Here is a 144,179-nt window from a genome sequence, read left to right on the forward strand (position 1 = left end):
GAGGTGTTATTTTCACTAAGTCTGAAATGGTGTGTGGGATGCCATTTTGTGACTTCTTTTCCTAGTGTTCCTTGCTGCTAAGCTAGTTGTTGTTAGTTGTTTGTAGTAGTGCTTCTTGCCCTCTTCCGTGCCATGCCTTGCTTGAGCATATCGGAATTGTGTAGCCGTAGTTGTGGGGTATAGAAAATGCTATGTGGCTGATTTTGGCAGATTATAGTCATTTCTTGTTTTGCTCGTAGCTTTTGAACCGTAGCTCTGAATTGATCGTGCCCTACATGAAACTTGCTTAGAATCTCGTGTAGTTTCATTTTCTCTTACTGTTTGTATGTTTTGCAGTGCTCGTAGCCATCGTTGCACATATATTGCATTCATGACATCATATCTTGCGATGCTTGTATCTTTTGAACCGTAGCTCCGTTGGAGATGTTCTTTATGTGTAGATTGCTTGTCTTGACACATAGAATCACGTGAACCTATATGTTTTGCTGTTTAACAACCAATTAAATGCATTAGTTCAGATCTGGACAGAATTGTAAATTAACATGTGAGGTCGACTCGGAGATGCTATATGTCATTTCCGACCTCATTTAAAATGCCTAGAGAGGTAGTTTAATCGGGATAGAACTAAATAATAAACGTGGAGTTTCGTCAATATGCAACTCGTTGCATATTGAACTTCACTTAATGTGTAGTGTTTGATTGTGTGAATTGTCATGTCGTGACTTGCATGTATTCAGCTATTCATGCATCATTTGTGTTGTGCATCGTGTGGTGAATTCCGTGTGTTGATTTGTGTTTCCGGTTTGCTTCGTCTCGATAGAGTTCCGCAAGCGTGTCGGATCTGAGGACCGTTCGACCACGTCGGTTCGTCTGCTTCACGGAGGCATTCTTCTTCCAAGCGGGATCTCAAGCCAGATGATCATTTCCCCAGATACCATTGCTATCATTGCCATGCTAGTTTTTATCGCTTCTATCGATTATGTCTCGTTGCCTACCACATATTAAATATCAGCCTCTCAACAATGCCATGAAATATTCAACCTGTTCAACCTAGCAAACCACTGATTGGCTATGTTTCTGCTTGCTTAACCCTGTTGATAGTGTTGCTAGTTGTAGGTGCAGATGCTTCCATGTGAAAGCATGGGTTCCTTGTTATATCACCATATTAATGCTATTTAATTTAATGCACCTATATACTTGGTAAAAGGTGGAAGACTCGGCCTTTTCTAGCCTGGTGTTTTGTTCCACCTTTGCCCCCTTAGTTTCCGGCTACCGGTGTTATGTTCCATAAATGAGCGCTCCTAACACGGTCGGGGTTGTTATGGGGACCCCCTTGATAATTCGTTTTAGATTAAAGTTGGTCTGGCAAGGCCCAACTTTGGTACTACATTTGCCTAATAACCTAATAATAATGCATAGGGACCCGCCGGCACCCGCGGACTATTTTAATCAACCCCCGGGCCAGTGCTCCACATGAGTGTTGGTCCAAAATAGAGCAGCTTATTAACGCTACCCGGGGCAACTCGACGTTTGGCGTGGTAACCATCGCTCGTCCGTCGTGTCCTGAGAACGAGGTACGCGACTCCTATCGGGATCGTCGACACGTCGGGCGGCCTTGCTGGATTAGTTTTACCTTTGACGAGATATCTTGTGCATCGGGATTCCGGTGATGCTTTGGGTAATCTCAGAGTTGAGGTTTTCCACTAGGGAATCCGACGAGATCGCGAGCTTCGTGATTGAGGATTTCTATGCGGCTTGTGGTAATTTGTGATGGACTAGTTGGAGCACCCCTGCAGGGTTAAATCTTTCGGAAAGCCGTGCCCGCGGTTATGTGGCAACGTGGAAACTTGAAATTAACTTACTTAAAACATGCCAACTGTGTGCGTAACCGTGACTGTCTCTTTCGTGAGTTCTTTCTCCGATCGAGGACACGGTGGGGTTATGCCTGACGTAGGTAGGTGTTCAGGATCATTCATTTGATCATCATTAACTCACGTCCGTTATGCGTAGATCTTCCCTCTCTTATTTTCTTGTACTGGTAAGTTAGCCACCAAATATATGCTTAGCCGTTGCTGCAACCTCACCACTGAACCATGCCTCACCCATTAAGCTTTGCTAGTCTTGATACCTTTGGAAATGAGATTGCTGAGTCCCCTGTGGCTCACATATTACTACAACACTAGTTGCAGGTACAGGTAAAGGTTACTTGACGCGAGCGCGTTGATTGTTCATTTGGAGTTGCTTCTTCCTCTTCTTCTTCATCGATCTAGGAAGGGTTCCAGGTCAGCAGCCTGGGATAGCAAGGATGGACGTCGTTCTTCTTTTGTCGTTTGTTTTCGTCCGTAGTCGGACCCTGCTTTTACTCTTGAGGTTTATGTAATGTACTGGTGTGACTCTGATGTAACTTGTGGCGAGTGTAAGCCAACTCTATATATATATCTCTTCTCTTCAGTACATGTACTTGTGACGATATCCATTCTTGCGACACGACGAGATGCGCTTCTATCCCTGACGAGGCCCTCGTGCCAAATTGAGGATAGGGTCGCCACTTGGGCGTGACAGTCAGTTAGTCCGAACGTTTGAGGCTCGTTTAGGGCGTCCACCTCGATCGATCTTTTCTTATCGGACGCTAACCGGACGGTGCTCCTATATTGTACTCCCTCCGTCCTAAAATAACTGTCTCAACTTTATACTAGAGCTAGTATAAAGTTGTATTAAGCTTAAAACACTTATTTTAAGACAGAAGAAGTATATAATGTCTTTTCAACTAGTCCAGCTTATGCATGAAATGATTCATGAGGGCCCCTCGTGGCTAGATAGAGAGGCCACCTTGCAGTTGGGGTTTATATATTTAACTAATCAGCAACTGTATGAGTTATGGGATCTCAATTATGACTTCCTCCTGTTTGTATTCTGCATGTGACAATGGCCCTGTTTGGATTCATAGGCTAGAGTTTGTTTGAGCTAGTTGGGGCTCGAATAGCACTAAAGTATCCAAACACGAGGGTTAGATTGGAGCTAGTTGCATCTAATCCACCCAAAAAAACTAGCCCACCCAAGAGGTGCTAATTGGAGCTAGTTTTTATGAGGCCCACTAAAAAGTCACTTTTCTCTCTCTATCCACCAGGTAATGACCCATTAAAAATCATTTTCCTCTCTCCATCAAGTACAACTATTGTCAATCTAACCCTATCATCCAAACACCTCTTTGGCTAAAGTTAGTTTAAGGTTAGTCATGAGCTAGAAACTAACTCTAACCTCTAGCTAAGTTAGAGTATCCAAACAGGGCCAATATATCACTGAATTGTTGCGTGGCCGTTTGTTCTTTAATTTTAGTTTGGCGCAACAAACTTTGACGCTTAGGGATGGATCTTCCGTGTCAGCCGGCTCGCGTCGAGCATATATATGTGCAGGTCCGCGGTTTGACGTGTGCGTGTGTGCGTGTCGTGGCAGATAGGTAAGCGAAAAGCCAGAAAGGCGACATGTTTCGGAAAGTCCTATTCCACTCCCGAGCTCAAATGCTTTCTCATGAATAGTAAACTTAAAAAGAAAAAATTGAAAATCAAAATTCAGCACGGAGTAACATTCGTGAGAGTCGAAACAAAATTAATTATCCAAAATGTATCCAAAACTACACTTTGTTTTTTCGCCATGACTTCTACAAATGTTATTTCGAACTGAAATTTTATAAGCATACAAAACATTTATTAAAATTTATCATAAAAAAAATCATTTTTAATGTTTTTACTATTTTTTTAATTTAACTGTTAATGAGGAAGCATATGAGTTTGGAGAAAAAACTCCATGTCCCTGTGTTCCGTAGTTTTTCATATCCACTAGTCCATTACTATTTGGAGCGCGGTCGCCACGAAGCAACCACGGACGCACCCCTCACGTGCTGGAGCTTTTATGGGGCTGCCCATTTTCAGGGTCCACCCTTATCAGTTTTGGGATTTTTTAGATCTACGTTAATATTCTTAAAATTGTGAATATTTAGTGGAAAATTCTTCACATCAGTTGGCGGATTTAATATGCTCGTCCGCCGCCTGGTCTGCTTGACAAGTGCCTTTTTGACTTACTTACCCGTTCGTTGTATTATCTATCTCTCTGTTCACGTTTTCTATAACATGATCTTTATTATAATTTTTTCTCTAACATAGTTTTAATTGCAGAAATACAAAAAGGACATCAAAAACTTGTTGTCTATTATGGGGCGGGTGGCCACGGAGCGACCACGGTGCACCCCTCACGTGCTGGAGCTTTTATGGGGCTACCTACTTTCGGGGTCCACCCTAAGCGTTTTTTTGATTTTTTTTTAATTTGCAAAAATAATAATTGAAAATCGTAAATGTTTTATGGAAAACTCTTCACATCAGCACGCGGATTTAACATGCGCGTTCACCATCTGGTTTGCTTGACAAGTGTCGTCTCGGACTCATTTACTTATTTGTGATCTTATCTATCTCTCTTCACATTTTTTGTAACATGATTTTTGTTACATATTTTTTCAATATAAGTCTTGTTGTAAAAATATAGAAAAGACGCCAAAAACATTGTCACAAACTTTGCAACAAGATTGGAGACGTCCTTATTGCAAAAAAAGAAAAAATCTCCAACACGAACCATATTTTCAACTTATTTTTATGCAACACGATCTATGGTGTATAAAAAATCATGCAACATAACATGTTTTGCAAATGTTTCCGCAACAAGATCTCTATTACAAAGCAGAGGAAAATGAATTGTGTCAGATCCGACGAGCCGTGAGGTGGTGGATCTTTTTAAAAGATCTGCCGGCCGAAGCAAAGCAGGCCCCTATATTTTATGTTCTTTTTTTTTGTTCTGAATTTGCAAATATATTCCAAAGTTGTGATCATTTTTTTCAAATCGTGAACAGCTTTTGTAAGCGTGTTTTTTTAAAATTCAAAAAATATTCCTCAATATAAAAATATATTCAAAAATTCAAAAAAGTTCATAGAATTCAAATTTGTTCATAGGATTTAAAAAATGTTCATCAAAATTCATAATTTGTTCATCAAACTAAAAATATATTCAGGAAATTATATATATTTTCATTTTTTCCAAAAATATTCATGAAATTAAAAATTTGTTCATTGTATTAAAAAATTGTTCATCATCTTCTCAAAAAAATGTTCTTCAATACAATTGTTTTTCATTGAATACAAAAAAATGTTCATTCTTTTCTAAATCACGGGCACTTGTTCATAAAAATTAAAAATTGTTCATGAATAAAAGTTAAAATGAGAAAATGCTCATAATATTTGTTCATAAAAATTAAAAATTGTTCATTATTTTCTAAATCACGGACATTTTTGAATTCAATAACTGTTTTATTAAAAAAATTTATTTTTCATAATTTTATAATTTGTTGTAATCCGAAATTATTTTAGCATAGAATGATACAAAACAGAAACAAAATAAAGTAAAGTGAAAAAAAAAACAGAGAGCGCCTCGTCCCGCGCATGGGCAGGCCCAACAGGGAACGCGGGGGCGCTGGAGGGTGCGTGCTGCCGCGACTGAGGGCGCCACGCGGGCCTAGTAGGGGCTCCTGTTTTCCAGTCCATCGGCACAAGCTTTGTGTAGCCAGCAAAAACATCGAATGGGCCCAAAATAGTTGAAGACTGGGAATGAATTCCATTCCGGAGCTTCCTTCAGATTCCCAACGGCGGCTCAGCTGTGTCGTAGACCCAACCTCAAATGGGAAAAAAAGCAGCATATTGGAAGAAGACGGCGACACTACAACAAAATTTATTTGGGCTTAAGCGAGTTTGCCTAGTGCACAAGTGAAATCCCACCTCGGCCCAAAAATAAGGCCGAGATGAAGCCCATGTATTTTTTATATTGGGTGCAGCATTGTGCCGTTATAGGTTTGTCAACAAAAAATGCTCAAAAATAATAATAAAAAATGTTGTCAAGAAAATTCTTCAAAAAAATTGTTTCCCCTAAAAAAAGTCCAATGATAAGCTCCAAAAACATAAAATAAAAATGGAGTTCATAGGTTCAACACCCACAAGCTCACCTTCTTGTTTCTCCCACGGTTGTGATAAGGTCACGGGCGGAAAGTGCATGATAAATTGTGAACAAGTGTGCAAGTCCAAGCTGCATGGAAGCCTTGGAATCCTAAATCTCGAGAAGTTTGCCATTGCCCTTTGCCTTAGGTGGTTGTGGGACGACTGGCTTCACCCGGACAAACCATGGGTTGGCTTGGGAACCCCTTTGGATAACAATGACCGAAATATCTTTGTTGTTGCTATCAAGGTTCAAGTGGGGGATGGCATGCATGCCAAGTTCTAGGAGTCTCCTAGGCTTGATGGGATTAGGCCCAAAGACTTGGCTCCTCAAGTATTTGGCTTGTCGAAGCAGAAGAATTGCTCGGTTCGTACGGTTCTGCAAGACAACTACTGGACTTCCCACGTCGACATTATTCAGGGCATCGACGTTGAACACCTCTCCGATTTTGTCATCCTTTGGGAGATGGTCTCCCATGTCCACCTCGACGTCCACACATGCGGCACCATAACATGGAAATTCACTTCTGACAGACTCTACTCAACCGCAACGGCCTACAAGGCACAATTGTTGGGCCATACTGACACGACCATGATCCTGACCGTTTGGAAGACTTGGTCGCCTCCTAAATGTAAGTTCTTCGCATGGCTGGGAATCAACAATAGGATATGGACGACAGACATGCTACAAATCGTGGCTAGCCAAACTGCAATCTTTGTCACCTATGCAAACAGGTCAAGGAGTCGATGACCCACCTTTTATTCTAGTGTCGATACACTATGAGGGTTTGGCACATGATCAAAGATTGGCTGGGTCTCCATGATGCACATCCTTCTGATTGGAGTAACACGACTTCCGTTAAAGAGTGGTGGAACCACAACACCAATAAGAAAACCCAATCACGAAAATCGCTTGCTTCCTTGATGTTGCTTATTTCTTGGGAGGTGTGGAAAGATATGAATGCAAGGATCTTTCATAATAACGTCGTCTGAGTGGGTGTCGTCGTCGCTAGGATAAAAGATGAGGCCTCACTTTGGAGCCTTGCGGGAGCGAAGTACTTGAGTAATGTAATGTCGTAAGAGTGATTGTTGCAATTCGACCGTGGGCCTTAAATCTCTAAAACTTCCCTCTTAATCAATGAAAATGGCAAATCTTTTGCCTCGTTTAAAAAAAGCTAGAGTTGGTCCTTGGAGGCCACATGATTACGGGATCACACGAAGCGTTCCCTCCCGCATGTGTGCCTGTTGGCCCGGTCCAGTTCAGTCAGTTAATTTGATTCTCTAATATGGATTTTTGATATATACAGTTGTGATGTTTTGGTAAATATATATGGTATTAATTTAGAATTCAGTTTGGTTTTCGCATGTATAAATTATTTTGGATGGTTTTCGCACATACCACAATAATCAAAGTTGATGCTAAAAATGAGGCAATGATTTTGATTTTATTTTTGCATATTCGATGACTAAATATGTTTGTACTGATCAGCAAACATCAGCAAAATCAAATTAAACTTATCGGGTCTAACGTAACCACTTTCCACTTTCTACCGATCCTTGTGTACATCATGCAAAGTACATTACACATGAAACACAAACTGCAGATAACATAAATATTTAATTGTGCAGGTGTACAACTTTGAGAAAAAACCATAGTCATGATTATTTTATTTGGTTAGATCACTTGTTTTTTTCCGGTATTTACCAAATAAACTTAAATAAAAATGCGTAGCATTTTATTTACTATTAATTGTTTACTGACTCCCGTACCATGTCGATAACGAGAAACCAAATTAATAGGTAACTTAGGTTTGGTATGGGTTTTTGTTTCATTTTTATATCCATAAGTGTTAGATCATATTTCTCCATATGTGTTTTTGGTAATTGATGACAATCCCTATGGACAAATCGTTGCCTTAAGTTATATTCGAAGGATTTGTCCATAGACACTTTTTGAAGTCAATATGTTGGTTTTAAGGAGTTTATATGATGACAAAGGTGGTATTCAAGGTATTATCCAAAGAATGGTCATAAAGACACAAGGTTGATCAAGACTAAGTCAAAGAGTAAATCAAGTTGATCAACACACAAAGCATACAAGATGTACCGAGAGGGATCAAGTGATCCCATGATATGGTAAGCATTGTCCATTACACTTTTGCGTACTAACTCATGGTCTTCATGGGAGTTCTATGTAGGGTTATGTGTGTTTCCATGGGCTTGAGTCAAGATGAAGATCTCATTCAACCCATGAAGGATGACATCATGTGGTGATCATCATCAAGTTTGCCGTGTGCAAGTTCAAGTGGAGCATCATGAAGATATCATGCTTGAAGCTTGTCGTCCATTTGGTGGCAATGGAGTTGTGAAGATGTGCTAAAGGGTGGCTCACCCACAATGAGTATGGGGGGCAATCAACTAGTCTTCATCGAGCCAGTGCAATCAAGAAAGGTGGTCCATCTTTAGGTAGTCAATTCGTCATCATCTCGCTTAAGTGGACTATGTGTCCTTGATAGTTTTTCTACTTGAGGATAGATTGCCATACTGTCAAGGGGGGCTCTCAAGTGAGTAGCTTGATCGTATCGTTCGTTGAGAGCTCAAACCATTTGCATCCTTGCATCAGATTTCTTGGTTCTCTTTTGGTGGTTCTCTTTGTGAGTGTTAGAGCTTATGGTCATCTTCATGACAAGCTCGAGTTCATCGAAAATGGAGTTCATGTGCATCTTCTATGATGTTTTTGATGTTGGAGTTTTTGTCGGTTATTCATTCATAAAGGTTTCACATCTCTATATCATTGGCATTTTCATAACTAATTTGGAAACTTTTCTTGACGAATAAGGTATCTCACATGATTTCTCGACTACGTACACACCTAAACAAAATGCAGTTGTTGAGAGGAAGATCTGAAATCTCATAGAGATGGCTAGAACGATGCTCGGCAAATACAAGATGCCAAGACACTTTTGGGCAGAAGCCGTGGAAACAACTTGGCATGCTACAAACCGACTCTAGCTACACAAGCTTCTTGGTAAAATGGCATACGAGATACTCACATACAAACTCCAAGTTGGCTACTTTCAGGTATTTAGCACAAAGTGCTCCATTCTTGATAAGCATTGTCATTCTAAATTTGCTCCTAAATCTCATGAAGGTTTCCTACTTGGTTATGGATCAAACTCTCACACTTACCGTGTATACAACAACTTCACTCAAAAAGTTAAAGAGACGGTAGATGTGAAGTTTGATGAGTCTAATGGTTCGCAAGTCAAACAATTGCTAAATGATGTAGGAAATAAGGAACCTTCGGAAGCCATTCAAGACTTGTCCATCGGCAAGATACATCCCAAGGAGGTGAAGGAAAGTACTTCATCAACACAAGTGGATGATCCTACCCCATGTCAAGGCGAACCACAAAACAACATGGAGGCATACACAAGCGGTACATGACAAGATGAAGAGGAGGAAGAAATACATCGAGATGATCCACCTCAATGTCCTTCACCACCACCTCTAGGAAACATTACCTTGTACAACAACGAACAAGATGATGATGACGAGGAAGCTCCACCGTCCAACAAGCAAAAGCTACCATGAGTTCGAGCAAGAGTGAACAAGAGTCATCCCATAGAACATATTCTCGGTGACATACAAACCCGGAGAATTACTCGCTCTAAAACTTGACTAGCTAACTTTTGTGACCATTACTCATTTATCTCTAGTATTGTGCCTATGAAGGTAGAGGAATCACTTGAATATCCAAATTGGGTGAATGCCATGCACGAAGACCTACACAACTTCAAGAGGAATGTAGTGTGGGCACTAGTGGAGAAGCCCAAGGATGAGCACAACATCATTGCAATAAATGTGTGCTTCGGAACAAGCAAGATGAAGATGGTCAAGTGTTACGCAACAAGGCACGTCTCGTAGCTCAAGGTTACACTCATTGAAAAGGGTTTTAAGATTGGTAAAATTGACGCAACCTTGTGCACTAAAAGAGTTAATGGTGAATTATTTGTGTGCCATATTTTGTGGATGCTATTATCTTTGGATGTACTAACCCACAATTTAGTGAGAAATTTGGAAGGTTGGTGTCCGAGAAATATGAGATGTCCATGATGTGTGAGCTGGATTTTTTCCTTGGAAGATTGGAAGGAAGGTTGTACCGCTCGCTCGTGCCATCTGGTCTAACCACCACTCCGGGGGTGATACCTTGGGGGTGTTGCCACTGAGTGGTCCCCAGCGGTTGTACCGCTGCCCCCAGGCGGTTGTACCACCCACAGCTGGGTGACCCAGGGTGGCAGCCCTGGATGGTTGAACCGGCCGAGCACCGGGCTTCTGTTGAGCTCCGGTTGTTGGGCGTACGTGGATCGATTGTACCGCTATTTTATATAGCCCGGTACTACTGGCGTTCGAGACGATTATACCGCTTGGGACTTTGCCGTGTCTAGCGCTCGAGTTGAGTGGAACCGCCAGCAACGTTTCTATTGTGGTTCGGTGGTTGTGCGGTTCTACTGGTCATGCTGGTTGTACCGCCTGCATCACCGGTTGTACCACCCCTGTGTAATTTTGCACATAACGGGCAGATTTGTGGGGACCTATTTAAGCGGGTCTTCGTCCCCAATGGTTCTCCATCTCTTGAGCTCGTTTTTGGCCCCCCTTGTTGACCTTCTTTAAGCTTGCTATCTCTCAATACCTCTAATGATTCTTGCTAGTTCTTGAGGGAAAAGAGAAAGGAGATCTAGATCCACATTCCCACCAATCACTTTCTCCCCTTTGTGAGGGGAACCCCTTGGATTTAGATCGTGGAGTTCTTCATGTTCTTCTTCATTCTTCATCTTACTTTCTTCCATAGAATTATTTCTTGTGGATGGATTTGGGAGAGAAGGAACTGGGCACACCATGTGCCCTTTCCATTGCATTTGGTGCATAGGTTTGAGTTCTCCACGGTGATACATGGAAGTGAAGTTTGAGAAGCTTATTACTCTTGGGTGCTTGGTACCCTAATACACTACAAGGAGCAGATACTTTGCCGTCTGCCATGGTGGACGGTAAAGGGGGCCACCCTGGACGGCAAATGCCTTTGTCGTCCATCAGCATACGACAAACTGGACGGCAAACAAAAATCCGGTGAAGGGCTTCTTTGCCGTCTGCATTGGGACATCTGACGACAAAGGATCTTTGCCGTGAGGAGGTGGACGGCAAAGAATATGGGATGACACATCTGCGGGCACCTCCGTCAAGTGCTAACGGCAGCCTGCTGGGCCCACAAATAGTTTGTCGTCTGCCCTTTGCCCCTTTGTCGTCTGCCGTGCTGGTGGGCTGACGGCGAAGGTACCACCAAAGCCCCTCTCATTTTCCCCTTTGCCGCCCGCCCTTTGACCCTTTGCCGTCCGCTGTGCTGGTGGGCTTACGGCAAAGGTACCACCAAAGCCCCTCTCATTTACCCCTTTGTCGTCTGCCCTTTGACCCTTTACCGTCCGCCCACCAGCATGGTAGACGGCAAAGGGGGCACCCAGTTTGATTCAACAATCCAGTTTGGGCCCTTTGCCGTCTGCTGTAGCTCCTTTGCCGTCGGTGGGCACACGGCAAAGGCTCCAAACTGCCATTGTTTATTTTATTTTTAATAATATCCAGCAATTTTCACACAAATCAAGAATATATTTCACACAAACTGCCCCAAATGACATAATATATTTCACACAAAGGCTCCAAATGACATAATATATTTCACACAAACTACCCATACTCATAACCATATTAAAATACGTTTCATCCATAATACATACATATTATGCAAGTTTCATCCGTACCAAACCATATATTACACCAGTTTCATCCATACATACACAGTTTCATGTCCATTTACTACAATAGTTTCGATCCAAGCTTCCGTGAAGCCATTTTAGAAGAAACCATATTGAAGCACTCCATTAATATAATCCAAGCTTCCATGAATTGAATGTAATCTGCAAAATGGGAAATAAGTAAGTTATAAGAAGAAGACTAGATGAAGAGGAGAAGAAATAAGTAAGTTTCATATCCATTTAGCTCCAAAAAGACATACTTAGCTAATTTAGCTCCAAGAAGAGGAGAAGAGGAGAAATGAAAAGAAGGAAGAAGAAGAAGAAGAAGAGGAGAAATGAAAAGAAGGAAGAAGAAGAAGAAGAAGAAGAGAAGAAGAAGAGCGGAAGAAGAAGAAGAAGGAGGAGAAGAAGGAGAAGAAGAAGGAGAAGAAGGCTCCTCCTTCTCCTTCTCCTTCTCTTCTTCTTCTCTTCTTCTTCTTCTTCTTGCTTCTTTTCATTTCTCCTCTTCTTGGAGCGAAATTATCTAAGTATGTCTTTTTGGAGCTAAATGGGCTAATTATGTCATTTTAGAGGAAAACAAGCTAAGTATATAATATTCATGAGCTAACCAAGGTTCTTATGCCATTATGAGCTTATTATGTCATTTTGGAGCTAAATTGGTCATTTTAATGAGCTAACCAAGGTTCTTATGATGTTTTTACCTAACTAAGCTAATTATGTCATTTTGGAGGATAATTAGCTAAGTATGTCTATGTTGGGGAAAATAAGCTACGTAGAAGAAGAAAGAGAAGAAGCAAGAAGAGAGGAAGAAGGAGAAGAAAAAGAAGAAGAAGGAGGAGGAGGAGAAGGAAGAGGAGAAGAAGAAGAAAAGAAGAAGGAGAAGAAGAAGGAAAAGAAGGAGGAGAGAAGAAGAAGGAGGGCTAGCTCCTTCTCCTTCATCTCCTCCTTCTTCTTCTCTTCTTCTTCTCATCTTCTTCTTCTTCCTTCTTTTCATTTTCCCTATTTCTTCTCCTCTTGTCCTCTTCTTCGAGCTAAATTAGCTAATTATGCCTTTTTGGAGCTAATTATGTCATTTTGGAGGATAATTAGGTAAGTATAGGTCATTTTTTATTATATAGGCCATTTTTGAGCTAACTAAGCTAATTATGTCATTTAGGTGGAAGCCAAGCTAAGTATAGGCCATTTCTAGAACTAACTTGGGTAAAATATGTCATTTTGGAGACAACTATGATTATTAAGGCATTTTGGAGCTAAATTGGCTAATTATGTCATTTAGGAGGAGGAGGAGGAGGATAAGGAGAAGGAGACCATTATGGAGCTAACTTGGGTTAAATATGTCATTTTGGAGCTAAGTATGCTTAATAAACCATATTGGACCATTATGCGGTTGTTAAGTAAAACGCTACAAATAACATACCATTATCGTCATCACGGTGGTGAATCACGGCGGCTCTGGCTTGTTTCACCTCGAGAAGGCTGCCCTGGAGAAGGCTCCACTGTAGAAGGGTCGTGCCATGCGTTTGGGGAGATATTCTGCACCAAACATCGTTTGCAATGTGTCGTTAGCATGATGACACTCTTAAGATCACTGCATTGAAATGAAACTCACCGTCCCCGCCATGTTAATGACTGGCATCGCCGGAGGGACTTGCCCCGTCTTCTCGCACATAGACTGTATATTTGGTTTCGACAAGTCAAACTTTTTAGTTATTAATGAAACGGACATTAAAATGCAAGATTTGAAATAATATGAAGAAGAAACCTACCACGAAGAGCTCGTATATGGCCCTGTTAGACGCATCATTTCGTGCCCTCTCCGCCTCCACCAATGCAGTCGTCCTCTCCTCCAGCTCCTTCATCTCCTTATCCTTCTCCGCCAAAAACGCCTGCATTGCCTCTCTCTTTTTTAGAATAGCAACCTGCAACACAACTCATTGTTAGCATTGTAATCATACTGGTTCCAACGCACAACATAATGCGGAAAGATAGTTGAGTCCATTAAACTAATCTCGATGGCGAGCTCGACTGGCCGTGGGCGAGGTGTTATCTCAGGACACGAGCTCGTTTGGCGTGCCTTTATCTGCCGGAGATAGAAAACTTGTGTCGCCTATTGAGCCGTAATATAGACATCGGGAACATCTAAGTGGGTGTTTTGGTTGATTTCGACTAGTCCTATATGTTCATGAGTCCTTCTAGTCTCCCTCGGCTCAAACGAATAACATTTGAAGACTACGACGGTCGGTGGGTTTTCACCATAGAATAGAAGTTCATAAATTGCTTCAACTCTTCCATAATACTCGGTGCCTCCTTCGTCGATAGCAGAGATAGAACAATTTGTAGTCTTTAGGTCGGACATAGATAGCTCTTTGCCAAAGGTACGAAAGTGATACCCGTTGATGTTGTATTTGTCAAATGAACGGACCTTATAGTCAAAACCATTAGCGACTTGTCTCAACTCGGCGTCCATAGACTCTGCATCCGCCTACAAGTTTAATACGAAGGAATGGATGCATTAGCCGCAAATTAGACCAAGAAATCAAATGGGCCATTAGTGGTAATTAATTACCCTTTGTTTGAACCAAGAGATGAAACCGGGATAGTCGCCTCCATGCTTCGCGAGAAGCTCATACTCTTCGACGGAATCCTTTTCGATGACCGCTCCATCCGAGAATTCGGCGACGTATCGACTATATCAGATATCCGGGAATAAGAGTAGTTGAAAGGAATTAGAAGTTGCGGAACAATAATTTACCGAGAACTTACTCGATGTACGGCCGCACTTCTGTTAGGTTGGTGAAGATATACAATGAAATGGTCTGCCATTCTTCGACATCCAACATTTCCCTTTCGAAGCACCGGATGGTGCGAGCTTCCCTTTGAATAGGCTGAGGTTGGATCGACCTTTTTTTGGATCGTCATCATTGTACCGAGGCTTCGGGTTATGCAAATGATGATTTTTGGCTTCGTAGTGTGCTATCACGAAGTTTGCCGCCTCCTCAGTAATTAATGCCTCGGCCATCGATGCTTTAATTCTACGTTTATTTTTACACTTAGCTCGAAGCGTCTTCTGCATCCTCTCAGTTGAGTAGCACCACCGATTTTGAACGCCCCCCCCCCCCAATCTTGCCTCGGTCGGGAGATGCAAAATCAAATGCTGCATTGGATTAAAGAAGCCCGATGGAAAGATCTTTTCTAATTTGCAGATCAACTCCGCCGCCAACTCTTCCATTTCATCTAGCACGCCAGGCGATAGTTCTTTCGCACAAAGAGAACAGAAGAAATAGCTCAGCTCTGCCAGCACTCGCCATTCATCCTCAGGGATAAGGCCACGCAACATCACCGGCATTACCCGCTCAATCCATATCTGCCAATCATGACTCTTGAGACCAAATATTTTCATTTCTCAAGACTCGCTCCCCTCTTTAGATTCGCAACATACCCATCGGGGAACATCAACCGCATTTTCACCCACAATAGCATTTCCCTCATAGCTGGCCTTTCAAGATTGAACCATGCCTTTGGCTTCTCTATGCTTTCCTTTCCTTTCCGTTGTCGCAAGTTTTGTAACGGTCTATCACATAGAGCCTCCAGGTCGATTCTAGCCTTAGGATTATCTTTTGACTTCCCCTCTATGCCGAACAATGTACCAAAAATGGCCTTCGCAATATTCTTTTCCGTGTGCATCACGTTGATGTTGTGTGGGCAAAGGAGGTCTTTGAAGTAAGGCAGATCCCATAAGCATGACTTGTGAGTCCACGCTTGTTCCGTATTATACCCTTTGAAGTATCCTCGATGCAAAGGATCAGGCTCGAGAGCGTTTAACTGATCAAGGGTCTGTTGGCCTATCAATGCAGCTGGTGCAGTGTTTTTGACAACTCTACCTTTGATGAAATTCTTCTTGTCTTTTTTGAACTTATGGTCAGGATCGAGGAATTGTCTATGCATGTCGAAGCAAGAAAACTTATGACCAGCGTGCAGCCAACGGAACTGAAGAGCTGCCTTGCATGTGGTGCACGGGAACCTTCCATGCACACACCAGCCAACGAATAGCGCAAACGCCAGATAATCATGCGTCGAGTACATGTACCACACATGCATTTTGATATTTGTTTTGGTAGCGGCGTCGTAGGTCTTGATCCCATTATCCCAGGCTTCTTGCAACTCATCCTTAAGCGGCTGCATGTACACATTCATATTCTTCCCCGGATAGTTGGGCCCTGGAATTATTAACGTCACAAAAATGTTCTTTCTTTTCATAATCTCTTCGGATGGGAAATCGAGTGGAATGACAAATACATGCCAACAACTGTATTGTGCTGCCGTCATACCATACACACTGAACCCATCCATGCTGATGGTAACTCTAGGATGCCTTGGATCTTCCGATTTATCCTTATGTAATGCATCGAAGTGCCTCCACGCAAAACCATCTGAAGTGTGTACAAGCATCTTGTTCCCATCCGCATCTAGTTCGGTTCTTTTGCCCAATTTGTGCCATGTTATCTGTCTGGCCGTCTCTTCGACCATGAAAAGACGTTGAAGTCTTGGCACGATTGGCATGAAAAGAACACTAATGGGGATTTTGGTCTAATTCTTCTCACCCATACCGTTGTCTACCACAATATACCTAGAAGAATTGCAAATGGGGCAATAGTTCAAGGCCGCATACTCAAGCCTAAATAAGGCACATCCATTCTCACAGGCATGTATCTTCTCATAGGGCATCTTAAGTACACGGAGGATTTTCTCTGACTGGTACAGTTTTGCAGGCAGTACATGGCCTTTGGGTAGAAAGCGTCCAAATATCGTCATCATCGCGTCGTAGCATTCTCTGCCTAGGTTGAATTGAGCCTTCAGAGCCATTACTTGCGCGATGGCATCCAGCTGACAAAGCTCAATCTGCTCGTGGAGAGGACGTTTTGAAGACTCCAACATTTCATAGAAAGCCTTTGCAGATTCCTCCATCTCATCGTACGAATCCCGAGCATCATCGAAGTCTTGCACCATGTCTTCGATCCCGGTACCATGCTCGTCAGTGCGACGACGAATCACCTCAGCTCTGGCACGTTGGTCAGACTCACTATGAAAAGTCCACACCGTATAATTAGGCGTAAAACCCCACTTCTGCAAGTGTTTACCCATTTCAAACTCTGTCTGCTTTTTCCAGTTGTCACAGTTGGGACAGGGGCACCATGTTTTTTGCTGGCTATTTGCAAATACGGCTCTCACAAACCCCCTGGTTTTTGTTAACCATTCACTGGTCATGTCTTTCTGACTAGGGTGACCAGTGTACATCCAAGCATGATCACTCATGTTGCCTAGCTACCTATGGGCGCACAAGAAATAAATATATAATTCATCATCTATATTCATCCACTAATCAAGTTTGTCAGTTTTATTACGTCCATGCAACCTACACGCTAATAGGTAAAGATAGGTCCTAATCCCACCCGAGTATGTGTAGATTGGGTTCGTTTTCCCATGCTCTGCTCCAGATGCGACGCGGAATTTCGGCAGCACCTCCCCGCTGTTCTCCTGATACACGTCTCGGCAATAAGCAGAGAGGATGTGTACCCGAAGAACAACAGGGAGGCACTAACGAAATTCCGCATCGGATCCAGAGCACGGCATATGGGAAAACAAACCCAATCTACACATACTCGGGCTGTCCCTGGATAACGTTGGACAATTCGAAATGATGGCGGTTATAAATATGCAAAGACATGCATATTTATGGATGTCGCCCTTTCGAACGGGAGACACATACTGGTCACGCATACTCATGATTAAAGAAACCTATAGCTAGCAAGTTTCATCGGCACGAAGACCGGAACATAGCAAATTAAGGGGGTAGGAGGAGAAGTCATTTGTGCTCACCAACAAATGCAGGGGCAGAGCTCGTCCAACGCACGTGGAGGTCGTCGAACAACTGCAAATTGAAATTCACCCTATCAACACAAATATGATGTTTTTATAATTAACATAATCAGAAAATATGTGACCTAACTCATAATTTACAAAACTATGATCCCGTTAGCCTCGGGGGTTAATGGCGTCGGTAGTCGGGTGTCGGTGTCGTCGGGGTCGAGGGTCACTGGCGTCGGGGGTCGGGGGTCTTTTCGGTCAACAAGAGGCCAAAGAGGTGTCGGGGGTCGGGGGTTGGGGGTCGTGGCGTCGGGGGTCGGGGGTAGGGGGTCGGGGGTTGAGGGTCGAGGTTCAGTGGCGTCGGGGGTCGGGGGTCGAGGGTCAGTGGCGTCGGGGGTCAGTGGCGTCGGGGGTCGGGAGTCGGGGGTTGGGGGTCGGGGGGTCAGTGGCGTCGGTTGTAGGGGGTCGGGGGTCGGGTGTCTGTGGCGTCGGGTGTCGGGAGTTGGGGGTCGGTGGCGTCGGGCGTCGGGGGTCGGGGGTCGAGGCTCAGTGGTGTCGGGGGTCGGCCACTACTTATTCTACTTTTTCTTCTTCTCCTTCATGTTCTTCTTCCTCCTTCTACTTATTCTTCCTAGCACTAAAACTAGCACTAACCTAATCTTATCTAACACTAAAGAAAGCACTAAACTACATACGTAATATAATCTAACAATTAAACAGAAAAAAAAGAAAACAAAAGAAAGAAAAGAAAAAAGAAAGAAAAAACATACCGGAGGGCGCCGGGGTGCCGGGGCGGCAGGGTGCGAAGGAGGGCGACGGCCGGAGGGAGCAGGTGGGAGGGGGCGGCGACCGAGAGGGGGGAGGGCGGCGGCCAGAGGGAGCAGGTGGGAGGGGGCGGCGACCGAGAGGGGGGAGGGCGACGGTCGGAGGGAGCAGGTGGGAGGGGGCTGATACGTCTCCAACGTATCTGTAATTTTTTATGGTTCCAGGCTATTATGTTATCAACTTTGGATGTTTTATATGCATGAATATGCTATTTTATATCATTTTTGGGACTAACCTATTAACACAGTGCCTAGTGCCAGTTTCTGTTTTTCCCGTGTTTTTGACCTTTTTTAGAAAAGAATATTAAACGGAGTCCAAACGGAATAAAACCTGCGGGATGACTTTTTTCCATAACAGAAGATACGCACATGACTTGAGAACCAAGGCAGGAGACCTCGTGGGAGGTCACAAGCCCCCTAGGCGCGCCCTAGGGGGGGGGCGCGCGCCGGGCAGGCTTGTGGGCCCCACGTGCCTCCTTTGCCCTACGTCTTTCGCCTATAAATTATCTAAAATCCCGAAACCAAAGAAGAGAGCCACAAAAATACTTTTCCGCGGCCGCAAGCTTCTGTCTCCGCAAGATCCCATCTAGGACCGTTCTGGTGCCCTGCCGAAGGGGGATTCGGACACAGAGGGCTTCTTCATCAACACCATTGCCTCTCCGATGATGCGTGAGTAGTTCACCACAGACCTTCGGGTCCATAGCTAGTAGCTAGATGGCTTCTTCTCTCTCTTGGATCTTCAATACAAAGTTCTCCATGATCTTCATGGAGATCTATCCGATGTAACTTTCTTTTGCGGTGTGTTTGTCGAGATCCGATGAATTGTGGATTTATGATCAGATTATCTATGAATATTATTTGAGTCTCCTCTGATCTCTTATATGCATGATTTCGTATCCTCTTAATTCTCTTCGTGTTATGGGTTTCGTTTGGCCCACTTGATCTATAATTCTTGCAATGGGAGAAGTGCTTGGTTTTTGGTTCATACCATGCGGTGTCCTCACCCAGTGACAGAAAGGGTAGCGAAGGCACGCATCGTGTTGTTGCCAAGGGTAAAAAGATGGGGTTTATATCATATTGCATGAATTTATCCTTCTACATCATGTCATCTTGCTTAAGGCGTTACTCCGTTTGTTATGAACTTAGTACACTAGATGCATGCTGGATAGCAGTCGATGTGTGGAGTAATAGTAGTAGATGCAGATACCAAAAATACCAAAATACTTTGTTGCACTTTCCATCTGCAGATCTTACCTTGCAAGTAATCGTGAAGGGATTGACAACCCCTTTATAGCGTTGGGTGCAAGTTTGTTTGTTTTTTGCGCAGGTACATTGGTGCCTCATCTTGATACTCCTACTGGATTGATACCTTGGTTCTCAAAATGAGGGAAATACTTATTGCTACTTTGCTGCATCACCCTTTCCTCTTCAAGGTAAAAACCAACGCAAGCTCAAGAGGTAGCAAGAAGGATTTATGGCGCCGTTGCCGGGGAGTATTCAAGTGAAGCATATCTACCAAGTACCTATCGCAAACTCATCTCTTGGATTTACATTATTTGCCTTTTGCCTCTCGTTTTCCTCTCCCCCACTTCTAAAACGATTTTCCGAAAATACCAAAAATATTTTTGTAGCGACCCGACTCAAAACGGGTCAAGCCTCTGTGTTTTTGTGCCATCCCTGGATCAGTATGCTGGCACACACAGTACATCAATGTATATATCAAAGTGCAATCACATGTAAATAGCGTAAAACTGATATATACCTTAAATATTTCAGCGGAAGCAGTCAAGGGAGTGGAGTCCCAATAAACACCAATGACAAGTTGAGTGTAGACCGTAACCCTGAATCGTACTCTTACTCGTCGAAGAAAAATATCTGCAACATAAGACGTTGCAGCCGTGTAGGTCAGCATATTGAATATGCCGGCAAGTCACATATCAGAGGGGTAAAGTAATAATCAACTATCTCTACATGCATATCTGGTCGGTGGAGCTAAGTTTTGCATAAAGCCAGTTTTATCCTACAACAAGAGGGGTTTGAAAGCAAAATGTTACTACAAGGTTTGTTGTTAACGAGATGGTTCCGCCAACCAGTTCTCATACCCAAGTTGTCAATAATTACCCCCATCAAATATATATAATGGTGTTGAGAAATCCAGATAACTTCAGTTCCTTTGGCTCAAGTCGTCCATGACCGTGGACACGGCTAATCGATTAGGTTTGAGTACTCTGCAGAGTTTTGCACACGTTCCCCACAAGATTTGATCGCCTCCGAGTATGTCCTCGCACTTCAGGGTGTTTGAAGACCGGATGATCAAAACATGGTCTTTCAACGGGTCCCTCTGAATCCCTGTCGGTGCCCATCCATTCCTACCGTTCGTCTACATCTGCTAGCACCGCCTGTCTAGAGTCGCCGCGTTGTCCAACCAAGCCAGAGCCCATAATGAATTGTGGCTGTGCAGGTAAGCCTTGGGTCTTGAGAATATCCGTCCATCTCTTTGAGCCTGGGTGAAGCTTTCCGCAGGATGACATGGCCTCTCCAGCATCCCGGGCATCCACTGGGTTTTCCAGGGAGACGATCAACCACCCTTCACCCAGTGTTGCATTGCGTCCGAGGTCTTGAAAATCTTGTCTTAGTCCGGTCTTGATTATTATATCAACCTCGCATCACTCGTGGTATACACTCAACCGATAACCCATCTACTCAAGCATAGCATTAAGAAATTGTCATCCCGGGGCCAAGTATCGGGGTGTTGTGTTCCTACCACCTGATACTACAACTTACACTAAAGTTTCCAAGTACCTAGGCAGCATGCAATTGGGCATAGGATGGTAGAACTACAATGCATAAAACATAGGTGATAGTATGATCAAAGTGACTTGCCTGTGATGTTGACGAAGAAGAATTTCTCGAGAAAATAACTTGATAGACTACTCATCACTCTCTGATGAAATCTATATAACAAACATATCATTCACATAAGCACTCATACTAGCAATCATTCTAGCAATCAAAACGAAGAGAGAGAGCGAATAAGAAGCCGAAAGAAACTTCAAATAAGACTAGGGAGTTTTCTACTACGTCAAACACTAAATAGTTTTTGTCTAACAGAAAATAATATTAAGGAACTAAGATATAAGTTTAACTAAGATAAAATAAAGTGTTTTTTTTCACAAAACCTTTTGAAAGTATTCCCAAACGGAATTTGAAACAATGGTGAAAACAATTGCACGTTACTACGGAGCTAGAATTTATTTCATTAAAACAAATAAAAATAAAATAACAACTTGTTGCAAAACTACTGTTAACTAACATAAAAAAAAAATAGTAATCTTTCTGAAATAATAAAGAAAATATTTTAAAACAAAAGTAGAAAATGAATTAGCCGAAAACCTAAAAGAGGTGAAACAGAAATTGTTTCACATGACACAGTGAGCTCAAATACTCAAACAAATCTGAAATTTTTACCACTGTAAGATGTTATCACTAGAAAACAGTAGCAAAAAGAATCAACTAAAAATCATTTTTCAAACTCCTGGAATAGGCAAAACAAGGTTTAAACTAAATCTGATCTAACTTATATTTAAATATTTCAAACACAGACAAATTATATGTTTTTAAAAACTACAGGAAATTTGTGAGCTACTGGAAAAAGAATCACTATCATTGGACTTAGGGATACAAAGTTGTGGCCAAAACAAGATTGGAAGTTTCTGTTTTTGCTATTTTTGACAGAAAAACTGCAGCTAACTAGTACTACAAAGGGGTACACGTGGTCAGTTGCTAGTGGCTGCGGACTTGTTTGTTTCAAAGCTTCGGGAAAACGGCCGAGCTCTAGCAAAGTCTACTGGCTAAAGTCATAAGTGGAAAAATAAACCACTGGTTTTCTGGGATAAACCGAAGAGGTATAGATGATCTAATCTACACCATCCACTTAAGATCTAATGGCTATCAAAAGAGGACATGGAATAAAAGAGAGAGGAGGGAGCTACCTTGGCTGACCGTGGCTGGGCAGTGCTCCGGCGAGTCACATCGCCGGCGAGGGGGAAGGGGGGGCTCCGGGGCGGTGAGGAAAATGGGGAGGCGGCGGCGGCGGGGGTGCTCCTCCTCGGGGGGGAGGCGCTCGGGGGAGACGGAGGGGCTCGGGTGCTGGCTCCTGGAGGCGAGGCCGAAGGTGGTGCAGTAGCTTTGCTGCTGCTGCACCGGCGGGGTGCTGCTTCGGGCGGCGGCGGCGGGGTGGGAACGGGGTGGCGGAGTGGCAAGGGGGCGGCGGTGGAGGGGGCCGAAGGTGGGGTCATGGAGGGGTGCAGCGACGGGGTGGGGTGACGGGGCGCTCCTGCGGGTGGTCGAGGTGGGCAGCAGAAGCTCGCTGCCGGCGAGGGGTGGGAAGGGAGCTCGGGGCGGCGGTTTGAGGTGCTTAGGGTGGGAACGGGGTCGGTGGAGGGGTGAGCTTTATATAGGCCAGGAGGGGAGGGAGCTAAGGAAGGAGAGGGAGGGCGCTGGGGAAGAGAATCCCGAGGTCTCGGGCGGCTCGGTTTTGGCTGGGAGAAGAAGGAAGGGACGAGGGAGTAGGAGGAGAGGTGCCGACGTGGGGAGAGGAGGCTTCGGTTGGGGGGGTCCACGGCAGAGAGAAGGGAGGCAGGGAGGAGGGAGCTGTAGGGAAAGACTCGCTGGTTCCCTGTCGTCTCGGTCTCTGTTACGGGAGCAGCAGAAGGAAAGAGACGAGGGAGGAAGGAGACCGACGTGGAGAGAGGGGCTCGGCCAGGGTGGGTCCCTTGGGCAGAGAGAGGGGGAGGAGAGGGCTTGGGGTCGGTCCCGATTTCAAGGGATATGAGATCCCTGGTAGTGGGGAGATGGCCCAGGCTAAGAAAAAAAACGCTCGGGGCGAGATGTTAAGAAAAAAAAAATAACCTTCCTAATCTCTAAGTTTTTCCAAAACAGAAAATAAAAATGACAAAAAAGAAAGTAAATCAAAATATTAATATATGGTATAATATATCAAAAAAATCAAAAAAAGAATCTCTACCCGAATAACATTTTTTTAAAGCCAAAATAAAAACTTTTAAAAAATGTTTTTTTTCCAGAAATTCCCAATTTGCTTTATTTCTTTTTGCAAAAGAATTTTGGGTTTTCTTGGCTCCAACATTTCAAAAATTCCCGTACGATGGAGGGTCATGTTCCTCCTCTCTCGAAATGTATTTCCCGGCATTTTGTTGCACGAAGAAAACGAATGGAAATGCAAGGAAATTCAAATGCAAACACCTCCGTTCAAATTCTTTATAATTGAAGAAGTCATGTCATCTTCTCTCTTGGCTTTTAAAAGCTTGAATTTGAATTCGCCAAAGAAGGGGAAAGTCATTTTATTCCCTCTTATTCGAAAAGTTTCGAAAAGTTTCAAATTTCACACAAGTTTCACTCATTCAGCAAACAAACAAACAATCAATCTAATAATTATATTAACATTCCAAAATTTAAAATTTTGGGATGTTACAATTTTCCCTTTTATTCGCTCTTCTTCCGTTCGCCTTTTTGTTGCTATGTTTGCTTGTGTTGCCATGTGCCTTCTATTTGCTTGCATCTTCGCTTGCTAAAAATCTATTGATATGTATCCTCACCCACTTGCTAATCTCTTTAAGAGATCCAATTATGTTGAACCAATTGCTAGTGGGTTTTGTGCACCAGATTATCTTTATGAAGTTTTGCTTGAGATGCGTGAATCTGAAAATTGTGATGAAGAAATTTATGAAGTGATTCACGAGGGGTCCTTGAATGAAAAGCATGATTGCAATGGTTTCACTATAAATTCTATTAATGACAATCATGTTAAAAAAATGCAAAACCCTAAGCTTGGGGATGCTAGTTTTGCTTTGTCCACTACTTGTTGCAATGATCATGATTGGGGTGATGATTTTTCTTACGATCTTGAAAATTTGTTTAAGCCTCATGATGAATATGATATTGATAATAATGTTTGCAATAAGATTGAAAGTGGGTTTGGAGAAGTCATGACTTTAATTGATGATAATCCCACTATTTTTGAAGAGCGCCAACTTTGCATGCATGTGGATCTTGAAAATAATATCCTATGTGATAGTTATATTATTGAATTTGAATATGATCCCACATGTAATTATTATGAGAGAGGAAAAATATGGTTGTAGAAATTTTCATAGCACTAAATCACCTCTCGCTATGTTGAGATTGCTATTGTCTCTTTCTTCTTCCTTGCATATGGTAACTATTGGTTGTCTTAACAATTTGTTTTCCTATAAAATGCCTATGCATAGGAAGTATGTTAGACTTAGATATGTTTGTCACATGTTTCATGATGCTCTCTTCATGTCCGATTGCTATATTTTATGTGAGCATCATTGAATTATCAATGCCTAGCTAAAAGGCTTTAAAGAAAAGCGCTTGTTGGGAGGCAACCCAATGAATAAATTTATTTTTGCTTTTCACTTTCTGTTTTGTTGTGTCCACACCATCATAATTCTGTTATGATTGTGTTTTTTATGTTTTTACTGTTTGTTCCAAGTAGAACCTTTATGATTAGTTTTGGTGATAGTTGTTTGATCATGCTCAAAAAGACAGAAACTTTGTGCTCACGAAATTATTTTTAATTCCTATCCGGAAAGATCTTTTGAGTTGATTCTTTTTGCTGCTGATTGATATGCTAATTTCCCTAATTTTTATATTTTTCAGAATTTATGGGATACCATAGGTATACGAAGTATACAGATTGCTACAGACTGGTATGTTTTTGACAGATTCTGTTTTTGTTGTGTTGATTGCTTATTTTGATGAAACTATGGTTAAAATCGGGGGATACTAGCCATGGAAAAGTGAGAATACAGTAATATAACATCAATATAAATGGAAATCAAGTTTACTACATTACCTAAAGAGTTGGTGGTTTGTTTTCTTATGCTAATGATATGACGAGTTTCTGTTTAAGTTTTGTGTTGTGAAGTTTTCAAGTTTTGGGTGATGTTCTCATGGACAATGGAATAAAGAGTGGAACGAGCTTAAGCTTGGGGATGCCCAAGTCATCCCAAGCCAAATTCAAGGACATAAAAAATCCTAAGCTTGGGGATGCCCCGGGAAGGCACCCCCTCTCTTTCGTCCTCAATCCATCGGTAACGTTACTTGGAGCTATATTTTTATTCACCACATGATATGTGTTCTGCTTGGAGCGTCGTGTATTATAGGAGTATTTGCTTTTTGTTTTGTCACAATCATCCTTGTTGCACACCTTTTTGAGAGGGACATGCACTCATCGGGAATTTGTTAGAATGCTCAATGAGCTTCACTTATATCTTTTGAGTTAGGCAATTTAGATCGCATGTGCTTCGCTTATATCTTTTGAGCTAGATAACTTTGCTCTAGTGCTTCACTTAGATCTTTTTAGAGCATGGCGGTGTTATATTTTGTAGAAATAAAAACTCTCGATCTTCACGTATACCATTTTGAGAGTGCTCTCTCTAAGTAACTTGGTAATTGGCGTGTGCTATGAAATTAGTCCTAAATATGATAGGCATCCAAAGAGGATATAATAAAAACTTTCATATTCAAGTGCATTGATTAGTAAGAGAAGTTTGATTCCTCACAATTAGTTTTGAGATATGGATATGGTAATCTTAGAGTCATGTTAGTAGAGTGTTGTGAATCTAGAAATACTTGTGTTGAGGTTAGTGATTCTCGTAGCATGCACGTATGGTGAACCGCTATGTTAGGAAGTCGGAGCATAATTGATTTATTGATTGTCATCCTTTGTGTGGCAGTCGGGATCGCGCGATGGTTAACACCTACTGTTGGAAATATGCCCTAGAGGCAATAATAAATTAGTTATTATTATATTTCTTTGTTCATGATAATCGTTTATTGTCCATGCTATAATTGTATTGATTGGAAACACAATACATGTGTGGATACATAGACAAAACATTGTCCCTAGTAAGACTCTAGTTGACTAGCTCGTTGATCAAAGATGGTCAAGGTTTCCTGACCATAGGCAAGTGTTGTCACTTGATAACGGGATCACATCATTAGGAGAATCATGTCATGGACTAGACCCAAACTAATGAACGTAGCATGTTGATCGTGTCATTTTGTTGCTACTGTTTTTCTACGTGTCAAGTATTTATTCCTAATACCATGAGATCATATAACTCACTGGCACCGGAGGAACACCTTGTGTGTATCAAACGTAACAACGTAACTGGGTGACTATAAAGATGCTCTACAGGTATCTCCGAAGGTGTCCCGTTGAGTTAGTATGGATCAAGACTGGGATTTGTCACTCCGTCTGACGGAGAGGTATCTCGGGCCCACTCGGTAATATAACATCACACACAAGCCTTGCAAGCAATTAGACTTAGTGTATGTCACGGGATCTTGTATTACGGAATGAGTAATAAGACTTGCCGGTAAACGAGATTGAAATAGGTATGCAGATACTGACGATCGAATCTCGGGCAAGTAACATACCGAAGGACAAAGGGAATGACATACGGGATTATATGAATCCTTGGCACTGAGGTTCAACCGATAAGATCTTCGTATAATATGTAGGATCCAATATGGGCATCAGGTCATGTCTACATAGTTCTCGAACCGGCAGGGTCTGCACACTTAAGGTTCGACGTTGTTTTATGCGTATTTGAGTTATATGGTTGGTTACAGAATGTTGTTCGGAGTCCCGGATGAGATCACGGACGTCACGAGGGTTTCCGGAATGGTCCGGAGACGAAGATTGATATATAGGATGACCTCATTTGATTACGGGAAAGTTTTCAACATTACCGGGAATGTACCGGGAATGACGAATGGGTTCTGGATGTTCACCGGGGGGGCAAGCCCACCCGGGGGAAGCCCATAGGTCTTAGGGGTGCCGCACCAGCCCTTAGTGGGCTGGTGGGACAGCCCAAGAAGCCCTATGCGCAGGAGAAAGAAAAATCAAAGAGAAAAAAAAGGGGAAGTGGGAAAGTGGAGAAGGACTCCACCTTCCAATCATAGTTGGACTAGGATTGGAAGGGGAGGACTCTCCCCCTTGCTTCGGCCGAACCCCTTGGGGCTCCTTGAGCCCCAAGGCAAGGCCCCTCCCCTTCCACCTATATATACGGAGGTTTTAAGGCTGATTTGGGACAACTTTTCGACGGCAGCCCGACCACATACCTCCACGGTTTTTCCTCTAGATCGCGTTTCTGCAGAGCTCGGACGGAGCCCTGCTGAGATTAGATCACCACCAACCTCTGGAGCGCCGTCACGCTACCGGAGAACTCATCTACCTCTCCGTCTCTCTTGCTGGATCAAGAAGGCCGAGATCATCGTCGAGCTGTACGTGTGCTGAACGCGGAGGTGTCGTCCGTTTGGCACTAGATCGGAGCGGATCGTGGGACGGATCGCGGGACGGTTCGTGGGACGGTTCACGGGGCGGATCGAGGAACGTGAGGACGTTCCACTACATCAACCGCATTTTTAACGCTTCTGTTGTGTGATCTACAAGGGTGCGTAGATCGAAAATCCCCTCTCGTAGATGGACATCACCATGATAGGTTTTTGTGCGCGTAGGAAATTTTTTGTTTCCCATGCGACGTTCCCCATCAGTGGCATCATGAGCTAGGTTCATGCGTAGATGTTATCTCAAGTAGAACACAAAAGTTTTTGTGGGCGGTGATGTGCGATTTGCTGCCCTCCTTAGTCTTTTCTTGACTTCGCGGTATTGTTGGATCGAAGCGGCTCGGACCGACATTACTCGTACGCTTACGAGAGACTGGTTTCATCGCTACGAGCAACTCCGTTGCTCAAAGATGACTGGCGAGTGTCGGTTTCTCCAACTTTAGTTGAATCATATTTGACCGAGTAGGTCCTTGGATGAGGTTAAATAGCAATTCATATATCTCCGTTGTGGTGTTTGCGTAAGTAAGATGCGATCCTACTAGATACCCATGGTCACCACGTAAAACATGCAACAACAATTAGAGGACGTCTAACTTGTTTTTGCAGGGTATGCTTGTGATGTGATATGGCCAACGACGTGATGTGATATATTGGATGTATGAGATGATCATGTTGTAATAGTTAATATCGACTTGCACGTCGATGGTACGTCAACCGATAGGAGCCATAGAGTTGTCTTTTAACTAACGTTTGTGCTTGCAGATGCGTTTACTATATTGCTAGGATGTAGCTTTAGTAGTAATAGCATGAGTAGCACGACAACCCTGATGGCGACACGTTGATGGAGATCATGATGATGGAGACCATGGTGTGACGCCGGTGACAAGAAGATCGTGTCGGTGCTTTGGTGATGGAGATCAAGAAGCACATGATGATGGCCATATCATGTCACTTATGAATTGCATGTGATTTTAATCCTTTATGCACCTTATTATGCTTAGAACGACGGTAGCATTATGAGGTGATCTCTCACTAAAATTTCAAGCTCAAATTGTGTTCTCCCCGACTGTGCACCGTTGCGACAGTTCGTCGTTTCTAGACACCACGTGATGATCGGGTGTGATAGACTCAACGTTCACATACAACGGGTGCAAAACAGTTGTACACGCGGAACACTCGGGTTAAACTTGAAGAGCCTAGCATGTGCAGACATGGCCTCGGAACACATGAGACCGAAAGGTCGAGCATGAATCGTATAGTTGATATGATTAGCATAGAGATGCTTACCACTGAAACTATTCTCGACTCACGTGATGATCGGACTTGAGATAGTGGATTTGGATCATGTACCACTCAAATGACTAGAGAGATGTACTTTTTGAGTGGGAGTTCTTAAATAATATGATTAATTGAACTAATTGCCATGAACATAGTCTAATGGTCTTTGCAAATTACGATGTAGCTTGCGTTATAGCTCTACTGTTTTTATATGTTCCTAGAGAAAATTTAGTTGAAAGTTGATAGTAGCAACTTTGCGGACTTAGTCTGTAAACAGAGGAGTGTCCTCGTTGTTGCGCAGAAGGCTTATGTCCTTAATGCACCACTCGGTGTGCTGCACCTCGAGCGTCGTCTGTGGATGTTGTGAACATCTGACATACACGTTTCTGATGACTACGCGATAGTTCCGTGCAAAATACTCAATGGCTTAGAAGCAAGGCGCCGAAGATGTTTTGAGACGTCACGGAACATGAGAGATGTTCTAAAGAGATGAAATTGTGATTTCATGCTTGTGCCCTTGTTGATAGGTTTGAGACCTCCGACAAGATTCTTTGTTCGCAAAGTAAAGGAGAAAATCTCAATAGTTGAGCGTGTGCTCAGATTGTCTGAGTACGACAATCGCTTGAATCAAGTGGGAGTTGATCTTCCAGATGAGATAGTGATGGTTCTCCAAAGTCACTGCCACCAAGCTGTGAGAGCTTCGTGATGAACATATCAAGGATAGATACAATGATCCTTGAGCGATTCGCGATGTTTGACACTACGAAAGTAGAAAGGCAAGGGTTAGAAGGGATACTTCGTGAAACGGCAAAACAGTTGCTGCACTAATGAAGAGACCCAAGAATAAACCCAAACCCGAGACTAAGTGCTTCCGTTATGAGGGGAACAGTCACTGAGGCGGAGCAACTCTATATACTTGGTAGATAAGAAGGCTGGCAAAGTCGAAAGAAGTATATTTGATGAACATGAAGTTGATGTGTACTTTACTAGTACTCCTAGTAGCGCGAGGGTATTGGATACCGGTTCGGTTGCTAAGTGATTAGTAACACGAAATGAAAGCTACGGTATAAAGTGAGACTAGCTAAAGGCGAGGTGACAATAAGTGTTAAAAGTGTTTCCAAGGTTGATGTGATCAAACGTCGCACGCTTCCTCTATCATCGGGATTGGTGGTAAAACCTAAATAAATGTTATTTGGTGTTTGAGTTGAGCATGAACATGATTGGATCATGTTTATTGCAATACGATTATTCATTTAAAGAGAATAATAGTTGTTCTATTTGCTTGAATAATTACCCTCAATGGTTTATTGAATCTCGATCATAGTGTTACACATGTTCATAATATTAGTGCCAAAGATACAAAGTAATAATGATAGTACCACTTAGTTGTGGCACTGCCACTTGAGTCATGTTGGTATAAAATGCATGTAGAAGCTCCATACTGATGGATCTTTGTACTCACTGATTTTTGAAACGTTTGAGACATGCAAACCATACCTGTTGGTATAAATGCATGAAGAAACTCCATGAGAGATGGATCGTTTGGACTTGCTTGATTTTGAATCACTTGAGACATGCAAAACATGCGACATGAAACAAGAGAATAACTTGTTGGGAATAATACATTTTTGATGTGTGCAGTCCAATGAGTGCTAAGGCATGCAGTGGATATCGTTATGTTCTTACTTCATTGACGATTTGAGTAGATACAGGAGTATTTACTTGATGAATCACAAAGTCTGAAATATTGAAAAGTTCAATTCTGTTTCAGAGTGAAGTTCGTCGTAACAAGAGGATAAATTGTCTACGATATGATCATAGAAATGAATATCTGAGTTACGAGTTTTGGTACGCAGTTAAGACAATGTGGAAATTGTTTCGCAGTTCATGCCACCTGGAACACCATAGTGTGATGATGTGTCTGAACGTCATAGCCACGCCCTATTTGATATGGTGCATATTATGATGTCTCTTATCGAATTACCACTATCGTTTATGGGTTATGCATTAGAGACAACCGCATTCACTTTAAATAGGTCATTGCATATTTCTGTTGAGAGGACACAATATAGACTAAGGTTTAGAGAAATCTAAGCTGTCGTTTCTTGAAAGTTTGGGGCTGCAATGTTTATGTGAAAAAGGTTTCAATCTGATAAGCTCGAACCCAAAGCGGATGAAAGCATCTTCATAGGATATCCAAAGCAGTTGGATACATTTCCTATCTCAGATCCGGAAGCAAAGTGTTTGTTTCTAGAAACGGATCCTTTCTCGAGGAAAGGTTTCTCTCGAAAGAATTGAGTGGGAGGGTGGTAGAACTTGACGAGGTTATTGAACCATCACTTCAACCAGTGTGTAGCAGGGCGCAGGAAGTTGTTCGTGTGGCGCCTACACTAATTGAAGTGGAAGCTGATGATGGTGATCATTAAGCATTGGATCAAGTTACTAGAAACCTCATAGGTCGACAAGGTCGCATACTACTACAGAGTGGTACGGTAACCCTGTCTTGGAGGTCATGTTGTTGAACAACAATGAACCTACGATTAATGGAGAAGCAATGGTGGGCCCGGATTCCGACAAATCGCTGGAGGCCATGAAATTCGAGAGAGAATCCATATGTGAGAACAAAGTATAGACTTTGGAAGAACTTGATGGTCGTAGGACTATTAAGTAAAGATGGATCTTTATAAGGAAGACAGACGATGATGGTGAATTGTCACTATTAAGAAAAGCTCGACTTGTCGCAAAGATGTTTCCGCAAGATCAAATAGTTGACTATGATGAGACTTTCTCACTCGTAGCGATGCTAAAAGTCTATTGGAATTATGTTAGTAGTTGCTGCATTATTTGTGAAATATTGCACATAGGAAGACAAAACATTGTTTCCTCGACGGTTTCCTTGAGGAAAGATTGTATATGATACAACAAGAAGGTTTTGTCGATCCTAAGGATACTAGCAAGTATGCAAGCTCCAGCGACCCTTCAATGGACTGGTGCAAGCATCTCGGAGTTGGAATATACACTTTGATGAGATGATCAAAGATTTTGGGTTTGTACAAGGTTTATGAGAAACTTGTATTTCCAAACAAGTGAGTGGGAGCACTATAGAATTTCTGATAAGTATATGTGGTTGACATATTGTTGATCAGAAGTAATGTAGAATTTCTGTAAAGCATACAAGGTTGTTTGAAAGGAGTTTTTCAAAGGAATACCTGGATTGAGCTACTTGAACGTTGAGCATCAAGATCTATGGAGATAGATCGAAACGCTTAATAGAAGTTTCAACAAGATGCATGCCTTGACAAGTTTTTGAAGGAGTTCAAAATAGATTAGCAAAGAAGGAGTTCTTGACTGTGTCGTAAGGTGTGAATTTGAGTAAGACTCAAAACCCGACCACGGCATAATAAAGAGAATAGACGAAGGTCGTCTTCTATGCCTTAGCCGTAGACTCTAAAGTATGCCATGCTGAGTACCGCACCTGATGTGTGCCTTGCAGCAAGTCTGTTAAGAGGTACACAAAGTGATCCAGGATTGAATCACTGATCAGCGGTCAAAGTTATCCTTAGTAACTAAATAGACTAAGGAATATTTCTCGATTATGGAGGTGGTTAAAGAGTTCGTCGTAAAGGGGTACGTCGATGCAAGCTTTGACACTAATCCGAATAACTATGAGTAGTGAAACGGATTCGTATAGTAGAGTTGATATTTGGAGTATTTCCAAATATCACGTAGTAGCAGCATCTATAAGATGACATAATGATTTGTAAAGAACACACGGATCTGAAAGTTTCAGAACCGTTGACTAAAACCTCTCTCACGAGCAAGACGTGATCAGACCCCGGAACTATATGGGTGTTGGATTCGTTAGAATCACATGGTGATGTGAACTAGATTATCGACTCTAGTGCAAGTGGGAGACTGTTGGAAATATGCCCTAGAGGCAATAATAAATTAGTTATTATTATATTTCTTTTTTCATGATAATCGTTTATTGTCCATGCTATAATTCTATTGATTGGAGACACAATACATGTGTGGATACATAGACAAAACATTGTCACTAGTAAGCCTCTAGTTGACTAGCTCGTTGATCAAAGATGGTCAAGGTTTCTGACCATAGGCAAGTGTTGTCACTTGATAACGGGATCACATCATTAGGAAAATCATGTGATGGACTAGACCCAAACTAATGAACGTAGCATGTTGATCGTGTCATTTTGTTGCTACTGTTTTTCTGCGTGTCAGGTATTTATCCCTATGACCATGAGATCATATAACTCACTGGCACCGGAGGAATACCTTGTGTGTATCAAACGTCACAACGTAACTGGGTGACTATAAAGATGCTCTACAGGTATCTCCGAAGGTGTCCGTTGAGTTAGTATGGATCAAGACTAGGATTTGTCACTCTGTGTGACGGAGAGGTATCTCGGGGCCCACTCGGTAATACAACATCACACACAAGCCTTGCAAGCAATGTGACTTAGTGTATGTGACAGGATCTTGTATTACGAAACGAGTAAAGAGACTTGCGGGTATACGAGATTGAAATAGGTATGCAGATACTGACGATCGAATCTCGGGCAAGTAACATACCGAAGGACAAAGGGAATGACATACGGGATTATATGAATCCTTGGCACTGAGATACAACCGATAAGATCTTCGTAGAATATGTAGGATCCAATATCGGCATCCAGGTCCCGCTATTGGATATTGACCGAGGAGTCTCTCAGGTCATGTCTACATATTCTCGAACCCGCAGGGTCTGCACACTTAAGGTTCGACGTTGTTTTCTGCGTATTTGAGTTATATGGTTGGTTACCGAATGTTGTTCGGAGTCCTGGATGAGACCACGGACGTCATGAGGGTTTCCGGAATGGTCCGGAGATGAAGATTGATATATAGGATGACTTCATTTGATTACCGGAAAGTTTTCGACATTACCGGGAATGTACCGGGAATGACGAATGGGTTTCGGATGTTCACCGGGGGGGCAAGCCCACCCGGTGGAAGCCCATAGGTCTTAGGGGTTCCGCACCAGCCCTTAATGGGCTGGTGGGACAGCCCAAGAAGCCCTATGCGCAGGAGAAAGAAAAATCAAAGAGAAAAAAAGGGGAAGTGGGAAAGTGGAGAAGGACTCCACCTTCCAATCCTAGTTGGACTAGGATTGGAAGGGGAGGACTCTCCCCCTTGCTTCGGCCGAACCCCTTGGGGCTCCTTGAGCCCCAAGGCAAGGCCCCTCCCCTCCCACCTATATATACGGAGGTTTTAGGGCTGATTTGAGACAACTTTTCCACGGCAGCCGGACCACATACCGCCACGGTTTTTCCTCTAGATCGCGTTTCTGCGGAGCTCGGGCGGAGCCCTACTGAGATTAGATCACCACCAACCTCCGGAGCGCCGTCACGCTGCCGAACAACTCATCTACCTCTCTGTCTCTCTTTATGGATCAAGAAGGCCGAGATCATCGTCGAGTTGTACGTGTGATGAACGCGGAGGTGCCGTCCGTTCGGCACTAGATCGGAGAGGATCGTGGGACGGATCGCGGGACGGTTCGTGGGACGGTTCGCGGGGCGGATCGAGGGACGTGAGGACGTTCCACTACATCAACCGCGTTTATTAACGCTTCTGCTGTGCGATCTACAAGGGTACGTAGATCGGAAATCCCCTCTCGTAGATGGACATCACCACGATAGGTTTTCATGCGCGTAGGAAAATTTTTGTTTCCCATGCGACGTTCCCCATCACCTACCAACCCTTCCCCTAGGAGTATGCGTTTAGCACTTCGTTTCGATTACTAATAAAACTTTCGCAACAAGTATATGAGTTCTTCATGACTAATGTGAGTCCATGATATAGATGCACTCTCACCATCCACCATTGCTAGCCTCTCTAGTGCCGTGCAACTTTCGCCGGTGCACAAACCCACCGTATACCTTCCTCAAAACAGCCACCATACCTATCTATTATGGCATCTTCATAGCCATTCCGAGATATATTGCCATGCAACTTTCACCGTTCCGTCTCATGACATGTGCCGTCATTTTCATATTGCCGTTGCATGATCGTAAGATAGCTAGCGAGATGTTTGAACGTCATACGCTAAGCTAGATAATTGCACATCCCGGTACACTGCCGGAGGCATTTCATATAGAGTCATTATTGTTCTAAGTATTGAGTTGTAAGTAAATAAAAGTATGATGATCATCATTATTAGAGCATTGTCCCATGTGAGGAAATAAAAAAAAATAGGCCAAAGATGCCCACCAAAAAAAATGAAAAAAAGAGGCCAAGGAGCCCAAACAAAAATAAATGATGAGAGAAAAAGAGAGAAGGGACAATGCTACTATCTTTTCCCATACTTGTGCTTCAAAATATCACCATGTTCTTCATGATAGAGAGTCTCTCATTTTGTCACTTCCATATACTAGTGGGAATTTTCATTTTATAACTTGGCTTGTATATTCCAATGACGGGCTTCCTCAAAATTGCCCTAGGTCTTCGTGAGAAAGCAAGTTGGGCGCACACCCACTAGTTTTATTTTTGAGCTTTCATACACTTGTAGCTCTAGTGCATCCGTTGCATTGCAATCCCTACTCATTCACATTGATATCTATTGATGGACATCTCCATAGCCTATTGATATGCCGAGTCGATGTGACCATCTCCTCCTTTTTGCCTCACAACCTCCACCATACTCCATTCCACCTATAGTGCTATATCCATGGCTCACGCTCATGTATTGCGTGAGAGTTGAAAAAGTTTGAGAAAGTAAGAGTGCGAAAACAATTACTTGGCCAATACCGGGGTTGTGCATGATTTAAATTCGTTGTGTGGGGATGATGGAGCATAGACAGACTATATGATTTTGTAGGGATAACTTTCTTTGGCCTAGTTATTTCAAAAGTTCATGACTACTTTGCTAGTATGCTTGAAGCATTATTGTTTTCATGTCAATAGTAAACTATTGTTTTGAATCTTACGGATCTGGACATTCATGCCACAAGAAAGAAGTCACCAAGAACAAATATGTTAGGTAGCATTCCACATCAAAAATTCGGTCTTTATCACTTCCCTACTCGAGGACGAGCAGGAGTTAAGCTTGGGGATGCTTGATACGTCTCCAACGTATCTATAATTTTTTATGGTTCCATGCTATTATGTTATCAACTTTGGATGCTTTATATGCATGAATATGCTATTTTATATCATTTTTGGGACTAACCCATTAACTCAGTGCCCAGTGCCAGTTTCTGTTTTTTCCGTGTTTTTGCCTTTTTTAGAAAAGAATATTAAACGGAGTCCAAACAGAATAAAACCTGTGGGGTGATTTTTTCCATAACAGAAGATACACAAAGGACTTGAGAACCAAAGCAAGAGACCTCGTGGGAGGTCACAAGCCCCCTAGGCGCGCCCTAGGGGGGGCGCCTGGTAGGCTTGTGGGCCTCATGTGCCTCCTTTGCCCGACCTCTTTCGCCTATAAATTCTCTAAAATCTCGAAACCAAAGAAGAGAGCCACGAAAATACTTTTCCGCCGCCGCAAGCTTCTGTCTCCGCAAGATCCCATCTGGGGACCGTTGTGGTGCCCTGCCGGAGGGGGATTCGGACACGGAGGGCTTCTTCATCAACACCATTGCCTCTTCGATGATGCGTGAGTAGTTCACCACAGACCTTCGGGTCCATAGCTAGTAGCTATATGGCTTCTTCTCTCTCTTGGATCTTCAATACAAAGTTCTCCATGATCTTCATGGAGATCTATCTGATGTAACTTTCTTTTGTAGTGTGTTTGTCGAGATCCGATGAATTGTGGATTTATGATCAGATTATCGATGAATATTATTTGAGTCTCCTCTGATCTCTTATATGCATGATTTCGTATCCTTGTAATTCTCTTCGAGTTATGGGTTTCGTTTGGCCAACTAGATCTATAATTCTTGCAATGGGAGAAGTGCTTGGTTTTGGGTTCATACCGTGCGGTGTCCTCACCCAGTGACAGAAAGGGTAGCGAGGCACGCATCATGTTGTTGCCATCAAGGGTAAAAAGATGGGGTTTATATCATATTTCATGAATTTATCGTTCTATATCATGTCATCTTGCTTAAGGCGTTACTCCGTTTGTTATGAACTTAATACACTAGATGCATGTTGGATAGCGGTCGATGTGTGGAGTAATAGTAGTAGATGCAGACAGTATCGGTCTACTTGTCTTGGACGTGATGCCTATATGTATGATCATTGCCTTAGATATCGTCATGACTTCGCGAGATTCTATCAATTGCTCAACAGTAATTCGTTCACCCACCGTAATACTTGCTATCATGAGAGAAGCCTCTAGTGAACACTATGGCCCCCGGGTCTACTTCACATCATATATTCAGATCTACAAAAATACCAAAAATACTTTGTTGCACTTTTCACCTTCAGATTCACCTTGCAAGTAATCGTGAAGGGATTAACAACCCCTTTATAGCGTTGGGTGCAAGTTTGTTTGTTTTGTGCAGGTACATTGGTGCCTCATCTTCATACTCCTACTGGATTGATACCTTGGTTTTCAAACTAAGGGAAATACTTATCACTACTTTGTTGCATCACCCTTTCCTCTTGAAGGGAAAAACCAACGCAAGCTCAAGAGGTAGCAGGGGCGGCGGCCGGGAGGGAGGTGGGAGGAGGTAGGTGGCCGGAGGGAGCAGGTGGGAGGGGGCGGTGGCCGGAGGGAGCAGGTGGGAGGGGGTGGCGGCGCAGGTGGCTGGGAGGGAGGTGGGGCTGGGGCGGCGGCCGGGAGGGAGGTGGGAGGAGGGCGGCGGCGTAGGTGGCTGGGAGGGAGCAGGTGGGTGAGGAAGAGAGAGAGGGGGGTGGAGCGGGTGAGAGAGAGAGGTGTTGGGGGTGGGAGCGTCGGCCGTTAGGAGGGGAGCCCTTTGCCGTCTTGGAGTGGATGGCAAAGAGGTGGGGTGGGGTAGAAAGCGACTGTTAGGAGCACCTCTTTGCAGTCTGCCGTGGTTTTCTTTGCCGTCCGCCGGCGGACGGCAAAGAGCTAGCACCTCTTTGTCATCTGTCTTTGGTCTCTTTACCATGTGCGAGCACACGACAAATAAAAGGCACATGGCAAACAATCTCTATGCCATCTGCCTTCTCTTTGCCGTCTGCCACTTGTAAGCTGACGGCAAATATCTTCTTTGCTGACAGGGGGGGACGGCAAAGACTAGGCCCATGGCAAATTTCCTTTTTCCAGTAGTGATACATGTTCTTCTTGGGAGATTTTGTTGGAAATATGCCTTAGAGGCAATAATAATTAGTTATTATTATATTTCTTTGTTCATGATAATCGTTTATTATCCATGCTATAATTGTATTGATTGGAAACACAATACTTGTGTGGATACATAGACAAAACAATGTCCCTAGTAAGCCTCTAGTTGACTAGCTCGTTGATCAAAGATGGTCAAGGTTTCCTGGCCATAGGCAAGTGTTGTTAGTTGATAACGGGATCACATCATTAGGAGAATCATGTGATGGACTAGACCCAAACTAATAGACTTAGCATGTTGATCGTGTCATTTTGTTGCTACTGTTTTCTGCGTGTCAAGTATTTGTTCCTATGACCATGAGATCATATAACTCACTGACACCAGAGGAATGATTTGTGTGTATCAAACATCGCAACGTAATTGGGTGACTATAAAGATGCTCTACAGGTATCTCCGAAGGTGTTCGTTGAGTTAGTATGGATTGAGACTGGGATTTGTCACTCAGTGTGACGGAGAGGTATCTCGAGGCCCACTCGGTAATACAACATCACACACAAGCCTTGCAAGCAATGTGACTTAGTGTAAGTTGCGGGATCTTGTATTACGGAATGAGTAAAGAGACTTGCCGGTAAACGAGATTGAAATAGGTATGCACATACTGACGATCGAATCTCGGGCAAGTAACATACCGAAGGACAAAGGGAATGACATACGGGATTATATGAATCCCTGGCACTGAGGTTCAAACGATGAGATCTTCGTAGAATATGTGGGAACCAATATGGGCATCCAGGTCCCGCTATTGGATATTGACCGAGGAGTCACTCGGGTCATGTCTACATAGTTCTCGAACCCGCATGGTCTGCACACTTAAGGTTCGACGTTGCTTTATGCGTATTTGAGGTATATGGTTGGTTACCGAATGTTGTTCGGAGTCCCGGATGAGATCACGGACGTCACGAGGGTTTTCGGAATGGTCCGGAAACAAAGATTGATATATAGGATGACCTCATTTGATTACCGGAAGGTTTTCGGAGTTACCGGGAATGACAAATGGGTTCCGGGTGTTCACCGGGGGGGCAGCCCACCCCGGGGAAGACCATAGGCCTTGGGGGTGGTGCACCAGCCCTTGGTGGGCTGGTGGGACAGCCCAAGAAGGCCCTATGCGCCATAGATAGAAAATCAAAGAGAAAAGAAAAAAAGGAGGTGGGAAAGGAGAGAAGGACTCCACCTTCCAATCCTAGTTGGACTAGGATTGGAGGAGGACTCCTCCTCCCTTGGTGGCGCAGCCCTTGGGGCTCCTTGAGCCTCAAGGCAAGCCTCCCCTCCCCTCCTCCTATATATATATGGAGCTATTAGGGCTGATTTGAGACAACTTTTGCCACGGCAGCCCGACTACATACCTCCACGGTTTTTCCTCTAGATCGCGTTTCTGCGGAGCTCGGGAGGAGCCATGCTGAGATTAGATCACCACCGACCTCCGGAGCGCCATCACGCTGCCGGAGAACTCATCTACCTCTCCGTATCTCTTTCTGGATCAGAAGGCCGAGATCATCGTTGAGCTGTACGTGTGCTGAACGCGGAGGTGTCGTCTGTTCGGCACTAGATCGGAGCGGATCGTGGGACGGATCGCGGGACGGCTCGTGGGACGGTTCGCGGGGCGGATCGAGGGACGTGAGGACGTTCCACTACATCAACCGCGTTACTAACGCTTCTGCTGTGCGATCTACAAGGGTACGTAGATCGGAAATCCTCTCTCGTAGATGGACATCACCATGTTAGGTCTTCGTGCGCGTAGGAATTTTTTTGTTTCCCATGCGACGTTCCGCAACAGTGGCATCATGAGCTAGGTTCATGCGTAGATGTCTTCTCGAGTAGAACACAAAAGTTTTTGTGGGCGGTCATGTGCGTTTTGCTACCCTCCTTAGTCTTTTCTTGATTACACGGTATTGTTGGATCGAAGCGGCTCGGACCGACATTACTCGTACGCTTACGAGAGACTGGTTTCATCGCTACGAATAACTCCGTTGCTCAAAGATGACCGGCGAGTGTCGGTTTCTCCAACTTTAGTTGAATCGGATTTGACCGAGGAGGTCCTTGGATGAGGTTAAATAGCAATTCATACATCTCCGTTGTGGTGTTTGCGTAAGTAAGATGCGATCCTACTAGATACCCATGGTCACCACGTAAACATGCAACAACAATTAGAGGACGTCTAACTTGTTTTTGCAGGGTATGCTTGTGATGTGATATGGCCAACGATGTGATGTGATATATTGGATGTATGAGATGATCATGTTGTAATAGTTAATATCGACTTGCACGTCGATGGTACGGCAACCGGCAGGAGCCATAGGGTTGTCTTTAAACTAACATTTGTGCTTGCAGATGCGTTTACTATATTGCTAGGACGTAGATTTAGTAGTAATAGCATGAGTAGCACGACAACCCCGATGGCGACACGTTGATGGAGATCATGATGATGGAGATCATGGTGTGACGCCGGTGACAAGAAGATCGTGCCGGTGCTTTGGTGATGGAGATCAAGAAGCACATGATGATGGCCATATCATGTCACTTATGAATTGCATGTGATGTTAATCCTTTATGCACCTTATCTTGCTTAGAACGACGGTAGCATTATGAGGTGATCTCTCACTAAAATTTCAAGACGAAATTGTGTTCTCCCCAACTGTGCACCGTTGCGACAGTTCTTCGTTTCAGGACACCACGTGATGATCGGGTGTGATAGACTCAACATTCACATACAACGGGTGCAAAACAGTTGCACACGCGGAACACTCGGGTTAAGCTTGACGAGCCTAGCATGTGCAGACATGGCCTCGGAACACATGAGACCAAAAGGTCGAGCATGAACTGTATAGTTGATATGATTAGCATAGAGATGCTTACCACTGAAATTATTCTCGACTCACGTGATGATTGGACTTGAGATAGTGGATTTGGATCATGTACCACTCAAATGACTAGAGAGATGTACTTTTTGAGTGGGAGTTCTTAAGTAATATGATTAATTGAACTAATTGTCATGAACATAGTCTAATGGTCTTTGCGAATTACGATGTAGCTTGCGCTATAGCTCTACTGTTTTTATATGTTCCTAGAGAAAATTTAGTTGAAAGTTCATAGTAGAAAACTTTGCAGAGGATTGTCCTCGTTGCTGCACAGAAGGCTTATGTCCTTAATGCACCACTCGGTCTGCTGCACCTCGAGCGTCGTCTGTGGATGTTGTGAACATCCGACATACACGTTTCTGATGACTACACGATAGTTCCGTGCAAAATACTTAATGGCTTAGAAGCAAGGCGCTGAAGACGTTTTGAAACGTCACGGAACATAAGTAATGTTCTAAAGAGATGAAATTGTGATTTCATGCTTGTGCCCTTGTTAAGAGGTACGAGACCTCCGACAAGATTCTTTGTCCACAAAGTAAAGGAGAAAAGCTCAATCGTTGAGCGTGTGCTCAAATTGTCTGAGTACGACAATCGCTTGAATCAAGTGGGAGTTAATCTTCCAGATGAGATAGTGATGGTTCTCCAAAGTCACTGCCACCAAGTTGTGAGAGCTTCGTGATGAAATATAACATATCAAGGATAGATACAATGATCCTTGAGCGATTCACGATGTTTGACAGTGCGAAAGTAGAAATCAAGAAGGAGCATCAATAGTTGATGGTTAGTAAAACCACTAAGTTTCAAGAAAGGCAAGGGCTAGAAGGGATACTTCGTGAAACAGCAAAATAGTTGCTGCACTAATGAAGAGACCCAAGATTAAACCCAAACCCGAGACTAAGTGCTTCTGTAATGAGGGGAACAGTCACTGAGGCGGAGCAACTCTAGATACTTGGTAGATAAGAACGCTGGAAAAGTCGAAAGAAGTATATTTGATATACATGATGTTGATGTGTACTTTACTAGTACTCCTAGTAGCACGAGGGTATTGGATACCGGTTTGGTTGCTAAGTGATTAGTAACACGAAATGAAAGCTATGGCATAAACGGAGACTAGCTAAAGGCGAGGTGACGATACGTGTTGGAAGTGTTTCCAAGGTTGATATGATCAAAACGTCGCACGCTCCCTCTACCATCGGGATTGGTGTTAAACCGAAATAATTGTTATTTGGTGCTTGCGTTAAGCATGAACATGATTGGATCGTGTTTATTGCAATACGATTATTCATTTAAAAGAATAATGGTTACTCTATTTGCTTGAATAATCACCTTCAATGGTTTATTGAATCTCGATCGTAGTGTTACACATGTTCATGATATTGGTGCCAAAAGATACGAGGTAATGATGATAGTACCACTTACTTGTGGCACTGCCGCTTGAGTCATGTTGGTATAAATTGCATGAAGAGGCTCCATGATGATGGATCTTTATACTCACCTGATTTTGAATCACTAGTGACATGCAAATCATACCACATGAGCAAGGCCTTGTTTTCATTGTGATGAAACAAGATAGTAACTTGTTGGAAGTGATACATTTTGATGTATGCAGTCCAATGGGTGCTGAGGCACGCAGTGGATATCATTATGTTCTTACTTCAATGACGATTTGAGTGGATACAAGAGTATTTACTTAATGAATCACAAGTTTGAAATATTGAAAAAGTTCAATTCTGTTTCGGAGTGAAGTTCGTCGTAACAAGAGGATAAACTGTCTACGATATGATCATAGAAATGAATATCTGAGTTACGAGTTTTGGTACGCAGTTAAGACAATGTGGAAATTGTTTCACAATTCATGCCACCTGGAACATCATAGTGTGATGATGTGTCTGAACGTCATAGCCACGCACTATTTGGTATGGTGCATGCTATGATGTCTCTTATCGAATTACCACTATCGTTTATGGGTTATGCATTAGAGACATCCGCATTCACTTCAAATAGGGCACCCCGTATTTCCGTTGAGATGACACAGTATAGATTGAGGTTTAGAGAAATCTAAACTGTCGTTTCTTGAAAGTTTGGGGTTCGACACTTGTGTGAAAAGGTTTCAGTCGAATAAGCTCAAACCCAAAGCGGATAAATGCATCTTCATAGGATATCCAAAATAGTTGGGTACATCTCCTATCTCAGATCCGAAAGCAAAGTGTTTGTTTCTAGAAACGGATCCTTTCTCGAGGAAAGGTTTCTCTTGAAAGTATTGAGTGGGAGGGTGGTAGAACTTAATGAGGTTATTGAACCATCACTTCAACCAGTGTGTAGCAGGGCGCAGGAAGTTGTTCCTGTGGCGCCTACAGCAATTGAAGTGAAAGCTGATGATGGTGATCATCGAGCATCGGATCAAGTTACTACAAGCCTCGTAGGTTGACAAGGTCACGTACTACTGTAGAGTGGTACGGTAACCCTATCTTGGAGGTCATGTTGTTGAGCAGCAGTGAACCTACGAGTTATGGAGAAAGCAATGGTGGGCCCGGATTCCGACAAATGGCTCGAAGCCATGAAATCCGAGAGAGGATCCATGTATGAAAACAAAGTGTAGACTTTGGAAGAACTACTTGATGGTCATAGGACTATTGAGTAAAGATGGATCTTTAAAAGGAAGACAGACGATGATGGTGATAAGTCACTATTAAGAAAAGCTCGACTTGTCGCAAAGATGTTTCCGACAAGATCAAACAGTTGACTATGATGAGACTTTCTCACTCGTAGTGATGCTGAAAGTCTGTTAGAATTATGTTAGTAGTTGCTGCATTATTTATGAAATATTGCACATAGGATCTCAAAATATTGTTTGCCGACGGTTTCCTTGAGCAAACATTGTATGTGATACAACCAGGAGGTTTTGTCGATCCTAAAGATACTAGCAAGTATGCAAGCTCCAGCAATCCTTCAATGGACTGGTGCAAGCATCTCGGAGTTGGAATATACACTTTGATGAGATGATCAAAGATTTTGGGTTTGTACAAGGTTTATGAGAAACTTGTATTTCCAAAGAAGTGAGTGCGAGCACTATAGAATTTCTGATAAGTATATGTGGTTGACATATTGTGGATCAGAAGTAATGTAGAATTTCTGTAAAGCATACAAGGTTGTTTGAAAGGAGTTTTTCAAAGGAATACCTAGATTGCGCTACTTGAACGTTGAGCATCAAAGATCTATGGAGATAGATCGAAAGCACTTAATAGAAGTTTCAACAAGATGCATGCCTTGACAAGTTTTTGAAGGAGTTCAAAATAGATCAGCAAAGAAGGAGTTCTTGGTTGCGTTATGAGGTGTGAATTTGAGTAAGACTCAAAACCCGACCCCGGCAGAATAAAGAGAATAGATGAAGGTCGTCTTCTATGCCTTGGTCGTAGAATCTGAAGTATGCCATGCTGGGTACCACACCTGATGTGTGCCTTTTAACTCAAAGTCTGTTGAGAGGTACAGAGAGTGATCCATGATTGAATCACTGATCAGCGGTCAAAGTTATCCTTAGTAACTAAATAGACTAAGGAATTTTTCTCGATTATGGAGGTGGTTAAAGAGTTCGTCGTAAAGGGTTACGTCGATGCAAGCTTTGACACTAATCTGAATAAATATGAGTAGTGAAACGGATTCGTATAGTAGAGTAGATATTTGGAGCATTTCCGAATAGCACGTAGTAACAGCATCTATAAGATGACATAAAGATTTGTAAAGAACGCACGGATCTGAAAGTTTCAGAACCGTTGAGTAAAACCTCTCTCACGAGCAAGACGTGATCAGACCCGAGAACTATATCGGTGTTGGATTCGTTGAAATCACATGGTGATGTGAACTAGATTATTGACTCTAGTGCAAGTGGGAGACTGTTGGAAATATGCCCTAGAGCCAATAATAATTAGTTACTATTATATTTCTTTGTTAATAATAATCGTTTATTATCCATGCTATAATTGTATTGATTGGAAACACAATACTTGTGTGGATACATAGACAAAACACTGTCCCTAGTAAGCCTCTAGTTGACTAGATCGTTGATCAAAGATGGTCAAGGTTTCCTGGCCATAGGCAAGTGTTGTTAGTTGATAACGGGATCACATCATTAGGAGAATCATGTGATGGACTAGACCCAAACTAATAGACGTAGCATGTTGATCGTGTCATTTTGTTGCTACTGTTTTCTGCGTGTCAAGTATTTGTTCCTATGACCATGAGATCATATAACTCACTGACACCGGAGGAATGCTTTGTGTGTATCAAACGTCACAACGTAACTGAGTGACTATAAAGATGCTCTACAGGTATCTCCTAAGGTGTTCGTTGAGTTAGTATGGATCGAGACTGGGATTTGTCACTCCGTGTGACGGAGAGGTATCTCGGGGCCCACTCGGTAATACAACATCACACACAAGCCTTGCAAGCAATGTGACTTAGTGTAAGTTGCGGGATCTTGTATTACGGAACGAGTAAAGAGACTTGCCGGTAAACAAGATTGAAATAGGTATACGGATGATGACGATTGAATCTCGGGCAAGTAACATACCGAAGGACAAAGGGAATGACATACGGGATTATATGAATCCCTGGCACTGAGGTTCAAACGATAAGATCTTCATAGAATATGTGGGATCCAATATGGGCATCGAGGTCCCGCTATTGGATATGGACCGAGGAGTCACTCGGGTCATGTCTACATAGTTCTCGAACCCGCAAGGTTTGCACACTTAAGGTTCGACGTTGTTTTATGCGTATTTAAGTTATATGGTTGGTTACCTAATGTTGTTCGGAGTCCCGGATGAGATCACGGACGTCACGAGGGTTTCCGGAATGGTCCGGAAACGAAGATTGATATATAGGATGACCTCATTTGATTACCGGAAGGTTTTCGGAGTTACCGGGAATGTACCGGGAATGACGAATGGGTTCCGGGTGTTCACCGGGGGGCAGCCCACCCCGGGGAAGACCATAGGCCTTGGGGGTGGTGCACCAGCCCTTGTTGGGCTCGTGGGACAGCCCAAGAAGGCCCTATGCGCCATAGATAGAAAATCAAAGAGAAAAGAAAAAAAGGAGGTGGGAAAGGATAGAAGGACTCCACCTTCCAATCCTAGTTGGACTAGGATTGGAGGAGGACTCCTCCTCCCTTGGTGGCGCAGCCCTTGGGGCTCCTTGAGCCTCAAGGCAAGCCTCCCCTCCCCTCCTCCTATATATATGGAGCTATTAGGGCTTATTTGAGACAACTTTTGCCACGGCAGCCCGACCACATACCTCCACGGTTTTTCCTCTAGATCACGTTTCTGCGGAGCTCGGGCGGAGCCCTGCTGAGATTAGATCACCACCAACCTCCGGAGCGCCGTCACTCTTGCTGGATCAAGAAGGCCGAGATCATCGTCGAGCTGTACGTGTGCTGAATGAGGAGGTGCCGTCCGTTCGGCACTAGATCGGAGCGGATCATGGGACGGATCGCGGGACGGTTCGTGGGACGGTTCGCGGGGCGGATCGAGGGACGTGAGGACGTTCCACTACATCAACCGCGTTCACTAACGCTTCTTTTGTGCGATCTACAAGGGTACGTAGATCGGAAATCCCCTCTCGTAGATGGACATCACCATGATAGGTCTTCGTGCGCGTAGGAAATTTTTTGTTTCCCATGCGATGTTCCTCAACAGCTTTGGCATCCTAGAAGCTTGCTGGTGCCTCGGAGCTCAATCATTGTGGTGTAAACCCCCGGGCAAGTGTCTGGGGTCTTCAATTAGGTTGTAAATATTTTCCTGAGCATTTGAGGTTACCTCGAAGCCATATTCCATTATGGTGAAGCTTTGTGGTGTTGTTGGGAGCCTCCAATTAAGTTGTGGAGATTGCCCCAACCTTGTTTGTACGAGTTCGACGACCGCCCTCAAGGGTCCCTTAGTGGAATCACGACATCTTGCATTGTGGGAGGGCGTGAGGAGATTACGGTGGCCTTAGTGGCTTCTTGGGGAGCATTGTGCCTCCACACCGCTCCAAACGGAGATTAGCATCTGCAAGGGTGTGAACTTCGGGATACATCGTCATCTCTGTGTGCCTCGATTATCTCTTACCCGAGCCTTTTACTTATGCACTTTACTTTGTGATAGCCATATTGTTTCTTGTTATATATCTTGCTATCACTTAGTTGTTTTCTTGCTTAGCATAAGTTGTTGGTGCACATAGGTGAGCCTAGTTGTTTTAGGTTTTGTGCTTGACAAATTAAAAGTTAGTTTTATTCCGCATTTGTTCAAGCCTAAACCATAATTATTTTAAAGCGCCTATTCACCCCCCTCTAGGTGTCATCCACGTCCTCTCAACAACCTTGCGACGATCTGAAAGCACATATGCTCCCTTGGTGGTTTTTATAATTCATGAAAAATACATTATCTCTTGTACTAATTGTTTTACCTAGCATTTTAGATTCAGTCCAAGAGATTGTTAGCTGGAAATGTGAGGAGAAACCCCAAGGAAGGAGAATAATAGGATTGACCAAGCTTCAAGCTTCAAGAGTCTATATTTTGCATTTTGTGAAAAATCACATTTGAGTCCATAGTAAAGCAAATACTATTAAAAGGTATGAGGTATTTATGATGATCTGGTTGCTCAAGTGCTTAAAGTTAGCTACCAAAATCCCTCAAGTATTCTCCCACAGAAACATTCTGTCAAAACCCAAACAACAAAATTCAGTGCGACCAACTATTCCCATTCGAACCTACCGAGTTTTCCTTAGACAGAATCCAGAGCCAACTCTAACCTCTGAGTGACACCAAGTTCCATCTTGGTCCCGCCAAAAATCAGTGACTAAGTCTGTGGTATCCATCTCCAAAAAGTCAGAATATCCGAGTTTTGCAAATTGGTGCCACCGAGTGTGTGTAACTGCCTAGGCCAGAAAAAATCGGACTCACCGAGATATATATATATATATTGATCTCACCGAAATGCCAAAAGTTGCCACATTTTGCACTAGTCGGTGCAACCGAGTTTTTAATTCGATTCCACCGAGTTGGGAAATAATGTTGTAACGGTTGGATTTTTGGAAATGCCTATATATACCCACCCACGTCCCTCTCATTCGCCAAGAGAGCACTCAGAACACACAAACACTTGCACCATCCACTTTCTGAGAGAGAATCAGAGAACCACCTACTCATGTGTTAAGATCGAGATATTCCACTCCAACCATATGAATCTTGATTCCTAGCCTCCCCAAGTTGATTTCCACCCAATCAATCTCTTCTACCAAGCCAAATCTGTGAAAGAGTGATTGAGTGTTGTGGAGACGATCTTTTGAAGCACAAGAGCAAGGAGTTCATCATCCATACCATATCTATTACCTTTTGGAGAGTGGCGTCTCCTAGATTGGTTAGGTATCTCTTGGGAGCCTCCGAGTTCGTGTGGAGTTGAAAAAATAAGTTTGTAAGGATAAGGATATCGCCTACTTCGTGAAGATATACCATGAGTGAGGCTAGTCCTTCATGGATGTATGCCATGATGGAATATACAAGATTTCTTCTTCGTTGACCCCTTATGGGTGGATCCCTATGTGGAATCATGCAGTCATTACCCTCCGTGGGTTGAAGTCTCCATCAACGTGGATGTACGATAGTACCACCTATCGGAACCACGCCAAAAATCTCTCTGTCATCTTTGCGTTTGATCTTCCTATCTCTACTCCTTACTTTCATGTGCATGTTTTTTACTTTTTGTTGCCATACTCGTTCACTTGCATGTGTAGGGTGTGCTAGACTTGCTAGAATAGCTAAAGCTTGCCAACCAATAAAATTGTGAAAAGTTTAGGTTTTTAATTTGCTAAGTAGTCTATTCACCCCCTCTAGACGTACCTTCTCGATCCTACAATTGGTATTAGAGACTTGGTCTCCGTAGCTTTGGTTCAATCGCCATTGGAGGAAGATGGATGTGCCTAGTTTGGGAATTCTTTGTTGCGGAGTGCCTATTCTCACTGAGAAGTACTATAGTGAATGGAAAGAAAAAATGCTTGATCTATTTGATGAATTCCATTTGAGAAATTATGTTGAAACTCCCTATATGCCTCCCACTGATCCCTTACATCCTTCACATGAGGAATAAATTGATATGCTTAGTAATCTTAGAACTAACAATCTCAACATCAGAGGATAGCCAAGAATTGTGTTTGATCAAATGATAAACTTTGAGTGTGCGTATACTTTGTGGAAAGATTTAGATAATATATATCCAAATTACTCTTTGAAAAACCTTGATGTCATACTCCATAAAACTATTGCCTTTCAAAAAATGAATCCTAGCGATCCCAACTTTGATAAATACTTGTTTGAGCTTCATAGTATCATGTGTGGTAAAGGAGATGTCATAACCATCAATAATATCATTGTTGAAGCCATTCACATTCATAAACTTGAACATTGTCATAGTCACAATTCTAAAGGATCTCTTGATTTTTGTGACGAGGATATTCCACTTGACAATGGTGATGTGGAACATGGATACTACGATGAAGATGAGAGGCTTGACATTGAATGTGAGAAGACTATGAAGAGTCTAAGCCTCGTGGCAAACTTCAAATACTACATGTCCGGAGGAAAAGAGTGGATTCTCGATAGTGGATGCACCGATCACATGACCGAAGATAGGGACATGTTTCACGAGATCGCACCAAACCGTGGACCACAGAGATATGTGACTTTTGGGGACAACTCCAAGGGTAAGGTACTTGGTCTTGGTAAGGTGGCCATATCTCATTCTCTTCTATGTGATGCATATAGCCACGGAACATATGACTTGTCATCTCCTCTCTACTATGTGTGTGCACTCATGCATTCCAAAGCAACTATCCCTTAAAGGGGATTGCACATATTTAGGGGGAGCTTGTACTAGCCATATGTCTCTTAAAGCTATCATATATCACCGCCTATTTTAGATTGAAGCTTTAATTGTATGTTGTCATCAATTACCAAAAAGGGAGAGATTGAAAGCACATATGCTCCCTTGGTAGTTTTGTTAATTCATGACAACATGCATTATCTCTTGTACTAGTGGTTCTACCTAGTATTTCAGATCCATTCCAAGATATTGTTGGCTAGGAATGCGAGGATAAACCAAAAGGAAGGAGAAGAATATGATTGCCCAAGCTTCAAGCTTCAAGACTCTACATTTTGCATTTTGTGAGAAATCACATTTCAGTCTATAGCAAAGTCAATACTATTAAAGGGGGATGAGTTATCTATGATGATCTGATTGCTCAAGTGCTTAAAGTTAGCCACCAAACTCCATCAATTATTCTCCCACAAAAACATTTTGTCAAAACCCAAACAACAAAATTTGGTGCCACTAACTATTTCCATTCAGCCCTACCAAGTTTTCCTTAGACAGAATCCAGAGCCAACCCTAATCTCTCGGTGAACAAGCCAACACTTGTCCCATCCATTTTTTTAGAGAGAACCACATACTCATGTGTTGAGATCAAGACATTCCACTCCGACCACATGAATCTCGATTTTTAGCCTCCCCAAGTTGCTTTTCACCAAATCAATCTCTTCTACCAAGCCAAATATGTGAGAGGGTGATCGAGTGTTGAGAAGACTATATTTTGAAGCACAAGAGCAAGGCGTTCATCATCCATACCACATCTATTACCTTTTGGAGAATGATGTATCCTAGATTGGTTAGGGATCACTTGGGAGCCTCCGACTTCGTGTAGAGTTGAACCAAGAAGTTTGTAAGGGCAAGGAGATCGACTACTTTGTGAATATCTACCCCGAGTGAGGCTAGTCCTTCGTGGACGTAAGCCATGATGGTATAGACAAGGTTGCATCTTCGTGGACCCCTTGTGGTTGGAGCCCTTCATGGACTCCCGCAGTCGTTACCCTTCGTGGATAGAAGTCTCCTTCAACGTGGACGTACGATAGCACCACCTATCGGAACCACGCCAAAAATCTCTGTGTCATCTTTGCACTTGATCTTCCTATCTCTATTCCTTACTATCACGTGCATGTCTTTAGTTTCTGTTGTCATACTCGTTGGCTTGCATGTGTAGGGTGCGCTAGACTTGTTCGAATAGCTAAAACATGCCAACCAATAAAATTAGGAAAATCTAAGGTTTTTAATTTGCCAAGTAATCTATTCACCTCCCCCTCTAGACGTCCCTTCTCGATCGTACACGATCCCAAAGGACCTCATGGATTTTGTTGTTGTGGTGTACCTTGCATAGATCCACGGTGGCAAAGCAAGGAAAAGGTCATGCTTTTGTGTTATATTATTCTTGGGGAGGATGACGAAGGGGTGGCAGAATACGGTGTTCTTGGATTGGAATAAGCCCTTCCTGCTCCGCCCTTGTTTGACGGTGCTTGCTACGATACCAATAATGAATAAAGGATGTAGGTTTTAGCATGTTGTTCCTTCATCTGATCTGGTGGATCATTCGGAAGCTAATGGTCACCCAATGCTTTGGTTCCATGCGATGGAGGTGGTGTGCACGAAAATGAGTATTTTCCTCGATGATGTCTATAGGTAATCTTAGAAGTGGGCTAGAGAAGCATGTAGCGTGTCCCCTGCCGTGTGTTTTGCACAATGAAATTGATCTGGTCTTTGGAGACAGGTGACTATTGCGGCTCGCAAAACCAATGGCGATTGTGTGATTTTAGTACTGGAAAGATGGTTGTTTTTGTTATCCTTCTCATGATGGCATGTGGCATCATTGGTAAGCACAAAGGTTGCCATGGACCTTTATTTATCTGTCTCTGAAAATACTCCATGACTTCAAGAAAAAAAGATAGACCAAGGTCCCTTTCATAGTTCACAACCGATTTTTATTTCTGCATCTTTTATTTCTAAAAGCATCTACAACAGCCGCGCTAAAACAGTACCGCGTCGCAAAATTTGTCTTCTTAGCGCGCGCACAATAGCAAAAGGTGCTCCAGCGGGCGCGTGATAAACGCGCGCGCGGCATATAGAGTACAGCGCACTGTCCGAATCGCCATCGCGCGCTGCTTATTTGGTGTGCCTGCTTCCGCGCGCTGCACACTCGAGCGATCGTGCCACACTATCTACACTGCGCGCCGCTGCCGGCTAACTAACCCGATGGACGTCCTCGCCGGCACCCCCCTCACCCCGTTCTACACCCGCGACCCCTTTGCTGCGGCCGCCGCCGCTACCGCAGCCCTAGCGAGGGAGCTTTGGCTTCGCCTCCGCCGGCGCTCCTCCAAGCACCGGCGTCGCGCGCGGCCTTTTCATGCCGCCACGGATGACCTCGAGGGCGGGTGGCCTCGCGCCGGTGCCCGCCGTGAACCCACGTGCCCCCCTCTCGAAGCTCCCAAATGCGGCGCGGCCGAAGAAGGGCAGGGTTCCTGCGAAGAAGAACAAGGCGGCGGACGGCTCCGGCTCCTCCAAGCCGTCGAGGAAGAGACTTGCAGGGTGTGCGATGGCCGCGACGGCTACCGAAGGGCCGGCGAGGTCACTTGTTGAGACGGCGGCCGACGCGCAAAAGGTGTTCGAGGAAATGCACCAATGGTAAAAAAATCGCCAACTTTTTGTTGTTGTTATTTTCTGAATGCATACATATAGATAGCTCATTTGCTTCGTTGTATATCCTTTATAGTGTCAACGATGAGGCATATATGTCAACTATGGGTGTTCGTCCAACAATTCTCATTGGTCTGAAACAAATGTCATGCATTTCGATGACCATGAGTTTGAGGTGGACGAGGATGGTGAGGGCATTGTCGACGCACCGAAAGGAAGAGGGGCAACTACACCATGGGAGGCATGGGAGCACCTTCGGGCGCCATGGGCGGCATGTCTTCCGGTGTGCCAACACCTTCGCATGATGTCGTGCGCGACCATGAAGAGGAGGATAAAGAATCCGCTTCGGATGATGAATCGGAGGAAGAGGAAAACGAAGAGAAAGAGGAAGATGAAGACGAGGACGAGGCTTGATTCTTGATGGGTCATTCGTTAGTGTGAACTTTATGTGGACATGAATTTGAACTTGTGGGCATGAACTTGGTTGGATGATTTTGTGGACATGAACTTGGTTGGATGATCTTGTGGGCATGAACTTTATGTCATCATGAATTTGTTTGTGTCTTTGTTTTGATGTTTGAAATTCATCTTATGTTCAATATGTGTCCAAAATGCAACATATGGCAAGCGTCGGCTGCTCGCGCGAGCTGCATTTTAGCGCACCTGCTGAAGCTACGCGCGGGCGCTCACTACAAGAAATATGCTCATACATGACGTTCTTTCAGATGTCGTTGATGAATTCGTCATAAATCTATGACGATTTCATCCGAGATTGTCGTAAGCCGTTTGAGGGGATCAAATCTACATATAAATTACGACGATGTGAGTCAAAAACGTCATAACCGCATAAGTTGAGATCGTCATAACTTTTACGATGATTATAAAAATGTCGTAACATGTTCTAACTATGTTGACATGTCACTCGTGGGTCCATTCTATCCCACCTCATCCTAGTTTGTGAAGCAACCTCATCCTAGCTTGATTTTTGCAAATATTTTCGAGTATCTATGAAGAAGTAGATACTTCTGTACCTAAAAAATATTTTTGGAAAAAAGAAATAGCAAACTATAATGCAGCTACAGTTCAAATTTGACCCGTTTCCAAGTGAATTAAGGAAAACTTGTCTTTTTCACGAGAGGTGGATAATTTTTTTTTGACACCCAACCATTTGGTCAATTGTACATTAAATATGCCTAGTATTTTAGAAAAATGATTTGGTCCAACTTGGCATTAAATATATGGTAGGTCCTTCACAAAAAAACTCATTTTAAGCATCCGAAAAATGGAAAATGAGGTTAATATCTTAAATGTTTACCGTGATTAAGAGGATAAAAACTACTCCCTCCGTAAAATAATATAAGAGCATTTAGATCACTATTCTAGTGATGCAAACACTTTTAAAATAGTTTATAGAGGGGGTATAAAAGAAACAAAAAACAAAATTATACTCCCTCCGTTCCTAAATATAAGTCTTTTAAGAGATTTCGCTAGGAGTCTACATACAAATCAAAATGAGTGAATCTACACTATATATATATCTGTATGTATTTTATTAGTGTAATCTCTAGAAAGACTTATATTTAGGAAAGGAGGGAGTATAAGCTTAACTCTGATTGGTGAAATTAGTTGTGGGATGGATCGATGACATGGCAAACATCTGTCCATCCATCCGTCCGTTCGTCTGTCCATCCTAGCACTCCTCTGATCCTTTCTCTCTCTCTCTCTCTCTCTGGTAGCAACCCCCTCTCTCTCAGCGCACCCGAACCCTAGCCCGCTCCTCGATCCAGGTCCCTTGCAGTCGCCTCCCACCGCGACTCCCTCTCCCCTCGCAGCTAGTCTACACCCTCCTTCTCCCCCACCAGATCCAGATCCCTTGCAGACTCCTCCCACTTTGGCTTCTGGGTGCTCTCTAGCCCGCCCATGGCTTCCGTGGCGGCGAGATCCGGCCTCTGCTCCCTGGCGGCGCGTGCCAGGGTCCCCGCCCCGGCCCCGACCGGACGCCGCATGTCCTCCTCCGCCCACGACGACGCAGGCCATGGGCATAAAAAATGTCATTACCACCAGACCGGACGTCGAGCCACCGACGAAGCACGGCTCCTCAGTCCCCACCCCACCACTCCACCTCGCCCCGCAGCGCAGCATAGCGCGGCCGTCCCACCATCCGCCCTCGGCGCGGAGGCGATGGCGGATGGGTCTTCGTCGTCGTCGTGGGGCCCGAGCCCCGCGGCGGTGATGGCGCTGGTGGCGCTGCTCGGGCTCGGCGTCCCGGCCTACATCGTCGGCCCGCCGCTCTACTCGCACGTCGCCGTGGCGCTCGACCGTTCGCCGGGGGCCTGCCACGCGTGCGCCTGCGACTACGACGCGCTCCCGCTGCCCCAGCTCCCCGAAGGTACCCCTCTTGCTGTCGGTGCCCCTGGCCCGACCTACTCGCTCAGATCTCCCTGCAAGCCCACTGCAATTCCTTTATGTCTGTGATTTCGTTCAATGTGCTTGTAGCCGCTGGCTATCGCGTTCTGCTGTGGACGAGACACGATAGGGTTGGGAATAGGCTACGAACTTGGCATGATATATTAAATTAGGAGATCTGTGGATTTTGATGGGGGCGTTCTAACCTGTGAATTCAAAATCGTAACATGCGTGCATAGATTATCTTACTCCGTTTGTTCAATGTGTATGCATCAGATTTATATATGCCTGGCCTTGCCATGGCTGATTGATTATAACCTTAGGCATGCTTCAAGTTTGGGGTGGGTGGGACAAAGGTGTTTTTCAGTTATTCAGAAGTCAGAGCATTGGTTCAGGTTGTAGCCGAGTAATTATGTTTCCAGTTATTCGAAAGTCAGAACATTGGTTCAGGTTGTAGCCGAGCAATCATATATGGTCACTGGACAAGATATGTTGAATGTATAACACGCCATGGTAATGAACAACGATGACAAAGCTGTCATCAGTGCTTCAAGAAACATGAACGCACTCTCGTCAACACACTAAATTCAGCCTAATATCCGGTCTATGCAGGAGACAAAGAAGATGAGAGGGAGAGAGAAGGAATGTAAGGAGGGAAGAAGAGAGTGGAAAGAGGAGTGGGAGTCAACGACCGAGCGTCGGTCTGCGTTGGTGTGTCGGGCACACTTGGATCACTCACTTTCTTCGTCCCCTCCTCACCCCTTGCAGTCGCTCTCCCGTGTCATGCCTGCTGCCACTGCCTCGACGCTCTCTCAACCTTTCATTACCATGGCGTGTTATACATTACCTTTACTGTCACGCATGGAAACCTTTAAAAAATATCATTACCAGTTTGTGGATTTTCGTTCCTTTTTAACTGTCAAGCTCCTAATCGTTGTTGCTATGTAGTGGCCGTAGATGAGAACAACTTCTTTATTCAAATCTCCTATTGCACACTGAATTAGTCCAATGTATGCATTTACACCTCTTTTCAACTATGTGATACAACAGAAGTCGATCCTTCATGAATGAATTCTCTGTCTTTGGTGCATGATTTCAGTTATCTTTCTTCAGACATGGCTTGTTTACATGACTGACTAAGGTTTTGTTGGTTATCTTCAGATATGGTATAGCAATGTTCCTCATACCAAGTCGGTGCAGTACAAGGGGCAGCAGAACTGGGTTAATGTCTCTGGGGAGCATCTGGTCTTTCCGGGAGGCGGAACTCAGATCAAGCATGGTGCTCTCGGTGTGACGATGAACGCTCTTGGTGAGCATCTGGTCTTTCCGGGGGACGGGGTGACGATGGCGGCTCTCGGTGTGGACCTCAACGCCGATGAATGCCACTTCCTCGTCGGCCTCCACGTCGCCCATCTCCGGCAAACCCGCCATCTACGACCGTGAGAATCCCTCCTGACCTCCTTTCTATTGTGTATTTTTTCATCTCCGCCTAGATCTGATCTGTACAAGCTACTGCTGCTGCTGCTGCAGGTAGTCAAGGACGCCCTCATCTTCATGGCGGCGGCTGCTACTGCTACAGGTGGACAAGGACGCCCTCATCCTCATGGTTGTTGCTGCTGCAGGTGGACAAGAAGACCTGAAGAATTTGGTGAGCTCCACCACATGTAACCATCTGATTTGATCATTTGGTTAGCGTAATTTATAAGTATTTTTTGTTCCAAGGACTTCTAGTGCTCGAGCTGTCTACTAATGAATCGTTGGACAGGGATAGTCAATAACTCTGAGTTGTCTTTAAGGAGGGGGTAGGCTGAATAGTCAATAGTACTGAATTCTTATAGGCAACTATTTCTGAATCTCTTTTTTAGGCAGAATAGACAACCGACAACTATCTCTTGAATTTCTTAGACACGACCGGCAATAACACTGCAATGTAATTGCAGGCAATTTATTTCTGCATTTCTATAGAACCTGGGAACTATGGTATTGATCTCTCTAACAAGATGGGAATCTCACCCTGACACTTGGCCATTAATTACTTCGGGTTCCTGGATTATGAACTTTTGCGGGAGCACAATATGCTCCAACCAAGATGCCCTTGATCATTACTACCAGCACTGCATCGACACCCGTCTGCCCATCGAGATCATGGTCAGCCCTTGTTCCAGAACCCACGCAGATGCCCTTGATTATCACACGCAGCAATTGTTCATCAGTTACTTGTCGTACCAAATTTAGGCCTATTTTTATAACTGACTAGCTGTTTGTTGTGCCACTAGATGGGCGAGCTGAAGAAGCTGGTGGAGGACGGCAAGATAAAGTACGTCGGCCTGCGGAGGCCTCTGCTTCCACCATTAGAAGAGCCCACGCCGTCCATCCCATCACCGTCGTGCAACTCGAGTGGTCGCTCTGGACCAGAGACTCTGAAGACGAGATCATCCCTACCTGCAGGTCCAAACCTTCTCATTTCAATTCAGACATATACTGGATACTGCATCGTCATATTGTTCTCTTCTTAGTTCTTAATTACCCTGCAATTGCCAACACCGATAGATAAAAACCTTGACCCATGGAAACTCCATCGGTAGATAAAAAAGGAACCACCATTAGGCGTGAAAATAGTTGGTACAGGATTAAAGAGAAAGTTACATAATAGAGATGGTCCCTTGTGTTAATGTAAAAACGCAATTGTCACGATCACCGTTAGCAAAAGAAAAACAAAGAAAACCTTGACCCACAAAGAAAACCTTGACCCATGGAAACTCCACCGGTAGATAAAAAAGGAACTACCATCAGGCGTGAAAATAGTTGGTACTATAGATGCCCATCTATCAGCAGTGTTCATGACTTGATCATGCACTGTACGCTACTAGGAGAACCACCACGAGTGGTCACATCAGTCCGACGGCAACATGTAATCCCGACGGTAGCGTTTGCACCTGTCACACCCTAATCACGTTACTCTGCATAATTTGAATGGCTCCACCTTCAAAGTTCTACCCAGACATCAGTGCAACGTCTTCATTTGATAAATTCATCCCATGATTGGGTGGCTGCTGCAATTGGCGTCACTGCTAAGCAAAAGATTTACGCCAACTAGCGGTCAAGCGATTCACCCCCTCGACACCATTCAGTTGTGTCGCTGGTGACGCCTACTCCCATCGATTGGAAAGTAGTTATGTATACATAAATTAAATGCTCCAGATAATTTTTAGTCTTATAATTTGATTATATATCCTCTACAAATTGTTCATGGTAATTAGGTCCATAACTTTAAGATGGAGTTCGTTCCTTTTTTGCGGGAAAATTTAATTAGTTCGTCCCTTAATTTTATAGCTTCAACAGAAAATAGTGCCATTGATGTTACGTCCATATATATATGTGTGTGGTATAGCTCATGTTTAATGTGTTACTTCATGGTATACCGGTATAGATAATGTTGAATATGTTACTTCATAGTGTCCCGATAGAGGAAAATACACAAATATTTTGTGTTATTTTATATAGATGCTGAAGTGTATGATCCAGTTTCCAATATGTGTATATTTAGTAACTTGATGAGTTATATTATATAACTAGGAACCTCCTAGGATATTTAAGTGTGTATTTTCAGTTATGCTCTCGCATGGGCGATGCACAGCTCCTAGTCAGGTTTGATTCAACGAGAACAACACCTACTGATTATATGTTTGCACGTGCGCCATGCCGAATTCCTTCTTTTTTAGTAAAACGAACATATTACTTCTATATGTTGTAATGCTTCCCGAACTTCTTTGCTCCCAGAAAAGAATATGTGGGCGTTATTTTCCCATCTATATACCGGTCTTGCTGTTTCTAAAAATAGACATTGAGGATCTATTCACATGTTTTTTCTACACCCTGCTGGGATGCTTAATAGAAGTTTCTATATATGAAAAAAAGCAACAGATGCCAAGCACAATTTACCGACTATCTACAGGAAAATATGTTTCTTTCTACATCCATGGCAAATCTATCTACGGGGAAAATATATGTATTCTTTGTTATTCAAATGGAATAATCTATATAATTGTTATTATTTATACAGAACTGTTTATTCAGTTAAATGTGCTTTTTGTTAGAGTGAAAACTGCTGAGAGCCAAGTTGTATGGGTAAACCAGTACAATAGTTATGTAGTTGTAGTTGGCCAATATAAGCTAATTGGGTTATTCTAGGCTAACATTGACCAGTTATTTAATATTCAAATTTTCTTTCAAGATGCTACTTCCTACATACTGGTGTGCCTAATCTCACTCCACACGAAAAAGAAGTTTGCAATTATACAATAACTTCTAACTCTCCTTTCAACTGATTATTTTTTATTTGAAATATATATTTTTTAGCATGAGCATTAAGGACACAACACATCACTACTATTTGGATAAATTAGGTTGTTCCTCATATGTTGTGCGATCTACTTGATTTGCAGCTAAACTGATCACTCTGTGAAAGTAATGTACTCATGTTGTTCGATCTATTTGATTTTGCAGCTGAGCTTTTTGTGAATGGAGAGATTGTTCAAGGTCTCCGGAGAGGCAGAGAAGGGTGGAGCCTGTGCCTTAGAGAGCACTTGATAACAGATTTTGTGATAGCACTTGGTTTGATAGCGGATTTTGTGATAGCACTTGGTTTGGTAGCAGATTTTGTACACTTGGCTATGTAATTTTGTACCTGATTGTACTACAGTTTTGATATCTGGTTGTGCTACAGGTTTTGGCTATATTATCAAATCTTGAAATGTGCTTCAAATTTTGTGGTGTGGGTTGTTATTTAGAGATGCTTTAGATTTATGTGTATGGGCTTCAATGTTGTATGATCTGTTATTTATAGATCCATTAACAGTATAAAAGAAAAAAGTTGCCGAATTCAAAAATGAAAAAGGGCCAAAACTGAAACTGGACCAAATGTATTTGAGAACTAAAAGGCCAGGGCCCAAATTATAATGATACAAAAAATTCAAAAAAAAAACTAGAAGTTGTTGTAAATAGGCTAAAGCCCAAAAAGAAGCCCAATAAGAAAAAGCCCAAAAAAATTAGCCCATGTGGTCAATTGAAATGGGTTGGGCTAATTTCAACCATGATGTTTTATTTTCGTCGTAATTTTGCCATGTAGGACTGGGTTTGATTGCCAACGACGATTTATGATCGTCGTAAAGGTTACGACAATCCAGGAATCGTCGTAAAAGTTACGACGATTTCGATCAAAACATCGTTGCTGTTCATTTCTGACGCTCCGTTTTTGACGCTTGGTTTTTCGTCAGATCGTCGTAAATTAAAAACTGTGACGATGCAGCCACGAAAAAACAGCGTCGTGTATTAGCATATTCCTTGTAGTGGTTGCATTTTAGCGCGCCTGTTGGAGCAATCGCTGGCCGCCGCGCCAAAACAGGCAAACGGCGCGCTGCAAACTGTTTTTTAGTGCGCCACGGGTTGGGCGGCTGTTGCAGATGCTCTAAGGTTCCTGAAAATCATAATGGTGTGAGTTGATTTTCATGGAGAAGGAAGAGAGGCGAGGTTGATCGAGGCGAGCTGGGAACGAGACGATGTCGGGGATGACGCGGCAGCTGGAGGCGAGGTGAGGACTTGACAGGTGGGGATGCCTTTAGTTTTTTATTCCCACTTGCATTGGACAATGACCTTGCCGGAGGCGGGGACATCGCCAAATGGAGGTGAGTCGCTCGAGGAGGAAGAAGAGGAGAGACCAGAGGAGGAAAGGTGTCCAACCATTGGATTTCAATCGAACATGACTGGACAAAATCGACTTGCACCATTATTTTTCATTTGAGGAATTATTTGCATATGGTCGTGCCTTCTATTTTTTATTTGAAGAATTATTATTATTCATGAACAGTAAAATAAATAAAAAATAAATAAATGTTTTAAAAAACTGAAACTTTGCAACATATAAGATGGTCGAATTTTGTAGGCTTTAACGAGTTTTTATGTCAAAATATCATGTAGAGAAAGGTGTATAAACAAGTTTTAGATTTGAGTGCTAAAAGTGCTCAAAGTTTAAAGTATTAAAATGTTTTTCCTGTGTAGAGCTCCTTAATTATTCTTTTGGCATGAAAAGTTGCAAGCACCTAAGTTTGATCATTTTTAATCTTGCAAAATTTCAGACTTTTTTTTAATGCTACTGTTTATAGAGGGTGTTTAGTCACCCGGATGCTGGAAATCCACTCTCATTCTACGCTTCATTAAGGCAGAAGGGAAGGATAAAAAATCCGAGACGATAGAACTGCAACTGTCGGCATGCATGGCGAATTAGCTGCTAGCTCTTGTTTTTCATAAGGCAACGACCAACTTCTTCTTACACCTAAGTACACCCCAAGGTCTCACGAACACAACAAACAGGCAAAGCACGTACGTACGTACAATTAATGGCCAAAAAGCATTCGCACGTGCCGGTGCCGATCTAGTCGTCGTCCTCGCCGCTGATGAACTTGCCGGTGCCGGGGTTGATGGCGGCGATGAAGAAGAAGACGACGTTGAAGAGCACGAGCGGCTCGATCTCGCTGATGGGCACCCCGGTCTCGATGTTGAGCTGCGCCAGCGCGCCCTTGCCCGTGATGATCTCCCCGATGATGGAGAAGGCGATCCCCAGCTGCGCCAGCCGCCCCACGAACAGCTCGTTCGACTTGGTGAACCCGAACAGCGGACCTGCATGCATCATACACATAGTCGCACAAATCATCAATCAGCCATGCATGTCACAGAGCCGCAAAGATGCCATGGAAGTCGGTCTAACTGCTACGTACCTCCCTCGCTGAGGCCGAGGGCTGAGCGGAAGCCTTTGCCGGGGGCGATGACGGCCTTGTCGAGGCCGGTGGGCTGCTCGTCGACGAACCTGCCGCGGTCTCCGAGCGCGCCGATGGCGCCGAGGAGGGTAAAGAGGATGAAGAAGAGGAGGAGGGGCTCCGCCTCGTAGATCGGGATGCCGGTCTCAAGGTTCAGCTGGGACAGGATGCCCTTGCCGGTGATGGCCTCTCCCAAGATCGACGCCTGCAGACATCAACATTTAAAACAGTTATCATCAGGCTAATCAAAAGGACGGCGCTCAGAAGTTCATCTTAGTTCTTGACCATTTCCTTTGTAAGAAAAGTATGCTTTTGCTTCACTAGTAGTGCAATGTACACTGCCGTCTACTCCCTCCGCACCTAATTATATGTCTTTTAAGATATTTCACTAGATGTCTACATACGAAGCAAAATGAATGAATCTACACTCTAAAGTATGTCTATATACATCCGTATGTAGTCCATTAGTTGAACCTAGAAAAAGACTTATATTTAGGAATGGAGGGAGTATTATATTTAGGAACGGAGGGAGTAAAACATAATTTCGATGCAGCATAGCAAAATACTCCCTCCGTTCCTAAATATAAGTCTTTTAAGCGATTTCATTAAGGGACTACATACAAAGCAAAATGAATGAATCTATCCTCTAAAGTATGTCTATATACATCCGTATGTAGTCCATTAGTTGAACCTAGAAAAAGACTTATATTTAGGAATGGAGGGAGTATTATATTTAGGAACGGAGGGAATAAAACATAATTTCGATGCAGCATAGCAAAATACTCCCTCCGTTCCTAAATATAAGTCTTTTAAGCGATTTCATTAAGGGACTACATACAAAGCAAAATGAATGAATCTATCCTCTAAAGTATGTCTATATACATCCGTATGTAGTCCTCTAGTGGAATCTTTACAAAGACTTATATTATGGAACGGAGGGAGTACTAATTTAATATTGACTATTCTGATGTTTAGTGAGTCTCAGTCCTATTCTAAACCCGTTTGATCAGCACCAACCTCTTCTCAGCCCTATCTCATTCTAGAGTAGTAGTATAATCTATAGACTAAATTTGCGGTACTATTTTGTTTTATGAAAATTTGGGACAAAAACTGAAATTTTAGAAACAAGTTAAATAATTACAAAACATATTATAAGTTATGTATAACTTTCTTTGAACTATTGAACACTTTTGATTTGAAATATTTGGGTAGTTTAAATGCTACACTATTATAGCAAATCCACATATATTTATTACTACCTCCGTAACAAAATGTAGGACATTTTTTATGCCCTGTGCAAAACCAAAACATGATATACTGAGGTAGGTTATAGTAGTCTACGCCGTTATAGTATCCTAGAAAAACACCATTTTCATTGATACTCCCCCTGTCCCAAAATAGCTGTCTTAACTTTGTACTAGCTCTAGTATAAATTTGTACTAAGTTTAAGACACTTATTTTGGGACGGAGGGAGTATTAATGAAAATGGTGTTTTCTGATCTTTTTAAGCATTTGAATAAGCTTTTAACATCATTTCATAGTATATATGTGCGTAGATTTCCCCCTCGGTCAGTTTCTAATTTATCTTTAACTATTTTTCTGTTTGAACTGGATAGTACGAGCTCATCATCAACTTACCACGTACGGGGACATATATACATGTCATCCTGTGGCAACGCAAACCAGATTGCTATAACTTAATATGTTGAGCAGCTAGTTAATTATGTTCTTATTCTACCCTTGGAATTGCCTTGGATTGGTCCACATGCACATATATAAAAGACGTTGATGCATGGTAATTAAATTACGGCGCAGGGGTACTCACGGCGAAGCCAATCATGGCAACACGGCCGACGAAGAGCTCGTTCTCCTTGGTGAAACCGATCCCGCCGGACGTGCCGAAGATGCCGTCCTCCGTCTTGGGCTTGGGCGCAACGACCTATACATATATAATCAAAACACAACGCCGTCAGACAACTACAAGGAGAGGAAGACATCACCAGACCTGCATTGGTGGCAATGAACATGTAAGGCCCAGGCGCGAGCTGACCTTCTTGGCCGGCGCGGCCTTGGTCTTGGACTTGCCGAACAGGGCCATGGTCCGGACGGAGAGGGACGGCATGTGCTTGTAGTAGGCCGCCGAGGAGGAGGAGAGCGCGAGCCGCGAGAAGGGCGTGGACGCCGACGACGGCCTGGCCGCCTGCAGCAGGCTCCTGCCGGAGGCCACGCCGTTGACGCCGGACATGAGCATCGACTGTGCCATGGCCGCCTGCTAGACTCCCACTCGCGACGATATCGCTTCGCGCTTCGTCTGTGGCTGTGGCTGTGGCTGTGGCTGTGAGGGTTCTATAGCCTGGGGGACTCTGCTCTGCGGCCGCGCGGCCACGTTTTATGAGATCGCGCGGGGTGTTCCCGGGCGTACGTGTGGCGCTGCGGGGGCGCGCGATTGGCGAGCGGCGTGGGCGAGGATAGGGTGCGCGAAGGGCGCCCGAGAGACCACGTTTCCCCGTATCCGACCAGTGGCCTCCGAGCTGATACGGTTCGTGCGATCGATCCAAGCTGACGGGGCACTAGTAGCAGACGGGCTAGCAGTAGCAGGTGGTTGGTACGCTGCTGCACTCGCCTCACTGAAAAGTGCTGCAGGGCCAGGCTGCAGCGGCGCCACGCGTGTGGGAGGCCACTGGTATGTTGTCTAGTAAACTTGTAGCGTACCACGTTGGAGTGTAGCGAAGTGGACTGTGATTGGGCATGGCTTTCGTTTCTGGTAGCGGAAGCGCCATGCGTCGCTGAGCTAGTAATTCCTTTTTGGTGGTGGCCTGGTGGAAATCAGCAAACCGAATTTCCAGCCTCCGAATCTTCGCGCGAGGTCCGACGAACTCAGTCTACTCCGCATCTTCGCCATAGCGGTGGCATTCTCCCGTTGTGGCGTGACCTCGGCCACGAAGACGATACTGGCGTTTCACATCCGTCATGACAATATCCAACGGTGTAACACATTGAGCGCCGCTTCGGTCCTAGGATAGCCGGAGAGTGGTAGGTGATGGCAATGGAGTCCTTGCCTAAAATGAAATGGAAAAAAAAAAGGAAGCTGTATTCGTCGGATATTCCCTACTCAAAAGGAGCTTAACAGAAAGGAAATTATTCTATTTATAGGATAAATAAGGCTACCGGAGCAGAGCACACATCAAATGGTTTCGTAGTGTAGTGGTTAGCACTCCAGACTTTGAATCTGGCGACCTGGGTTCGAATCCCGGCGAGACCTCCTTTTTTTCTTTTGTCTTAAATTTATATACCTAGAAATAGAATCACCAGGAAATTAGTACATCAAATGGTTTCGTAGTGTAGTGGTTAGCACTCCAGACTTTGAATCTGGCGACCTGGGTTCGAATCCCGGCGAGACCTTAATTTTTTGAAAGATTTTTTTAGCCAATATTACTATTTAAATGTGTACTCTGTTATTTATTAGCTATTTTCATTTTACAATGTACTTATATTTTTTCCTGAAACAGTATAAGAATTTTCTTACACTATAATACTTTAGTACAGAATATTTTTTTAGCCAATATTACTATTAAAATGTGTACTCTGTTATTTATTAGCTATTTTCATTTTACAATGTACTTATATTTTTTCCTGACATTTGGTGTCTACTCCCTCTATCAAAATATAAGAATTTTTTTACACTATATAATACTTTAGTACAGAAGAGTACATGGTACATTGTAATCACGCTTTTTTTTTCATTTTACAATGTACTTATATTTTTTCCTGACATTTGGTATCTACTCCCTCTATCAAAATATAAGAATTTTTTTACACTATAATACTTTAGTACAGAAGAGTACATGGTACATTGTAATCACGCTTTTTTCACTGACATTAAGTATTTTCATGGTACAGTGCACATACCTTCTGTTGCTACAGATACTCGCTACAGAAAGAAAGATGTTGAAGAATACGTATCAAAAACTATACACAAATAACATTCACAATGAAACATTAAATAGCTCAGCAAAAAGAAATTATGGCTTACAAAAAAGTCGCCTGAAGCATCTCTAATACTCCCTCTGTATCGAAATATTTGTGGTTTTAGTAGGCTATAAGATTAGATGAAGTTTTAAACAATACAAACACTTCAAAAAGAATCTGTTCAAAACGCTGAATCAAGGTCGGGTTGTCCACATAAGTCATGATGTGATTCCACTAATGCTGGCATAGCCACAGAATCTTTCCGGGAGACATCTTAATACGAATTCATCATACATACCAGATTACATATATGGATTGTCACTACAGTCTAGAGGCTAACAACACTTAGAACATACCTCTGTCTTCTGATTTACACTGGTGTGACTATAACCTTGCCAAAATATACATTACACTATCAAGAAAAGACACATTCAGTCCTGATGCGTCTGCTGATTTCTCTCTCGCGCGAACGCTTTAAATAGGTCAAGCCCTAAAGATACATTGAGCACATTCATTCCTGCCATACCAGAAAGGGCTAGTGGCAGCTCAATGCCCTTATCAAACTTGTGTGCGTCGGTGATCAGTCTGTATGTGATCAATATGTGGCAGATCACCCTTGCTGTGACAAAGGTAGTCCAGTTGAGTACCCATTCCAGTTTCACCAGTTTTCTGTTGAAATCGCGGAATCCAGCCATTCTCCTCAATTTCCTTACATGCAAGAATATGGAGTGCATCTGCAGTCATAAAGTTTGTCAATATGTCTGCCGTCGCTGCAACCAAATGTGCCCCTTCCCCACTGCTTAAGGTGAAGACTAAACTGAACTGAACTAGTTAGTACGATCGATGGTTATACCCTTGTTCTTAAACCGGGACATTAATGCCTCATCAATATTGTATTCAAGCAACCGTGATGCATACCCGTACAATTGGCAAACGGAAGGGAACTTAACAGGAACCTTTAGGTGGATAGAAAATATTTTGTCCACAAGGCAGATGACATAAATTAAACCATTAGTGGGTCAAACTCAACAAATGGTTTCGTAGTGTAGTGGTTAGCACTCCAGACTTTGAATCTGGCGACCTGGGTTCGAATCCCGGCGAGACCTGCTTTTTTTAGCAGGCATTTCAGTTTGGTGAAACTTTGTTTTTTGACTGACATTTTGTATTGGATAAAATATTGACTCATGATTTTTTTAGCTGCCATTTAGTGTTTCCAGGCTAGAATATACTCCTATATCTGCTGAAATATACTATTTCCCTCGTACAATGTACCCCAGACCTTCCATGGTATAATTACTCACAGTTAAGAGAGGCTAAAAACCTTCCATGGTACACTTGAACATACCTCTGGCAAAATCTAGAGTGGCAAAAACAGAGTTTTCCTGATTTACATTGGTGTGACTATAAAACCTTACCAAAGTTTACAGTACACCATCAAGAAAGACACATTCAGTACCTAAAATTACTGACTTCAGATTAGTCACTGCAACTAAATGTACCCCTTCCATACTGCTTAGAGTGGAGACTGAACTGAACTACTTATTTCAATAGATGCTTATACCCTTGTTTTTTAAATGGGATATGAATGTCTCATTAATATTCTATTCTAGCAATACCCGTGAACATGAAGGAGCTGCAATGGCCACTAGCGAGTGGTTGAAAGCCCAGCTGGGTAATCAAAACAATTGACTTTCAAGGTCATACTGAATGGGCCGATCATATTACTTGTTCAAAATTGTAAGGGTAAAGTCAAATGTCTTATCTATGTTCTCTTTGCATCATCATTCCGGCAACAAGCTCACTGCAGTAAAGTTTGGCTACAACTTAGTCACTAAGACAGTATTACATTTGTCGTGAAATTGTCGAAGGGTGGCAACAAGTTGAGTGCAGATTCGGTCCTAGGATAATCAGAGAGCGGTAAGATCATATAACAGCAGCAGACCATGGACGCGAACGAAGACGTGCAGGGGTATGGTTACAACCGATCCACAGAAGTGAGATATCGGAGACCAGCCACGACGAGGGTGGTGCTAATAAGTTACAATGTTTTGGTCATGTGCTTACTTTTTAAGGTGAAATAGAACGAGTGCTGAAAAATCCACTACTAGCTAATCATGTTGAAATTAGGTACATTTTGTTATCCAATGGTTGTCCCAATGCATCTCTGCTCAAATATTGTGTGCTGTGTTAAGTGCACAATGTATATTCTTAAAGCTTAATGAAGAGAGGGAAAAAACACTCAAACACTTAGTAAATCCGAATAGCAGCACAACAAGACAAAATTATCGTACCACGCAATAGAGCATTTGGCTAAATGAATTGAAAAACTAAAATAAAGTAAGACATTTGTTGCATATTCCTTGCTCACTTTGGCTGCCAACTGGCAAACGAAAACAAGTCCAAGAAAACGGAAGGAAATTTAACAGGAACAATCGAATAAAGGAAAATATTTTGTCTGTAAGCTAAATGACAGAAATATAACCATCACTCTAAGCAGTATGGAAGGGGTACATTTAGTTGCAGTGACTAATCTGAAGTCAGTAATTTTAGGTACTGAATGTGTCTTTCTTGATGGTGTACTGTAAACTTTGGTAAGGTTTTATAGTCACACCAATGTAAATCAGGAAAACTCTGTTTTTGCCACTCTAGATTTTGCCAGAGGTATGTTCAAGTGTACCATGGAAGGTTTTTAGCCTCTCTTAACTGTGAGTAATTATACCATGGAAGGTCTGGGGTACATTGTACGAGGGAAATAGTATATTTCAGCAGATATAGGAGTATATTCTAGCCTGGAAACACTAAATGGCAGCTAAAAAAATCATGAGTCAATATTTTATCCAATACAAAATGTCAGTCAAAAATATTTAACAGGAACAATCGAATAAAGGAAAATATTTTGTCTGTAAGCTAAATGACAGAAATATAACCATCAGTGGATCACACACAGCAAATGGTTTCGTAGTGTAGTGGTTAGCACTCCAGACTTTGAATCTGGCGACCTGGGTTCGAATCCCGGCGAGACCTAGTTTTTTAGCTTACAATAGTACAATGTACTCACATAATTTTAGCTGGCATTTAGTATTGGATGAAATATCAAATCACAACCGTTTAGCTACATTTAGTGTTTCCAGGGTAGAATGTACTCCTATTTTCGCTGACATTTAGTATTTCCCTGGTAAAGTGTACCCAGACCTTCCATGGATCAAATACTCAGTCTAGAGGGTAATAACACTTGAACATAACTCTATCTTCTGATTTACATTGGTGTAACTATAACCCTACCAAAATTTACAGTACACTATCAAAAAAGGCACATTCAGTACCTATAGTTACAAACTTCAGATTAGTCGCTGCAACCAAATGTATCCCTCCCCCGCTGCTTACGTTGAAGACTGAACTGAACTACATATTTCGATAGATACTTATACCCTTGTTCTTAAAACGAGACATTAATGTCTCATTAATATTTTATTCTACCAGGGTGATGCAGACTCATACCAGAACAAAAAAAATTGTATTTTAGCAATGCGAGTCAACATGAAGAACAAACTGTAATGGCCACTAGCGGGCGGTTGAAAGCCCAGCTGCGTAATCAAAACAATTAACCTTGAGGGTCATATTGAAATTGAATGGACCGAATGTAATACTCTCTCTTGGGCACAGGCAATGCTCCTTCCGCCGACAGAAGAACCGGATCGTTGGCCTCGCCGTCGACGGCCAGGTGATTTCCGAGCATGAGGGCATGGTGGAAGCCGCATTTGCACAATCTGATGCGCTCTTGGGCACTGCCAGCAACAGGGATTGCTCACTCGGCCTGTCCGAGCTGATCACACCGTGCGATCTTACCGACCTTGACGCTCCCTTTGACGCCGAGGAAATCTGGGAAGCGATCAAGCGGCTGCCTGCACACAAGGCCCCCGGCCCCGACGGTTTTACCGCAAAATTCCTCCAAACTTGCTGGGGCACGGTGCGCCAGGACATTGTTGATGCATTCCAGCAGCTGTACGAGCTGAGGGGCCGCGGCTTCTGTAGTCTTAACCAGGCGCTTATCATCCTCCTTCCGAAGCGTGCGGATGCCGGATTGCTCAATAACTACCAGCCAATAAGCCCGATCCACCTCGTGGCCAAGATCTTCGCCAAAGTTCTCTCACTGTGCCTCGCCCCCAGGCTGGATCACCTCGTCAGCCCATGCCAGAACGCGTTCATCGCCAGACAAAGCTTGCACGGTAACTTCATCTTGGTCAAGCAGTCGGACCGTCTCCTCCACCAGTTTGGGGCCCCGCGTGTCATGCTCAAGCTGGACCTCGCACACGCCTTCGACTCCCTGTCCTGGCCCTTCCTCTTCGAGGTCCTGCGCCAATATGGATTTGGGAACAGGTTTCTGGAGTGGATTGCTATCCTCCTATCCTCGGCGAGCACACACGTACTGATAAATGGAGAGCCCCCCCCCCCCCCCCCATTTGGCACCGGCAGGGTCTACGCCAAGGCGACTCCATGTCGCCGCAGCTCTTCGTGCTCGCCGTGGACACCCTGGGAAGACTCATCAAGCGCACGCTCGAGCTGGGTATTATGGCATAGTTACATCCCAGAAGGCATGTCCCCGCGGTGTCTCTGTACGCGGATGACGTGGTGCTTTTCTGCCATTGCAAGATCAGCGACATCATGGCTGTCAAAGAGATCCTAGCGCTCTTCGGCCGCGCCTCCGGCCTACGCGTTAACTACGCCAAGAGCTCTGCCTCGCTGCTGCATTGCGACCTAGACAAGGCGACTGAAGCACTCACGCACTTGGGCTGCCCCATCGTGGAGTTGCCGATCACATACCTTGGTATCCCCCTCACGATCAAGCGCCCTACTGCGGCCCAGCTGAAGCCACTCATTGATGGGATTGCCGGACGCCTCCCCGCCTGGAAGGCTGACTTGATGACAAAGCCTTGGCGCCTGGCTCTGGTGAAATCTGTCCTAGGTGCCATCCCTGTCCATCAACTCCTCGCCTTCGCGCCACCGAAGAAGACCCTTAAGCAAATCGAGAAGATCCAGCGTGGATTCCTTTGGGCTGGGCGCGCAGCCGCCAACGGTGGCCACTGCCATGTCAACTGGCGTCACGTCTGCCGCCCTACCTCCCTCGGCGGCCTTGGGATCCAAGACCTCGAGCGCACTGGCCTAGCGCTGCGGCTCCGTTGGCTCTGATACTCGCTCACCGACCACGACCGGGCTTGGCACGGACTAGACCTGCAATTCTCGCTCGAGGAAAGAGCGCTCTTCTTCGCCTCCACCACGATGATCATTGGGAGCGGCTCTTATGCGCTCTTCTGGGAGGATCGGTGGATCAATGGGCAGTCCATCTCTGATATCGCCCCCGACCTTTACATCTGCATTCCCAAGCGTCAACGCAAGCTCCGGACCGTCGCCGAAGGTCTATAGGGACACAGCTGGGCAGGCGACATCCAAGTGACAGTGGGCATCAACGAGATCGGCCAATACATTCAGGTCTGGCAAGCTATCGAGCATTTCCCCCTCTCAGATGCACCTGACCAGCTGCCGTGGAAATGGACGACATCCGGTACCTACACGGCCCGCTCCTGCTACCTCGCCACATTTCAGGGCTCCACTACCTGCTACGCCTGGAAGCTCATTTGGAAGAGTTGGGCACCGCCGCGCATAAAATTCTTCCACTGGTTAGCTAACCTGGATAGGTGTTGGACCGCTGATCGCCTCACTAGGCGGGGCCTCCAGACCCAGGTACGATGCCCATTATGCGACCAAGCTCCCGAGACGATGCGCCACCTAGTCCTGAAATGCCCCTTTGCCAAGCAGACTTGGCATGAGATCCTTGCGTGGCTCAGGATGACCACCGCAGGACCAAGCGACGAAGGCACGCTCATGGATTGGTGGCTGCGCACCAAGCAAAGCACACCTACAACGACGCGGAAAGGCCTTGCCTCCATCGCCCTCCTAAAGTCGTGGATGATTTGGAAGATGCGCAACGAGTGCATATTCGACGGTGCCCAGCCCCTCGTCCATGTCCTGGTCTCTAAGATCAAGGACGAAGCCGAACAATGGGCGCGCGCTGGTGCACGTGGCCTCAGAGTTATCTTGCCTACCACCTGGGATGTACATTAGATTCACATTCATGTCCCTTCCTGAACTTGCTCTCCTAGGAGGGTCGTAACCAAACTCTATCTGTTCAATGCAACGGAACACAAAATCTCTTCCGTTTTCTCGAAAAAAATACTTGTTCCAAATTGTAGGGATAAAGTGAAATGTCTTGTCTATTTTCTCTTTGTATGGAGACATGGTTACAACTACTGATAAAAAAAGTGAAACAAAGCTAGATAAATTTTGTTACCCAATAATTGTCCCAATGCATGTCCTCTCATATGATGTGTGTTGTTAAGTGCATAATATATATTCTTGAAGCTTAATGAAGAAGAGAAACACAAAACAAACACTCAGAACACGTACAGTAAATCGTAATAGCAGCCCAATGAGATAAAATTATCGTACTCACGCAATGGAGCCTTTGGCTAAAATCAATTCAAAAGAAAAGGTATTTGTCAGATATTCCTTGCTCCATTTAGCTGCCAAGTGGCAAATGGAAACAAGTCCAAAAAAAAGCAAGGAAAATTAACAGGAACAATGGGGTAAAGGAAAATATTTTGTCTGGAAGCCAAATGACTGAAATATAACCATCAGTGGCTCACACTCAACAAATGGTTATGGTTTCATAGTGTAGTGGTTAGCACTCCAGACTTTGAATCTGGCGACCTGGGTTCGAATCCAGGCGAGACCTAATTTTTTAGCTGATATTTTACTATTTCCATGGTGCAATGTGCTCACTTCTTTTTAAGATGACATTTAGTCAGGAAAAATATCGACTCACAATTTTGTAGATGACATTTAGTGCTTGCAGGGTAGAATGCACTCCTATTTTTGCTGACATTTAGTATTTCCCTGGTACAATGTACTGAGACCTTCCATGGTACTAATACTCACAGTCTAGAGGCTAATAATACTTGAAACATACCACTGTCTTCTGCTTTACATTGTTGTGCCTATAACCTCAACAAAATTTACAGTACACTATCTCGAAAGGCACATTTAGTACATATAGTTACTAACTCAGCCAAATGTACCCATTTGCCCACCACTTATGGTGGAGACTAGCAAAACTACTTGTTTCAATAGATGCTTATACCCTTGTTCTTAAAATGGGACATCAACGTCTCATTAATATTCTATTCTAGCAAAGTGATGCAGACACGTCAAAGAACTCAAAATCTTGTATTCTAGCAATGTGTGTGAACATGAAAAAGAAACTGCAATTTCCACCAGTGAGTGCTTGAAAGCCCAGCTGGGCAATCAAAACAATTAACCTTGAAAGCTATACTGAATGGATAGATCACATTACTTATTCCAAACTGTAAGGATAAAGTTAAACGTTTTCTCTAGGTTTTCTACATATAATCATTCTGGCAACAGGTTTACTGTAATTAAGTTTGGGCTATAGCTTAGTTGCTAAGACGCATTAACTCGGACCTGACACCATCAAAGGGCGCACAAAAGTTAAGTGCAGATCCGGTCCTAGGATAGTTAGAGAGCGGTAAGATTATATGATAGCGGCAAGCGGAGCTCGAAGGAAGAGATGTTGGTGTGTGTGTGTGTGGGGGGGGGGGGGGGGTATGGTTACAACTACTGATCCACATAAGTGAGATATCAGAGACCTGTAAGAAGGGTGACCCGACCACCAGGAGGTTGGCGTTAATAGTAACAATGTTTTGGCCATGTGTTTATTTTTAAGGTACATAGAACAAGTTGTGGGAAATCCACTACTGCTAATCATGCTGAAGCTGGATAAATTTGTTATCCAATGGTTATCGCAATGCATCTCCTCTCATATGGTGTATGCTGAAAGTGCATAATATATACTTTTGAAGTTTTATGAAGAAGAGAAAAAACACAAAACAAACGCTCAAACACCAAGTCAGTCTTAATAGCAGCTCAACGAGACAAAAATATCGTACCACGCAATGAGCCTTTGGATAAAATTAATGGAATAAAAGGTATCCTTCAGATATTCATCACTCCATTTAGCTGTCAAGTGGCAAACAGAAGCAAGTCCGAAAAGCGAAAGGAAATTTAACAAGAACAATCAAATAAAGGGAAGTACTTTGTCTGTAAGCAGAAAGACAGAAATATAACCAGCAAAGCATCTCACTCAACAAATGGTTTCGTAGTGTAGTGGTTAGCACTCCAGACTTTGAATCTGGTGACCTGGGTTCGAATCCCGGCGAGACCTACTTTTTTAGCTTACAATATAGTCTTTCCATAGTACAATGTACTCACAGTTTTTTTGACATTTTAGTATTCGGGGAAAATATCGACTCACAATATTTTAGCTGACATTTAGTGTTTCCTATTTCTGCTGACATTCAGTATTTCCCTGGTACAATATACCCAGACCTTCCATGGTACTAATACTCACAGTCTAGAGGCTAATAACACTTAAACATACTTCTGCCTTCTGATTTACAATGGTGTGACTATAACCTTACCAAATTTACAGCCACTATCAAGAAAGGCACATTCAGTACCTATAGTTACTAACTTCAGATTAATCGCTGCAACCAAAGGTACCCATTCCCCACTGCTTAGGGTGGAGACTGGACAAGAACTCAAAATAATGTATTCTAGAAATGTGAGTGAACATGAAAAGGAGCTGCAATGGCCACTAGCGACTGGTAGAAAGCACAGCTGGCCAATCAAAACAATTATCCTTCAATGTCATACAGAATGGAGCGACCATACTTGCTCTAAAATTATTGTACCTCAAACACCTATTTAATCCGAATACAGCTCAATGAGACAAAAATATTCTACCCACGCAATGGAGCCCCTGGCTAAAATGGATTCAAAAAATAATAAAATAAGATAATCGCTGGATATTCCTTGCTCCATTTAGCTGCAAGGTGGCAAGCCCAAGCTAGTCCGAAAAACAGAAAAAAGTTTAACAGGAACCATCAAGAGAAGGAAAATATTTTGTCTGCAAGCCAAATGACAGAAATATAACCATCAATGGGTCACACTCAACAAATGGTTTCGTAGTGTAGTGGTTAGCACTCCAGACTTTGAATCTGGCGACCTGGGTTCGAATCCCGGCGAGACCTACTTTTCTATTTGACATTATAGTATGTCCATGGTACAATGTGCTCACAATTTTATTTTATTTTGACGACATTTAGTAGTCGTCAAAAATATTGACTCACAACTTTTTAGATGATCTTTAGTGCTTCCAGGGTAGAATGTACTCCTTTTTTGCTGATATTTAGTATTTCCTAGTACATTGTACCCAGACCGTCCACAGTACAAATACTCAGTCTAGAAGCTAATAGCACTTGAGCATACCTCTGTCTTCTTATTTACATTAGTGTGACAATATCCTTGCCAAAATTTACAGTAAACAATCAAGAAAGGCAGATATGGTAACTATAGTTACTAACTTCAGATTAGTCGCTGCAACCAAAGGTTCCAATTACCCACTGGCCACTGCTTACAGCGGAGACTGAACTGACTTATTTCCATGTGTATACCCTTCCTTGCAAAATGGACATCAATGCCTTATTAATAATCTATTCTAGCAATGTGATGCAGACCCGTACAAGTATTCAAAATATCGTATTCTAGCAATGTGAGTGAACATGAAGAAGGAACTGCAATGGCCACTAGCGAGTGGTTGAAGCATAGCTGGCCAATCAAAACAATTAACATTCAAGGTCATACCAAATGGAGCGACCATATTACGTGTTCCAAATTATCGTACTGCCTCAAACACTTAGTAAATCCTAATAGCAGCTCAACAACAACAACAATAACAAAGCCTTTAGTCCTAAACAAGTTGGGATATGCTAGAGCTGAAACCCATAAGATGTCGTAACCAACTCATGGTTCTGGCACATGGATAGCTAGCTTTCACTCACCCCTGTCCATGGCTAGCTCCTTGGCGATACTCCAGTCTTTCAAATCTCTTTTTACGGACTCCTCTCCCATGTCAGGTTCGGTCTACCCCGCCCCTTCTTGACATTTTCAGCGCGCTTTAGCCGTCCGCTATGCACTGGAGCTTCTGGCAGCCCGCGCTGAATATGGCCAAACCATCTCAGACGATGTTGGAGCTTCTCCTCAATCGGTGCTACCCAACTATCCCCTATATCATCATTCCGGACCCAATCCTTCCTTGTGTGGCTACACATCCATTTCAACATGCGCATATCCGCTACACCAACTGTTGAACATGTCACCTTTTAGTCGGCCAACACTTAGCATCATACAAGATGGCGGGTCGCATCACGGTCCTATATAACCTGCATTTTAGATTTTGTGGCACTCTCTTGTCACAGAGAACGCTAGAAGCTTGGCGCCACTTCATCCATCCGGCTTTGATACAAAATTATGGCACCGACACAATGAAGCCTTTGGCTAAAATGAATCAAAAAGAAGGTATTTATCGGATATTCTTAGCTCTATTAAGCTCCAAAGTAGCAAATCGAAGCAAGTCCAAAAACTGGAAGGAAATTTAACAGGAACCATCGAGTAAAGGAAAATATTTTGTCTGTAAAGCAAATAACAGAAATATAACCATCGGTGGATCACACCCAACAAATGGTTTCGTAGTGTAGTGGTTAGCACTCCAGACTTTGAATCTGGCGATCTGGGTTCAAATCCCAGCTGGGTTCAAATCCCAGCGAGACCTACTTTTTTGGCTGGTATTTTAATATTTCCACGCTACAATGAACTCACTTCTTTTTTATGACATTTTAGTATTCAGGAAAAAAATTAACTCACAATCTTTTAGCTGACATTTAGCGTTTTCAGGGTAGAATGTACTCCTATTTTTGTTGACATTCAGTATTTTCCTGGTACAATGTACAGAGACCTACCAATGGTATTCTAATCTCGCAGTCTAGAGACACGTATTACCATGCAAAAAAAAAGAGGCTAATAACACTTGAAACATACCACTCTTCTGATTTACATTGGTGCGACTATAACCTTACCAAAATTAACAGACACTATCAAGAAAGGCACATTCAGTACCTATAGTTACTAACTTCAGATCAGTCGCTAGGGTGGAGACTTGACAAGAATTTAAAACACTGTATTCTAGCAATGTGAGTGAACATGAAAAGGAACTGCAATGGCCACTGGTGAGAGGATGAAAGCACAGCTGGCCAACCATTGGATATAACTTGCTCCATTTAGCTGCAAGGTGGCAAACCCAAACTAGTCCAAAAAACAAAAGGAACTTTAACAGGAACCAAAGCAAAGGAAAATATTTTGTCTGTGAACCAAATAGCAGAAATATAACAATAAGTGGACCACACTCGAAAAATGGTTTCGTAGTGTAGTGGTTAGCACTCCAGACTTTGAATCTGGCGACCTGGGTTCGAATCCCGGCAAGACCTACCTTTTAGCTGACAATATATTATTTTCATAGTACAATGTACTCACTATAGTTTATGACATCTTAGTGTTTGAGAAAAATATTCCCTATCTTTTAGCTGACATTTAGAGTTTCCAGGGTAGAATGTACTCCTATTTTTGCTGACATTTAGTATTTCCCTGGTACAATGTACTCAGACCTTCCATGGTACAGTTACTTAGTCTAGGGGCTAAGAACACTTGAAACATACTCGGTCTTCTGATTAAGATTGGTGTGACTATAATCTCACCAAAATTTGTACACCATCAAAAAAAGGCACATTCGGTACCTATAGTTACTAACTTCAGATTAGCAGCTTCAACCAAATGTATCCCTTCCCCACTGCTTATGGTGGAGACTGAACTGAACTACCTATTTCCATAGATGCGTATATACCCTTGTTCTTAAAAAGGGACATCAGTGCCTCATAAATATTCTATTGATGCAATGTGATGCAGACCCATACAAGAACTCAAATATCGTGTTCTAGCAATCGAGTGAACATGAAGAAGGAATTGCAATGGCCACCAGCGAGTGGTTGAAAGCACAGCTGGCCAATCAAAACAATTATCCTTCAAGGTCATACTCAATGGAGCGACCATATTGCTTGTTCTAAATTATCGTGCCTCAAACACCTAGCAAATTCTAATAAGAAGTTCAATGAGACAAAATTATGGTACCCACGCAATGAAGTCTTACGCCAAAATAGATTTTCAAAAAAGGTATATGTCGGCTATTCCTAGTTCCATTAAGATGCATAGTTCCAAATGGAAGCAAGTCAGGAAAAAAAAGGAAGGAAAACTAACACGAGCCATCTCGAGTAAAGGAAAATATTTTGTCTGCAAGGCAAATGACAGAAATATAACCAACAGTGGATCAGACACAACAAATGGTTTCGTAGTGTAGTGGTTAGCACTCCAGACTTTGAATCTGGCGACCTGGGTTCGAATCCCTGCGAGACCTACTTTTTTGGCTGGCATTTTAGTATTTCCATACTACGATGAACTCACTTCTTTTTATGACATTTTAGTATTCAGGAAAAACATGACTCGCAAACTTTTAGCTGGCATTTAGTGTTTCCAGGGTAAAATGTACTCCTATTTTTGTCAGACATTCAGTATTTCCCTGGTATAATGTATAGAGACCTACCATGGTACACTAGCACCCAGTCTAGAGGCTAATAACACTTGAAACATACCTCTGTCTTCTGATTAACATTGGTGTGACTATAACCTTACCAAAATAAAATAAGAAAATCATTGGATATTCCTTGCTCCATTTAGCTGCAAGGTGGCAAACGCAGGCAAGTCCAAAAGGACAGAAGGAAATTTAACAGGAACCATCGAGTAAAGGAAAATATTTTGTCTGTAAGCCAATGACAGAAATATAACCATTAGTGGGTCACACTCAACAGATGGTTTCGTAGTGTAGTGGTTAGCACTCCAGACTTTGAATCTGGCGACCTGGGTTCGAATCCCGGCGAGACCTACTTTTTTAGCTTACAATATAGTATTTCCATGGTACAATGTGCTCACATTTTTTTATGACATTTCATTGTTCGGGAAACATATCGACTCCCAATCCTTTAGCTGACATTTAGTATTTCCAGGGTAGAATGTGCCTCCTATTTTTGTTAGTAACATTTAGTATTTCCCTGGTACAATGTACCCAGACCTTCCATGGTACAGGTCAGTCTAGAGGCTAAGAACACTTTAAACATACCTCGGTCTTCTGACTTATATTCGTGTGACTATAACGTCGCCAAAATTTACAGTACAGCCTAAGCAAAAAGGCACATTTGGTACCTATAGTTACTAATTTCAGATTAGTAGCTGCATCAAATGTACCCCACTGCTTACGGTGGAAACCGAACTGAACTATCTATTGCCATAGATGTGTATACCCTTGTTCTTAAAAAGGGACATCAACGCCTCATTTACCAGCAAAAAAGAACACATTAATATTCTATTCTAGCAAGGTGATGCAGACCCGTACAAGAACTCAAAATTTTGTATTCTAGCAATCTGAGTGAACAAGAAGAAGCAACTGCAATGGCCACTACCGAGTGGTTGACAACACAGCTGGCCCGTCAAAACAATTATCCTTCAAGGTCATACTGAATGGACCGACCACATTACTTTTTCCAAATTATCGTACATCAAACACCTAGTAAATCCTAATAGCAACCCAAAGAGACAAAAAGTTGGATCCGCGGAATGGAGCCTTTGGTTAAAATGAATTGAAAAAATAAAATAAAATAAAATAAGTCATTCATCGGATATGCCTCGCTCCATTTAGGCAACCGGAAGCAAGTTCAAAAAGACAGAAGGAAATTTAACATGAAGCATCGACTAACGAAACAATATTTTGTCTGTAAGCTTGATGACACAAATATAACCAGTGGTGGATCACACTCAACAAATGGTTTCATAGTGTAGTGGTTAGCACTCCAGACTTTGAATCTGGCGACCTGGGTTCAAATCCCGGCGAGACCTACTTTTTTAGCTGGCAATTTAGTTTTTCCATGGAACAGTGTACTCACATTTTTTTGGCATTTAGTATTTGAGAAAAATATTTTTTTAGCTGACATTTAGTGTTCCAGGTAGAATGTACTCCCATTTTTGCTGATATTTAGTATTTCCCTTGTACAATGTACCCAGACCATCCATGGTACAGATGCTCAGAGTCTAGAGGCTAATAACACATGAAACATATCTCTGCATTCTGATTTACATTGGTGTGACTATAACCACGCCAAAATTAACAGTTCATTATCAAGAAAGGCAAATTCGGTACCTATACTTACTAACTTCAGATTAGTGGTTGCAACCAAACGTACCCCTTCCTCACTACTTACGCTGGAGACTGAACTAAACTACTTGTTTCCATAGATGCGTGTACCCTTGTTCTTAAAATGGGACATCAATGCCTTAGTAATATTCTATTCTAGCAATGTGATGCAGATCCATACAACAACAACAACAATAACAACAAAGCCTTTAGTCCCAAACAAGTTGGGGTAGGCTAGAGGTGAAACCCATAAGATCTCGACCAATTCATGGTTCGTACAGGAATTCAAAATCTTGTATTCTAGCAATGCGAGTGAACATGAAGAAGGAACTGCAATAGCCACTAGCGAGTGGTTGAAAGCACAGGTGGCCAATCAAAAATATTATCCTTCAAGGTCATACTGAATGGACCGACTATATTAGTTGTTCCAAATTATCATGCTTCAAACACATAGTAAATCCTAATAGCAATCAATGAGACAAAATGATCATACCCACACAATGGACTATTTGGCTAAAGTGAATTGAAAAAATAAAACAAAATAAAATAAGTCATTTATCGGATATTCTTCGCTCCATTTAGCTGCCAGGTGGCAACTGGAAGGAAGTCCAAAAAGACTGAAGGAAATTTAACAGGAATCATCGAGTAAAGAAACAATAGTTTGTTTGTAAGCCAAATGACAGAAATATAACCATCAGTGGATCACACTCAACAAAAGGTTTCGTAGTGTAGTGATTAGAGCATCACCAGCCGTTCGGCCCCCCAAGGGCCTGAAATAGCGCCGCTTGGGGGCGAACCGGCTGCTAAATTCGACGTGGGGGGCTCGGGTTCCCAGACGCCGCTCTCGGCCCAATTTCGGCGCAAATTCGGCCCAAATTCAGCTCACTTTCGGCACAAATTCAACAAAAACTAAAATTTTATGGCAAAGTTCATCACAGAAATCAAATAGTTCAACGAAGCAAGCTCATAATTCAAACTAGGCGTTGCCCTTGAGCCTCCATAGGTGCTCCACCAGATCGTCCTGCAGTTCTTGATGCACCTGTGGGTCTCGGATCTCCTGACGCATATTGAGGAAGGCAACCCATGTTACCGGTACCTGGTGATCAACAACTGCAAGAGGACCCTGCCTGAAATATGGTTCAGTGTCAAACCCTGGCTCTTCCTGCTCGCTCTCAATGATCATGTTGTGCAAAATGACACAGCAATTCATCACCTCCCACATCTAAGATTTCGACCAGGTCAGAGTGGGGTACCGGACAACAGTAAATCGAGATTGGAGCACATCAAATGCTCGCTCGACATCCTTCCTACAAGCCTCCTGACACTTAGCAAAGTGTGACTTCTTGCCTCCTGCCACAGGGTTTGAGATAGTCTTCACAAATGTGGGCCATCTCGGATAAATACCATCTGCTAGATGGTATCCCTTGTTGTAGTGGCGCCCATTGACCTCGAAGTTCACCGGAGGAGCATGACCTTCAACAAGCTATGCAAAGACATTCGAGCAATGCAGTATGTTGATGTCATTGTGAGTTCCTGGCATACCAAAGGAGTGCCAAATCCATAGGTCCTGTGTGGCCACTGCCTCAAGTACCACAGAGCAATCTCCTTTGGCGCCTTTGTACATCCCCAATGGGCAGTTTTTCAAGCAAATGGGCAGTTTTTCCATGCCCAATGCATGCACTCGGGGCTTCCAAGCATCCCAGGAAATCCTCTTGCTGCATTATATGCTAGGATTTGAGCAGCGTCTTCAGCATTGGGTGATCGCAAATATCGTGGTCCAAACACTGCCACCACTGCCCTGGAGAACTTGTACAAACACTCAATGGTGGTGGACCCGGCCATGCATCCATAGTCTTCATGTATATCACCGGGAGCTCAGTACGCAAGCATCCTCATAGTTGTGGTGCACTTCTGGAGTGAGGAGAATCCAACTGTGCCGGTGCAATCCTTCTTGCAAATGAAATAGCTATCGAACTCCCGGATGGCATTCACAATCCTGAGGAAGAGCTTCCGGCCCATCCGATAATGGCGCCGAAATACTTTCTCGCCGTGAAGAGGAGCGTCGGCGAAGTAGTCAGCGTAGAGCATGCAATAGCCCTCCATTCGATGTCTTGTTTGCTCTTGCGGCGGCCCGGCGCCGAGCCACCTCGCCGCGGCTTGGCATCATTTGCGAACAGGCCCGCGGCAAGGATCATGAGGTGCTCTTCATCGGCGGTGTCGTCCTCGGCTTCCTCCTCCATCAAAGCCGCGAACGTGTCCATGGCCGAACAGGCAAATCGTCGAACACCTGGCGAGCATGGTGGATGGGCAGCCGCCAATATCCCCGCCTGCGCGGCTTGGAAAGCTCGCCCAGGAGAGCGGATTGGAGGTTGCCGCGAAACCGGCGAGGAAATGGCCTTTTCTAGCGACGGGGCAGCGGGTGTGGGCAGGTGGACGGCGCCGGGATCAGCATGGCGGCGAGGCGTCCTATGGCACGCGAGGGCGAATCTAGCGAGGAAAGGCGTTTCTCGCATGACAGTGGTGTCCCACACGCCGCTTTTCCTTCCGCCGGAGCCCCCAAGTGCCCCCCAGCGCGTTGGGTCCGGCCTGGGATCGCCGGCCGAAAAAAAGGGCCCAATTGGCGAAAAACGATGTCCTGGGGCCGCGACTGGGTGGATTTTTTAGCGCCGGCGACTAAAAAGGGGCCTGGGGGCTGTTGGGGGCGCGGCTGGAGATGCTCTTAGCACTCTAGACTTTGAATCTGGCAACCTGGGTTCGAATCCCTGCAAGACCTACTTTTTTAGTTGGCATTTTAATATTTCCATGGTATTAATATAATTGCATTTTTTATGGCATTTAGTATTTGGGAAAAATATTGACTCATTTTTTTAGCTGACATCTAGTGTTTCCAGATTAGAATGTACTCCTATTTTTGCTGACATTTAGTATTGCCCTGGTAAATTGTACACAGACCTTCAATGGTAGAAATACTCAGTCTAGAGGTTAATAACACTTGAAACATACCCCTGTCTTCTGATTTACATTAGTGTGACTATAACCTTGCCAAAATTTACAGTACACTATCAAGAAAGGAACATTCAGTACCTATACTTGCTAACTTCAGATTAGACGCTGCAACCAAATGTACCACTTCCCGACTGCTTACGGTCGAGACTGAACTGAACTACTTGTTTCAACAGATGCTTATACCCTTGTTCTTAAAATGGGACATCAATGCCTCATTAGTATTATATTCTAGCAATGTGATCCAGTACAAAAACTCAAAATCTTGTATTCTAGCAATGTGCGCGGACATGACGAAGAACTAAAATGACCAATGGCGAGTGGTTGAAAGCCAAGATGGACAATCAAGACAATTAGCTTCCAAGGTCATATTGAATGCTGACGACATTACTTGTTCCAAATTGTGAGGATAAACGGAAATGTCTTCTCTACGTATCATCGTTCCGGCAACAGGTTTACTGCAACAAAGTTTGGGCTACAACTTAGTTGCTAAGTCGGCATTACCTCTGTCGTGAAATTGCCAAAGGGGGCTACAAGTTGAGCACAGATTCAATCCTAGGATAGTCAAAGAGCGGTAAGATGAGATGATGGCAGCAGGCGATGAGCTCCAAGGAAGAGGGGGGGGGGGGGGGGGGGTACAACTACTGACAATAGAAGTGAGATATCAGACATGTAAGAAGGACGACCTAACCACGACGAGAATGATGCTAATAGTAACAATGCTTTTGCTATGTGCTTACTTTTTAAGGTGCTATATAGGACAAGTTGTGGAAAATCCACCACCCGCTAATCATGTTGAAGCTACATACATTCTGTTTTCCAATTTTTGTCCCAATGTATCTCAACTCATATGTTGTGTGTTCGTAAGTGCATATAATATATATCCTTGATGCTTAATGAAGAAGAAGAGAAAAAACACCAAACAAACACTAAACACATAGTAAATCCTAATAGCAGCTCAATGAGACGAAATTATCGTACCCACGCAATGGCCTTTGGCTAAAATACAACAACAACAACAACCAAGCCTTTCAGTCCAAACAAGTTGGGGTAGGCTAGAGTTGAAACCCATAAGATCTCGAAACCAAGTCATGGCTCTGGAACGTGGATAGCTAACTTCCACGCACCCCTGTCCATGGCCTTTGGCTAAAATAAATTGAAAAAATAAAATAAGTTATTTGTCAGATATTCCTAGCTACATTTAGCTGCCAAGTGGCAAATGGAAGTAAGTCCAAAGCGGGAAGGAAATTTAACAGGAACCATCAAGTAAAGGAAAATATTTTGGCTGTAAGCCAAATGACAGAAATATAACCATCGGTGTACCACACTCAACAAATGGTTTCGTAGTGTAGTGGTTAGCACTCCAGACTTTGAATCTGGCGACCTGGGTTCGAATCCCGGCGAGACCTACTTTTTAAGCTGATGTTTTAGTATTCCCATGGTACAATGTACTCGCTTTTTTTTCGGGCGTTTAGTATTCGGGAAAAATATCGATTCGCGATTTTTCAGCTGACATTTAGTTTTTCTAGGGTAGAATGTACTCCTAAATTTGCTGATTAGTATTTCCTTGGTAGAATGGACGCAGACCATACAAATTCTCACAAGTGAAAGGAAAGTGTATGCTCCAAATGTATACCTTCCCCACTGATTACAGTGGAGACTGAGCAGAACTAATTATTTCGATAACGTTGTTCTTAAAACAAAAAATGAATGCCTCGTTAATATTCTATTCTAGCAATGTGATGTGCTGACCCATGCAAGAACTCAAAATATTGTATTCTAGCAATTTTAGTGAACATGAAGAAGGAACTGCAATGGCTACTGTCGAGTGGTTTAAACTTTAAAGTCCAGCTGGGAAATCAAAACAGTTAGCCTTCAAGGTCATACTGAATGATAAAGTGAAAGCCTGAAAGGTCTTCTCTACGTCCACTTTGTATTATCATTCCGGCAGAAGGTTTACTGCAATAAAGTTTGAGCTACAACTTATTGATGTGGCGACCTACCGACTATGGCCATGTGTGTGACAGCAGCTCGCAATCCTGAGTTGGAGAGGCAATGATGGTGTACTGATTTACATCACAGGCCACTAAGATGGCCTGTTGGTCACAATTTAGGTCCAGTGTAATTTATAAGTGCAATGAAAGGATCCTCTCTTGAGGAGTACACACCTATTCGTCAACAACTGGGTAAATATTAACCTCACGGCAAATGATAAGACAAAAAACTATTTGAAGACCAAGTAAATCAACTTTGTTAACAAATTTAAATGCCAGAAAATATGAGAAGAGATATATGTACCTCGCATAGAAGAGTGAGAATTAGGTAGTTGATTGTCACATTCCGATACAGAGCTAGCGTAAAGCAAATGAGCAGAATAAGGTGATGCATCAGAATCCCAGGAATCCATCCACTGTATAGCCGGTAGCGGAGCATATCCAATTGGTCATAAGCAAAGTAGCCACATGAAAAGCACAGAGCAGAATATGCTCCAATCCAACTGCTACCAACTAATTCTTCATGCTGAAACATGTTCTCAAGGCCCTTGGTGCGCCATTGGCACAACAGAACAAAGATAACTGCAAGTCGAGATAGGAGTGAGATAGAGATCAACAAGCCTAAGAATTAAATAACACATGGCAGCATCAATGGAACAAACTAAAGAGATAAATATCTACCAAAAAAAAAATTAGTAAGCTTTCGAGAATATGCATTACACACCTATGTAGCCATCCATTTAAAAGAAGGGTCAACAATTTTAAATACTGCAGAGGGAAGGCTCTACAACTTCCTAACTATCTTGAGCAGCACCTCTAAATCTAATGGCACATATCCGACCATCTAGGACATAAATTTCCATTTCTATCATTTTGCTTAGCCATTGTCAATTTGGCGCGAGAGATTTACTGGCAATAAGTATGTGCGAAGAAGTAGTGCATGAAAAGTGATGTTGTTAGAAAGGTAGCGTTCTAAAAGTCAGCCGCCTAGTGCAACTAGAGGGCCACCAGGCACTAGGTGACACCCTTCCTGCTAGCCATTTTATCCCTCCTAGGCCCACCTAATTGGTGTTTAGGCACTAGGTGCTGATTTGCCGCCCAACTGACAGACAAAATGGAGATATTTGGTGCCAAACTAGTGAACTCTTCTGAACACACTTTATACCATCACCATTCTTTTTAAGGGTTGGCAATTTTGAATGGAAAACATGGAAGTATTTGCACGCAAGGCCATTGCATGGTTGCCACATTTACATGGAAACTGAAACCATGCAACCTCTAGAAGCCGAACATGCTATAAACAGCGAGGTAGCAAGCAATATGGGCTTTGAGAAATCCTGCACAATTTCAGCCAATCGAAGCTCAAACGGAGACAATTCTCAACAGCAGAAGTAAGCAGCATCACAGTGAACAACGATACTAACACTAACAGTACATAGCTCATAGTGCTCCCTTTTGTCCAGGGCCGACCAAATTGCATCAAGCTTCAAGCATCAACGGGTTTACGGACTGATTAATCTGCCGCGCCCTCTCTATCCCCACCAAATTCGCGCAACGCTGGAAGTCAACTAGGCGGGCGTACCCTTTCTTCTACTAGGCGATTAACCCAAAGCACGTGCACGGGAAAAGCGACGGGACGAAATGTGAGGGTTCGGGGAGGGGGGGAGAAAGAGAGGCGAGACCTGAGGCGGAGGTGAGGGAGGAGTGGAGCAGAGAGACGGCGGTGTTGACGAAGAGCGGGTCGCGGGAGACCGCGGCGCGGACGGCGGTGTTGGCGGCCTGGAAGAAGGCGAAGCCGGCGGCCACGGCGGCCAGCTCGCGGCGGCCCCGCGCGCCGATCTCGAACCCCACCGACACGGCCCACAGCACCAGCGTCGCCGCGAAGAAGGCGCTCGTGTCGCCCGCGCCGGCGCGGCGGGGCGGCGGCATGCGGGCGTCGTGGCGAGCCGAGAGCCGCACCCGTCCACGCGCTAGCCGCCTAGCCCCCTCTCCCCTCTCCGTCGGCCGCTTTGGTTGGACCGCTCGCCTGTTGCTTTCCGGGCCTGGAACCCGACACGCGGGCCCCATCTCCCATCTCTAGTCTCTAGGAGATAGAGAGAGAAGCGATCCTTCGAAATTTGAAACGAAAATAATTCGGTGGGTAGAAAGAAGAAAAGAAATGCCCCGAGCGTAACGTCATCCATCTCGCTCGCTGGGCCGTCCCCGTCGGCTCGATCCCCACAGCCCAACGACCACCAAGCCGGCCGGCCGCCGCGAGCGGGGAGGATTGGTTCGCCATGGCGTCGAAGCAGATGGAGGAGATCCAGCGGAAGCTGGCGGTGCTGGCCTACCCGCGCGCCAGCGCGCCCGCGCAGTCGCTCCTCTTCGCCGGCGTCGAGCGCTACCGCCTCCTCGAGTGGCTCTTCTTCCGGTACGTGCGCCACCGCCCGCCCCCCGCATTTCCGCCCCGACCGAGCCTCCGCCGCGTGTTCCGGCGCGGGTTTCGGGGCTCGTAGGGTTTCCGAATTGAGGGTTTCATCTGCTGACCTGCTGCTGCCGCTGTGGTCCGGAGGCTGCTCGGCGACAGATCGCCCTTCACGCAGCAGAACTGGCAGGGGGACAGCCTCGACCGCGACGAGGAGAACAGCAGGATCCAACGTAAGGTTTCTGCACACCTGTTTCGCGGCGCTGGATTGGGAAATGCTTGCTCGCGCCTGGTGCTGATGGTTGGTTGGGGTTGTGCAGACTTGGCGGAGATCGCGAATTTCCTCGGTATCACGCCTTCAGTCGACACTGAGGCGATTCAGGTAAGAGGAATGCAGCTCTTTGTTCTTTGAGGCTTACATTTGTTGAGTATTAGCTTTTGTTACTCACGGATGACAGATCTCTGGCGTGTAGTGTGGTGAGAATCACAAACTCAGATCCAGCGTGTCTCATCTTTTGTGGGATTGCAGGGCAGGGGCAGCTACGACGAGCGGGTGGAGCTCCTCCGTCTAATTGTTGACTTGGTGGAAGCTAGCTGCTATGCCGACAATCCAGAGTGGAGGTTGGTTTTACACTTTACTGTCTGTGGCATACTTTTGCTATGCTGATTATACGAAAGCATTAGTCACTGATAATCAGTAGCTATTTCAGTTAAACATTTTCCAGCACTGTAAACAGAAAGGAATATTTGATGTAAAATGCTCTTCATTGTACCGAAAGTATTAGATGCTGTTTTAACCTCGGTATTAGGGCATCTGATATATAAATTACCTGACAAATTGCTCCCTGGTAGTGTTGATGAGCAGTTGGCAAAGGATGTACAACTTGTAGATTCCATTGCTGAGAAACAGGCGCAAATTTTTTCAGAGGAGTGCAAGCTTTTTCCTGCAGATGTCCAAATACAATCAATTTACCCCCTGTAAGTGCAACCATTATATTCTTGTCATCAATTGTATTATTTAGAAGTTTCAGAGTTATAGCACCCATATAATTCCTTAAATGGTTTGAATCTATGTTGCTGTCTTGTGACTCCCAGTTGACAAGCAATTTCAAGAACCACCACCATTTCACTGAGTTAAATTATCATTTTGCAGGCCTGATATAGCAGAACTAGAGTTGAAGCTCTCTGAGTATACCAAAAAGATGTCAAATCTGCAACAGATGGTTCAGGAGCTAGCCTCAAAGGTATAAATTCAGCATTGGATCCTACTTCAGTATTCGTACAGCTGTGATTTGATCGTATATATAAAATAGACTTGTACACTTTTAGCTGAAATTCCCGTGAATAGCATGTTTGTTAGTTTGTTGACTGTACTCTGCAGTATACTATTTGTGCTAACAGTGTAGTCTCTGCTGTCCAGTATGACTATAATCCAAACGAAGACTATGCCGAGACAGAGTTGAAGTTGAGGGAACATTTGCAATCATTTCTTGAAACAGTTAAATCCTTCAATATGATATACACTAAGGTGAATATCTTATGCATCGTTATGTAATTTTCTCCCTGTACCTCCTCTTTATATTCCAGACAAGCAACCTTGACATGAATATCATTTGTACTTCTGATTATCATTTTCCATGTGTTTTGAGATGTTAGTTGATAGAAGTTATTTGGCACTGTAGGAAATTCATCCTTGGACCCACATGATGGAGGTGCCACAATTGCATGGGTTTGGTCCAGCTGCTAACCGCTTGTTAGAGGCTTATAACACACTTTTAAAGGTACTATCTGAATTTTTCTATTCGTTTATTGATCACTTTGTTGCTCATTTGAATTTCTTGTCTATCTCTGGCCTGCATCTCATGATCTGGTTATTTGAACTTTTGATTGGATGAAATAGTAAAAGTTCATTTGTTAGTAGGCATTCAGTATGTCATAATACTGTCATAGTTCTATGACATTTCTTTCAAGTTTCAATGCACTTGTTATTATTATAGGCAAATTATTTTCCTGCAACATGAACTTAATGCACAGGACAGATGTTTGTTTTTCCCTGTGAAAAACTCAAAAATAGTTTCCGTACTAAACCTTACTGGTGTTATTTTTGAAATGCTGATGGCCGGCAATAATATCTTTTTAACTCTAGCCGACAGGAATTAAACACCCTGCTGCAAATTTAGAATCAAATCTGACTAGCTTCAAATATCTACAAGCCTGGAAGTTATGTTTAGTATAAGAAATACCAAATATCTGGCTAGCTCCTTGTATTCTGCTCTATGAAACATCTCCAAAATATTAGTATGAGATAACATGGTATGGCTTTATGTAGAATTACACAGTATCATCTACTGTGTAAGTGTTGACAGTTCATAGCTCTTATAATCCATGTCCTTTCAAGTAGTTAGCATACTCTGGCTAAGTGTTGACAGTGTTAACCTTACTCATACAAACATGCTTTGACTTGAGTGTTTTATTTGTGATGTGCAGTTCCTTGGAAATTTGAGGAGCCTGCGAGATTCATATACAGCAATGGCAGCTGGGTCACTTTCAAATTCAAGCGAGCCTTCATCCGTCACAAAAATCATTTCAGACTGTGAATCCGCGCTCACGTTCTTAAACAACAGCCTTGCCATCCTTTCAACTTCCGTGGCACGGGAGCAGGGTGAAACGCTGTGATTTTATGGCCGTCTTATACCAAGATTCAACTCTGGTACACGGGTGTAAGCTTGTAGTGATTCAGTTGTTTGCCTTTTGGTTTCAGTTGAGGCGCGGAGTAAAGCTTGTGTTCCCATTGTCGGTGTGGTTGTGTATTTGTGTGTGGTTGTTGATTCTTTTGCAGTTGTAACTTGTGACGTTCAGTGAACAATTCTTATAAATTTGGTAGCATAGCACTAGTTAACTGTGTTCCTACAAGGTGCATTCTTTGACTGACTGGCATATTATCCAATACACTGTCTATCAAGATGGGCTTTGTCGTATAAAAGTTTATAGAGGGAGTATTTGTGTTGTATTAATTAAGGAAAAAAATACAATGGAAACAGAAAATATCCTATGAAAACTTAGGAATGTGTATGTCCTTCACTACGGAACACCGCCACCGTCATCTTATATTAGTGGAGAAATGGCTAGCCACAACTCTTGATCGTCACGCACCGTTTCTAACCAACGTCAGCAATAATATTTTTAAATAGTGATTTCGTTGGACAAATTTAAACAATAATATTTTTAAATAGTGATTTCGAAATGGCTAGGCACAACTCTTGATCGTCACGCACCGTTTCTAACCAACGTCAGCAATAATATTTTTAAATAGTGATTTCGTTGGACAAATTTAAACAATAATATTTTTAAATAGTGATTTCGTTGGACAAATTTGAACCCTTGTCCTCCTCTCGATCCCCGCCGTCGCCCCGCCCGACACTCAACCCGACGCCGCCAAACGATGCCCCGCTCGACGCCGCCCCGCCCGCCCCTACCAACGCCGTCGGCCCCGCCGACGCCGCCCACCATGTCATATCAAAAGAGTTATGTAAAGAAGTATTGTAGTTGTCAAATTTTAGCTAGTTTGTTTTAGGAATGCGGTTCTGGCTAGTTTGTTTTAGGAGTGCAGATGACGACTGGGTTTTTAGGTTTTTTTGTAAAATTCAGAGAAGAAAATCTAGGTAAAAAATGCAGAAGCTTAAAAAAGTCATCTACACATTTATAGAAACTTAGTTCTTCTTTGACATGCATTTGATAGGTTTCAGTGAGAGATTGAATTAACAAATCCCCATCTGTGTGATTATTTATCTATCAAGATTTCAAAGTTGTATAGAAAAAATAGGTATCTACACAGTTGATCTCCTTCTTCCTTTTATGCAGCCGGCACACTCATAATTAGTTTCTCAATTGGAAACATGATAGTAGAAAGTGCAGAAGCTAAAAAGTCATCTACACATTTGTAGAAACCTAGTTCTTCTTTGGCATGCATTTGATAGGTTTCAGCGATACATTTATAGAAACTTAGTTCTTCTCATTTTTGATGCTACATCATGGCCGACTCTAGCATCTGGGAAGGCTCCTCTGAGCACTGGACAACGTTTGCTAAAGATAATGGCAAAGTGAGCACCAACCAGGTAATTATTACAAAACTTCTGCGGGTTTCCCCGTAACAGGAAGATCTGCGAGAACTCTTACCCATATCTTACAATTTCTTCAGAATTGAAACATGCATGGGCACATTGCAATCATCCATATATGTAACTAGGTAATTAAATGTTGATGTTTTGAAACCCTTGCCACGCATATGTAGGAGCTCCACCTTCTCCATCACCCAAAGAGCACAAGACATGTGACGTCGACGTGCTCAATCACGAGCTAATTGCGTCACATGAGAGTACTGTCAAGGCCCTAAAGGAGTTTAATGTTTCCCTGAAAAAGGAGAGAGACAAGATTATTGATGACAATGCTATTGTCAGTCATAAGATTTACAGTCTTGAACGTCAGGTCGAGTTTCTAAGGACTGACATAAGTCACTACAAGAAGGAGATAGAAGTTCTGAAGTCCAAAAACATTAAATTAAAGACGAAAAAAGCCCATTACATGATGAAGGGGGGCATGAACAGGAATAAGCTTCGTGAGCTTAAGTCAGTCCTTGAAAAAACTATGTAGTGTTGAGAGTAGCAAAAATTGATACAGTGTACAGTGAGAAGTTAACTTGGTACTTATTTTTATGAATTTCGTGAAACATTTAGTTTGTGGAGCTGATAGCATCTTTTGTGAACAGCTTAAACATTCAGTCTGTGAATCTAGTACTATTTTTTTTATCTAACATGACAATGCCGGTGTGCCACTCTGTCCAACGTCATAGGTAATCAAAATATTGTTGGTGTAGCCTCCAACGCCACCAATATATTCTAACAGTGACGCCATATTGGTGGCGTCGAGTGTCCACGCCAGAAGGTCCCATTTTGCCACGCTATAGCTAGGCTTTTCTGCACTAGTGTTAGTGGAGCCACCTGAACACCATACTCTAACCATGACTACATGTCACACGCAAAATCAAGGTTCCCACCACCACCCCGCCGTTGGAGCAACAAATGAAGGGGGGGGCAGGTCTAGGCTGGGGCCTTGTCGCCTAGAGAGAGGAGAGATTGAGAGGCATTAGCTCGCTTGTATATGCAAATAGGGTCAAAGGTTGGCCCTATTGTTGGTTGTACACTTTCATTGTGTTTGATAACTATTGGGGAGGAGAATGGAAGCTTAGAGGAGGAAGTTATATTAAGGTTAAATATGGGGTGCCATTTTATTCCTAATCCTTTGTTTGGCATAGTTAGGCGGATTTTGATAATAGTGATGTGTGGCTAGGCTAATGTATTCGTGGTTGTATGGATATGTTTTAGCCGCAATGAAACGAAACCAACGTGAATGTAAGCACACACACATGTGCGTGCACACAACACGCACAGGCACACACACAATTTAATAAGGGTAGAAGAAGACAATGTGTTTCAATTTGTATGTTATGTTCACATATCATTGAGTCGAATATGAACACAATACCATTTAGACGGCTTGTGCGAGGAACAAGAGTGGGATTCATACCACGTACATATCATATAAACAACTAACATTTTATGGTAAAGCCCCTAAAGATGGGGTCGACAAGATATATGAAAACCATGGATGTTGACCACCGTGAGATTCCACAACCCCCCCCCCCCCCCCAAACCAAACTTTGATTTGTTGGGAAGAAAAGTAGAAAAGGAACACTAGGTTTATGATTTCACCAAGCGAGAGTTCTTCATATTGCTTGTTACTCTTGGGATTTAGTTGTTAGAGCATCTCTAGTAGAACCCTCAAATCCTTAAATGTAAAACCAGTTTTAAGGGTTGAGAATTGCCCAATTTTAACACTTTTAAGGGTTGAAAAACAGGGGCAAAGAGTAGAACCCTCAAACCCAACCCTTATAACGGAATATTCCGTTATAAGGGTTGGGTTTGAGGGTTCTACTTTGAGGGTTCTACTCTTTGCCCCAACCCCAACCCTTAAAACTGTCATTTGGCATTGCATAATTTTCACTAGAAAAACATAATAAACCTCCAAACAAACACGGAAATAAAGATCATTGATGCATAGTTTAATAGTTTTTACATCACACAATCATCATCTTCCCCCTCTACTCGGCACCATCACCAAAAAATTACACTTGGCGCCATTTCCTAGACCACTTCCACGTCCATCAAGCACCTCCATTGTCGCCGGTGGTGGAGTCTTCCACACCGCCATCGCCACCACAACTCATCGGAGCGTCAGCTCGAAGAGTAGAGGACGCACCACGGAATATCCTCTTCCTCTCCGCGATGTCCTCCTTGTAGTCCTTCCACCATTGCAATTGTTCTTGATCCATGTCCTTCTTGGACATCATCATGTGCTCCTTCTCTTCCACCATGAGTTCTTTCCATACCTTTGCCTCTTTCACCTTGATCATCCTCTCCTCCAAGTCGGCCTTGCGCTTTACTTCTTCACGCTTTGCTTCCACTTGTGCAAGCTTGACCTCTTTCTTCTTCTCGGTGATAAGAAGCTTCGTCTCCAATGTCTTCGTTGTCAATTCCTCTCTTGCCTTCATCATTTGCTCCATCTTCTCCCTTAGGCTTGACGCCTCTCCCTCCATCTTCACCCTTACCTTGCCCTTCTTGGTTCCCTCGGGCTTGCCCAAGTTCCTCTCCCCCTCCTCATCTTCACTATCATCCATCCTAAGCATTGCCGACTTCTTGGGTGCGGTCTCTTGATCCCTCAACTTCCACTTGTCAAAGGTTTGAAGAATTGCCCAAGCATGTTTAAATGGGAATGGCTTGCCCTTGGAAGCGGCCATCTCCTTGTACCTCATGCCGGCAATTGTCTCCTATCAACCACACATAATCACATAAGAACACAACAATGGCCACACATAATCACATAATCAAAATAGTGAAGAGATATGTACTCACATAGTCACTCTCCACGGTTCCACTAGGTGGTGCATCCCTCACTTGGTCCATGGCCGCACTCCAACGAGCACAAGCGGGCTTCATCAACTCCCACCGGCCTTGAAGCGACTGGTAAGTGCGAGAGATGAACCCACTATTCTTCGGCTTGATCCTACAATAGTTGTCCTCGATCCTTTGCCAATACAGTTTACCGGTTTGGTCGGTGCCGGTGGTTGCATCCATCCCCACAGCTGCCCAAGCACGAACCAAGAGGATATCTTCCGCCTCGGTGTAGTTTGTCGACCGCGTGCGTGGATGGGAAGCGGCGGTGAATGCCTCCTCCCCTATCTCGGCCACCTCCTCCTCGTCATCCCCTTCATCCTCCTCATCTTCCTCCAAGTCATCAACCCTAAAGGGTTCTAGAGGCGGAGCCCCGAGGCCCACCTCCGCGTCTTGGAGAAGGTTCATGAACGAGGATGGGGTTGCCATTTCCTCGAACACCTCGTGCGCGACGGGAGGAGGTTCGGCGGGCGTGGCAGCAGGCATCTTCCGCTGCTTGGCCACGGCGGAGGACTCGCCGGCGGCCTTGGAGGCAGCCCCTCGCGGCCCACGGGAGGCCGCCTTCGGCCGGCTCTTCTTGAGGGCCGGAGCGTCGTCGGGGGCAGAAGCCGGGGCGGTGGCAGGGGCGGGAGCGGCGGCCGGGGCTGGCGCGGACGGAGGCGGTGGCAGGCCTGCCCGCCGCCGCTTGGCCCCGACGGTGGCGGGGGCGGCCGGGGCTGGCGCTGCGGCGGCCGTGGCGGGGACGGGGCCAACAGGGGCGCGCGAGGGCCGCCGCTTGGCCGGGGCGGGCGCGGCCGGGGCCGGGGCGGGGACGACCGGGGCCGGGGCGGGCGCTGCAGCCGCGGCCGGGGCGGGCGCGGCGGCGGCGGGGGGCTCCATGGCGGCGGCGGGGGCGAGGCGGGCGCGAGGAAGGCGACGTCTGGAGACGGAAGCGGGATGAAAATCCCTCCCGCGCTGGAGCTGAAGTGGAGTGCGGGTTGGGAGGAGAAACTCCTCCCAACCCTCACTTCTACAGGCTCAAAACTAGTTTGAGGGTCGGACCTCTAAAAATATTTACGGGTTTAAGGGTTTAAGGGTTCTAGTCTACGCCGTTTTTGGGACGAAAACTGTAAAAAAAACGGTTATTTTTAAGGGTTTGGGGGTTCTAGTAGAGATGCTCTTACTCTTGGGGTTGTGAGGATCCCTAGACGGTTTGGTGTCACCCGGGAACTTCCAAAGTCCGCAACACTGTCCTTATGGATTTAGATTCTCCCCCGATCATGTACGGAGTGGCTACTTCAACAAGGGATAATGTACGGGTGACATGGTTGTTGCTTTTCTCGTATTTGTTCATTTCTCGTGTTGCACTATCCAGATCTAACTCTTTTATCTAACATGGTCATAAAAAAATGACAGAAAAACAGTGGCACTACTCCCATTGCATGTATTACATAGACTTCTTTGGCATATGAATTGGAAAACGTTTCATTTCAACAACACCGACCGTCCGCCTATTTTTGTGAAGAAAGGTCTGCAACATCATCTGTGTTGTAAAATTTATGTTTGCAACAACACTCATGTTGTAAAGAAAGAAGATGAAAAAAGTATGCATTTTTTTCTGCAGCATTTTCTGTGTTGCAAAATTTTCTTCCCCAACAACACACATGTTGCGAAATTTCCTTCCGCAACAACACTGACGAGTAGCACACCCTATATAAATTACAGGTAAAAGAAATAAGAGCCTGCTCTATGTATGTACCGAGTAGAACCTAATCTAGGAGTGAATCCACTGAGTTAATGGAAAGCAGAGACCCAGTTGGAAGCTGAAAGTATGCTTTCCAATTAGCTCTGTGAGCCAGCAGCTTGATTTCCTCTTTAAAATTCCTTCTGCGTATGTAGAGGCTTGGCTGACTGTTCTGGGAGATGAAATCATTTCTTATAGTCCAGATGGCCCAGCAAGTCAAAATGAATAATTCTAGGAAGAAAGGTAAAACTATCAGATTTTTGAAATGCTCAATGCTGCTCTGAACCGACCCCTGAGAGGATTCCAGCCAGGACATAAATATCTCCAGCAAATTGATGCAGAATGGCATTAGAAGAAAAGATGGTCTCTGGTTTCCTCAGAAGAAGCTCTCTAGTGCTCAGTCTTTTGTTGATCAGAAGCCAAAAGAAAACCTTGTGCTTACTTTGGCAACATAAAATATCTCTAACATACTAGCAATAGCAGGTTGCAATGTAGTATGGGGCAGTCCAACTCATCAACACATAAAGAAGTTAACCAGTTTGTGAAGCAAACAATGGAATTATTATTCCAATTTCAAGTCACCAGGTGTTTACTTCCATGTGTATCACAACCAATGTAAGATCGACTCAACAGACATGATACAGATCACCAAAACATGCTGTGTTACATTGCTCTGGGATCACTCCCGAATGGCCAGACGTAGATCATCTCGTCCCAGCCAGTGCTGGCGAGCAGCCCGTCGGTGAGCACGCTCATGTCGATCCCGGCCACGAACTCGGTGTGGTGGCCGTACCTTTGCAGCAGGGCGTCCTCTTTCCGGTAATCCCACATGCAGACCGTCATGTCGTAGGAGCAGGACATGAGCATGCCCTGCCGGTGCGGCGAGAACTTGACGCGCTTGACGGCGTACCCGTGCCCGGCGAGCTGGGCGAGGGGCGCCTGCGGCGAGCGGACGTCCCAGATGCGGATCGACTTGTCGACGGAGCCGGTGGCCAGGATGGACGGGTCGTACTTGTCCCAGTCGAGGGAGAGCACCTCGTGTTCGTGGGCCGGGATGACGAGGGTGGGTCCCGGCTCCCGCACGTCCCAGACGCGGGCCGTGTGGTCGCCGGACGCGGACGCGAAGACGTCCGGGTGCCGCGCCGACCACGCGGCGGCGTAGACGCAGTACTCGTGGCCGCGGAAGGTGCGGACGGAGGCGGGCCGGTCGGGGGACCAGAGCTTGAGGGTGTCGTCCCAGGAGGCGGAGAGGAAGGCGTCGCGGCGGACGGGGTTCCAGTCGATCCCGTGGACCTCCCGCGCGTGCTCCCGGAGGAGGCGGACGGGGTTCTGCGCCGGCGGCAGAGTGACGTCGAAGAGCCGGACGGAGCCGTCCCCCGACGCGGCCGCGCAGAGGGAGTCGTGGGACTCGGACCACGCGCAGTCGAAGAGCGCGTCGGAGGTGGGGAAGGAGAAGAGCGGGGTGAGGCCGGGCCCGCCGGGCCCAGCGGCGGAGATGTCGAGAACCAGGAGGTGGCCGTTGCCGACAAGACCGAAGTGCTGCGAGGTGGCCGCAAGGAGGCGGTGCTCGTGGAACGGACTGAAGCGGACGGAGAAGCCCGGCGCCGGGGCCTTGAACGACGGCATCGCGACGGCGGTGCGGATCCGGGAGGGGGCGGGGATAGATGTGGGGTGGGGGGTGGGAGGACTTGCGGAGACTCTGCCTTTGCATTTTTTCTTTATGGGGTTTCCCGGACATATTTTACTATTAAAAAAGTCCCTTTTCCATAATTTTTTGCAGTTCAAAGAGTTTTATTGATCTTTGCTTCTAAAAAGAGAAAATCACTTTGTTTCAACCGGCTGATAATATGCGCTCGTAAGCTGCCTTCTTCTTATGGCGTGTGTTCCGCGTGGGCCTCACCATCGCACGGCTTGTCACGTACCTTTCCTTCCCTTCGTAGAAATCGTATCCCCTCTTCCTCTCTTCCTATCGTCTTGTTTCCATCCCACCGAGGCAGGAAGCAAGGCGCAACTATGTGCACGGAGATGCCGGAGCGATGTACAGCCGCGCCCCGCTGCATGATCCCATCTCCCCGCTGCTCCGATGCTCCAGGAGGAGGCTACGCCGGCGAGTGGCGTTGGCCGCAGGCCACGGGCACTGCCAGGTAATGGTTCGGCAGCTGCTACCCCGCACGACGTGCTCTGTCCTTCATGGAGCAGGCGATGACCACTAGTGAAGCCCCTTTGTTCCAAGCTCCAACATCCTCGAGGCCTTGACGAGCTTGCGGAATAAAGTTGTTGCAAACCCGTGTCGACGACTGCTACATCGCAACCTCGACAACGTCACCCATTGCATAACTGCTCCGACAGCCACTGCATCACAGCTTCGACGACATCGTGGCCACTTCATTCAGCTCCGGCGGCGTCAACTCCGATGACCGCTGCATTACAACTCATGCAGCGTCATGGCCGCTGCATTGCAGCTCCGACGACGTCGACGACTGTTGCATCGCAACTCCGGCTGCATTGCACCTCTGGAAGACTCGAAGACTCGATCAACCGATCGTTGATCCAGACTCGTCACATCACCTCACACCCCCTGAGTTGTACGACTCTGCAGAGCTACTATCGAGTACCGAGGGTGATACCTCGTAATGTACTCGTGATGTTAACTCTGTAGTGTAGTTAACCGGAGGTGGATTACGGAGGGTGATTCCTCCTTCACCACTTCCGATAACAACTCTCTCGTGCAAGCCCTCAAGCGTGAACCATCGAGGGTGATTCCTCTGTGGTCACCGTGACGATTACATCGATGGGAATCCATCGAGGGGTGATACTTGTTGGAAATATGCCCTAGAGGCAATAATAAAATGGTTATTATTATATATCCTTGTTCATGATAATTGTCTATTGTTCATGCTATAATTGTATTAACCGAAAACCGTAATACATGTGTGAATACATAGACCACACCATGTCCCTAGTGAGCCTCTAGTTGACTAGCTCATTGATCAATAGATGGTCATGGTTTCCTGACCATGGACATTGGATATCGTTGATAATGGAATCACATCATTAGGAGAATGATGTGATGGACAAGAGCCAATCCTAAGCATAGCACAATATCGTGTAGTTCGTCTGCTAGAGCTTTTCTAATGTCAAGTACCATTTTCTTAGACCATGAGATTGTGCAACTCCCGGATACCGTAGGAATGCTTTGGGTGTATCAAACATCACAACGTAACTTGGTGACTATAAAGGTGCACTACAGGTATCTCCGAAAGTGTTTGTTGGGTTGATACGAATCGATACTGAGATTTGTCACTCCGTGTGACGGAGAGGTATCTCTGGGCCCACTCGGTAATAAATCATCATAATGAGATCAATGTGACTAAGGAGTTAGTCACGGATCACGTGTTACGGAACGAGTAAAGAGACTTGCCGATAACGAGATTGAACAAGGTATGGGGATATCGACGATCGAATCTCGGGCAAGTAACATATCGATGGACAAAGGGAATTGTATACGAGCCCGAGATCATGGTTCATCCGATGAGATCATCGTGGAACATGTAGGAGCCAATATGGGTATCGAGATCCCACTATGGGTTATTCACCAGAGAAGTGTCTCGGTCATGTCTGCTTGGTTCCCGAACCCGTAGGGTCTACACACTTAAGGTTCGATGACGCTGGAGTTGTAATGGGAATTGTATGTGGTTACCGGAAGTTGTTCGAAATCCCATATGAGATCCCGAACGTCACGAGGAGTTACGGAATGGTACGGAGGTGAAGATTTATATATGGGAAGTCCAGTTTCAGTCAACGAAAAAGTTTCAGGGTTTATCGATATTGTACGGGGACCACCGAAAGGGTACCGGGGGTCCACCTGCCCCGGAGGACCATGTGGGCTGAAAGTGGGTGGGAACCAGCCTCCTAGTGGGCTGGTGCGCCCCCCCAAGGCCCCAACGCGCCTAGGGTTGGGAACCCTAGGGCGTGGGGGCTCCTCCCACCGAATTGGGAGGCAAGTCTCCCCCTAGGCCGCTACCACCCCCTCTAAAGGTATCTAGGGTGTCCGGCCCCCTCTCCCCTTCCCCCTATAAATAGATGGGGGCTGAGAGGGCTGCGACACACCTGAAACCCTTGCCCTGGCGCAACCCTTCCCCCTCCTACACCCCTCCTCCTCTGTAGTGCTTGGCGAAGCTCTGCCGGAGAACCACGAGATCCACCGCCACCACGTCGTCGTGCTGCCAGAGCTCTCCCTCAAATTCTCCTTCCCCCTTGCTGGATCAATAAGGAGGAGACGTCCCCGGGCTGTACGTGTGTTGAATGCATAGGCGTCGTTCGTTCGGCGCTTGGATCAGATCTTCCACGATTTGAATAGTCGCGAGTACGACTCCATCAACCGCGTTCTTTGCAACGCTTCCGCTTAGCGATCTTCATGGGTATGAAGATGCACTCCCTTTCTCTCATTGCTAGCATCTCCTATATTGATGTTGGTAACACGTATGAATTTTTTGAATTATTACTACGTACGCCAACAATTCCTCGGAGTCCTTTGATGTTATAGACAAACGATTACTTTAACTTTACTGCTTGAACATGATGAGATGTTTGGAGCGGGGTGGATATCTGCGTGATTGTGACGAGGCGTGGCTGAGCATTCTTGGCCCTTGCCACACATCCTCGAGACTGGGCGACGAGACCACATATTGTGGATAATTGATCATCACGCAATTAACAAAACATTAATGGGATTGGGTATCTGATGTGAGTTGGTCGACTGACCTATACTCACTAACCTTCACGCATGAACAATTATGGGCACTCGTCGTCATTGTATCAGCCAAAGCTCTTGGGACGTCTGTTGGGGAACGTCGCATGGGAAACAAAAAATTTCCAACGCGCACGAAGACCTATCATGGTGATGTCCATCTACGAGAGGGGATTTCCGACCTACGTACCCTTGTAGATCGCACAGCAGGAAGCGTTAAGAAACGTGGTTGATGTAGTGGAACGTCCTCACGTCCCTCGATCCTCCCCGCGAACCGTCCCACGAACCGTCCCGCGATCCGCTCTGATCTAGTGCCGAACGGACGACACCTCCGCGTTCAGCACACGTACAGCTCGACGATGATCTCGGCCTTCTTGATCCAGCAAGAGAGACAGAGAGGTAGATGAGTTCTCCGGCAGCGTGACGGCGCTCCGGAGGTTGATGGTGATCTATCTCAGCAGGGCTCCGCCCGAGCTCCGCAGAAATACGATCTAGAGGAAAAACCGTGGAGGTATGTGGTCGGGATGCCGTGGCAAAGTTGTCTCAAATCAGCCCTAATACCTCAGTATATATAGGAGGGAGAGGAGGGACCTTGCCTTGATCCTCAAGGAGCCCCAAGGGGTCGGCCTAAGTGGGGGGGGGGAGGATTCCTCCTCCAATCCTAGTCCAACTAGGATTGGAGGGTGGAGTCCTTCTCTATTTTCCCACTTCCCCTTTTTTTCTCTTTGAGTTTTCTTTCTCTCCTGCGCAGGGGCCTTCTACTAAGGGCTGGTGCGGCACACCTAAGGCCCATGGGCTTCCCCGGGGTGGGCTGCCCCCCGGGTGAACATCCGGAACCCATTCGTCACTCTCGGTACATTCCCGGTAATGCCGAAAACTTTCCAGTAATCAAATGAGGTCATCCTATATATCAATCTTCGTCTCCGGACCATTCCGTAAACCCTCGTGACGTCCGTGATCTCATCCGGGACTCCGAACAACATTCGGTAACCAACGATATAACTCAAATACGCATAAAACAACGCCGAACCTTAAGTGTGCAGACCCTGCGGGTTCGAGAACTATGTAGACATGACCCGAGGGACTGTCCCCTCGGTCAATATCCAATAGCGGGACCTGGATTCCCATATTGGATCCTACATATTCTACGAAGATCTTATCGTTTGAACCTCAGTGCCAAGGATTCATATAATCCAGTATGTCATTCCCTTTGTCCTTCGGTATGTTACTTGCCCAAGATTCGATCGTCAGTATCCGCATACCTATTTCAATCTTGTTTGCCGGCAATTCTCTTTACTCATTCCGTAATACAAGATCCCGTGACTTACACTAAGTCACATTGCTTGCAAGGCTTGTGTGTGATGTTGTATTACCGAGTGGGCCCCGAGATACCTCTTCGTCACACGGAGTGACAAATCCCAGTCTTGATCCATACTAACTCAACGGACACCTTCGGAGATACTTGTAGAGCACCTTTATAGTCACCCAGTTATGCTGCGACGTTTGATGCACACAAGGTATTTCTCCGGTGCCAGTGAGTTATATGATCTCATGGTCATAGGAATAAATACTTGACACGCAGAAAAACAGTAGCAACAAAATGACACGATCAACATGCTACGTTCATTAGTTTGGGTCTAGTCCATCACATGATTCTCCTAATGATGTGATCCCGTTATCAACTGACAACACTTGCCTATGGTCAGGAAACCTCGACCATCTTTGATCAACGAGCTAGTCAACTAGAGGCTTACTAGGGACAGTGTTTTGTCTATGTATCCACACAAGTATTGTGTTTCCAATCAATACAATTATAGCATGGATAATAAATGATTATCATGAACAAAGAAATATAATAATAACTAATTTATTATTGCCTCTAGGGCATATTTCCAATAGTCTCCCACTTGCACTAGAGTCAATAATCTAGTTCACATCGCCATGTGATTTCAACGAATCCAACACCCATATAGTTCTAGGGTCTGATCACGTCTTGCTCGTGAGAGAGGTTTTAGTCAACGGTTCTGAAACTTTCAGATCCGTGTGTTCTTTACAAATCTTTATGTCATCTTATAGATGTTGCTACTACGTGCTATTCAGAAATTCTCCAAATATCTACTCTACTATACGAATCCGTTTCACTACTCATAGTTATTCGGATTAGTGTTAAAGCTTGCATCGACGTAACCCTTTACGACGAACTCTTTAACCACCTCCATGATCGAGAAAAATTCATTAGTCCATTAGTCACTAAGGATAACTTTGAGCGATGTTCAGTGATTCAATCCTGGATCACTCTGTGTACCTCTTAACAGACTTGTGGCAAGGCACATATCAGGTGCGGTACACAGCATGGCATACTGTAGAGTCTATGGCTAAGGCATAGGGGACGACCTTCGTCCTTTCTCTTTCTTCTGCCGTGGTCGGGCTTTTGAGTCTTACTCATATTCACACCTTACAATACAACCAAGAAATCCTTCTTTGCTGATATATTTTGAACTCCTTCAAAAACTTGTCAAGGCATGCATTTCATTTGAAAGTTCTATTAAGAGTATTGATCTATCTCTATAGATCTTGATGCTAAATGTTCAAATAGCTCTATCCAGGTCTTCCTTTGAAAAACTCCTTTCAGACAACCTTTTATGCTTCACAGAAATTCTACATTACTTCTGATCAACAATATGTCAGCCACATATACTTATCAGAAATTCTATAGTGCTCCCACTCACTTCTTTAGAAATACAAGTTTCTTATAAACCTTGTACAAACCCAAAAGCTTTGATCATCTCATCAAAGCGTATATTCCAACTCCGAGATGCTTGCACCAGTCCATAAAGGATCGCTGGAGCTTGCATACTTGTTAGTATCCTTAGGATCGACAAAACCTTCTGATTGTATCACATACAATCTTTCCTCAAGGAAACCGTCGAGGAAACAATGTTTTGTCTTCCCATGTGCAATATTTCACAAATAATGCAGCAACTACTAACATAATTCCAACAGAATTTTAGCATTGCTACGAGTGAGAAAGTCACATCATAGTCAACTCTTTGATCTTGTCGAAAACATCTTTGTGACAAGTTGAGCTTTTCTTAATAGTGACTTATCACCATCATCGTCTGTCTTCCTTTTAAAGACCCATCTTTACTTAATAGTCTTACTACCATCAAGTGTTGTTCCAAAGTCTACACTTTGTTTTATACATGGATCCTCTCTCGGATTTCATGGCCTCCAGCCATTTGTCAGAATCCGGGCCCACCATTGCTTCTCCATAACTCGTAGGTTCATTGTTGCTCAACAACATGACCTCCAAGACAGGGTTACCATACCACTTTGTAGTAGTACGCGACCTTCGTCGACCTACGACATTTGTAGTAGCTTGATCCGAAGCTCTAATGATCACTATCATCAGCTTCCACTTCATTTGGTGTAGGCGCCACAGGAACAACTTCCTGCGCCCTGCTACACACTGGTTGAAGTGACGGTTCAATAACCTCATCAAGTTCCACCACTCTCCCACTCAATTCTTTCGAGAGAAACCTTTCCTCGAGAAAGGATCCGTTTCTAGAAACAAACACTTTGCTTCCGGATCTGAGATAGGAGATGCACCGAACTGTTTTGGATATCCTATGAAGATGCATTTATCCGCTTTGGGTTCGAGCTTATCAGACTGAAACCTTTTCACATAAGTGTCACAGCCCCAAACTTTCAAGAAACGACAGCTTAGATTTCTCTAAATCTCAGTCTATACTATGTCATCTCAACGGAATTACGCGGTGCCCTATTTAAGGTGAATGCAGTTGTCTCTAATGCATAACCCATAAATGATAGTGGTAATTTGATAAGAGACATCACAGTATGCACCATATCAAATAGGTCACGGCTATGACACCATCACACCATGGTGTTCTTGGTGGCATGAATTGCGAAACAACTTCCACATTGTCTTAACTGTGTATCAAAACTTGCAACTCAGAAATTCACCTCTATGATCATATCGTAGACAATTTATCCTCTTGTTACGACGAACTTCACTCTGAAACAGAATTGAACCTTTTCAATATTTCAGACTTGTGATTCATTAAGTAAATACTCATGTATCTACTCAAATCGTCATTGAAGTAAGAACACAATGATATCCACTGCGTGCCTCAGCACTCATTCGACTGCATACATCAAAATGTATTACTTCCAACAAGTTACTATCTTGTTTCATCTCAATGAAAACAAGGCCTTTCTCATGTGGTATGATTTGCATGCCACAAGTGATTCAAAATCAAGTGAGTATAAAGATCCATCAGCATGGAGCCTCTTCATGCAATTTATACCAACATGACTCAAGCGGCAGTGCCACAAGTAAGTGGTACTATCATGAGTACCTTGTATCTTTTGGCACCAATATCATGAACATGTGTAACACTACGATTGAGATTCAATAAACCATTGAAGGTGATTATTCAAGCAAATAGAGTAACCATTATTCTCTTTAAATGAATAATCGTATTGCAATAAACACGATCCAATCATGTTCATGCTTAACGCAAGCACCAAATAACAATTATTTAGGTTCAACACCAATCCCGATGGTAGAGGGAGCATGCGACATTTGATCATATAAACCTTGGAAACACTTCCAACATGTATCGTCACCTCGCCTTTAGCTAGTCTCCATTTATTCCGTAGCTTTTATTTCGAGTTACTAATCACTTAGTAACTGAACCAGTATCCAATACCCTCGTGCTACTAGGAGTACTAGTAAAGTATACATCAATATCATGTATATCAAATATACTTCTGTCGACTTAGCCAGCCTTCTTATCCACCAAACATCTAGGGTAGCTCCGCCTTAGTGACCGTTCCTCATAACAGAAGCACTTAGTCTCGGGTTTGGGTTTAATCTTGGGTCTCTTCATTAGTGCAGCAACTGTTTTGCCGTTTCACGAAGTATTCCTTCTAGCCCTTGCCTTTCTTGAAACTTAGTGGTTTTACTAACCATCAACTATTGATGCTCCTTCTTGATTTCTACTTTCGCAGTGTCAAACATCGCGAATTGCTCAAGGATCATTGTATCTATCCTTGATATGTTATAGTTCATCACGAAGCTCTCACAACTTGGTGGCAGTGACTTTGGAGAACCATCACTATCTCATCTGGAAGATTAACTCCCACTTGATTCAAGCGATTGTCGTACTCAGACAATCTGAGCACATGCTCAACGATTGAGCTTTTCTCCTTTTACTTTGTGGACAAAGAATCTTGTCGGAGGTCTCATACTTATTAACAAGGGCACGAGCATGAAATCACAATTTCATCTCTTTAGAACATCTCTTATGTTCCGTGACGTTTCAAAACATCTTCGGCGCCTTGCTTCTAAGGTATTAGGTATTTTGCACTGAACTATCGCATAGTCATCAGAAACGTGTATGTCAGATGTTCACAACATCCACAGACGACGCTCGAGGTCCAGCACACCGAGTGGTGCATTAAGGACATAAGCCTTCTGTGCAGCAACGAGGACAATCCTCAGTTTTACGGACTCAGTCCGTAAAGTTGCTACTATCAACTTTCAACTAAATTTTCTCTAGGAACATATAAAAACAGTAGAGCTATAGCGCAAGCTACATCGTAATTCGCAAAGACCATTAGACTATGTTCATGATAATTAGTTCAATTAATCATATTACTTAAGAACTCCCACTCAAATAGACATGCCTCTAGTCATTCGAGTGGCGCATGATCCAAATCCACTAACTCAAGTCCGATCATCACGTGAGTTGAGTATAATTTCAGTGATAAGCATCTCTATGCTAATCATATCAACTATATGATTCATGCTCAACCTTTCGGTCTCTTGTGTTCCGAGGCCATGTCTGCACATGCTAGGCTCGTCAAGTTTAACCCGAGTGTTCTGCGTGTGCAACTGTTTTGCACTCGTTGCATGTGAACGTTGAGTCTATCACACCCGATCATCACGTGGTGTCTCGAAACGACGAACTGTCGCAACGGTGCACAGTCGGGGAGAACACAATTTGAGCTTGAAATTTTAGTGAGAGATCACCTCATAATGCTACCGTCGTTCTAAGCAAGATAAGGTGCATAAAGGATTAACATCACATGCAATTCATAAGTGACATGATATGGCCATCATCATGTGCTTCTTGATCTCCATCATCAAAGCACCGGCACGATCTTCTTGTCACCGGCGCCACACCATGATCTCCGTCATCATGATCACCATCAATGTGTCGCCATCGGGGTTGTCGTGCTACTCATGCTATTACTACTAAAGCCACGTCCTAGCAATATAGTAAACGCATCTGCAAGCACAAACGTTAGTTTAAAGACAACCCTATGGCTCCTGCCGGTTGCCGTACCATCGACGTGCAAGTCGATATTAACTATTACAACATGATCATCTCATACATCCAATATATCACATCACGTCGTTGGCCATATCACATCACAAGCATACCCTGCAAAAACAAGTTAGATGTCCTTTAATTGTTGTTGCATGTTTTACGTGGTTGCCATGGGTATCTAGTAGGATCTCATCGTACTTACGCAAACACCACAACGGAGATGTATGAATTGCTGTTTAACCTCTCTCCAAGGACCTCCTCGGTCAAATCCGGTTCAACTAAAGTTGGAGAAACCGACACTCGCCAGTCATCTTTGAGCAACACGGTTGCTCGTAGCGATGAAACCAGTCTCTCGTAAGCGTACGAGTAATGTCGGTCCGAGCCGCTTCGATCCAACAATACCGCAGAATCAAGAAAACACTAAGGAGGGCAGCAAATTGCACATCATCGCCCACAAAAACTTTTGTGTTCTACTCGAGATAACATCTACGCATGAACCTAGCTCATGATGCCTCTGTTGGGGAACGTCGCATGGGAAACAAAAAATTTCCTACGCGCACGAAGACCTATCATGGTGATGTCCATCTACGAGAGGGGATTTCCGATCTACGTACCCTTGTAGATCGCACAGCAGGAAGCATTAAGAAACGCGGTTGATGTAGTGGAACGTCCTCATGTCCCTTGATCCGCCCCGCGAACCGTCCCATGAACCGTCCCGCGATCCGCTCCGATCTAGTGTCGAACGGACGGCACCTCCGTGTTCAGCACACGTACAGCTCGATGATGATCTCGGCCTTCTTGATCCAGCAAGAGAGACGGAGAGGTAGATGAGTTGTCCGGCAGCGTGACGGTGCTCCGGAGGTTGGTGGTGATCTATCTCAGCAGGGTTCCGCCCGAGCTCCGCAGAAATACGATCTAGAGGAAAAACCGTGGAGGTATGTGGTCGGGCTGCCGTGGCAAAGTTGTCTCAAATCAGCCCTAATACCTCAGTATATATAGGAGGGAGGGGAGGGGCCTTGCCTTGAGGCTCAAGGAACCCCAAGGGGTCGGCCTAAGTGGGGGGAGGAGGATTCCTCCTCCAATCCTAGTCCAACTAGGATTGGAAGGTGGAGTCCTTCTCTATTTTCCCACTTCCCTTTTTTTTTCTCTTTGATTTTTCTTTCTCTCCTGCGCACGGGCCTTCTTGGGCTTGCCCACCAGCACACTAAGGGCTGGTGCGGCACCCCTCACCCCTAAGGCCTATGGGCTCCCTCGGGATGGGCTGCCCCCCCCGGTGAACATCCGGAACCCATTCGTCACTCCCGGTACATTCCCGGTAATGCCGAAAACTTTCCAGTAATCAAATGAGGTCATCCTATATATCAATATTCATCTCCGGACCATTCCGGAAACCCTCGTGACGTCCATGATCTCATCCGGGACTCCGACAACATTCGGTAACCAACCATGTAACTCAAATACGCATAAAACAACGCCGAACCTTAAGTGCGCAGACCCTGCGGGTTCGAGAACTATGTAGACATGACCCGAGGGACTCCTCGGTCAATATCCAATAGCGGGACCTGGATGCCCATATTGGATCCTACATATTCTATGAAGATCTTATCGTTTGATCCTCAGTGCCAAGGATTCATATAATCCCGTATGTCATTCCCTTTGTCCATCGGTATGTTACTTGCCCGAGATTCGATCGTCAGTATCCGCATACCTATTTCAATCTCGTTTACCGACAAGTCTCTTTACTCGTTCCGTAATACAAGATCCCATGACTTACACTAAGTCACATTGCTTGCAAGGCTTGTGTGTGACGTTGTATTACCGAGTGGGCCCTGAGATACGTCCCCGTCACACGGAGTGACAAATCCCAGTCTTGATCCATACTAACTCAACGGACACCTTCGGAGATACATGTAGAGCACCTTTATAGTCACCCAGTTACGTTGCGACGTTTGATGCACACAAGGTATTCCTCCGGTGCCAGTGAGTTATATGATCTCATGGTCATAGGAATAAATACTTGACACGCAGAAAAACAGTAGCAACAAAATGACACAATCAACATGCTACGTTCATTAGTTTGGGTCTAGTCCATCACATGATTCTCCTAATGATGTGATCCCGTTATCAAGTGACAACACTTGCCTATGGTCAGGAAACCTCGACCATCTTTGATCAACGCGCTAGTCAACTAGAGGCTTACTAGGGACAGTGTTTTGTCTATGTATCCACACAAGTATTGTGTTTCCAATCAATACAATTATAACATGGATAATAAACGATTGTCATGAACAAAGAAATATAATAATAACTAATTTATTTTTGCCTCTAGGGCATATTTCCAACAACGTCAGCATTGTAGTTGTGCGCACCCGCGTGGTCCGTGTAAGCATTGATCTTGTATAAGAGGTGTCACGACTAATCTCGGTCGCCCTCGCAACATACACGAGTGCAAAGGGCGATGAGGCCAAGACTCCTACATGCATAGGGTTTAGTCCGGCGGGCTCGCCTCTATGTTGAGCCTAGGTAGGTGATACGTCCAAAATGCATCACTATTTTATATCATAATTTTCCTCTATTCATTGATATTTCACATTATGATGATGTACTTATAGTGTTTTGGCTTATTTTACACAGTTTACAACTTTCTCTTGCCGAAACAGCATACGCATAATTCAACGGAGAAAATAACACGAAGAGTTGCAATATCAGAACATCTCCAACTGCGCTGAAAATTTGAGGGAAGAAGTTTCTGAACAAATCCCGAAGACAGGCCAAAGAAGGGCCGGAAGGGGGCCACATGTCACCCAGGCGACCTGCTGGCGCCCCCCTAGGTCGCGCAAGGAGGCCGCCTGGGTGGTGGGTCCCGCCTCCGGTGCTCTCCTTTGACCTATATGTTCCTCTTGACCTAAAAGTTACGGGGACGGGAGAGTTTTCGCAGTTCCACCGCCGCTCCGCGGCAGAAACCTACAGAGAAGAAAAGACCATTCCGGGGGCAGATTCCGCCGGGGAGAATTCCTCCGGGAAGGGGAGATCATCCTCATCGTCATCACCATCATTACGAGCATCATCACCATCATCACCAACACCAGCACCATCTCCACCTTCATCCCATCTACTTCAAAAGTCAACATTATTTGTCTGCTCTCAAAAGCCTTTGCTAGCCAACCCGTGCACTAAGCGGGAATACTGCTTGTGCATCCATACCCTGAAACCTCAACCTTCCAAAGAGTCCACCATACCTTCCCTATACGTGGTATTTCACCGCCACTCCTAAAGTATGTTACTCATGCGCTATCTTTAAACCTTCAAATATTACTCCTAGTTTTCTGCCTCTGTTTTAGCTCATGAGGAAGTAGTAGATATTTCATGATCTTCTCATACTGGACAAGTTTTATCTTGGGTTTGCATGTGATCTACGAGCCCCTAATACGATGAGGGGCTGGCATGAGCGCGCCCAACTCGTAAAAGATAATAACAAAAAAAAACTCCTTCACGCTTTGTTGATGAGAAATCGGAACACTTTGGTAGTGATAAACAAAGGAGACTAAGGGGGTGTGATCATCCCCACTTTGGGAGCCGTTCCATAAAACTTATCCAACATGAGTAGTATTGGGCTATCTACTAGCGTTCGTTGACAAATTATGCACCTCTCAAAAGCTTGTTTTACAATCTTGTTGATTTCAAAATCTCTAAGAAAGCTCTAACACATGAGTTTTCCCTATTTCCCTCTGCGAAGGGCCAATCTTTTACTTTTATGTTGAGTTAGTAAAACCTACTTCTTTCTATCCTGAAAAGAGCACACACTTTATGATTGACAAAGATGCATGCATTTATATTGTTTCATTGAGAGTTGTCATATTACACCTTTGTTGATGTTATCATTAAGATAAGTAAGTTGTTTGTTAAAGCTTAGCTAAAGCAAACATCTTCCTTTGTGTTAGCATTTTCACTTCTTGACTAATAACATGTTCTTTCAAAAAGATTCAATTGATCCCATCAAAATATAAGAGGAAGAACAAAAAGTTAAAAGTTACTAGTTGTTCTTTCACCAAGGACATGTTTGCCATGGTTTGATGAGTTTTCTTAGCTCTACTTTTGATTGTAATCGATATTACTCTTTCATAAGGGCCTTATGAGTTGAGATTGTTGTTGAGGATGGTTGAGTTTAGTAGGGAAATTATGATGCTTCTTGTCTGTATTCTTATTTATCGACACTTCACTCTCTAAACTTGTGGACAGGTTTACCGAGCTCAGAATTCGCTTGGGGACAAGCGAGGTCTAAGCTTGGGGGAGTTGATAGGTCCAAAATGCATCACTATTTTGTATCATATTTTTTCTCTATTCATTGATATATTTCACATTATGCTGATGTACTTATAGTGTTTTGGCTTATTTTACACAGTTTACAACTTTCCGGTGCCAAAACAACAAACGTAGAATTCAGCGGAGAAAATAGCACGAAGAGTTGCAATATGAGAACATCTCCAACTGCGCTGAAAATTTGAGGGAAGAAGTTTCTGAACAAATCCCGAAGACAGACCAAAGAAGGGCCGGAAGGGGGCCATAGGTCACCGAGGCGACCTGCTCGCGTGGGCCCCCCAAGGTCGTGCAAGGAGGCCGCCTGGGTGGTGGGTCCTGCCTCCGGTGCTCTCCTTTGGCCTATATGTTCCTCTTGACCTAAAAGTAACGGGACGGGAGAGTTTTTGCAGTTCCGCCGCCGCTCCGCGGTGGAAACCTACAGAGAAGAAAAGACCTTTCCGGCGGGCAGATTCCGCCGGGGAGAATTACTCCCGGAAGGGGAGATCGTCCCCATTGTCATCACCATCGTCACGAGCATCATCGAGATCATCATCACCATCATCACCAACCAACACCATCTCCACCTTCATCCCATCTACTTCACCATTGCAATCGGAGTTGTACCTTGCACTATTCATCCCCTCTACTCTACCGGTGTTGATTACTCTTTTGTGGTGAATGCTATTCATATTTTGTTGGAGGATTATTGGTATGACCAGATTGTTAATCATATTTTCACCACCTCTGATCATTATCTCTTTTATGTCTTTGGAAGTTCTGTTAGTTCTTGAGGACATGGGAAAAGTCTAGATGCTAGTAGTCATATGATGTTGAAGTAATATGTGTTGATTGATATTTAAGTTATGATGTTATTCTTCTAGTGGTGTTATGTGAACATCGACTACATAACACTTCGCCTTTTTAAGGACCTAGGGGAATGCATCGTGTATAAAGAATGCTTATGGTGGGTTGCCGGAGTGACAGAAACCTGAATCCCAGTTCGCATACTTTTGCATGAGGGAGTATTGGATCCTAAAGCTTATTGCTATGGTTAGGCTTTGCCTTAATTTCTCTCTTGTATTTGCGGATGCTTGCAAGAGGGATTAATCATAAGAGTGTACTCGTCTTAGCCTAGACGGTGCACTAGTTAAGATCCACCCACATAACACTTATCAATACAAAACATAGTACTAGACAGAGTATGGCGAAAGCACTTGACTATCTCTCACGTGTGTCCTCACGAATGCCTTAGTCTTTATAAGTTTAGTCCCTCGGCTTATCCTTTGTGTTCAAAAGGATTGAACCACTTTCTGCACCTCGACATCATTTACTTTACTTGCATTTATTTCCTCGTTGCTTATACTAGAAAACCCATAAAAAATTACTTTTTAGTACATGCAGTTATTCCTTGCTCAAGATCACTTGTCAATACCTTCTGCTCCTCGTTGGGTTCGACACTCTTACTTATCGAAAAGGCTACGATAGATCCCCTGCACTTATGGGTCATCAAGACCATTTTCTGACGCCGTTGCCGGGGAGTGTAGCGCTATTGGTAAGTGAATTTGGTAAGGAAACCTTTACACTCTACGTGCTGTTTTTGTTTTACTCTTTCCAATTTTTGTCCCTATGGACAACTCTGCTCTTGGTTTGTTGCTTGTGGGGAACCGCCCCAACGCTAATGTGGTGGAGAAGCCTCCCCCACCTACTGAAATTTTGCCCTTTAAAATACCAACTGGTATTATTGATTGTGTTTTGGCTAATCGATATGCAGGAGATAGTCATCTAGGTGAACACTTGCTATATCTTTCACAACTATGCTCCTTATTTAAGGTTGCAGGTATATTGATGGATTTTGTTATGAGAAAGATATTCTCTCTATCATTAAAATATAAGGCTTTGGATTGGTATAGGCTTCTTGATGACTCTCATTTACTAAATTGGCAAGATCTTATGCCTCTCTTTTATGCAAAGTTTTATCCTCTTCATGAAATACATCGAGGCAGGAACTATTTTTATAACTTTTGGTCTCGTGACGGAGAAAGCATCGCTCAAGCTTGGGGGAGATTGAAGTCATTAATGCTCAAATGTCCCAATCATGAGCTCTCCAAAGAAATTATTCTTACAATTTTTTATGCAAGGCTTTCTCGTCAAGATAAAGAGATGCTTGATGCTTCCTCTAGTGGGGCGTTCTCTAAAAAAATCACTGAAGCTAAGTGGGATCTTATTGAAAGGATCCAGAAGAACACTGAAGACTGGGAGATTGATAAAGGTATTGAACCCGTTATAAATTATGAGCGTGATTACATTGAGAGCTATGTGAAAATTGATTACTTCAATACCTTTTGCACTAAGATTGGTCTTGATTCCCAGCTTCTAATTGATTTTTGCAAAGACTTTGCCTCTCATATTGACTCTTCTGTGAAGAAGTAGGATCAACACCATAAATCTTTTAAATAATTACCCTGTCGATATTAATGCTGTTGACCATGTCTTGCGTGCATTTGAATATGAAAAGCCCCCTTTTCCTGCAAGGATGAGGGAGCATTCTTTTGTCACACGCATCCTGAATAAAAGTGAAAGAACGACTGATGAGCATGAGGACCTGATTAAAGCCGATCCTCAAGTTGCATTAGTCAAGGATCTTGTTACTAGTAATATTGAGGATTCTAATATAAAATTTTGTGTTGTTTCCACTAACCTTGTTACAGCCAATAATAAAGGCCCAATTTCAGGTACTCCAGTTGTATCTGTTAAAATAGGAGATCATAATTATTATGGGATATGTGATTTGGGATCTAGTGCTAGTGTTATTCCTTTTTCACTTTATCAAGAGATCATGAATGAGATTCTACCATGTGAAATTGAAGAAATTGATGTTACTATTCATCTTGCAAACAAAGAAACTATCTCTCCTATTGGAAATGTGCAAGATGTTGAAGTTATATGTGGAAAGGTAAAGTATCCTACCAACTTTCTAGTACTTGGTTCAGTGCAAGATAGTTTTTGTCCTATTATCTTTGGTAGGCCTTTTCTCAAAACTTGTGGAGCTATTATAGATTGCAGAAAGGGAAAAGTATCTACTGAATTTAGTGGTGAGCCATATGAATTCAACTTCTCTAAATTCTCGAAGCAAACTCGTGGTACTGATCTGCCTAGTAATGATAAATTTATTGAAGATATTTCTTCTATTGCTATTCTTCCTAACGATCCTTTGCAGCAATTTATGGAAAACCACGAGAATGATATGCATATACAGGAAAGGAATGAGCTAGATGACATATTCTTGAGACAACCTGCTATCCTGAAGCACAACCTTCCGGTTGAACCTTTGGGAATTTTATCAAAACCAAAAGAAGACCCGGTGTTTGATCTCAAACCTCTTCCCAGTACGCTCAAGTATGCTTATTTAGATGAAAAGAAAGTATATCCTGTTATTATCAATTCTAACCTTTCAGGATATGAAGAAGAGCGATTATTGGAAGTCCTTCATAAACACCGAGGCGTTATTGGCTATACCCTTGATGATCTTAAGGGGATTAGTCCATCTATTTGTCAGCATACTATCAATCTTGAGCCCGATGCTAAACCGGTTGTTGATCATCAACGATGGTTGAACCCAAAGATGAAGGATGTTGTGAGGACCGAAATCCTCAAGCTTATAGCCGCAGGTATTATCTACCCTATAGCTGATAGTAAGTGGGTAAGTCTAGTACATTGCGTTCCCAAGAAAGGAGGTACGAATGTGGTTCCTAATGATAAGAATGAACTAATACATCAAAGAATTATTATTGGATATAGAATGTGTATTGATTACAGGAAGCTGAACAAGGCAACCAAGAAGGACCACTACCCGCTGCTGTTCATCGACCAAATGCTTGGAAGGTTATCCAAAAACACTCACTTTTGCTATCTTGATGGGTACTGTGGCTTCTCTCAAATTCATGTTAATACCGGCGACCAAGAGAAGACCACTTTTACTTGTCCCTTTGGTACTTATGCTTATAGACGTATGCCTTTTGTTTTATGCAATGCTCATGCTACTTTTCAAAGGTGTATGTCCGCTGTCTTTCATGGTTTTGTGAGGAAATTGTGGAGGTCTTCATGGACGATTTCTACGTCTATGGAACCTCTTTTGACCATTGTCTCCACAACCTTAATAAAATTATGCACAGATGTGAGGAGACGAACTTGGTACTCAACTGGGAGAAGTGCCACTTCATGGTCAATGAGGGGATTGTTCTTGGCCACAAGATTTCTAAAAAGGGAATCGAGGTGGACAGGGCAAAGCTTGAAGCAATCGAGAGAATGCCTTATCCAAAGGACATCAGAGGTATTCGTAGTTCCCTCGGCCATGCTGGTTTCTATAGAAGATTTATTAAAGACTTCTCTAAAACTTCGAAACCCCTCACTAATCTTATCCAGAAGGATATTCCTTTTGTGTTTGATGAAGATTGTAAGGAATCCTTCGAAGTTCTTAAGAAAGCCTTGATAATCGCCCCTATAGTCCAACCACCTGATTGGAATTTGCCTTTTGAAATCATGTGTGATGCTAGTGATTTTGCGGTTGGAGTTGTGTTAGGACAAAGGGTTGAAAAGAAATTGAATGTTATCCATTATGCTAGCAAAACCCTTGATAGTGCTCAAAAGAATTACGCTACTACTGAGAAAGAATTTTTAGCGGTAGCGTTTGCTTGTGATAAGTTTAGGCCTTACATTGTTGATTCTAAAGTCATCATTCATACTAATCATGCTACTATTAAGTATCTTATGGAAAAGAAGGATGCCAAACCAAGGCTTATCAGATGGGTCCTTCTTCTTCAAGAATTTGATTTGTAGATTGTTGATGGGAAAGGAGCAGACAACCCTGTAGCAAACAACCTTTCCAGGATGGAGGACATACCACATGATCCTATTCCGGTCAACGATAGTTTTCCTGACGAACAGTTAGCTGTTTTGCAGGTGAAATCTAATTCAGATCCATGGTATGCAGATTATGCTCACTTTATTGTTGCAAAGTTTTTGCCTCCAGGTTTAACATTTCGGCAGCGGAAGAAGTTCTTCCACGACTTGAGGTATTACTTTTGGGATGACCCACATCTTTTTAGAGAAGGTGCGGATGGAATTGTGAGGAGATGCATACCGGAGCATGAGCAGAAGGATATCTTGAGACAATGTCACAGTAGTCCTTATGGAGGACATCATGCCGGTGAGAGGACCACACACAAGGTTCTCCAATCAGGTTTTTATTGGCCTACTTTTTTTAAAGATGCTAGAAATTATGTTTATCTTGTGATAAGTGCCAGAGAGTTGGTAACATTAGTAGGAGGAATGAGATGCCTATGAATTATTCTCTAGTCATTGAGCCTTTTGATTGCTGGGGTTTTGATTTTATGGGTCCTTTCCCTCCTTCACACAAGTACACTCACATCTTGGTAGTTGTTGATTATGTGACCAAGTGGGTTGAAGCAATCCCCACTAAAAGTGTTGATCACAAGACATATTTTAAAATGCTCAAGGATGTAATCTTCCCTAGGTTTGGTGTACCTAGGTACCTCATGACCGATGGAGGATCACATGTTACACACGATGCTTTTAGAAAATCTCTAGCCAAATATGATGTTAATCATAGAATTGCTTCACCTTACCACCCTCAAACAAGTGGGCAAGTTGAGATCACAAATAGAGAGGTCAAGTTGATCTTGCAAAAGACAGTGAACAATTCTAGAAAGGACTGGTCCAATAATCTAGGAGATGCCTTGTGGACGTATAGAACTTCTTACAAAAATCCCATGGGGATGTCTCTGTATAAGATGGTTTATGGCAAGGCGTGCCATCTACCTCTAGAGTTGGAGCACAAAGCTTTCTCGGCTGTTAGAGAGCTTAATGTTGATCCAAAGCTTGCTGGTGAAAAGCGTCTCATGAACTTGTCTTCTCTAGATGAGTGGAGAAGTGAAGCTTACGAGAGCACGAAAATGTTCAAAGAAAAGGTAAAGAAGTGGCATGACAAGAGAATTTTGAAACATGAATTTAATGTTGGTGATAAAGTTTTGTTGTATAGATCTCGTTTCAGGTTTTCTCGAGGTAAATTACTTTCCAAGTGGGAAGGACCGTACGATATCGGAGAAGTCTACCGCTCCAATGCAATCAATATTAATAATTTTGAAGGCACAAAACCACATGTTGTGAATGGGCAGAGACTCAAGCATTACATGGATGGAGACCCCATAAATGTAGAGGTAGATGTGATACATGTAGCCACTCACGAAGAACATATTACAACACTGTATCACACACCGGCAGAAGCAGAATAAGAATAGGTATGAAATACAGTAAGGAAACTTCACGAACATCAATAAAAGTTTCGTATTATGTGTTTTTGCAAAATTAGGAAAATTCCGAGGCGAAGCGGAGCCGGAGAAGAGCTCCAGGTCACCCAGGCGACCTGCTGGCGCGGGCTAGCCCCTGGCCACTGATACGTCTCCCTCGTATCTACTTTTCCAAACTCTTTTGCCCTTGTTTTGGACTCTAATTTGCATGATTTGAATGGAACTAACCCGGACTAACGCTGTTTTCAGCAGAATTGCCATGGTGTTGTTTTTGCGTAGAAATAGAAGTTCTTGGAATGACCTGGAAATTTACGGGGATTTTTTGTGGAATATATAAAAAATACTGGCGCAAGAATCAACCGGAGGGGTGGAGCTGAGAGCCCACAAGCCCACCACGCGCGGGCCCCCTAGCCGCGCCTGGCAGGCTTGTGGGCCCCACGTTGCTCCACCGCCTCCAATCTCAGCTCTATTTAGTCCCTTTCGTCTGGAAAAAATCAAGGAGAAGAGTTCATCGCGTTTTACGATACGGAGGCGCCGCCACCTCTTGTTCTTCCTCTGGAGGGCAGATCTGGAGTCCGTTCTGGGCTCCAGAGAGGGGAGATCGTCGCCATCATCATAATCAACCTTCCTTCATCGCCAATTCCATGATGCTCTTCACCATTCGTGAGTAATCTCATCGTAGGCTTGCTGGACGGTGATGGGTTGGATGAGATCTATCATGTAATCGAGTTAGTCTTGACGGGGATTGATCCCTAGTATCCACTATGTTCTGAGATTGATGTTGCTACTACTTTGCCATGCTTAATGCTTGTCACTAGGGCCCGAGTGCCATGATTTCAGATCTAAACCTATTATGTTGTCTCCAATATATGTGTGTTCTTGATCCTATCTTGCAAGTTCTAGTCACCTACTATGTGTTATGACCCGGTGATACGTCTCCAACGTATCTATAATTTTTGATGGTTTCATGCTATTATCTTGTCAAACTTTGGATGTTTTGTATGCCTTTTATATGTTTTTTGGGACTAACTTATTAACTCAGTGCCAAGTGCCAGTTCCTGTTTTTTTCGTGTTTTTGACCCCTTTTAGAGGAGGATTTTAAACGGAGTCCAAACGGAATAAAACTTCCGAAAAGATTTTTTCCGAAACAGAAGACGATCGGGAGACTTGAGAACCAAGGAAGAGGGCCACGAGGGACCCCACAAGCCCCCTAGCCGCGGCCAGGGGGCTGCGCCTCCCATGATTATGGGTTCCCTGGGCCTCCTCTGCCCTAGATCTTTCACCTATATATTCCCTAAAATCCGAGAAAAAATCAGGGGATCCACGAAAATACTTTTCCGCCGCCGCAAGCTTCTGTCTCCGCAAGATCCCATGTGGGGCATGTTCTGGTGCCCTGCCGGAGGGGGGATTCGGATATGTAGGGCTTCTTCATCAACACCATGATCTATCCTTGTAATTCTCTTCGAGTTGTGGGTTTTGTTTAGCCAGCTTGATCTATGATTCTTGCAATGGGAGAAGTGCTTGGTTTTGGGTTCATACCGTGCGGTGACCTCATCCAGTGATAGACGGGGTGGCGAGGCACGCATTGTGTTGTTGCCATCAAGGGTAAAAAGATGGGGTTTTCATCATTGGTTTGAGTTTATCCCTCTACATCATGTCATCTTGCTTAAGGCGTTACTCTGTTCGTCATGAACTCAATACACTAGATGCATGCTGGATAGCGGTCGATGTCTGGAGTAATAGTAGTAGATGCAGAAAGTATCGGTCTACTTGTCTCGGACGTGATGCCTATATGTATGATCATTGCCTTAGATATCGTCATGACTTTGCGCGGTTCTATCAATTGCTCGACAGTAATTTGTTCACCCACCGTAATATTTGCTATTTTGAGAGAAGCCTCTAGTGAACACTATGGCCCCCGGGTCTACTTCACATCATATTTTCAGCCTTACACTTTTACTTCGTTGCACTTTCTGCCTTCAGTTCTCACTTTGCAATCAATTTTGAAGGGATTGACAACCCCTTTATAGCGTTGGGTGCAAGCTCTTTTGTGTTTGTGCAGGTACTCAGGACTTGACGCGATTCTCCTACTGAATTGATACCTTGGTTCTCAAACTGAGGGAAATACTTACTGCTCATGTGCTGCATCGCCCTTTCCTCTTCAAGGGAAAAACCAACACAAACTCAAGAGACGACAGAAGATTTCTATCGCCGTAGCAGAAGAATTTCTGGCGCCGTTGCCGGGGAGGATCAAGTCAATAACTCATCCAAGTAGGTGTCGCAAACTCATCTCTTGCATTTACTTTTTTGCCTCTCGTTTTCCTCTCCCCCACTTCTGAAAAACAAAAAATTACAAAAATATTTGCCTTTTTCGTTTGCCTTTTTTGTTCGCCCTTTTCTCTCGCCTGCTTCCTGTTCGCTTGTGTGCTTGCTTGCTTGCTGAAGTCACCATGACTGAAAACACCAAACTTTGTGACTTCTTGAATACCAATAATAATGATTTTATTAGTACTCTGATTGCTCCCGCCACTAGTGCGGAGTCATACGAAATCAATGCTGCTTTGCTGAATCTTGTTATGAAAGAGCAATTCTCCGGCCTTCCTAGTGAAGATGTCGCATCCCATCTTAATAACTTCATTGAGCTTTGCGATATGCAAAAGAAGAAAGATGTGGATAATGATGTGATTAAATTGAAGCTTTTTTCCTTTCTCGTTGCGAGATCGAGCAAAAACTTGGTTTTCGTCTTTGCCCAAAAATAGTATTGATTCTTGGAATAAGTGCAAAGATGCTTAGATATCCAAGTATTTTCCGCCGGCTAAGATTATCTCTCTCCGTAATGATATCATGAATTTTAAGCAACTTGATCATGAACATGTTGCACAATCTTGGGAGAGGATGAAATTGATGATTAGAAATTGTCCCGCTCATGGCTTGAGTCTTTGGATGATTATACAAATCTTTTACGCTGGCTTGAATTTGCTTCTAGAAATATCTTGGACTCCGCCTCAGGTGGAACATTCATGGAAATCACGTTAGGAGAAGCTACAAAACTCCTAGACAATATCATAACGAACTACTCTCAGTGGCACACTGAAAGGTCACCTACTAGTAAGAAGGTACACGCTATAGAAGAAATTAACTCGTTAAGTGCTAATATGGATGAGTTAATGAATTTGGTTGCTAGTAGAAGTGCTCCTTTAGATCCTAATGATATGCCCTTGTCTTCCTTGATTGAGAGTAGCAACGCTAGCTTGGACGTTAATTTTGTTGGTAGGAATAATTTTGGCAACAACAATGCTTTTAGAGGAAACTATGTTCCTAGGCCTTTTCCTAGTAACCCCTCTAATAACTTTGGCAACTCCTACAACAATACTCATGTAAATTACAATAGATTGCCCTCTGATCTAGAGAGTAATATCAGAGAGTTTATCAACTCACAAAAGATTTTCAATGCGTCCATAGAGGAAAAACTACTCAAAATTGACGATTTCGCTAGGAGCGTTGATAAAATGTATAGTGATATTGATACTTTGAAAGTTAGATGTGCTCCTCCCAAGATCAATATGGATGAAACTTTGAAAGCTATGCGTGTTTCCATGAGTGAGAGCAAAGAAAGAACCGCCCAAATTCGTGCTAGACATGAATGGCTTAAAAAGGCGTGTTCTCGTGATAAGAATCACGAAGATCTTAAAGTGCTTGGTGTGACTCCCATGGAATCTTTGTTTTCTTGTGTCAAACCTAATGATGATGGGGCTGGATATGAATCCACCTTGGTTGAAAAATGCCCCAATGATTCGGAGTCCATCTATCTTGACGCTAAAAGCATTGAAAGTGGAGTAGAAGATATTAAAACTTTGAGTAGTAATGGAATTACTACTTTGGATTTCAAGGAATTCAATTATGATATTTTCTCCTTTATTGAATGCATTTCCTTGATGCAATCCATGCTAAACTCTCCACACGCTTATAGCCAAAACAAGGCCTTTACCGATCATATCGTCGAAGCTATGATAAAATCTGTTGAAGAGAAACGTGAATTGGAAATTTTTATCCCTAGAAAGCTTCATGATGAGTGGGAACCTACTATAAAAATCAAAATAAAAAACTACAAATGCAATGCTTTGTGTGATTTGGGTGCTAGTGTTTCCGCGATTCCAAAGTCTTTATGTGATGTTCTGGGTTTTAATGAGATTGAGGAGTGTTCTCTTAATTTGCATCTTGCGGATTCTACTGTCAAGAAACCCATGGGAAGGATCAATGATGTTCTTATTATTGCAAATAGGAACTATGTACCCGTGGATTTCGTTGTGCTTGACATTGATTGCAATCCTACATGCCCTATCATTCTTGGTAGACCTTTCCTAAGGACTATCAGTGCTATCATCGATATGAAGGAAGGGAATATTAGATTTCATTTTCCTTTAAAGAAGGGCATGGAACACTTTCCTAGAAAGAAAATAAGATTGCCCTATGAATCCATGATGAGGGCTAGTTATGGTTTGAGCACCAAACACGACGATATGTGATTCTATCACTTTATGCCTAGCTAAGGGCGTTAAACAATAGCACTTGTTGGGAGGCAACCCAATGAATTTATCTTTTTTTATCTTTTTTTTTGCGTCCACACCATCATAATTCTGTTATGATTGTGTCTTTTGTGTTTCTTTTTGTGTTTGAGCCAAGCAAAACCTTTATGACTAGTCTTGGTGATGGTTTTTGATCCTGCTGGAAAAAGACAGAAACTTGTCACTCATGAGATTATTTTTAATTTTTATTCAGAAATAGATTTTGAGTTGATTATTTTTTCTACTGGTTGATATGCCTTTATCCCAGGCAGTCGTAATTTTTCAGAATTTTTGAGGTACCAGAAGTATATGAAGTATACAGATTTCTACAGACTGGTTTGTTTTTGACAGATTATGTTTTTGTTGAGTTGGTTGCTTGTTTTGATGAAACTATGGATAGTATCAGGGGGTACTAGCCATGGAAAAGTGAGAATACAGTAATTTAACACCAATATGAATATAATTTAAGTTTTCTACAGTAACTAAAGAGGTGGTAGTTTGTTTTCTTGTGCTAATGATATCACGAGTTTCTGTTTAAGTTTTGTGTTGTGAAGTTTTGAAGTTTTGGGTGATGTTCTTATGGACAAAGGGATAAAGAGGGGAAAGAGCTAAAGCTTGGGGATTCCCAAGGCATCCCAAGCCAAATTCAAGGACACCAAAAAGCCTAAGCTTGGGGATGCCCCGGGAAGGCATCCCCTCTTTCGTCTTCAATCCATCGGTAACATTACTTGGAGCTATATTTTTTTTCACCACATGATATGTGTTTTGCTTGGAGCGTCTTGTATCGTAGGATTATTTTCTTTTTGTTGTGTCACAATCATCCTTGCTGCACACCTTTTGAGAGAGACATGCACTCATCGTGATTTTGCTAGAATGCTCATCGTGCTTCACTTATATCTTTTGAGCTAGATAATTTTGCTCTATGTGCTTCACTTAGATCTTTTAGAGCACGGCGGTGCGTGACTTGGTAGTTGGCTTGTGCTATGAAAGTAGTCCCAAAGGTGATAGGTACCCAAAGAGGATACAAAAACCTCCATCTTCATGTGCATTGAGTAGAAAGAGAAGTTTTGATTCCTCTCAATTAGTTTTGAGACGTGGATTTGGTAATATTAAGAGTTATGTTAGTAGGGTGTTGTGAATCTAGAAAGACTTGTGTTGAAGTTAGTGATTCCCGTAGCATGCACGTATGGTGAACCGCTATGTTAGGGAGTCGGAGCATAATTGATCTATTGATTGGCATCCTTTGTGTTGAGGTCGGGATCGCGCGATGGTTAAGACCTACCAACCCTTCCCCTAGGAGTATGCGTTTAGCACTTTGTTTTGATTACTAATAAAAACTTTCGCAACAAGTATGTGAGTTCTTCATGACTAATGTGAGTCCATGGTATGGATGCACTTTCACCTTCCACCATTGCTAGCCTCTCTAGTGCCGTGCAACTTTCGCCGGTGCACAAACCCACCAGATGCCTTCCTCAAAACAGCCACCATACCTACCTACTATGGCATTTTCATAGCCATTCCGAGATATATTGCCATGCAACTCCCACCGTTCCGTCTCATGACTTGTGCTATCACTTTCATATTGCCATTGCATGATCGTAAGATAGCTAGCGAGATGTTTCAACGTCATACGCCAAGCTAGATCGTTGCACATCCCGGTACACTGCCGGAGGCATTTCCTATAGAGTCATCATCGTTCTAAGCTTTGAGGTGTGAGTAAATAAAAGTGTGATGATCATCATTATTAGAGCATTGTCCCATGTCAGGAAATAAAAAAAAAGAGGCCAAAGATGCCCACCAAAAAAAATAAAAAAAATGAAACGAGGCCAAAGAGCCCAAACAAAAAAAAAGAGAGAGAAAAAGAGAGAAGGGACAATGCTACTATCTTTTTCCACACTTGTGCTTCATAATAGCACCATGTTCTTCATGATTGAGAGCCTCTCGTTTCGTCACCACCATATGCTAGTGGGAATCTTTATGTTGGGAAACGTCGCATGGGAAACAAAAATTTTCCTACGCGCACGAAGACCTATCATGGTGATGTCCATCTACGAGAGGGGATGAGTGATCCACGTACCCTTGTAGATCGTACAGCAGAAGCGTTAGAGAACGCGGTTGATGTAGTGGAACGTCCTCACGTCCCTCGATCCGCCCCGCGAACAATCCCGCGATCAGTCCCACGATCTAGTACCGAACGGACGGCACCTCCGCGTTCAGCACACGTACAGCTCGACGATGATCTCGGCCTTCTTGATCCAGCAAGAGAGACGGAGAGGTAGAAGAGTTCTCCGGCAGCGTGACGGCGCTCCGGAGGTTGGTGATGATCTCGTCTCAGCAGGGCTCCGCCCGAGCTCCGCAGAAACGCGATCTAGAGGAAAAACTATGGAGGTATGTGGTCGGGCAGCCGTGAGAAAGTCGTCTCAAATCTGCCCTAAAAGCCCCATATATATAGGAGGAGGGAGGGGGACCTTGCCTTGGGGTCCAAGGTATCCCCAAGGGGTCGGCCGAGCCAGGGGGGAGGACTCTCCCCCCCCAAACCGAGTCCTACTTGGTTTGGTGGGAGGGAGTCCTTCCCCCTTCCCACTTCTTCCTTTTTTTTTTCTTTTCTTTGATTTTTTCTCTCTTGGCGCATAGGGGATTGGTGGGCTGTCCCACCAGCCCACTAAGGGCTGGTGTGACCCCCCCAAATGCCTATGGGCTTCCCCGGAGTGGGTTGCCCCCCTCCGGTGAACTCCCGGAACCCATTCGTCATTCCCGGTACATTCCCGGTAACTCCGAAAACCTTCCGGTAATCAAATGAGGTCATCCTACATATCAATCTTCGTTTCCGGACCATTCCGGAAACCCTCGTGACGTCCGTGATCTCATCTGGAACTCCGAACAACATTCGGTAACCAACCATATAACTCAAATACGCATAAAACAACGTCGAACCTTAAGTGTGCAGACCCTGCGGGTTCGAGAACTATGTAGACATGACCCGAGAGACTTCTCGGTCAATATCCAATAGCGGGACCTGGATGCCCATATTGGATCCTACATATTCTACGAAGATCTTATCGTTTGAACCTCAGTGCCAAGGATTCGTATAATCCCGTATGTCATTCCCTTTGTCCTTCGGTATGTTACTTGCCCGAGATTCGATCGTCAGTATCCGCATACCTATTTCAATCTCGTTTACCGGCAAGTCTCTTTACTCGTTCCGTAATACAAGATCCCGCAACTTACACTAAGTTACGTTGCTTGCAAGGCTTGTGTGTGATGTTGTATTACCGAGTGGGCCCCGAGATACCTCTTCGTCACACGGAGTGACAAATCCTAGTCTTGATCCATACTAACTCAACTAACACCTTCGGAGATACCTGTAGAGTATCTTTATAGTCACCCAGTTACGTTGCGACGTTTGATACACACAAAGCATTCCTCCGGTGTCAGTGAGTTATATGATCTCATGGTCATAGGAATAAATACTTGACACGCAGAAAACAGTAGCAACAAAATGACACGATCAACATGCTACGTCTATTAGTTTGGGTCTAGTCCATCACGTGATTCTCCCAATGACGTGATCCAGTTATCAAGCAACAACACCTTGTTCATAATCAGAAGACACTGACTATCATCGATCAACTGGCTAGCCAACTAGAGGCATGCTAGGGACGGTGTTTTGTCTATGTATCCACACATGTAAATGAGTCTTCATTCAATACAATTATAGCATGGATAATAAACTATTATCTTGATACAGGAATTATAATAATAACTATACATTTATTATTGCCTCTAGGGCACAATTCCAACAGTCTCCCACTTGCACTAGAGTCAATAATCTAGCCCTCACATCACCATGTGAATTACATTGTAATAAATCTGACACCCATATAGTTCTGGTGTCGATCATGTTTTGGCCGTGGAAGAGGTTTAGTCAGCGGGTCTGCTACATTTAGATCCGTGTGCACTTTGCATATATTTACGTCCTCCTCCTCGACGTAGTCGCGGATGAGGTTGAAGCGTCGTTTGATGTGTCTGGTCTTCTTGTGAAACCTTGGTTCCTTTGCTAAGGCAATGGCACCAGTGTTGTCACAGAACAAGGTTATTGGATCCAGTGCACTTGGCACCACTCCAAGATCCGTCATGAACCGCTTCATCCAGACACCCTCCTTAGCCGCCTCCGAGGCAGCCATGTACTCTGCTTCACATGTAGAATCTGCTACGACGCTTTGCTTGGAACTGCACCAGCTTACTGCACCCCCATTAAGAATAAATACGTATCCGGTTTGCGACTTAGAGTCGTCCGGATCTGTGTCAAAGCTTGCATCGACGTAACCTTTTACGGCGAGCTCTTTGTCACCTCCATACACGAGAAACATCTCCTTAGTCCTTTTCAGGTACTTCAGGATATTCTTGACCGCCGTCCAGTGATCCACTCCTGGATTACTCTGGAACCTACCTGCCATACTTATGGCCAGGCTAACATCCGGTCTAGTGCACAGCATTGCATACATGATAGAGCCTATGGCTGAAGCATAGGGGACGGAGCACATATGCTCTCTATCTTCATCAGTTGCTGGGCACTGAGTCTTACTCAATCTCGTACCTTGTAACACTGGCAAGAACCCTTTCTTGGACTGTTCCATTTTGAACCTTTTCAAAACTTTATCAAGGTACGTGCTTTGTGAAAGTCCTATCAGGCGTTTTGATCTATCCCTATAGATCTTAATGCCCAGTATGTAAGCAGCTTCTCCTAGGTCCTTCATAGAGAAACTTTTATTCAAGTAACCTTTTATGCTCTCCAAAAGCTCTACATTGTTTCCAATCAGTAATATGTCATCCACATATAATATTAGAAACGCCACAGAGCTCCCACTCACTTTCTTGTAAATACAAGATTCTCCAACCACTTGTATAAACCCAAATGCTTTGATCACCTCATCAAAGCGTTTATTCCAACTCCGAGATGCTTGCACCAGTCCATAAATGGATCGCTGGAGCTTGCACACTTTGTCAGCATTTTTAGGATCGACAAAACCTTCGGGTTGCATCATATACAACTCTTCTTTAAGGAAACCGTTAAGGAACGCCGTTTTGACATCCATCTGCCAGATTTCATAATCAAAAATGCAGCTATTGCTAACATGATTCTGACGGACTTAAGCATCGCTACGGGTGAGAAGGTCTCATCGTAGTCAACTCCTGGAACTTGTGAAAAACCCTTTGCCACAAGTCGAGCTTTATAAACGGTCACATTACCGTCAGCGTCCGTCTTCTTCTTGAAGATCCATTTGTTCTGAATAGCCTTGCGGCCCTCAGGTAGTATCTCCAAAGTCCACACTTTGTTCTCATACATGGATCCTATCTCGGATTTCATGGCTTCTAGCCATTTGTTGGAATCTGGGCCCACCATTGCCTCTTCATAATTCGCAGGTTCATTGTTGTCTAACAACATGATCGATAAGACGGGATTACCGTACCACTCTGGAGCAGCACGTGATCTCGTCGACCTGCGTGGTTCAACAGAAATTTGAACTGGAGTTTCATGATCATCATCATTAACTTCCTCCTCAACCGGCGTCGCAACGACAGAGGTCTCCCCTTGCCCTGCGCCACCATCCAGTTGGATGAGAGGTTCGACAACCTCGTCAAGTTCTATCTGCCTCCCACTCAATTCTCTCGAGAGAAACTCCTTCTCGAGAAAAGTTCCGTTCTTAGCAACAAACACTTTGCCCTCGGATTTGAGATAGAAGGTGTACCCAACTGTCTCTTTTGGGTAACCTATGAAGACGCACTTTTCCGCTTTGGGTTCCAGCTTTTCAGGCTGAAGCTTTTTGACATAAGCATCACATCCCCAAACTTTAAGAAACGACAACTTTGGCCTTTTGCCATACCACAATTCGTATGGTGTCGTCTCAACGGATTTTGATGGTGCCCTATTTAAAGTGAATGCAGCTGTTTCTAATGCATAACCCCAAAAAGATAACGGCAAATCAGTAAGAGACATCATAGATCGCACCATCTCTAACAAAGTACGATTACGACGTTCGGACACACCATTACGCTGTGGTGTTCCAGGCGGTGTTAACTGTGAAACAATTCCACATTGTCTTAAGTGAGTACCAAACTCGAAACTCAGATATTCACCCCCACGATCAGACCGTAGGAACTTGATCTTCTTGTTACGATGATTTTCCACTTCACTCTGAAATTGCTTGAACTTTTCAAATGTTTCAGACTTGTGCTTCATTAAGTAGACATAACCATATCTACTTAAATCGTCAGTGAAGGTGAGAAAATAACGATATCCGCCGCGTGCCTCCACGCTCATTGGACCACACACATCGGTATGTATGATTTCCAACAAGTCACTTGCACGCTCCATTGTTCCGGAGAACGGAGTCTTAGTCATCTTGCCCATGAGGCATGGTTCGCACGTGTCAAGTGAATCAAAGTCAAGTGACTCTAAAAGTCCATCAGCATGGAGTTTCTTCATGCGCTTTACACCAATATGACCCAAGCGGCAGTGCCACAAAAATATGGCGCTATCATTGTTTACTCTAACTCTTTTGGTCTCAATGTTATGTATATGCGTATCGCTATCGAGATTCAATATGAACAATCCTCTCACATTCGGTGCATGACCATAAAAGATGTTACTCATAGAAATAGAACAACCATTATTCTCAGACTTAAAAGAGTAACCGTCTCGCAATAAACAAGATCCAGATATAATGTTCATGCTCAACGCAGGCACTAAATAACAATGATTTAAGTTCATCACTAATCCCGATGGTAGTTGAAGTGACACGGTGCCGACGGCGATTGCATCAACCTTGGAACCGTTTCCTACGCGCATCGTCACTTCGTCTTTCGCCAGCCTCCGTCTATTCCGCAGTTCCTGCTTCGAGTTGCAAATGTGAGCAACAGAACCGGTATCAAATACCCAGGCACTACTACGAGAGCCGGTTAAGTACACATCAATAACATGTATATCAAATATACCTGATTTTTCTTTACCCGCCTTCTTATCTGCCAGATACTTGGGGCAATTGCGCTTCCAGTGACCCATACCCTTGCAATAGAAGCACTCTGTTTCAGGCTTAGGTCCAGCCTTGGGTTTCTTCGGCGGATTGGCAACAGGCTTGCCGCTCTTCTTCGAATTGCCCTTCTTGCCTTTGCCGTTTCTCTTGAAACTAGTGGTCTTTATCACCATCAACACTTGATGCTCTTTACGGAGTTCAGACTCTGCGACTTTCAGCATCGCAAACAACTCGCCGGGAGACTTGTTCATCCCTTGCATGTTGTAGTTCAACACAAAGCCTTTGTAGCTTGGCGGCAGTGATTGAAGGATTCTGTCAGTGATAGCTTCTTGCGGGAGTTCAATCCCCAGTTCAGCTAGACGGTTTGAGTACCCAGACATTTTGAGCACATGTTCACTGACAGACGAGTTTTCCTCCATCTTGCAAGCATAGAATTTATCGGAGGTCTCATACCTCTCGATCCGGGCGTTCTTCTGAAAGATAAACTTCAACTCCTGGAACATCTCAAATGCTCCATGACGCTCAAAGCGACGTTGAAGTCCCAGTTCTAAGCCATACAAGACTGCACATTGAACTATTGAGTAGTCCTCCTTACGTGCTAACCAAGCGTTCTTAACATCCTGATCAGCCGTAGCGGGTGGTTCATCTCCTAGCGCAGCATTAAGGACATAATCCTTCTTTCCAGCTTGTAAGATTAGCTTAAGATTACGAGCCCAGTCTACAAAGTTGCTTCCATCATCTTTCAACTTAGCTTTCTCTAGGAACGTATTAAAATTCAGGATGACACTTGCGTGAGCCATGATCTACAACACAAATATATTCAAAGTGGACTTAGACTATGTTCAAGATAATTAGAGTTCAACTTAATCAAATTATATGCTAAACTCCCACTCAAAAAGTACATCTCTCTAGTCATTTGAGTGGTTCATGATCCACTTACACTATCCCAAGTCCGATCATCACGTGAGTTGAGAATAGTTTCAGTGGTAAGCATCCCTATGCTAATCATATCAACTATATGATTCATGATCGACCTTTCGGTCTCATGTGTTCCGAGGCCATGTCTGCACATGCTAGGCTCGTCAAGCTTAACCCGAGTGTTCCGCGTGCGCAACTGTTTTGCACCCGTTGTATGTGAACGTTGAGTCTATCACACCCGATCATCACGTGGTGTCTCGAAACGACGAACTGTAGCAACGGTGCACAGTCGGGGAGAACACAATTTCGTCTTGAAATTTTAGTGAGAGACCACCTCATAATGCTACCGTCGTTCTAAGCAAAATAAGGTGCAAAAAGGATTAACATCACATGCAATTCATAAGTGACATGATATGGCCATCATCACGTGCTTCTTGATCTCCATCACCAAAGCACCGGCACGATCTTCTTGTCACCGGCGCCACACCATGATCATCCATCAACGTGTTGCCATCGTGGTTGTCATGCTACTTATGCTATCACTACTAAAGCTACATCCTAGCAAAATAGTAAACGCATCTGCAAGCACATATGTTAGTATAAAGACAACCCTATGGCTCCTGCCGGTTGCCGTACCATCGACATGCAAGTCGATATTTCTATTACAACATGATCATCTCATACATCCAATATATCACATCACATCGTTGGCCATATCACATCACAATCATACCCTGCAAAAACAAGTTAGACGTCCTCTAATTTTGTTGTTGCATGTTTTACGTGGTGACCAAGGGTATCTAGTAGGATCGCATCTTACTTACGCAAACACCACAACGGAGATATATGAGTTGCTATTTAACCTCATCCAAGGACCTCCTCGGTCAAATCCGATTCAACTAAAGTTGGAGAAACCGTCACTTGCCAGTCATCTTTGAGCAAAGGGGGTTACTCGTAACGATGAAACCAGTCTCTCGTAAGCGTACGAGTAATGTCGGTCCAAGCCGCTTCAATCCAACAATACCGCGGAATCAAGAAAAGACTAAGGAGGGCAGCAAAACGCACATCACCACCCACAAAACCTTTTGTGTTCTACTCGAGAAGACATCTACGCATGAACCTAGCTCTGATACCACTGTTGGGAAACGTCGCATGGGAAACAAAAATTTTCCTACGCGCACGAAGACCTATCATGGTGATGTCCATCTACGAGAGGGGATGAGTGATCCACGTACCCTTGTAGATCGTACAGCAGAAGCGTTAGAGAACGCGGTTGATGTAGTGGAACGTCCTCACGTCCCTCGATCCGCCCCGCGAACAATCCCGCGATCAGTCCCACGATCTAGTACCGAACGGACGGCACCTCCGCGTTCAGCACACGTACAGCTCGACGATGATCTCGGCCTTCTTGATCCAGCAAGAGAGATGGAGAGGTAGAAGAGTTCTCCGGCAGCGTGACGGCGCTCCGGAGGTTGGTGATGATCTCGTCTCAGCAGGGCTCCGCCCGAGCTCCGCAGAAACGCGATCTAGAGGAAAAACTATGGAGGTATGTGGTCAGGCAGCCGTGAGAAAGTCGTCTCAAATCTTCCCTAAAAGCCCCATATATATAGGAGGAGGGAGGGGACCTTGCCTTGGGGTCCAAGGGATCCCCAAGGGGTCGGCCGAGCCAGGGGGGAGGACTCTCCCCCCCCCAAACCGAGTCCTACTTGGTTTGGTGGGAGGGAGTCCTTCCCCCTTCCCACTTCTTCCTTTTTTTTTCTTTTCTTTGATTTTTTCTCTCTTGGCGCATAGGGGATTGGTGGGCTGTCCCACCAGCCCACTAAGGGCTGGTGTGACCCCCCCAAATGCCTATGGGCTTCCCCGGAGTGGGTTTCCCCCCTCTGGTGAACTCCCGGAACCCATTCGTCATTCCCGGTACATTCCCGGTAACTCCGAAAACCTTCCGGTAATCAAATGAGGTCATCCTATATATCAATCTTCGTTTCCGGACCATTCCGGAAACCCTCGTGACGTCCGTGATCTCATCCGGAACTCCGAACAACATTCGGTAACCAACCATATAACTCAAATACGCACAAAACAACGTCGAACCTTAAGTGTGCAGACCCTGCGGGTTCGAGAACTATGTAGACATGACCCGAGAGACTTCTCGGTCAATATCCAATAGCGGGACCTGGATGCCCATATTGGATCCTACATATTCTACGAAGATCTTATCGTTTGAACCTCAGTGCCAAGGATTCGTATAATCCCGTATGTCATTCCCTTTGTCCTTCGGTATGTTACTTGCCCGAGATTCGATCGTCAGTATCCGCATACCTATTTCAATCTCGTTTACCGGCAAGTCTCTTTACTCGTTCCGTAATACAAGATCCCGGAACTTACACTAAGTTACATTGCTTGCAAGGCTTGTGTGTGATGTTGTATTACCGAGTGGGCCCCGAGATACCTCTCCGTCACACGGAGTGACAAATCCGAGTCTTGATCCATACTAACTCAACTAACACCTTCGGAGATACCTGTAGAGTATCTTTATAGTCACCCAGTTACGTTGCGACGTTTGATACACACAAAGAATTCCTCCGGTGTCAGTGAGTTATATGATCTCATGGTCATAGGAATAAATACTTGACACGCAGAAAACAGTAGCAACAAAATGACACGATCAACATGCTACGTCTATTAGTTTGGGTCTAGTCCATCACGTGATTCTCCCAATGACGTGATCCAGTTATCAAGCAACAACACCTTGTTCATAATCAGAAGACACTGACTATCATCGATCAACTGGCTAGCCAACTAGAGGCATGCTAGGGACGGTGTTTTGTATATGTATCCACACATGTAAATGAGTCTTCATTCAATACAATTATAGCATGGATAATAAACTATTATCTTGATACAGGAATTATAATAATAACTATACATTTATTATTGCCTCTAGGGCACAATTCCAACACTTTATTATATAACTTGGCTTGTATATTCCAATGATGGGCTTCCTCAAATTGCCCTAGGTCTTCGTGAGCAAGCAAGTTGGATGCACACACACTAGTTCTCTTTTTGAGCTTTCACATACTTATAGCTCTAGTGCATCCTTTGTATGGCAATCCCTACTCATTCACATTGATATCTATTAATGGGCATCTCCATAACCCTTTGATACGCCGAGTCAATGTGATCATCTCCTCCTTTTTTGTCTCACAACCACCACCACACTCTATTCCACCTATAGTTCTATATCCATGGCTCACGCTCATGTATTGCGTGATAGTTGTAAAAGGTTTGAGAAAGTAAGAGTGCGAAAACAATTACTTGGCCAATACCGGGGTTGTGCATGATTTAAATTAGTTGTGTGGGGATGATGTAGCATAGCCAGACTATATGATTTTGTAGGGATAACTTTCTTTGGCCTTGTTATTTTGAAAGTTCATGATTACCTTGCTAGTTTGCTTGAAGTATTATTGTTTTCATGTCAATAGCAAAATATTGTTTTGAATCTTACAGATCTGAACATTCATGTCACATGAAAGAAGTTACAAAGGACAACTATGCTAGGTAGCATTCCACATCAAAAATTCAGTCTTTATCACTTCCCTACTCGAGGACGAGCAAGACTTAAGCTTGGGGATGCTTGATACGTCTCCAACGTATCTATATTTTTTGATGGTTTCATGCTATTATCTTGTCAAACTTTGGATGTTTTGTATGCCTTTTATATCTTTTTTGGTACTAACTTATTAACTCAGTGCCAAGTGCGAGTTCCTGTTTTTTTCCATGTTTTTGACCCCTTTCAGAGGAGGATTTTAAATGGAGTCCAAACGGAATAAAACTTCCGAAAAGATTTTTTCCAAAACAGAAGACGATCGGGAGACTTGAGAACCAAGGCAGAGGGCCACGAGGGATCCCACAAGCCCCCTAGCCGCGGCCAGGGGGCGCCTCCCAGGCTTGTGGGCTCCCTGGGCCTCCTCTGCCCTAGGTCTTTCGCCTATATATTCCCTAAAATCCCAGAAAAAATCAGGGGATCCACGAAAATACTTCTCCGCCGCCGCAAGCTTCTGTCTCCGCAAGATCCCATCTGGGGCACGTTCTGGTGCCCTGCCGGAGGGGGGATTCAGATATGGAGGGCTTCTTCATCAACACCATGACCTCTCCGATGATGCGTGAGTAGTTCACCATAGACCCACGGGTCCATAGCTAGTAGCTAGATGGCTTCTTCTCTCTCTTGGATCTTCAATACAAAGTTCTCCATGATCTTCATGGAGATCTATTCGATGTAATCTTCTTTTGCGCTGTGTTTGTCGAGATCCGATGAATTGTGGATTTATGATCAGATTATCTATGAATCTTATTTGAGTTTCTTCTGATCTCTTATATGCATGATTTCATATCCTTGTAATTCTCTTCGAGTTGTGGGTTTTGTTTGGCCAGCTTGATCTATGATTCTTGCAACGGGAGAAGTGCTTGGTTTTGGGTTCATACCGTGCGGTGACCTCACCCAGTGACAGAAGGGGTAGCGAGGCATGCATCATGTTGTTGCCATCAAGGGTAAAAAGATGGGGTTTTCATCATTGGTTTGAGTTTATCCCTCTACATCATGTCATCTTGCTTAAGGCGTTACTCTGTTCGTCATGAACTCAATACACTAGATGCATGCTGGATAGCGGTCGATGTGTCGAGTAATAGTAGTAGATGCAGAAAGTATCAGTCTACTTGTCTCGGACGTGATGCCTATATGTATGATCATTGCCTTAGGTATCGTCATGACTTTGCGCGGTTTTATCAATTGCTCAACGATAATTTGTTCACCCACCGTAATATTTGCTATTTTGAGAGAAGCCTCTAGTGAACACTATGGCCCCCGGGTCTACTTCACATCATATTTTCAGCCTTACACTTTTACTTCGTTGCACTTTCTGCCTTCAGTTCTCACTTTGCAATCAATCTTGAAGGGATTGACAACCCCTTTATAGCGTTGGGTGCAAGCTCTTTTGTGTTTGTGCAGGTACTCTGGACTTGAAGCGATTCTCCTACTGGATTGATACCTTGGTTCTCAAACTGAGGGAAATACTTACTGCTCATGTGCTGCATCTCCCTTTCCTTTTCAAGGGAAAAACCAACGCAAGCTCAAGAGACGACAGAAGATTTCTATCACCGTAGCACCCGGCAACCCCGGAGTGACAATAGCCGGAACCACTTCCGGAGATGACCATAGTATGAGGAGTTCATGTATGCACCAAGTGTTAATGCGTTGCTCCGGTTCTTTATTAAAAGGAGAACCTTAATATCCCTTAGTTTCCATTAGGACCCTGCTGCCACAGGAGGGATGGACAATAGATGTCATGCAAGTTCTTTTCCCTAAGCACGTATGACTACATACGGAATACATGCCTACATTACATTGACGAACTGGAGCTAGTTACATATCTCTCCGTGTTATAACTGTTGCATGATGAATAACATCCGGCATAATCATCCATCACCTATCCAATGCCTATGAGTTTTTCCTACTGGTCCTTGCTACGTTACTTTGCTGCTACTGCTGTCACTGCTGCTACTGTTACTTTGCTGCTACTGGTTACCGTGCTACTGTTGCTATCACACTACCTTGCTAGTGATACTTTGTTGCATATACTAACTCTTTCAGGTGTGGTTGAATTGACAACTCAACTGCTAATACTTGAGAATATTCTTTGGTTTCCCCTTGTGTCGAATCAATAAATTTGGGTTGAATACTCTACCCTCGAAAACTATTGCGATCCCCTGTACTTGTGGGTTATGAACCACGATAGGGGGCCGCCTAGACCACCCGGAGTCCGTCTCCGACTCTACTTTGGCTTGTTACCTTCCTTTTGGTGTAGAAATTTGTGCTATATATATTCCTGGATCGTCCCGGCTTTGTATATTGCGATTTCGTGCGTTTTCTTTTCGATCTGTTTGTGCCAGCAAAACTTTCAGCAAACTTAGGTGCCATGGCTTCCCCAAAATCTCCCAAGGACAAGTTCCTTGTCAATGTCATCAACCCTTACCTTGCAGAGGTAAAGATACACCCACAAACACTTTGGGTGGAGGGTGGTGTCCTCCACAAAGAAGATTTTAAGGGACCCGTCAAGGAGGGTAGCACCAGGGCCAGGCTGGAAGAAGTGTAGCAAGAAGTCTTCAAGTACAACCTTATGATCGAGCGTGGTGTCGAGGGCAACTATGATATCATCACTGAGCTGAAGAGGGGACATGAGGAGGATATGAAGGAAGTGCGATCAATCATATCCGCACTAGAAACCAAAGTGTTCGAGCTTCAAGGGCACATCTATGACCTTCAAAACCAGAACAGTGAGTATGAACTTAAGTTTTTGCGCATAGGCTTATCCGCCGAAAGCAGGATCTTGAAGACTGAAGAATCATGTGTGGAGGGAGGACCTCTGCCATGGAAGCGTTTCGCTAAGGATTACCTGAGGAACAATAACAAGGATGAAGAGTGAAATCTTCATGGGTAATGGCATTCCCTTAGCTTGTTCCAAGCTTGAGGGAGTGCCCGGTATCTTTATTTTTATCCTTTACCTTTTATTGTCAAGGTTAGTGTCGTATCATGTCTAGGGAAGTTATCTTATGAAATAGGTGTTTGCATTGAGTTCTATCACTCTTTTGTGGAGAGTTTGTATCCATGAGCGTGCAGTGTATATGATGGAATATTAATGAAAAGTCTATTGGTTTCTTTGCTGCACTTGGTATTCTCTTCATGCAATCGATCTTATATGTTGATTCTTATGGGAGCATTGATCTTAGACATCAGGTATGGCTTTGAAAAATTTATTTGATCTTGGCAAACATAGCATTGGTCGTAACAACAAGCATGAGTTTTCCTAGTAGCGACTTTGCCAAAACCTTTATGTTCTTATGCTTGAAGTGTTATGCTGACAAGGAAGACAACTTGATGTTTTTATGCCAACTCTTTATGTTAAACTTTATATTGTTTTGCATCCAAGTCAACATTATTTGTCTCCTCTGAAAAACCTTTGCTAGCCAACCCATGCACTAAGCGGGAATACTGCTTGTGCATCCATACCCTGAAACCTCAACCTTCCCAAGAGTCCACCATACCTTCCCTATACATGGTATTTCAGCGCTACTCCTAAAGTATATTACTCATGTGCTATCTTTAAACCTTCAAATATTACTCCCAGTTTTGTGCCTCTTTTTTAACTCATGAGGAAGTAGTAGATAATTCATGATCTTCTCATATTGGACAAGTTTTATCTTGGGTTTGCATGTGATCTGCGAACCCCTAATACGAGGAGGGACTGACATGAGCGCGCCCATCTCCTAAAAGATAATAAGAACAAACAAAACCTCATTCACGCTTTGTTGATGACAAATCAGAAAAGTTTGGTAGTGATAAACAAGGAGACTAAGGGGGTGTGATCGCCCCACTTTGGGAGCCGTTCCTTATAACTTATCCAGCATGAGAAGTATTGGGCTATCTACTAGCATTCGTTTACAAATTATGCACCTCTCAAAAGCTTGTTTTACAATCTTGTTGATTTCAAAATCTCAAAGAAAGCTCTAGCACATGAGTTTTCTCTATTCCCTCTGCGAAGGGCCAATCTTTTACTTTTATGTTGAGTTAGTAAAACCTCCTTCTTTCTATCCTGAAAAGACCACACACTTTATGATTGACAAAGATGCATGCATTTATATTGTTTCATTGAGAGTTATCATATTACACCTTTGTTGATGTTATCATTAATATAAGTAAGTTGTCTGTTAAAGCTTAGCTAAAGCAAACATCTTCCTTTGTGTTAGCATTTTCACTTCTTGACTAATAACATGTTCTTTCAAAAAGCTTCAAATGATCCCATCAAAATATAAGAGGAAGAACAAAAGTTAAAAGTTACTAGTTGTTCTTTGACCAAGGACATGTTTGCCATGGTTTGATGAGTTTTCTTACCTCTACTTTTGATTGTAATCGATATTACTCTTTCATAAGGGCCTTATGAGTTGAGATTGCTGTTGAGGATGGTTGAGTTTAGTAGAGAAATTATGATGCTTCTTGTCTGTATTCTTATTTATCGACACTTCACTCTCTAAACTTGTGGACAGGTTTACCGAGCTCAGAATTTGCTTGGGGACAAGCGAGGTCTAAGCTTGGGGGAGTTAATACGTCCAAAATGCATCACTATTTTGTATCATATTTTTTCTCTATTCATTGATATATTTCACATTATGATGATGTACTTATAGTCTTTTGGCTTATTTTACACAGTTTACAACTTTCTGGTGCCAAAACAGCAGACGCAAAATTCAGCGGAGAAAATAGCACGAAGAGTTGCAATATCAGAACATCTCCAACTGCGCTGAAAAATTGAGGGAAGAAGTTTTTGAACAAATCCCGAAGACAGGCCAAAGAAGGGCCGGAAGGGGGCCACAGGTCACCCATGCGACCTGCTGGCGCGGGCCCCCCTAGGGTGCGCCAGGAGGCCGCCTGGGTGGTGGGTCCTGCCTCCGGTGCTCTTCTTTGGCCTATATGTTCCTCTTGACCTAAAATTTATGGGGACGGGAGAGTTTTCGCAGTTCCGCTGCCGCTCCACGACGGAACTTACAAAGAAGAAAAAGACCTTTCCGACGGGCAAATTCCGCCGGGGAGAATTCCTCTCGGAAGGGGAGATCGTCCTCATCGTCATCACCATCGTCACGAGCATCATCGAGATTATCATCACCATCATCACCAACACGAGCACCATCTCCACCTTCATCCCATCTACTTCACCATTGCAATCGGAGTTGTACCTTGCACTATTCATCCCCTCTACTCTACCGGTGTTGATTACTCTTTTGTGGTGAATGCTATTGAGTTTTATTGGTGGATTATTGTTATGACCAGATTGTTAATCATATTTTCATCACCTCTGATCATGATCTCTTTTATGTCTTGTGAGTAGTTCCGTTAGTTCTTGAGGACATGGGAAAAGTCTAGATGCTAGTAGTCATATGATGTTGAAGTAAATTGTGTTGATTGATATTTAAGTTATGGTGTTATTCTTCTAGTGGTGTTATGTGAACATCGACTACATAACACTTCGCCTTTTTAAGGACCTAGGGGAATGCATAGTGTATAAAGAATGCTTATGGTGGGTTGCTGGAGTGACAAAAACCTGAATCCCAGTTCCCATACTTTTGCATGAGGGAGTATTGGATCCTAAGGCTTATTGCTATGGTTAGGCTCTGCCTTAATTTATCTCTTGTATTTGCAGATGCTTGCAAGAGGGATTAATCATAAGAGTGCACTTGTCTTAGCCTAGACGGTGCACTAGTTAAGATCCACCCACATAACACTTATCAATACAAAACATAGTACTAGATAGAGCATGGCGAAAGCACTTGACTATCTCTCCCGTGTGTCCTCAGGAACGCCTTAGTCTTTATAAGTTTAGTTCCTCAGCTTATCATTTGTGTTCAAAAGGATTGGGCCACTTGCTGCACCTCGACACCATTTACTTTACTTGCATTTATTTCCTCGTTGCTTATACTAGAAAACCCATAAAAAGTTACCTTTGAGTACTTGCAGTTATTCCTTTCTCAAGATCACTTGTCAATACCTTCTGCTCCTCGTTGGGTTCGACACTCTTACTTTTCGAAAAGGCTACGATAGATCCCCTACACTTGTGGGTCATCAATAGGGCTACAATGTGTTGATCTCTCGAGGCCGGTCATGACCCAGGAAAGTGTGTCCTGCTGAAGGTTATTAAGCGTGCTGGGATATGTGGTGCACCCCTGGAGGGATGATTAAACTATTCGAATAGTCGTGTCCATGGTAACAGGATGACTTGGAGTTGTATCCCGATCTAATACAACAAGAAGTGTGACTTAAAATTGATATGTTGGCTTCGAGATTGCTTTCTCGTAGGGAGTCGAGGAAGGATCTCTGGGCGTACTTAATAAATTTACAACAACATAATTATTACATATATTTTACTGATTTACACTCTTTTAAAGTCATAAGACACTAAAGATGCTAGTCTTTGATAGGACTAGACCTTCTCTCTATTCTCGCATTTCTGAAATCTATTCAAAGATATAGCCCCATTCCCTTGATACTAATGCATACCTTAGCATAGTTCTGATGTCAGTCTTGCAAGTACTTTGGATGAGTACTCACCGTTGCTTTGCTCCCCTTTTTCCTCTTGATATGACTTGTGTGACGAGACGGCGGATCCCACGAGATGGATGATCCCACCGAGCTTGTATGACTTTAATTTGCATCTAGAGTTGTACTGTGATATCTTCCCGTGAGTCCCTAATCTTGGTCGCACGCATTTGCATTTATGATTAGCGTACGATCAAAATGGGTTGTCACACTGACGAGGAAATTGGCTACATCTATTAATGGCAGAGATGTGACATGGGACGACGACAACATCATTTTTGCTGCAATTGTCACTATTTTTTGGTACATCCATTTAAATGGCGTTGATTGGGTGGCCGTCGTTCGTGCAACCCTGGGCAACGATCATCGATGACCATCAGAGTTGCGACCGACAACAAGATGGTGCTGTGACAGACTTGAAATGATGATGATGGCTAGGTGTTGCAATGATAGAGACGATGGGTGTTTTGCTAAGATGGCGACATCGTCATGCTGGAACCAACAAGGACATGTAATGTGATGGAGACCCTCGACGACGAGGCAAGCGGGGGAAGGCGACCGACGAGTTGACTGACATTTGCGGAGGATCACATGCTGGACCTCATGACACGTCATGACTTTTCTTCATCTTCTTGACGTATCAGTTGGGGGAAGGAACACCGTCACACGGTTGTAACCATCCAAATTTGCATGCGCGGTGCGACCAGATGAAATTTTGGTCGTAGTGCTGGTGTAGGACCGAAAGTATGTCTAGAGGTGGGGTGATTAGACTACTTGATCAACCAAAAAGTTATCATTTTCCCAATTTTATTTGTAGGAAAGTTTTAGCAAATTTACCAAGTCAAGCAACACCCTACACATGCAAGTCTAAGAGTTGAGCAACGAAAAATAGAAACATCGCATATGGATGTAAAGGAGGGATCGAACAAATCAAAAGTAATGAAGACACACTGTTTTTGGCTTGGTTTTGATAGGTGGTGCTATCGTGCGTCCACGTTGATGGAGACTTTAACCAACGAAGGTAATAGCCGCATGATTCCATGAAGGGATCCACCCCCGAAGCGTCCACGAAGAAGCAACCTTGTGTGTGCAATCATGACTTACGTCCATGAAGGACTAGCCTCATTCGGGTAGATCTTCATGAAGTAGACGATCTCCTTGCCCTTACAAACTTCTTGGTTCAACTCCACACGATTTGGAGGCTCCCAATCGACACTTAACCACTCTATGAGACACCACCCTCCAAAAGATAATAGATGTCGTGTCGATGATGAACTCCTTGCTCTTATGCTTCAAAAGATAGTCTCCTCAACACTCAATCACTCTCTCACAGAAATTGGCTTGGTAGAAGAGAAAGATTGAGTAGAAAGAAACTTGAGGAGGCTAGAAATCAGGGATCTTATGGTAGGAATGGAATCCCTTGATCTCAACACATAAGTAGGCGTTTCTCTCTTATAAATTGAGTTGTGAAAGTGTAATTTCATTCTGATGGCTCTCTTTAAGAGTAGGTGGTGGTGGAGGGGTATTTATAGCCTCCACAAAAATCCATCCGTTGCAACTTTAGTGCAAAATTCGGTGACAGTAAAACAAAGTCTTGATGAGACCGACTAATGCAATAGGTTCCAACTTTTGTCTTTTCGGTGGGACCGAATGGAGCAACTTGGTGATGTCTACTACACAACTTTACTCTTGAAGACTAGTAATGGGCCTCCAATCGCAGAGTTTTGTAGGACAGTAACAATTTTCCCTCAAGTGGATGACCTAAGGTTTATCAATCCATGGGAGGTGTAGGATGAAGATGGTCTCTCTCAAGCAACCCTGCAATCAAATACAAGAAATCTCTTGTGTCCCCAACACACCCAATACAATGGTAAATTGTATAGGTGCACTAGTTCGGCGAAGAGATGGTGATACTAGTGCAATATGGATGATAGATATAGGTTTTTCTAATATGAAAATGTAAAAACAACAAGTTAACAAGTGGCAAACAGCAAGCAAAATGTTGTATTAATGCTTGGAAATAAGGCCTAGGGTACATACTTTCACTAGTGGAATCTCTCAACAATGCTAACATAGTTGGATCCCTCAACATGCAACAAAGAATCACTCCAAAGTTCCTATCTGGTGGAGAACAATAAGATGAAATTGGTGTAGGTAGTAGAACCACCTCAAAGTTATTCTTTATGATCATTCTATTCAAGAGTTTGTACTAAGATAACATCAAGCTATCCTTCCCGTTCAGTCTATTCAAGAGTTTGTACTAAGATAACATCAAGCTATCCTTTCCGTTCGATCTATCTAAGAGTTCGTACTAGAATAACACCAATGATACATATCATTGGCCCTAATGTTACCTAGATACTCCAATGTCACCTCAAGTATTCGTGGGTAAATTATGCAACATGCATCTAACAATTTTAGAGCTATCATATTCAATCCAACACAAAGAACGTACACAGAGCACCCCAAGATTTCTATCGGAGAACATGGTATGAGAACGTGCAATCAACCCCTATGCATACATCCCAAAGGTCACCGGAACCCGCAAGTTGATGCCTCGACATATATCAAGTGATGTCATACCAATATGCTCAATCCAACATGACGAGGTCTTAAAGGAAAAGACTCAATTCATCACAACTAGATGGTAACGGAAATACATCATACGATCCAACTATATTAACAAAGCACGTGTTCTTGAGATCGTGCTATCTCAAGAACACGAGAGAGAGAGAGAGAGAGAGACTGAACACGTAGCTACTGGTATATACCTTCAACCTCGAGGGTGAACTACTCCCTCCTCGTCATGGCCTCCGCCGGATGATGAAGATGGCCACCCGTAATGGTTTTTCCCTCTCCGGCAGGGTACTGGAATTGCTCCAGATTGGTTTTTTGGCGATACACAGAGTTGCGGCGGCGGAGCGGAAGTTCTCTCTTTATTTCCGGGGTTTCTTGGATTTATAAGATTGTTCAGCGTTGGAATCATGCACAACGGAGCCATGTGGGCCCCACAAGCCATGAGGGCGCGACCAAGGCCCATGCCGCACCCTGTTGGCTTGTGCCTCTGTGGCAGCCCTCCTCTGGTGGTTCTTCGCTCCAACATTGCTCATGTGTTCCAGAAAAAATCATAAAAAAGTTTAGGGCGATTCCGAGAACTTCCATTTTCTGCACAAAAAACAACACCACGGTAATTCTGCCGAAAACAACATCAGTCCGGGTTAGTTCTAAAAAATCATATAAAGTGCATCAATACCGTATAAAGTTATTATAAACATAGGCAAATATGGCATGAATACTTCG

At 43.8% G+C, this 144,179-nt stretch overlaps 4 protein-coding genes and 13 non-coding genes across 17 annotated transcripts; 14 read left to right on the forward strand and 3 right to left on the reverse strand.

Annotated features, from left to right (window-relative positions):
- Nucleotides 1-61,580: 61,580 nt before the first annotated feature.
- On the reverse strand, nt 61,581-64,486 carry LOC123444787 (photosystem II 22 kDa protein 1, chloroplastic). Its single transcript, XM_045121630.1, has 4 exons — nt 64,175-64,486; nt 63,950-64,063; nt 62,086-62,329; nt 61,581-61,987 (listed from the first exon to the last, which is right to left on the reverse strand). The coding sequence occupies exons 1-4, from the start codon at nt 64,385-64,387 to the stop codon at nt 61,743-61,745; spliced, it is 816 nt and encodes a 271-aa protein (XP_044977565.1). The 5' UTR covers nt 64,388-64,486; the 3' UTR covers nt 61,581-61,742.
- An 828-nt stretch (nt 64,487-65,314) lies between these two features.
- TRNAQ-UUG lies at nt 65,315-65,386 on the forward strand. The gene has a single exon. It is a non-coding gene; the product is annotated as a tRNA-Gln (tRNA).
- Nucleotides 65,387-65,454: 68 nt separating this feature from the next.
- On the forward strand, nt 65,455-65,526 carry TRNAQ-UUG. The gene has a single exon. It is a non-coding gene; the product is annotated as a tRNA-Gln (tRNA).
- A 772-nt stretch (nt 65,527-66,298) lies between these two features.
- On the reverse strand, nt 66,299-87,435 carry LOC123444786 (TLC domain-containing protein 2). The gene is made up of 3 exons (XM_045121629.1): nt 87,036-87,435; nt 85,658-85,935; nt 66,299-66,827 (listed from the first exon to the last, which is right to left on the reverse strand). Exons 1-3 carry the CDS (start codon nt 87,418-87,420, stop codon nt 66,525-66,527), a joined length of 966 nt encoding a protein of 321 aa, XP_044977564.1. The 5' UTR covers nt 87,421-87,435; the 3' UTR covers nt 66,299-66,524.
- TRNAQ-UUG lies at nt 67,128-67,199 on the forward strand. Its single transcript has one exon. It is a non-coding gene; the product is annotated as a tRNA-Gln (tRNA).
- On the forward strand, nt 69,046-69,117 carry TRNAQ-UUG. Its single transcript has one exon. It is a non-coding gene; the product is annotated as a tRNA-Gln (tRNA).
- Nucleotides 72,812-72,883, forward strand: TRNAQ-UUG. Its single transcript has one exon. It is a non-coding gene; the product is annotated as a tRNA-Gln (tRNA).
- TRNAQ-UUG lies at nt 74,318-74,389 on the forward strand. The gene has a single exon. It is a non-coding gene; the product is annotated as a tRNA-Gln (tRNA).
- On the forward strand, nt 75,186-75,257 carry TRNAQ-UUG. Its single transcript has one exon. It is a non-coding gene; the product is annotated as a tRNA-Gln (tRNA).
- On the forward strand, nt 76,749-76,821 carry TRNAQ-UUG. The gene has a single exon. It is a non-coding gene; the product is annotated as a tRNA-Gln (tRNA).
- Nucleotides 77,478-77,549, forward strand: TRNAQ-UUG. Its single transcript has one exon. It is a non-coding gene; the product is annotated as a tRNA-Gln (tRNA).
- TRNAQ-UUG lies at nt 78,458-78,529 on the forward strand. The gene has a single exon. It is a non-coding gene; the product is annotated as a tRNA-Gln (tRNA).
- On the forward strand, nt 78,983-79,054 carry TRNAQ-UUG. Its single transcript has one exon. It is a non-coding gene; the product is annotated as a tRNA-Gln (tRNA).
- Nucleotides 79,990-80,061, forward strand: TRNAQ-UUG. Its single transcript has one exon. It is a non-coding gene; the product is annotated as a tRNA-Gln (tRNA).
- Nucleotides 84,697-84,768, forward strand: TRNAQ-UUG. The gene has a single exon. It is a non-coding gene; the product is annotated as a tRNA-Gln (tRNA).
- An 85-nt stretch (nt 87,436-87,520) lies between the features above and the next one.
- On the forward strand, nt 87,521-90,651 carry LOC123444785 (AUGMIN subunit 7). The gene is made up of 9 exons (XM_045121628.1): nt 87,521-87,763; nt 87,905-87,990; nt 88,078-88,139; nt 88,287-88,378; nt 88,610-88,735; nt 88,911-89,001; nt 89,178-89,285; nt 89,440-89,538; nt 90,245-90,651. Exons 1-9 carry the CDS (start codon nt 87,630-87,632, stop codon nt 90,431-90,433), a joined length of 987 nt encoding a protein of 328 aa, XP_044977563.1. The 5' UTR covers nt 87,521-87,629; the 3' UTR covers nt 90,434-90,651.
- A 6,378-nt stretch (nt 90,652-97,029) lies between these two features.
- LOC123440469 (peroxisome biogenesis protein 7) lies at nt 97,030-98,185 on the reverse strand. Its single transcript, XM_045117035.1, has one exon. It carries the CDS (start codon nt 98,111-98,113, stop codon nt 97,151-97,153), a length of 963 nt encoding a protein of 320 aa, XP_044972970.1. The 5' UTR covers nt 98,114-98,185; the 3' UTR covers nt 97,030-97,150.
- Nucleotides 98,186-144,179: the final 45,994 nt, after the last annotated feature.

This window comes from Hordeum vulgare, chromosome 3H, assembly GCF_904849725.1.
Source record: "Hordeum vulgare subsp. vulgare chromosome 3H, MorexV3_pseudomolecules_assembly, whole genome shotgun sequence".
NCBI classification, from domain to species: domain Eukaryota; kingdom Viridiplantae; phylum Streptophyta; class Magnoliopsida; order Poales; family Poaceae; genus Hordeum; species Hordeum vulgare.

Excerpts from the sequence above, each read along its gene's own strand:
- LOC123444787 (XM_045121630.1), bottom strand. The coding sequence starts at position 64,387 with ATGGCACAGTCGATGCTCATGTCCGGCGTCAACGGCGTGGCCTCCGGC. Across the intron at positions 64,064-64,174 it reads AGGCCGCGCCGGCCAAGAAG|GTCGTTGCGCCCAAGCCCAA; the intron begins GTCAGCTCGCGC and ends ATATATGTATAG. Across the intron at positions 62,330-63,949 it reads TTGCCATGATTGGCTTCGCC|GCGTCGATCTTGGGAGAGGC; the intron begins GTGAGTACCCCT and ends TGATGTCTGCAG.
- LOC123444786 (XM_045121629.1), bottom strand. The coding sequence starts at position 87,420 with ATGGGGCCCGCGTGTCGGGTTCCAGGCCCGGAAAGCAACAGGCGAGCG. Across the intron at positions 85,936-87,035 it reads CTCCCTCACCTCCGCCTCAG|TTATCTTTGTTCTGTTGTGC; the intron begins GTCTCGCCTCTC and ends CTCGACTTGCAG. Across the intron at positions 66,828-85,657 it reads TTCTCACTCTTCTATGCGAG|ATGCACTCCATATTCTTGCA; the intron begins GTACATATATCT and ends TTATGACTGCAG.
- LOC123444785 (XM_045121628.1), top strand. The coding sequence starts at position 87,630 with ATGGCGTCGAAGCAGATGGAGGAGATCCAGCGGAAGCTGGCGGTGCTG. Across the intron at positions 88,736-88,910 it reads ATACAATCAATTTACCCCCT|GCCTGATATAGCAGAACTAG; the intron begins GTAAGTGCAACC and ends ATCATTTTGCAG. Across the intron at positions 89,286-89,439 it reads TCAATATGATATACACTAAG|GAAATTCATCCTTGGACCCA; the intron begins GTGAATATCTTA and ends TTGGCACTGTAG.
- LOC123440469 (XM_045117035.1), bottom strand. The coding sequence starts at position 98,113 with ATGCCGTCGTTCAAGGCCCCGGCGCCGGGCTTCTCCGTCCGCTTCAGT.